Below are 143,353 nucleotides of genomic sequence, written 5' to 3'. Positions count from 1 at the left end.
TACTGTGTTGTGTATTTCTACAGTGTATTTCTACTGTGTGCTCTGTATTTCTACTGTGAATTTCTACTGTGTGTTGTGTATTTCTACTGTGTGCTCTGTATTTCTACTGTGTGATGTGTATTTCTACTGTGTGCTGTGTATTTCTACAGTGTATTTCTACTGTGTGCTCTGTATTTCTACTGTGTATTTCTACCGTGTGCTGTGGATTTCTATAGTGTATTTCTACTGTGTGCTGTGTATTTCTACAGTGTATTTCTACTGTGTGCGCTGTATTTCTACTGTGTATTTCTACTGTGTGCTGTGTATTTCTACTGTGTATTTCTACTGAGTGCTGTGCATTTTTACTGTGTATTTCTACTGTGTGCTGTGTGTTTCTACTGTGTATTTCTACTGTGTGCTGTGTATTTCTACTGTGTATTTCTACTGTGTATTTCTTCTGTGTGCGCTGTATTTCTACTGTGTGAAGTGTATTTCTACAGTGTATTTCTACTGTGTGCTCTGTATTTCTACTGTGTATTTCTACTGTGTGCTGTGTGTTTCTACTGTGTGCTCTTAATTTCTACTGTGTATTTCTATTGTGTGCTGTGTATTTCTACTGTGTACTTCTACTGTGTGCTCTGTATTTTTCACTGTGTATTTCTACTGTGTATCTCTACAGTGTGTTCTGTATTTCTACAGTGTATTTCAACTCTGTGCTGTGTATTTCTCTTGTGTATTTCTACTGTGTGCTCTGTATTTCTACAGTGTATTTCTACAGTGTGATGTGTATTTCTATTGTGTGCTGTGTATTTCTACGGTGTATTTCTACTGTGTAATGTGTATTTCTACTGTGTATGTCAACTGTGTCCTACATGTTTCTGCTGTGTATTTCTACTGTGTGATGTGTATTTCTACTGTGTATTTCTACTGTGTTATGTGTATTTCTACAGTGTATTTCTACTGTGTGATGTGTATTTCTACTGTGTATTTCAACTGTGTGCGGTGTATTTCCACTGTGTATTTCTACAGTGTATTTCTACTGTGTGCTGTGTATTTCTATTGTGTATTTCTACTGTGTGATGAGTATTTCTACTGTGTGCTCTGTATTTCTACTGTGTACTTCTATTGCGTGCTGTGTATTTCTGCTGTGTGTTGTGGATTTCTAATGTGTGCTCTGAATTTCTACTGTGTATTTCTACTGTGTATTTCAACTGTGAGCTGTGTATTTCGACTGTGTATTTCTACAGTCTATTTCTACTGTGTGCTGTGTATTTCTATTGTGTATTTCTACTGTGTGATGTGTATTTCTATTCTGTGCTCTGTATTTCTACTGTGTACTTCTATTGTGTGCTGTGTATTTCTACTGTGTATTCCGACTGTGTGCTGTGTATTTCCACTGTGTATTTCGACTGTGTATGTCAACTGTGTCCTATGTGTTTCTGCTGTGTATTTCTACTATGTGATGTGTATTTGTGTTGTGATCTCTGTATTTCTACTGTGTATTTCTACTGTGTGATGTCTATTTCTACTGTGTATTTCTACTGTGTTATGTGTATTTCTACTGTGTATTTCTACTGTGTTATGTGTATTTCTACAGTGTATTTCTACTGTGTATTTCAACTGTGTGCCGTGTATTTTGACTGTGTGCTCTGTATTTCTACTGTGTACTTCCATTGCATGCTGTGTATTTCTGCTGTGTGTTGTGGATTTCTAATATGTGCTCTGAATTTCTACAGTGTATTTCTACTGTGTATTTCTACTGTGTGTTGTGTATTTCTACTGTGTGATCAGTATTTCTACTGTGTGCTCTGTATTTCTACTGTGTACTTCTATTGCGTGCTGTGTATTTCTACTGTGTGTATTGTATTTCTAATGTGTGCTCTGAATTTCTACAGTGTATTTCTACTGTGTATTTCTACTGTGTGTTGTGTATTTCTACTGTGTGATTAGTATTTCTACTGTGTGCTCTGTATTTCTACTGTGTACTTCTATTGTGTGCAGTGTATTTCTACTGTGTATTTCAACTGTGTGCTGTGTAGTTTTCACTGTGTATTTCTACTGCGTGCTTTGTATTTCTACTGTGTACTTTTATTGTGTGCTGTGTATTTCTAATGTGTGCGGTGTAGTTTTCACTGTGTATTTCTACTGCGTGCTTTGTATTTCTACTGTGTACTTTTATTGTGTGCTGTGTATTTCTAATGTGTGCTGTGTATTTCAACTGTGTGCTTTGTATTTCGACTGTGTTTTTTACAGTGTATTTCTACTGTGTGCTGTGTATTTCTACTGTGTATTTCAACTGTGTGATGTGTATTTCGACTGTGTATTTCTACAGTCTATTTCTACTGTGTGCTGTGTATTTCTATTGTGTATTTCTACTGTGTGATGTGTATTTCTATTCTGTGCTCTGTATTTCTACTGTGTACTTCTATTGTGTGCTGTGTATTTCTACTGTGTATTCCGACTGTGTGCTGTGTATTTCCACTGTGTATTTCGACTGTGTATGTCAACTGTGTCCTATGTGTTTCTGCTGTGTATTTCTACTATGTGATGTGTATTTGTGTTGTGATCTCTGTATTTCTACTGTGTATTTCTACTGTGTGATGTCTATTTCTACTGTGTATTTCTACTGTGTTATGTGTATTTCTACAGTGTATTTCTACTGTGTATTTCAACTGTGTGCCGTGTATTTTGACTGTGTGCTCTGTATTTCTACTGTGTACTTCCATTGCATGCTGTGTATTTCTGCTGTGTGTTGTGGATTTCTAATATGTGCTCTGAATTTCTACAGTGTATTTCTACTGTGTATTTCTACTGTGTGTTGTGTATTTCTACTGTGTGATCAGTATTTCTACTGTGTGCTCTGTATTTCTACTGTGTACTTCTATTGCGTGCTGTGTATTTCTACTGTGTGTATTGTATTTCTAATGTGTGCTCTGAATTTCTACAGTGTATTTCTACTGTGTATTTCTACTGTGTGTTGAGTATTTCTACTGTGTGCTCTGTATTTCTACTGTGTACTTCTATTGCGTGCTGTGTATTTCTGCTGTGTGTTGTGGATTTCTAATGTGTGCTCTGAATTTCTACTGTGTATTTCTACTGTGTATTTCAACTGTGAGCTGTGTATTTCGACTGTGTATTTCTACAGTCTATTTCTACTGTGTGCTGTGTATTTCTATTGTGTATTTCTACTGTGTGATGTGTATTTCTATTCTGTGCTCTGTATTTCTACTGTGTACTTCTATTGTGTGCTGTGTATTTCTACTGTGTATTCCGACTGTGTGCTGTGTATTTCCACTGTGTATTTCGACTGTGTATGTCAACTGTGTCCTATGTGTTTCTGCTGTGTATTTCTACTATGTGATGTGTATTTGTGTTGTGATCTCTGTATTTCTACTGTGTATTTCTACTGTGTGATGTCTATTTCTACTGTGTATTTCTACTGTGTTATTTGTATTTCTACAGTGTATTTCTACTGTGTATTTCAACTGTGTGCCGTGTATTTTGACTGTGTGCTCTGTATTGCTACTGTGTACTTCCATTGCATGCTGTGTATTTCTGCTGTGTGTTGTGGATTTCTAATATGTGCTCTGAATTTCTACAGTGTATTTCTACTGTGTATTTCTACTGTGTGTTGTGTATTTCTACTGTGTGATCAGTATTTCTACTGTGTGCTCTGTATTTCTACTGTGTACTTCTATTGCGTGCTGTGTATTTCTACTGTGTGTATTGTATTTCTAATGTGTGCTCTGAATTTCTACAGTGTATTTCTACTGTGTATTTCTACTGTGTGTTGTGTATTTCTACTGTGTGATTAGTATTTCTACTGTGTGCTCTGTATTTCTACTGTGTACTTCTATTGTGTGCAGTGTATTTCTACTGTGTATTACAACTGTGTGCTGTGTAGTTTTCACTGTGTATTTCTACTGCGTGCTTTGTATTTCTACTGTGTACTTTTATTGTGTGCTGTGTATTTCTAATGTGTGCTGTGTAGTTTTCACTGTGTATTTCTACTGCGTGCTTTGTATTTCTACTGTGTACTTTTATTGTGTGCTGTGTATTTCTAATGTGTGCTGTGTAGTTTTCACTGTGTATTTCTACTGCGTGCTTTGTATTTCTACTGTGTACTTTTATTGTGTGCTGTGTATTTCTAATGTGTGCTGTGTAGTTTTCACTGTGTATTTCTACTGCGTGCTTTGTATTTCTACTGTGTACTTTTATTGTGTGCTGTGTATTTCTAATGTGTGCTTTGAATTGCTACAGTGTATTTCGACTGTGTGCTGTGTATTTCTACTGTGTGCTGTGTATTTCAACTGTGTGCTTTGTATTTCGACTGTGTTTTTTACAGTGTATTTCTACTGTGTGCTCTGTATTTCTACTGTGTATTTCAACTGTGATGTGTATTTTGACTGTGTTTTTTACAGTGTATTTCTACTGTGTGCTGTGTATTTCTACTGTGTGATGAGTATTTCTACTGTGTGCTCTGTATTTCTACAATGTATTTCTACTGTGTGATGTGTATTTCTATTCTGTGCTCTGTATTTCTACTGTGTACTTCTATTGTGTGCTGTGTATTCCCACTGTGTATTTCTGCTGTGTGTTGTGTATTTCTAATGTGTGCTCTGAATTTCTACAGTGTATTTCTACAGTGTATTTCAACTGTGTGCTGTGTATTTCTCACTGTGTATTTCTAATGTGTGCTCTGAATTTCTGCAGTGTATATTTACAGTGTATTTCAACTGTGTGATGTGTATTTCTACAGTGTATTTCTATTGTGTGCTATGTATTTCTACTGTTTATTTCTATTGTGTGCTCTGTATTTCTACTGTGTATTTCTATTGTGTGCTCTGTATTTCTACTGTGTATTCCGACTGTGTGCTGTGTATTTCAACTGTGTATTTTGACTGTGTATTTCTACTGTGTGCTGTGTATTTCTATTGTGTATTTCTACTGTGTGCTGTGTATTTCTACTGTGTGATGTGTTTTTATATTGTATGCTCTGTATTTCTACTGTGTACTTCTATTGTGTGCTGTGTATTTCTACTGTGTATTTCTGCTGTGTGTTGTGTATTTCTAATGTGTGCTCTGAATATCTACAGTGTATTTCTACAGTGTATTTCAACTGTGTGCTATGTATTTCTACTGTGTATTTCTATTGTGTGCTCTGTATTTCTACTGTGTATTTCGACTGTGTGCTGTGTATTTCCACTGTGTATTTCGACTGTGTATTGTGTATTTCGACTGTGTATTTCTACCGTGTGCTCTGTATTTCTACTGTGTATTTCTACTGTGTGCTGTGTATTTCTACTGTTTGCTGTGTATTTCTACTGTTTGTTGTGTGCTCTGTATTTCTACTGTGTATTTCTACCGTGTGCTGTGTATTTCTACTGTTTGTTGTGTATTTCTACTTTCTCCATGTTTGTTTTAACAATCATTCTCCAGGTTGGATTCATATTATCATATATCATGTGTCCTGTCCTCTCTTGTTTCTCATTCAACTTTAATCTGAATGTCATTCTTGTCAGACCAAACACTGAACTGAGCCTCTTACTCCCTCTGCTGGTGATTCATCCTGTATACTACACAACTCTGGTACTGAGGAGGAGCCACCCGTGGGGACACCTGTGGGGAGAGGGAATGAGAATAAACTCATAACTAAGAAAGAAAGGAAAACAAAGAAACAAATGAGCAGAAAATAAGAGAGACTGCAAAAAAAAAATGCTTTGTGAGACATGAGAACATAATAGTTTGAGTAATGACTTGAAGTTCTTCTGACCTGTCCTCCCAACTGGACATGAAACTGGACATAACTCAGGGTCCTGCTCCTCTCTGAGTCCTGGTTCAGTGACTCTGTCCAGAGTTTTCTGCAGAGATAAAGTTGTAAATAATGAGAATCCACTGGACTTTCAAGTTGTATCAGACCGTTGGGGATACTTGGAAGACATCCCCACCATGTTTGAAATGACCAACCTTGAGTTGGGTTAAAAATGTGTTAAAGAAAAAGCTTGCACTAAAAAATGTGAGGAGCTAAAAAAGAGGAGCTAATTCAGGTTATTTTAACAGAGTTATGTTGCTTTGTCCAGTGGTTTTCCAACCTAGAGGTCAGGCCCCTCCGAAGGCTCAAAAAAGAAATTTGAGTGGGTCGTGAGATGTTTACTGTGGCTGGAAAGAAAAAACAAAATTCTGATACGGGAATCTGTTTTCATGTTATTGGACTATAGACACGCTCTTTTTCTAAAGAACCACAAGCAAAAAGGAACATTGTACTGCATTTTATATATTTAGATCTGAAATGTGAAATTACTAAAGCTGTCAAATGAGTGCAGTGGAGTGAAAAGAGTATTAAGTAGCATTTGATGGAAATACTGAAGTAAAGTACAGGTACCTGTACTTAGATACAGTACTGGAATAAATTTACTCAGTTACTTGCCATCAGTGCTTGGGAGGGTGTTGGGTGGGGGTACTCAAATAAAAGAAATTTAAAAAAATACTGGTACTACTGGTGCAGCTTCATTCTTGACCTCCTGTTTCTGTTCCTCTCTCTGAGTCTCTCATCTCTCTCCCTCTGTCCTCCTTCCATCACATTCAGCTCTCATCTCTTCTCTCTCAGAGTTTGTCGCCCTCTGCCTGTCACAGTCAGGGATGCAGCCTGTTTGAGTGCAGACTCATGTGGCCACTCTTAAATATATTTATTTGTTAAATAATTAACCCAAGTTCAACATGATTCAAACACGATGTCCCCTGTTTGTTTAACACTACCTGCAGCTCGTTGATGTGAAGGCACTGACTGGATCTTTTCCTCATTTAACATCATGTAGATTTCTTATTAACACACACCAGGTTATCATGTTGAACCGGAAACATGTCTTTAATGAGATGCGTCTGCTTGACTTATATAATTAGAATATTATTAAGACATTTCATTGCAATAAGAAAAGATTCTTGTCATGAGAAAAATACATTAAATGAGCAGACTGGAAAATAAAAACATTCTGGTTTTTGGTCATGGTGGCAGCAGCAGAGCCTTCTCACAGCAGACATTTTGACTCGTCAAAGCAGGAAGCACAGGTGGAAATACTAACATTTATGATAACTGCTTTCCATTTAGGTGAGCCATTTACAGCACTGGCACTGGTGTTGTGTATGTTCACTCTCTGACATGTCTTACTGGGACACTTAATGAAGTGAACGCATCATTAATGTTATTTACATGTTTGTTTTCCTGCTTTGACAAATCAAAATGTCCGCTGTAAAAAAATCTCTGTGCTGCATTAACTGACATCATCTAAAGCTCCCGAATTGTAATGTAAACTGTTACTGGAAAGAGGATTAACAATATTAAGTAGTGTGAAATATGTTTGGCAAATGTAGAAATGTTTAAAAATGCAGCTAGTTCACATGTCAGTTACACGATGACGGCAAGTGGGGAAGGGAGGAAGTCAAGGTGTTAAGTGTGTAACGACATCAGGCTACAATTTTCACACAGATTTGAATAAAAACTCACCTGCAGATGCAGACAGCTGGAGCGATGACACAGAGAAGAAGTCCAATTACAGATGTGAGTATGTATAGAAAATCCCACGATGAACTGACTCCTGCATCAAATAAGATGTGAATAATTAAAGTAGCATGAAGTGTGAGCTTTGAAATGTACTAAGTCTGGAGAGATGATTAGTCCTGTTTTGTGCTCTACTTACCTTCAGGTGCCTCGGACACTGTCAAATTCCACTCTGTTGTCCTTAGACCAGCTTTAACACTCACTACTTCACATATATAGAGTCCTGCGTCTTCATGTGTAGCATTCAAAACATTCAGCTTAACAGGTAAGTTTAGGTCTATTGTCAGTCTGTTAGAGGTTATTTTAAAAAAAGTCTTATTATGGACAATTGAATAAACAAAACTAAATCTGTCTTTGGTCCAGCTGATTTGTGAGATCTTTTCCTCGGATGTGTTGCAAGTCAACGTGACAGATTCCCCCCTGGACACCAGAATATCCCTGTAGTCAACGAAACAATGACCTAACAGGGAAGGAAACAATCAATCAATAAATATTAAATATAATTAAAAATAGAAAAAAGCATACAAGACAAACACAAATGTCCACTGTACCTGCAAAGACTTGGCACATAACTAATAGTTGAAGCAGAGCTGCTCGGTTCAGGCTGAACATGGTGACCATCAGACAGAGACACTCAGACTGGAACTTTACCTTCAAGTTTTAAATGTGTTTGTGGTCGAGGCTCTGAAGAAAGGACGTGGCTTTAGGTGTTGTTCAGCTGCTCAAAGCGTCCGTTTCCACATTTCACAGAACACAAGTCACCTGTGAGTCAAATTAAAATCTAGAGGACTCAAACTTGGCTCTTCTTTTAAAATAAACTGCAATATGACTTAATTAGTAATCTCATGTTAAACTGATATAAAATGCACATAATAGATTCGTTCAAGTGCAGAAAAAAACACTCCTGTGTAATGCTGGAGACACTTCTGTGTCTGTGCTGCTCTCTGTGCATTAAGTGCATATCGAGTACCTGAAGCATAATGAGAAGGTCTTGTTGCTCATACTGGTTTGTGTGGCAGCATTAGATTATAACTGAGGCAAACAGCAGTGCAGCACACACTCACGTTCCTCCTCCACTGGATTAATTAAAAATAAAAGTCCATTTGACTTTAATCTCTAAAATGTCATTTATCTCACTTGAAAAAAGACCACGTTATTCCCTCACAGAGACCTGATTGAAGCCTGTTGAGTTGAGTGTCCTTTATTGTCATCTCAACAAACACTGTTAGAAACTTGCCTTGGTGAGCTCATAGTGCACAACAGGTGTTAAAACAATCAATATTAACAGCATATTAACAATGAAACCCAGACATGGATAAGAACATATTACATACACAAGTGTCATAAATAGAAAAGATAAGCTAAAACAAAACCCTTTAAAGTGAAGGCACCAGTTTTAATGCATTTTTTTAGTTACGCTGAAGACATCAGTGACCCAGTTGTCCATAGATGGAGTTGAGCCTCTCGATGTACTGACTCCTATGCTTGTTATGTGTCCTTCTGTCTGGGCCAGCCTGCGGTCGACGGAGCACCACCTACAGAAGCAGGAAGTGAAAATAATGTTCAATCCTTTCTCTGAGAAGGAAGAAGAAATGACGGATGTGAGTGTCAAAGAAAATCAACTTCCTCTGACCTCTTCTGCTGACTCGAGATCAGACTGGTCCTGGACTGAAGTGTTCTGGTTTTGTGTCCTGAGTTTCCTGCAGAGAAAAAGCTGTGAACACTTCATAGTACTTTCCAGGTGTCTCAGGTGCTTTATAGTAAAAGAGATCACATATTGCACAGAGTATGAACCTAATAAACTGTAACAGATGCAACGTATGAGATCCTACAGTTTATTCTCAATAGTTATTGGAGGAGTACTGAGATCCTTTTACTTAAAGTTTGGACAAGGAACTTTCATTTTTTGTTCATTCTGTCTTCTGTGGACAAAAGATGACAATGGTGACACAAAGCGAGACTGTCAGACTCCTCAATCTGTCCTTAGCACTTTGCCATAAAAAGGTTTCAATTTTATGACTTATCTAACCCAGAAAAATCAGAATCAGACCAGGAGACAGACATAGAGTGGTTTAAGGATGATGTATTTTTATAGGCTCAACCGAAAGTTAGCATCGCCCCGGTTCTCTAGACAAAAAGCCTTTAGGACTTTAGAATTGGATTTTTGATCATTGCAGAAAATAAGCTCTTTGGCACAAACAAGTTTATGATATTTACACATTTTGTTCAGTAAGATAATCTTGACAGATGAACACCAAAACCCATTGACTTTGAGACGAGAATACTGCAAAAGTGGTAACCGATTTCTGGGTTTTAGGACAACAGACTACACAACTCTATTAAAAATAATAATTATACAGAATAAGGCATTCTCGCTGAAGGTCTTGTTTGCCTATTGATGTTATGTAGAAGCATCAGCATTAAACTGAGACTGTTTCATCACCATTTAAACGTGCCTTCAGGTACAGTATGTTTAAATACAAGTACCAATACTACAATATTAAAATACTTCATTGCAAGTAAAAGTGTCACAATCTCAAAATTCTGTGGTGGATTTTTGTGTTTGGTATTTAGTTTTGCTTTTTGTTGTGTTTGCAGAGGTGCACTGAGAGGCTGGGCAAGTTTTCCTGTCACACGTAAAATTGCAAGTAAAAGCCCTGCATTAAGACCACTAATGTAAAAGTATTTTCAACCAAATGTTGAAATTAAAGTGTATCAAGTAACAGAACTTATAGAATAATGCAATAATACAGTGTGAGATTATGAGATTGTACAAAATACAAACAGGCCACTGTTGCAGGTGTAACTGTGAATCATACTCCGAAATATAATTGTGCACAAAAAACAACTGCAATGCAAATTAAGCAAACCATTCAGTATTATCATGTGCAGTGACTGCATTTTATAAGTAATGGGGTTGCATTTACTAACATTTTGTGATGCTATATTATGACAATAAGGCTTTTCCTCAGATCTGAAAGGATCCCTGCACCAAATCCTGTTAGTGTAACAATTACCAGAGCTGCTTTTAAAGGAGACCTATTGTGCTTCTTCATTTATTCCCCTCTACAGTGTGTTATATAGGTTGTTGTACATGTAAAAGATCTTGAAAGTTAAAAAGCCCAAAGTCCACACTAACAGAAGCTCCTCTCTCCCACAGAAAACACTGCTCCTCAAACACCTCGTCAGCAGTCCCGCCTTTAATTCTGTGAAATCACACTGTGTCACACACTTGCATAATTAATGCCTAGCAGCTAGTTTAGTATGTAACAATGGATTTAGCATGGCTGCCGTGTTGTTGCTAACAATGCTGAGTCAGGCGTGTGAGCTGACCAATCAGAGGAGATTCAGTAGGGGCGGCATTAAAGTGTTTTTTGAGCATTAAAGCATGTAAAACTATTCTACTAGTAACCCAAAATAAAATGATGAACCTGATAATAAGCATAATATGTCTCCTTTAAGATGAACTTAAACTGACTTTATGAACGAACATTTGAAGACTCAACTTTCTTGCTGATTCATGATTTGATGTTGGATCTTTGAAAGTAATGTGTTGCTTGACTGTAATGTATCAGACTGTATGTTGAAATTTCTTTATCAGAACCATGGAGGACAAGCTCACTTAATGGTGTTAGATAATGAGGATTATTAGAATTGGCATACTGTCGATGCTCAAAACAAATAGAGGGCAGCACATCACCAGTATAACTATTAACAGCTACTGACTGTAGTGACCATTAGCTAGTTATCTCAGGTAGCTGTGCATCTAGCAGTCCAAACTGAGAAATTGGATCGTTTACACCACTAGCACATGGGCTCTAAAATGATATGGGCTAGGGCTAGCTGGTTAGCATGCTAGCTTCAGTATCTCTACAGCAGAATACATAGACATCATAATGTCAACACTGTTGTTTCTTCATATTCTGTTGATAATTTTAGTTTTTTTTATTAATATAACAATTAATAATACAATTCTTACATATTGCACATTTAAATTGAGCCCATTGCATTAACATCAGTTTTTTATAGTAATTCTGTTTGCATGACTTTTCATTTACATCCAAACATCCATACATTCTCTGTGCGTACTGTAGCTACACTGTAGAGATGTCAAAGCATATGTATGTCAAAGCATTAACTATGTTGCCTTTGTGCTGTTTTCACTTGAGTATTTGTTGGGAAGGATTAGTTATTCTGTTTTATTTATGTTTACATAGCGTCCTAACTTCTTTGGAATTTGGGTTGTAGTTTGTGGGTCAAAAAGTAATGTGATTTAAGTTTATTCTTGAGTTTAAACACACTTGAATTGCCATGTAAAATAATCACTGTGTGTAAGTTTTTAATTGTAGGACATAAAGTTCTCCCAGGTTCCCCAAATACCTAGAAAAATACATAGGAAATGAGCTCAGTGTGTGGTTCATACAGAGGCTATGGCCCTGACCTCATTTATGAACACTTCCCTTTGTGCATTTCCTCCTAACTTTGCACTGTGCACAAAAATACTTAGACCGAAGGCAAAGGACATTTCAAGGTTGGTAAAATACCTGTGGTTGCACTATTTTTTGTTCTGCTGCAAAAATAGAGCCAAACGACTGATTCACCCAAATTACACATTTTAAGATTTCTGCATAACAAAATACAGATAAATAAAACTTTGTTTGGAAGAACAGTTAACATATTACACAGCAGATCGTCCTTTCACTAGTTGTGTTTTGAATACAGCTACAAGAGAGCTGAAGAGAAGAGGGAGAAAAGATGGCTGACGAGACAGTCCCGGAAAACTGTTGACAGTTCAAGCTGACGGATCTGTTGGTCATGCAGAGTTTCAGGGACGTCTTTCTGGAAAATGTGTCCCTGCTCAATTCCCTAAACATTATTTTTCAATTAATAAAACAATGTCACCACCTAAAAGGTGTTAAAGCATTACTCACCTGCAGAGGCAGATGGCTGCAGAGATGACACAGAGAAGAAGTCCAATTACAGATGTGAGTATGTATAGAAAATCCCACAATGAACTGACTCCTGCATCAAATTAGATGTGAATAATTAAAGTAGCATGAAGTGTGAGCTTTGAAATGTACTAAGTCTGGAGAGATGATTAGTCCTGTTTTGTGCTGTACTTACCTTCAGGTGCCTTGGACACTGTTAAATTCCACTCTGTTGTCTTTGGGCCATGTTCACCACTTACTTCACATGTATAGAGTCCTGTGTCTTCATGTTGAGCATTAGAAACATTCAGCTGAGCAGGTAAGTTTAGGTCTATTGTCACTCTGTGAGAGCTGAAATTGGAAAAAGTCTTATTTGTTGAGATTAAATGAGCAAATCTAAATCTGTCTTTGGTCCAGTTGATTTGTGTGATCTTTTCTTCAGATGCATTGCAAGTCAAAGTGACAGATTCTCCCCTGGACACCAGAATATCCCAGTGATCAATGAGATTATGACCTAACAGGGAAGGAAACATTCAATATTAAATAAAATTAAATACAGAAAAAGCATGCAAGACAAACACAAATCTCCACTGTACCTGCAAAGACTTGATACATAAATAGTAGTTGAATGGAGGGCAGAGCTGCTTGGTTCAGGTTTAACATGTTGACCATCAGACAGAGAAAGTCAGACTGGAACTTCACCCTCAGCTTTAAATGTATTTGTGAAGGAGGCGCCGAACAGAGGAAGTGGTTAGTTGCTATTTGACTGCTCAGAACTGAGATGTGTTTACACTGATGCTTTACACCTTCCATGGAACAAAGTTACATAAGACACGTGAGAATCAAACAGTCTTTCAAATCAACTGAGAGTATTGAGAGCTTTAAATGCAAACTTGTTCTTTCTTGGAAATGAACTAAACTGTTTAATTTTCATGTAGGAAACTGAAATATTAAAAAATGCACATTATTGTTTCATGTTCAACTGCAATAAAACCACTTCTACATAATGCTCATCACAAAGTGCTGTGTGAGCTTTCACTGTTGCACAATGAGCTGAATGCTTTATGCAGCTTATAGTGACAATAATAGTACGTCTTGAATTGTTTGTTTTTTTGTTTTTGCTCAGTGTATTTGTTCTGCACAATGAGGGTAAAAGCCACAAATCTTAAGCATCACTGGGCCTTTTTTCACTGGGGACATTTTACATATGTCACAGAATATAACAGGTGTAAACAATATAATTAATGACAACTGGATTTAATTAAGCTGTTTCAGTTTCTGTTTGCATTGTTCATGCTGAATCACTCTCACACTGTCCTGACTCACTCAGACTGAGCCATCATTAATGCTATTAGCAACACATGTGCCCTGAATACTACTCTGATTAAAAGTTTGTTAGATGGTTTCCCTCTGAATTGCAACTAAATTTCCTAAGAACAGTCAACTAATCCCACTTTTGATCACAAGACATCTTAACACTATTACAGAATTCTCTGTGGGAATCTACAACATGTATCACGCAGTGGCATACAGTGCAAATACTGAAGACCTACCTAGCAATCGCTCCATCCCTGCATCCCCATGTTTGAAAAAATGCAGTGAAAGTGCCCTCTTTGATGCCCCTATGCTAGTTAAATCATGATAAAGTGGCCTCGAGGTTGCCCTTCTACACACACACACACACACACACACACACATATGTGGTGCCCTATTTATTTTTCCACCCCTGCCACTCAAACATCCTGAGTCTGCCTCTTTATAAAGAAATCATAACTGTCTCATGTTGTACTGTTATTGTGTGAACTTTGTGTGCCAACATAATTAAAAATTAATTAATTAAAACTGCAATTCCATTTTTAAAAAAATTGTCCTGTCTTCTTTTCAGTTCTGGATTCAAGACTTGGAAGCATTCAGTTGAACTTCTGAATGATGTTTTAGATGAGATTATTTATATAGTGTATGTCATGGTTAAAGTTGTGGTTCTGTTATTTCCTGTTTGATTTTGAACTTATATCCTCATGTGTCATGTCTTACTTTCCATTTCCTCCCTTTGATCTGTTTTGCCCTTGTGTTCCTGTGTCACCCTGTCCCATCTCCCTCACGTTATTCCCGGTACTTTTCTTTTTTGGTTTGACTTGTTTATTTAGCTTTTGTGTTTGGTCTTTGTATTTTGGTATTTTCTATTTTACAGATTTGGGATTTCAGCTTTCTTCATCAAAGCTCGCTTTTTATTTAGTCACCTGCCTGCCTGTGTGTCTTGCGTTTTAGTCCCCTTTGTGTAAATGTGACACTGTAAATATACTCGAGGTTTGTAGGAAGTGTCCTTTGAAGTGTTTATATAGTTGTGAAGAAAGTCAGATATCTCTTTGCTGTAATAGTTTCATTCCCACACAGTAAAAAAAAAAAAAAACATTGCAGTGCAAGTGTCTGTAGTTACTTAACTGCAAAATACACATTGGACAACAGTTCAGCAGTAAAACCTGACATTTTCAAGCAAATGCTTGTGTTTAGTTTGTTTTATTTAATCATATTTATATCTCATTTTACCCTTTCACTCTGGTAAATTGCATTCTTGCATAAACAGCTTTTCTAAGTTTGTACTTATGTACTGTGTCATCAACTTACTTCCTAGTTTCAGTTCATTTTAGCAGAATGTTTTTTGACTTTTGAAACTTATTGGAGCTTAAAGCTGCTTCAAGGAACTTTAACCCCTAGAATAACAGATGACAAAGGAACTATGCTTTGCTGCCCTACCACCAGACTACAGAGCAGCGTCTTTCCTCAGGCTTTGATACTTAATTCATCCTCAGCACTCCGCCATGATAACTCTCTAACAGTTTTCATTTTATGACTTATCCAACCTAGACAAGTCAGAATCCAACCTCGTGACAGGCATTAAAAATAACTATGAGAACTTTAGAAATAGCCAGTCTTCTTTCTGATGGTCTTTGGTTTGCTTATGTAGGTCATATAGAGGCCTCACTGAGTATAAAAGGTACAATATGAGAAAGTTGTACCTGATGTTTTTACCAATGCACCAGGTGCTGAAACTAGCACCAAAGTGGCTAAGACAGATGATATAAAGATAAAGGAGAAGATCATCATCAGCATAATGTGAGTATCGTTTATTTCCGTCCTCGTAGACTCTTCGGCTGTGCAGCCTTGCTGGGGAACACGAGACCTTGCAGGTGTACTCTGCTCCACTTCAGCTTGGAGGCAAGGCAGAGAAAGTCTGAACCAAAGGTTAAAGAAATAATTTTAATTAACTTGAAATGTCATGCTCTGCTAAGACATGGATCTCATTTGGATTTGTCTGTTTAACAAGTGAGGACATATGTAGATAGGTTACGGCTGACATTCAATAATAGCCATGGCCATGTATATATCCACCACCCACACATTCATACAAAGGCTCAGACACTATATAAGATGATTCTCATTTCCTTATTGCTGCCCACACACACACGATGAGGGGTAAGACTCAAATGTGGAAAAAAAAAAAAATACAAGAACAGGAAACTCACCCTAAGAAAGGAGGCCCATGACTACTGCCTCACTTGAAAAGGTGAAAGCTCTCATATACCTCACAAACACATCGCTCTGCTCTTTGGACTTCTATTCAGATGGCCATTTTGATTAGTAATCATAGTGTCTGTCATTATGCTGTGCCAGGAAGTGCTACATATAGTGTTAAAGAAGAAGGCAGGCTGTGCGTTTCCCAGGCTTTTCAAAGCAGAGTTGATTATGTATGGGGAGAGGGGAGCAGTGGTGGAGGTGGATAAAGAGTAGCTGAGAAGGCTTTAAAGCAGGGAATGTTGAGGAAGTGCTTTAATTGAGCTGTGCACCAGCAGGGGCTGCTGTAATCACCTTTTTCCTTCGTCTACTCTCCCGACAGCAGCGCGTAAAGTGTGTGTGGGTGGATGTGTGTGTGTGTGTGTGATTGCATTTTGGCAGCTGGAGGCGTAATGACATTTGCATTGCTAAAGAAGCATAGAGTTCTGTCAAGCAGGCAATAAAGTCAATTAATGGAGCTTTAGTCTTCTCTGTGTGGTTCCACAAAGGCTGAGCCCTGCTGCCAGTCGGTACAAGCTTCTAACGCTTAATAATACAGCCCAAGATTTACTGTTATTCATATTTCAATGTGTAGTTTTCATTGTTTATTGAAGCTATATAGTGATGGGACATAAAAGCTCCTCTACAATATATCATTTTTTCACCAATGGACATGGAGACTTGGATTTATAAAACTTTACTGAAGGCTTTAAAGGTCCAGTGTGTAAAATGTAGGAGGCCCTTCTAGCAGAAATGGAACATAGAATTCATAATAATATTTAATTAGTCTAATCACCAGAAACTTATAACAGTTGTTATGTTAGAAAGAGTCTTTAATATCTATGGAGTGGGTCCTCTTCCAAGGAGGCAGCAATGTTGCACCCCCATGTTTCCACGGTAGCCCACAACGGACAACGTGTTTTTAGCCGCCACCGTATGGGAGGATGAGATGTGGGGTATTTTGTTTGTTGCAACTGCAGTCTCACCACTAGATGCTACTAAATCCTTCACACTGGACCTTTAAAGCATTAGATGCATGGGCTAAATTACTTCCCCTTTAAATCTAGTACCTACTACTAATTTATCGGTCCACATATAGCTTCCTCTCGAGTCACAAAAGAGTTTATCCTACTTTTTTCCACAATTGCAGTAGTACTCCCCATCCTGTAAAGACACTTTACTATGTGAAATTGGTGGAGTTACCCTTTAAGCACGTTCCTCTGTTCTTCAATAACTCCTCCAACTCTGAGAGATTGTCCCAAAGCTCCTTTCATCTTGGTAGCTTATTGTAAATGTGAATTATATCATAATTACTTTTTCCGGTACTGGACCCCGTAGGTACCCAATATTTACAAAAATTCTTATACGGAGTATAATTGATTTCTCCTTACCTCCAGTGTGCAGAAAGTTGTGATATAATGAAAGTGAAGAGAGGACACTTCACCACATTCTGTCCACTGAAAGGGCATCCTAGAGGGCAATCTATCATGTTTTATCTACCACAGGGGCATCCAAGAGGGAACCTTTGCACCGTTACCACCAGTGTAAGTAACTTTAAGACCCTCTAAGTATTTTTTGGTACTTGATTTATACATTGAAATTACACTGTAAGTCCCAGGATGTATTACAAGGTGTTGCTACACAAGCTTCTTCAATGTCATAGGTCCCCCCCTCTCTCTTCCAGGGCTGATGGAGCAGAATTTGATTATTGGCTGAAGATCTATTTAAAGGGGACAGGTTGACAAAGGGTCTGCAGAGAGCTGCGACTGCCAGGAAAAAAGCAACGTGTTTCAGTATGTTTGATGCCTTTAGAGTGTGTGTCTCATATTTGTGTGTCTGTGCTTGTTTGAAGTGACATCAGTGCTTATCGATGTTATACAGCTGATATAATACTTGTGTGCTCATTCCCCCTCCTACCTCTGTATGCCTTGTTGAGTGTGTTGGTTTGTAGCATGTTAGTATATGCAAACGTGCGTGTGTGTGCACACACTGAAGGCTTTCCTTTGTCCAAATGCCAGGTTAATGAATGAGGTCTTCAGAAATAGCAGCCGGCAGGCGCCCCTGGCCATACTCACCAGAGACTGAGTGAGATGAGGCCGGGCTAACAAGCAAGAGAACCTTGCTTTTCACCAACAGCATGTGAATCCCCTCAGCATCATCTCATTTGTTTTCATTAAGAAAATCCTCTCCAAACCGCTTGTCTTAACACAACCATGATTAGTGCTGATTAGATGTTTTGATTGCATTCTCCTTCCTTCTCTTCCATATTTGCAACTGAGAAATTATGAGAGCAGAGCAATATTATGAGCGTTAGAGTGAAACAGGAGACCTTAAGCACGATTGTATTCTCAGTTCCTGCAGAGCCCTCGTACACATAAATGTATCTACTACAGGAAGCCTCAACCCTCAAACCTTAACCACACACTTTCAGACACACGCACTGTATATGTTGTCACATGCACATCAAGTATACATTTCTTTCTGAAGACACTCGGAGCCCACTGGGTGTACACACACATACACACATTCACAAACACACACACACCCCTGCCTCAGAGAAAGAGATGGTTGAAAAAAAAGTGATTAAAGAAAACTCCAGGAGCAGAAAAGACTAAGTCTAATTGAATGTGCATGCGTGTGTGTGTTTTAATGCCCGCGAGTGTATGTGTGTGTGTGTGTGTGTGTGATTCTGTGTGACCGTGGCTAGTCTCTGACCCTTTCAGGCATTGATGGATGTTTGTGAATATTTGAGATGCCTCTCGGAAAGCCCCTGGCAGAACACAGAGAGACATCAGACAAGCTAATACCTCTGTTCTCCGCACTGAATACTGTATGATTCCCTCGCATGTGCATGCACAGTGCATGAATTTAAATCAGTGGTAGCAGAGAACAGTTTTTACACTGATGGCTTGAAGAGAGAATGGGTATTGTTTGTTGGACATTGCAGCAAGAGGAGAGATTAAACAGTTTGTCTGATTAAGTATTCATCTTCTCCCAGTTGCTTGCAGAACGTGGTGAGAGCAAATGTGCTGTAAATGTCCTTTTCTGAGTCTGTGTTAAATATTTCACACATTTCTGTATGTGTTTGTGTGTATCTGTGTGTGCTTACAGGAAAGAGAATAGGAAGAAAGCTAGACGGGTGGCAAAAACTGACAACGACAGGATGTGCCGTCTATCAGCTTTTGCATTACATATCAGTCAGGCTGCTTAAAAACAGTCTTCCTCTTTCTACTGATTTCTCTTGTCAGAGGTGGATATAAATAGGAATAAAGTGCATTAAATTGAGTTTCAGGGGGCTGGGAGAAGGCAAATCTACTCTTGATTTCAATTAATCTTTTATTTCAATTGATTTCAATTAGTCTTTATATGAAAAAGCCCACTGTGTGTTTTTTGCAACCCAGTCTTACAGAAAAGATGTTTCTACACGGCCTATTTCCTCTGACAAATACCAGGTTTCTCTGGTTTGCACTGTGAGTCAACTGTATGGTTAGATTTTTGGTATCATAGTTTCAGTTACATGTTAACCAAAACCACAGTCTCTCAGGCGTTAAGTCACTTTAGACTTTTTCAGCCATGATGACAATCTGTCTCTTACATTAACCATGTGCTGTGAGAATCTGAACAAAACCATAAAAAGTGGATATTGTATTTTTTTAACGTTGCAGTTGGAGTGAAAAATGAAAAACATTGTCAGACTCACAATGGACAGCTTAAAAAATGATCAAAATCGATGCAGCATATTAAAGCTAGGGTTGGTCACTTATTCTGAAGCATGTTTTGTTATATTTGTAGAAAATCTCTTATTACGTCCAGACAGCGATTAAAAAACATTAAATGCACTGACAAACAAAAGACAAAAAAAATCCAGTAGCTGTGGCTGCTGCAGGCCTCTGATAAGCCCATCCAATTGTCTCATTCAACTACCTGAACACTCTACCCTTTGCACTCTGCACTCATGGCATGTGACCGGAGTTTTCCACAAGGCTATGGATGTATTGCTAAAGCTATTAGCGAGCTAGTGGCACAAGATGCAGAGAAAGTGCAGCCAAAATTTCCCAATACTAACATGCTAGCTTGAGCAGGGAGTACTTACAATAGCCATGTTCGTTGTTAACGCTCCTTATAATAATTAGGTGTTTTCTTACATGTGAGTGAGACATAAGGTAGTACGATATGGTTAGCGATGACAACGGTGTGCTACGCTGACAGTACAAAGCCACTGAGCCTGCTCTACAGCAGCTAGCTAACTCAGTAGCACAAAGCACACTGGCCCAAAGAGCGAGTGAGCAGCAGTAGCAGTGACAGACTGTCGTTCAGCCACTAACCGAGTAACACAAAGCACACAACCCCTGAGCCCAATAAAAGAGCTGGTAACGCCTGGTTTTGCTGTCGCGCTGGGTAGCATTTTCAGACTAAGATACATTTGTGACGGCTATTTGCTTGTGTTTAGATGATTGTGGCATTTCGACATTTAACAGTGTTGTTTGCTGATTTATTCATTAGACTACAAAAGCTGAGGGAGCTCCTTGAACATAGCGAATGTGCAAAATTCAGCTTGCTCTTGCTGGTTTCTACAATATTACCAACCCCAGCTTCTGGTTTCTTCTGGTTTAAAAACGAAAAAGATTTAATCGGGTGGCTGCTGAAGACTTCTCAAATGTTATCATAACAACAGGACCTAATCCTAGTGAAACAAGTCATCATCATGGGGGTTTGTGACACTCAAAAAAATGCATCCACGGTGTTACAGTTACTTTTTTCACAATGTAATTTTATGGTAAGTCTTTTTAGGACTCTGTGCATTGTGTGACGTTGTCTTTACACTGTTTAGCTGTTATGTTAAATTGGCCTCGTAGCCTGTCGCACTTCCTGGGGGCTTGATTCAGGTGTGTTATTCTAGTAGCGGCTAATGTAGCCTCAAGCCACTAGCCTAGAGCAGAGATGAGGAGCGGGCCACAGAGATCTGGTAAGCTCACATTTTACTAACTCTACATCCACAGGTTTTTTTTTTTTCATTTTTAAACTTGTAGTCTTTCAGCTTCAACTAAAGTGTCATCACTTGCGGCAATTTGTCAGACTTTGCATCACTCGCAAAAATCCTTAAAAAACTTTTTTCACATGCCGTACAGATAAGTATTTAGACCTGTAAAGACCTGTAAACAGACTTTGATATGTAAGATCTGTGGAATTCCCCTTTAAGTGTTAATATTTTGCGTCTTGGTAAATCGGTTTCCTTAAAAATGTCTCCTGGAACCTAAACACAGATTAGACTGGGTTATAACAATTAACCTGGAAGTAAGTGGAAACAGTTTAGTTGTCTCACCAGCAGCCTAAATTAGGGCTGTCATTGTTGCATTGTTTCACAGTTGAAGTTTTGATTTTGCAGCTCCCAGCTCCTTTCACACAGCTTCCTGCATGTCGGCAAAACAGGGAGGCAAACAAAGGCCATTTAATAAGTGAAACAAATAGAAAAAAATGCTTAAAATATAATAACAATTATATGTATGAGGCTATCTTCAGAGTATAAACTGAATCCAGCATGTTTTTCACTGCTTGTTATTCAACATCAGTGCGGGTAGGATGAAAACACCAGAATGCACACACACACACACACACACGTATGCACGCACACACTCTCAAATACACACACACTCGCACAAAAAGCCCCGGGGTGTCAGATAATCACAGCATCTATTTAAACAGGTAGATCTCCTCAGAGGGGATGAAGTTATATATAATTGATAGCTTGCAGTGGGAAAAATTCATTCATCCTCTGCTTTCTATTCAGAATTCAGCGTGCTGCGGTGTTTGGTGTCTCAGACTGTCCTTCTTAATCACTCTTTAATTACTCCTCGCTGGAGCATGCACAACAGTAGTGGTTTGTAATCCTGAAATACTTAAATCAGAACATTAATTTCAGCACATGGGGAGGGAGAGGTTTGTCTTCACAGGGCTTCTATGGATGTAAAATGTGACTGAAGGACACTGCTGGTAAGAGACATACTTAGAGCTGAAATCACATAATAAGAAGAAACATGAAGGTTGTACTTTAACAGCGTGTCACTGTTTAATACCATCCAAATGCATTCATTTACTAATTACATCCTGGCTTTAATTTAGTATTTTGATTTTGGAGTTTTGTTTTGTGTCAGCACACAGATACCTTACAAATGATGAGCTCAATCAAACATCCCCTTAGACCCAATCACAGATGTAGCATTAGGCTATAGACAGATATGTCTGATCGGACTCTAATAGCGCTGCAAGTCAAAAACACAATTTCATACTGTTTTACTTTGTTTGTATGTGGCGGACCCTGCCACCTTTCTAGCCTCAAACAGTGTTCTGAGGACCTTATTTTCCCGCAGAGACTTATTTTATAAGCTTGTTTATTCACTTATGGAAACAATAAATATGTCTGAGTTTGTTTTATTACCTCATTACTACTGTAAATATTAAAATATGAAGATAGAATTTCTTCATAGTGCCCCTTTAAAGCATAAACGCACTTGGTGTAGTTGTATGCAAGAACTAACAAAGCATACTTGAAGAATCAAGTCAATTATCAGTGGTTAATGAGAATTGTGCTATTGTGATCAATGGGCAAACAGCCTGATGACTGATATGTCTTTATCTCTTGATATCCCACAATAAAGGTCTATTAATCACATTTCACAACAATACAAATGTATTTGACTGAGTGATTTGTAAGAATAGAATAAATGGCTCATAGATTGTAGCTGGCTGAATAAAATATCTACACCAGGGCTGCGCAAAGTGGGGCCCGGCAGGGTGGTTTTACACGCGCAACGCCAGTGAACATAATCCACCCAGAGTTACGTTTCTTGTAAGAAATGCATGTGGATCAACCAATTAGCCCCATCCTAACTAATCTTTCACAGATTATGGTTGCACACGCAGGACGCACATACTTTCCTCGGGTCCTCCTCCTCCTCCTCCTCCTCCTGCTCCCCCTCCTCCAGACCTGCTCATTGGCTGCGGCGGTGACGGAGGAGGAGGAGAGACTGACTGACTGGCACGAATTCCTCAGCGCTCCTCAGATTTCTTGCGATCACGGACCTCCTGCTCGCCTCCGTCCCGACAAACACCCAGACCAGCAGCTCCCCTCCTCCCAGCGCACCGTCCAGCAGAGCCGCTCTTCTTTTCTTTCTCCTCCCTGCAAAAATGGTAACACTGAAATCCTAAAAGTAGCTTTTTGTCTCAAGTTTTCTCCATCACTAGCTGGTGATGGACGTGTTAAACTCTCCTCCTCTGTGTCTCTCTTCGCTAAACCTTTTACTTTTTCTTGTTTCCACGTCCAGATGTGTCGAAGTGTCGCCGCGCTGCTTCTGCTGGCCGTGGCTGTCTGCAACGCTCAGGTAAGTTTTTTAGCTCTGAAGCTGAAATCATTTTTCTTTGTGAGGTTTTTTTCTCATGTTTGAACCAGATTCTGCTTCGTGTGTCTGTGTGAGCTGTCCGCCTGGAGGAACAGTAACACAGCAGCTTTGTTCACAAGATGAGGAGGAAAACATCTGGACAGGGTCTGAGTCAGTCTGTTAGTGCTGTGCTGAAAACTAGACATTTATAGCTGCTGGTTTTCAGGACTGTATGAGCATGCAGCTTGTTATAGTATTTATTTTCTTAAGAAGAGCCAATTATGCCTTTTATTGTTGGCACTCTGCTTAATTACGAGCTTCATTGTTGAGACAATCAGGCTCCCAGTTTAACTAAATTGCCAGTGAGGCAGTTTCTTTCTCTAGGGACATTCATAATCCTCAAAATGATTGCACACATAATGCAGTTTGATGTGTTTTTTGTAGTCAAACACTTACAATTTTCATCCTGTTGGACCACACACACACAGAAATACTCCTCTTAGTCTTTATTCTGTGCAGTTGTGAGGACCAGAGTGGCACAAGAGTGACAGACAGCTGTGAAAAGAAAAGAAGGGAGGGCAAGTGTTTGTCTCACAAAGCCCTGCTCGCCTTGTGTGTGTGTGTGTGTGTGTGTGTGTGTGTGTGTGTGTGTGTGTGTGTGGTTGTTTGATGGCCCCTCATCATCAGTCCCGCAGGATGCTTCGGGTGCTACTGGCAGCTGCTCTAATGGCGTACAAACACCGTTGTTTGGGTGGTCAGTGAGGAGCGCATGTGTGTTTGTCTGTGTACTCAGGGGCTGTGAGAATGCTCACCTTATGGGTCTCGCACTGCGGCGCTAAGTAGTCCAACCTCTGAGTAAACACGGAGATAATGCGCTGTTAGATTAGCTGGCCTGATGGCACAGGGGGGACGACCACCTTCAGTCTTCTCTTCTCACTCGGGGTGAGGAAGTGAATTTCCCAAAATTTCAAACTACTCCTTTAAAGGGACAGTTCACCCCAAAATGAAAAATACATATTTTAACTCTCGCCTGTAGGGCTGTTCATCCATCTGGATTGTTTTGGCGTGAGTTGCAGCGTTTTGGAGATATCCGCCTTCCCTCTAATATAATGGAACTAGATGGCACTCAGAAAAATTGTTCAAAAACTCAACAGCAATGTCTCTTTCTCATTAATTGCGTCCTCCTTGGCTGAGCTGTAATGTTAGCTAGCCTCTCGTCCGTGAGTGGATGCACAGCTGTCTTCTGAGCAGTGATACAGTTCAGTAGAGAGAAAATAGTTCCTACATGAAACTGTTCACAACAAGGTGTGTAGATTATCTTGAGTAACCGGGTTATGATTTCTGGAAAGAGACAATGCTGCAAATGTATTTCCATCTAGTTCAATTACATTAGAGAGGAGGCAGACATCTCTACAGCATGACCAAAACAATCTGCCCTTTATTCTCAAACTATGGTACGTGCACCACTGGTGGTTTGTCAGCTTCCTCTGGTGCTACATGGATGAGTTCATTAAAAAAACATTTAGCAGAATTTCAAATGAATATACTAAAACTTTTAAAATGTAATTTAAAATAAGTTTTGTCTGTCTATAAAATATTTTTGTTCAAGCCTGCTACGTAGTCACATTCATGCATGTCACACGGGCATCGGTCATCCGTGATTAGCTACGAGCTAAACTCACAGCTAAGCTGTGATAGCGAGGTAATAAGCGGAGGTAACATGAGGGGTTCAAAAACACTGCAGACGTGGCTCCAAACAGGAACTATCAGGAAGAGAAGTGCAGAGCAGGACAGGAATATTTCAAGCAGCCGTCTTGAAACTGAAGTTGAAGACTAGAATAGAGCACGAGTGCAGCGTCCACAGCAGCTGCTAACGTTTGCAGCAAACAGCACAAAACAATGAGCTGAATAAAGTAGGGCTACTGTCATAATTGTGGTACTCTGAGAGCCTAATATCTTTGGAGTCGGTACAGCGTAAGGAAAAGTTTGAGACAAACTGATCTAGACAGATAAATACCACTACAGGTAGGAAGCAAAATATTTATTTTTCATTTTGGAGTGGACTGTCCCTTTAAAAAACAGAAACACACACACACACACACAAACACACACACACACACACACACCAGGTGGTGGTTGATGACCTTGCACTCTCACCGGACACAGCTGTTGAACACCTGGCTTTGTGTTGACTCCTCTGTTGACCTGCACAATAGTTGCAGGCTGAAGTAATGGCTGCAGCCTAATTAGAGGATAGATTTTTTCAGACACTACGGCAAATACAAAACACAAGATAAAACCATCTCTCTGCTGCCTGGTCTATCTTTATAGCTTCACGCAGATGGCCATTAGTGCCTCAACTGCCACAACATTACTCATGTAGGCCCCCTCCCCGCTGACCTTCCTCGTCTGTCCCTACCTTAGCCCTCTGGCTGGAAAATGTGCCATTGTGCGCGCCTTTATTAGATTCATGGCCGTGATCTGTGAGGTATGGCATGGTGGAGACAGAGCACACAGCAGAGTCTGTTGAGTATACCCACCGAGTTAATGGGGAGGCATTAGAAAGACATCTCTTCTCCAAAGGTAATTGCCCTGATAATATATGGCCAGCTGACTGGCCGTGGGAAGGGCCTGATCTGGCATTCCTGCGTGCCGTCTGAAGGAGGTCAACAAGTTGGAGCGAAGCTATCGCAGGAGAGGATCTGATCAGCCTCGAGGGTGTGTGTTTAGATTTTCAGGAAAAGAGCAGGAGATACAAATGAAACGCAGGATTCTTTGTGTGTGAATTGATGTGTTTATTTTCTGGCATGAGTTTAGGGTATTAAAGCCTGGACACTAAGTCCTGATTTATGACAAAGGACGGCGCCCGTGTGCCTCCTGAGGTGAGAAATTGCTGCGTTTGAAGACAAGCCTAGTGTGGTAGCAGGGTGGCCGGGGTCGGGACTCTGCTGGAAACGAGATAAGCATCTTGAGAATAAAATGTTGGAGCCTTAACTCAACCGCACAGGGGGCTTGGTATGCAAAGGAGGTCGAGATTCAGGCGTAGTGAAAGTCATAAGAGTTTGCGGCCTCAGGGGACATGTGCGCACACTCATGCATATAAACAGAGAGAGAGAGGGGTGTTTATATTTCTGTTTATATGGCATCCGGTGTTATTGTGTTATCCTGCAATATTCATGGCGACAGGGTGGAATGACACAGTGGTTAATTTGGTTATCTGCGCCAGCTCTGGATCTTGAAAAATGCAGACGTCAAGAGGAAGTTAGTCTAACAAGGCAACCAGAAGTCCAAGAGTTGAGAGGTTGAAGAAGAAGAAGAAGAGGAAGCTGGTCCCCCTGATGCCCTGGATCTGGAGCAGGCTCTGATTGAGCCTCTCAGGCACCCTGCCATGTTGCCATGTTGATGCCTGTTCTCTCTCATCCAAGGTGGGCTAAAAATATCTGCCCAGGTGTAGGGAACACGAGCATGAGGGGACGCTGTGTCCTCTGCCTGTATCAGCCTGCTCTAATTACTGTAGCCCGACATCCAGTCATGGACACTGCGCGGGGATTGTGGAAGGACGGCGAGATAGAGTGATGTAAAACAGAGAGGAGACGGAGCCACAGTCATGCAATTATAGCAGGGGGAGATTGTGGGTGAGGTAAGACTTGGCGGTGTAGTGAGGGGGTTGAGAGGAAGAAACAGGGGGTGTGTGTGCTGTGTTTCATGTCCCTGCAGTGTGTTCTCTTCACTCTTGGCTTGGCTTAAAAGGAGTCCTCATTTAGCTTACCAGCTGTATCTTATCATTACCGGCACCGTGCACTCAAAGGCGCTGCACACATGAATTAACACGAGCGCACAAAGACAAAGAGCAGCACGACTCAAAGGGCTTGTGAGCAAGAGATAATGAATATGTAAAATACTGACTTACTCATGCATGCTAAAAGTTAAAGGCACGTATAGGTGGCGAGGCGCAAATAAGTTCACTCGGGAAAAGACTCAGTGATGCCAACAGTTTCCCCTTTGTTTTATGCTTGCTAGCTCACAGTCAAAAGCACTGAATCAACATCATTAGCCCGACATGTTAAAAAGGAAGTTAATTGACAAAAAACAACCTAATACGACCCGTTTCATTTCCATCAGAGATCGTCCTGTGTAGGGGACGCACCTTCAGATCGGGCCTTGTGTCTGAAATACAGTTTGCTGTCAGATGAGTGATTAACTGGCTGCCATTGTTCTCTCCAGGTGCGATTGTTGAATTCTTTCACCATTAACCAGAAAGCCTTGACAACTGCTACAGCTTAAAAGTGGCTCATTTACACAGTTTTAACTCTAAAGTGGTTGACTGAACAAATTGAATGCACTTCAGATGTGTTAAAAGCCAAACTAAAGGCTGTCATCAAAAATTGTAATCTGTAGAGTAGGCTGACAGGAACTCCAGCTGTTAAATGAATGTAGTGGGGAAAGTACAAAGTAGCATGAAGTACAGTACATGTGTTATGTTAACAATAAACTGATTAAATGTAGGTTTTGGAGAACATTTTCTGTTATTCTCTGACATTTTATAGTAAATTAAAGGTCCAGTGTGTAGGATTCAGGAGGATCGATTGGCTGAAATGGAATATAATTAGAAATGCAAGGAATTTTTTCTTTCTTTCTTTCTTTCTTTCTTTCTTTCTTTCTTTCTAAACATGCTCAAAAAGTCATGAAACTTTACTCAAAATTCAAATGTAGTGGAAGTTTAAGTACTTTATTGGTTTTTTGCAATGGCCTTGGCCATATGGCCAAATGCGGGCCCCGGGACTACTTTCACTTACATGTATGAAATTCAGCACACATGTGAATCACACCCACAAAAAGTCTCTTGGTGCCATGGCCTAAACCCAAAGGGAAGTCGACCATTTTGAATTTAGCTCTCAGACTCCTCCTACAGCTTTAACACGATGGACTTCAAATTTTCATATTCATAATTATGTTGTCATTAGTGCATAATTGCCTGAAATTAAGAATCATTGTGTTTTTGTTACTTTACAAGTGAGCGCTTTAATACAATATAATGTTTTCAAGAAAATTAGCATGTATATGCAGGTTTTTTAAAAGTAGTCCAACCTGCTTAAAATAGGCGATCGACTCCTTTCCCATTGGCAGAAGTTTGCCTTACTGATTGGGTACTTAGATGAAGGCCAGTGACAGTCTTACAGCAGTAACTTTTTTTTTTTTTTTACTTCTTTCCTTCTCTCTTTCAAACTTTCAAATGAAGAGGTGCTTGAATGGAGACAGATACAAAAGTATTCAGGCGCGAACGTCTTTAACCTCATCAAGGGTGGGGCGAAAATTAGCATGTCCACCCCGGGTATCATGTTTCCATCACTGCTGATTGGAGCTGGAGCCGATAAAGACACGTGACTACAGCAGAGTCATTTGACACGGGAATGAATGAGGGAGTTGTACCCTTTCCCAACGAAGACAAAAGCCAGATGTTCCCTACAGAGGGAGTGGGTCCACTGCATCCTACATACTGGACCTTTAATTGAGGAATAAGCCACAGATTGATCAATAAAGAAAATAATCACATGTAGCAGCCCTACACTTTAATTTTAAAGAGACCAGGACCAGGTTCTTTGTGTATTCCCTGAATACATTTTTTAAATGTGTCACAGGTGAACAGCACTCCCTGTCATGTGCGGCACAGACTGATTTGCATCCACAACCTGTGTTTTGTGCACATGCCTTGGTTCGTTGACCAACAGAGATCAGACTCTTGTCGAAGAAAAACATCTTTCGACACAGGTCCTCTGGGAAGCATAAATCTGCTCACCACATTTATTTAACACGCTTTCATCCTCAAACTATTTTATTCATTCTGTTTCCTTCTTGACCTTTGAGAACAGTATATGTAACACAATTATCTGAGCTCAAAAATCCACTTACTGGCCTTTCTGAGCGTTCTCCTGCGTATCATCGTCTTCTTTTTAGCAAATGGAGCTGGATCAGGCAAGGTTATTTTGTTTTATATCATTGCCTCAGTGTGCATTGAAGTGGGTGAAAAAGTGTACAAGAGAAGATGAAAAGAAAAGCAGAACATCCTTGGCCCAAATACAAGGTAGAAGAAGAAAACAGACGATTGGACAGTTACGATCAACAGTTATGATCAATAGAAACAGAAAAGAATGAGTATTTTCATTATTGATGAATCTGCAGAATACTTTTTGATTAAGCAATTCATCTTTCTCTCTGTATATGTGGAAAGAAATTGTTAAAAAATGACCATTATCTCCCCGCCTGAGGTCGCATCTTCAAATAACTTGCAACAAATCTTCTCACTTGAAAATCTGAAATGAGAAAATGATTGAAATACAATCATCAAAATAGTTGAATTAATAGTTTATAGTTTTTGGCTCAAATTGAATCCACACTTATGATTTTTGTCAAAGTTGAACCTGAAATCGCAGCTTTTTTTATGAACTGCAGGGGAAAATAAGATAAGTTAGAGCTTATTAGACCTGGTCTGTGTCCCAGATTAAGTTGTGAGGATGTCTGTCTGACATGATAAAGGTTGAGGTTCGTCCTGCAATTTGTAAATGAGCCTTTTTCCTTCTACAAACGTGCTCCAGTCATTAGCCCCAATACTGGCCTCAAAGAGGGAGCAGAGAAGAGGGCAAGGAATCTACTCACTCCCCTGGCCGGAGCCTAGCATGGGCCCTCCCTCCCTTCCTCTTTTCCTTTCTCCCTCCCTCCCTCCCTCCATTTCCTGGCAGTGGAAAAAAATGCCCCAGAACAGAACAGGGGTGGGAGGGAAAGGGGAGAAAGGTGGCAAAGTGGACGGAGAGAAAAAGAGAGCAAAGGCTTAGAGGAAAATTATTGGATCAAGACTAAGAGAAAGACAGACATTTATGTTGTAATAGATGACAAAATCGGTGCTTTTTACAGAAAAAGATGACAAGAGAGACGTGTGGAGTAGAGGACAGGATGGATAAAAGTGGGATACCTATGTTTGGTGGTGGGGACAGGGGACACTTTTGTCTCGGCGTGTCAACTGGGTGCACAAGGGAGAGGAGGGTGGTGCTGTGTTTATAGGATTTTATGTTCTCCGGTGACGTTTTAACTGCTAGCAGATGTGGCTCTGCCCAGACCGTGACTTATTTCCTGCCTTTCTTTAGCCTCTCGCTCTCTTTCTCTCTAACTTTCTCTTGTGTTTTTCCTCTCCTCCTTCCTTTCATTCTGGCTCTTTCTGTCTATCCTTCTTGTTTTTGTTTCTTCCCTCTTCTTCTTGTTTCTTCCAGGGTGTTGTTGTTGCATTTCAGCTCTTGAACAACAGGGCCTTGTGGGTGTAAAATAAGAGGCTTCAGACCGGGGTGACATCATCCTGTCCGTTGGTGCATTCCTTTCACACTGAATAAGAAACAAGAGCAGAGCGAGGAATAACAGGCAGATCCGATTAAACTGGTCCATAGCGAGGGTCCCTTTTTGTTTCTGCAGGTTTTAATCTCAGACCTGGCCCCTCAGAGAGCGTTCGAGACCACCCGTAGAGCTCTTATCTTTATAACGCGCTCAAATTAGTCTTACTTTGGCCTCGTTATTCCAAGGACACATCCTGCCAGTTCCACTATCAACTCATTCTCATATCAACCCATGAACTAACCAGGCATCTCAGCTCACAGGAAGCATGTAATTTTAGTGATTTGATGTGTGTTTCTCAGTGGAGACTTTACTGTATGGCTAATCTCGAGAGGCGAGAAGAAATGAGACTGAACCTGATTTGATATGTATGAAGATACAGCTGAATAGATCCAGAGAGAAGAAAAGAATAGAGACACTTTAATTATTGAGGGCAAATGCTACAGCCTTCTGTGATGATTCAAAGCTGGAGCCGATGATGGTCTGTTATGTTTCGCCCCTTGTGAAATAAATTCCTTAAAGGAGGAAACTGGTTCATAGTTAGTGTTCAGTGTGCGGAGTAAGAGTGGTTCTTCTTTGGCTGTGCTCCACTTCTCCTCCGGTAAGGCCTGGTTCGAGGGAAAGAGACGCGAGAGGGAGGTCTTTGTGGACAGAAGGAGACGAGCTGTTCAATTTGAGTCCTCCCTGTCCTCTTCTGCTTCTGGCGGTGAGCCCACATTTCATGAAAGCTGACGAGCTTTGGACAATCCAGAGCTGGAGAGACAACACAGAGGGAGAGAGGGAAATGCTGGAGAGGGGGAGAGCAGGGGCACCTCTCTGACCTAAATACTGAGGAGATTTTGGCTCAAGACGAACTCTGTCGGACCCCAGCTGAGGCACAACATAGCTCAGGAATGTAACCCCCTGCCTCCTGATTCTGTCTCTTGTCTACATCCCTCACCTTCACCTCTTTTCCTTCTCTGTGATTTTACCTCGTTGTAATTAGAAACAAGCTTGGAAAAGCAGGGTTGCATTATGAGGTTGCGAGGGTGAAGTTGCCTTGCTGTGCGCACATTTGTCCGTCCATCTGTCAGTCTGAGATTCTCTGCAGAGAAGTACACGGTGTAGGGAATGGAGTAACAGTAGGTAAGAAACCAATATTGGTGTTCTGCTTTTAGTAACGTGACATTTCTAACACGTAACTCCTTAGAAATAACGGTTACTGTGTGTTTTTACATGTACAACATGCAAAAACTGCACACAACGCAAAAGAATTGTCCAAACATTTGGGAAACACGTTCATGAGCGTTTTCGCCGAGAGTTAGGAGAGGAAACTGGCCCCACAGTCTTTACGTCTGTCCTCTAAAATGTCTAACTGTTCCTTTAATGCCTTCATATGTACATCATGTCCCAGTAGTTGAAAAGACAACCATATGTAAGAAATGTTTATTCTTAAAATTGTATTTTTAGGTGTTGCTGATTATAAAAGATGGCTAAAAAGTCTCTAAATGGAGACAGATTGATGCCTTCAGGACACAGCTGGGAGCTTAAATGCCTTCCTCGACTTCACTGCCTCGTCTGTTCATGTCAGCGTCATTGTTAAAGCTCCCTAATGTGTTCTGAGATATAATTTCTTTGATGAATAACTATGATTCCTGGGGTGGGGGGTGTGTTGCCAAGTAAAACATCAGTTTTTAATTCTCGTACTCCATTACCCTTTTTGTTTTTCTCGATTCAATAGTCATCATTTTTCCAGTAAATTAAAACACGATTAGCTGCATCCATTCAGAGTGTTGTTTTTAATCAGATTTTTTTTGTTACAGTTTTTGCTGTGACAAACAAATCTGAGGGAAGATCGGGTCTGAGAATAAAACCAAGCCTTTTTTTTAATAAAGAAATGTATACTGGTGACCAAAAGGAGCAGAAACATCATTACTTGTACCCTTCAGAGATAATTTTTTTTTCATATTTCAAGTTGTCAAACAGAATAATATTTTTCTCATAAAAACATTCATCAGACTTACCTCGGGGCAAGGAGGGAAATGACACTGAGGTGGCCGTTTACGCGATAAATCTAGAGACATCCTATAAATCCAACATCAAATCCTTACATCCTTATTGAGCTCATCATGCTGATGTAACACGTGCGGAATAACATTTCACTGTTTTGAAATGCGGAACGATTCAACAGCACCATAAAGCACAACCTCTACAATGAGCATAGCACTGAATCTCTCAAGAAAAGCTCAATACCAAAAGGATTTAATGCCGGCTTGTCGTATTGGACTGCATTAAATGGAGCTCTGCGTGCCCAATGAACAGATAGTGCTGATTCAACTGATATCGTTGTTTAAATCATTAACGGAAAGGTTAAATTCAGCAATTAACACATACATTTTTTTCAAGTAACTTCCATTATGCTGTTTGTCACTGTCGGCATATCCAGGACAGGGTGTTTACAGTCCCTGAATCAATGTTTTCTATGCTAATGAGGGGGCAGGGTGCATTGTGGGAATAGGATTCACGGTGGCTGTAAAGTGACACGCACAGGAGAGAAGCATCGATTGGCCTCCTAGATCAATGGAGCATCACCGAGATACACACACACACATACACTGAAAACACGTATGCGCAAAACATGCAGCCGAAGGCGGATAGGATCCATTACTCATACTGCTGTGCGTATCGACAGATGCAGAAAGGCATGCACAGAGACGGTCTTAATGTGTCTTTCATGTGTTAGTGGGTGCAGATTTAGCTGTGTTGTTTTCGTACCGCCTGCGTCCTCACCGGCAGTGGAAATTGAAAGAGACTTTTTCACATGTGAAGCGAGAAATACATTGCCCTTTAACTCCTCTCTGCCTCAGCATGGAGCCATTCAACACGTAGCAGGGGAGAAATTGACTTCACAGCACAGCATCTCGTCTTGTATCTTCACCATCTACCTGTTTTTTAATAGTCAGACTCCCTGCACAGCTTCCTCCTCTCATCCTTCCTCCTCTGACTTCCATCAAGCTCTGCATAGCTGGTCTCGGCTCACTGGCATGTCTTTTGCAGCCCGTAAAAGGGCATGGCACCGGGAATAAGACAAAAGACAGAGAGAATTACAGCAGAGCAGAAATGAAAGTACACCAGACTTGAAGATGAAAATTACGCACTGAGGGCTTTAAGAAATATCAGTTAAATCTCTTAATCTCCTGAAAACCTTTATATGATTTAACCTCCTGACAAAAAGGAAAAAAATGGAAGACAAAGAGGGCTGGAGTCGAGGAAAAATGAACTGCGAATTGTGTATATACAGTCAGTTTTATGCTTGAGGCAGTACTGTATGACGGGGCTCTGTTTAGTCAGTTGTGATTCACCAGTCACTTATCAGCGCTCCGGCTCCAGTGATTGTTTTTAAACGGGAGAGAAGGAAAATGAGGCAGTGTTTGTCTGCTGCAATGAAAAATTGATATCATTTAAGTAGGACACCCACAGTGGGTGTGTTTGTTTTTGTTTGTGCCGAGTCCATTTGTACATTTAATGTCTGCGCTGATAGTGATTTGGTTAATGAGTGTATTTACATGCACTCAAGTGTGCCAGTCAGAATCCCGATTTTGTTTTGGGCATGTAAACATCATGGCATAAAACTGCTTTGAGGTGAGTTTTTTTTACTTATACAACTTCTTGCCAAGAGTAAGATGAGAGGCTCGATACCACTAATGACTGTATAGTATTAACGAAGTTAGCTTAGCTTAGCATTTAGACTAAAAGCGGGGGAAACAGCTGGTCTGGCTCTGTCAAAATCTAACAAAATCTACCTACCAACTCCTCTAAAACATTTTAGAAACAAATTAACACTTTTGACGAAGTTTGACATCACTGTGAGGTCACCAGGCGACCAGCAGAGACTCCAGGAAGTCACTGCTCCTGCCGTGAAATAGTGCGGCACATAACCTCTTGTTAAACTGCAAATTGGGATTTTTTTTCATGATTTTTGAAGCATAAATGAAATTAGCAGAAGTGAAAGCTAACATTACCACCAGCTGAGTTAGAACAGTTTGTAACAGAAGTCCACCTGTAAAGACGGACTAGTGAGTAGACGAGTCTCGTGTTCGGCGTGATGATGTTTAATGTCCCCGAACAGCCTCTGTAGTCTCATTTAGCCACTTGTTAGCAACTGCAATTTATGTTTTTACCTCACATGTGGGATAATTACTGACGTATTTTATGAGCAAAAAGCTTAATTATGTTAAGCTTGTCTTGACGGCAAACCTTATTTCAGGCATCTAAAGAAAAACCCATTCAAAAAGCCCATTGACTTTGAGACAAGGGAACCGGAGGTACAAAAGTGCTAACTGATTTCCAGGACTGAATCCTGCAGCACTCTAACAATGCCACAGGAGTTATAGCCCATGGTATGGCGGGTGAGGAGCCATCTTTATCACAATGGTGCAAATGGAGAAATTCATTGGCTATTTTATGTCTGTCTCTACATTAAGCTTTTCACAATTTAGATCGTGGTCTTGAGATCTTGATATAATTTTCGACGAGACCGCCAACCCCTACTTACTAGCCAACATATACGTCTACACCAGTAGCAAAGATTTAATAGCTAATATCTGCAAATATATCAGCTTTGCCAAATGATTGGTCTAGCTCTAGGAATGAGAGGAAAGAGTGCAAAGTTAGATAACCACAAACCTGGATAAAGCTGGATTTAAATGTATACATGAGCATTAAGAACCAGTTTTCTCTAGGTTCCATGCAAACATCATATCCTGAATTAAGATCAAAACCAGGTTAAAAATTAAAACTCAAAACCAGGACCTGAACGTAAATGTAAATGACCCATTGTGCATGTAATGGGACATGTCTGCTCACTCCATGAAGGCTACATGCAGACATTATTTATGACCACATCGAGGCAGCGTCACTACCCTGGTTTGTTGAAGGTTGTTTGGGTGACATTACAGTGGCTTCGTCCATTTTCCCTCTACGTCAATCATAAAATCTGAACAACAGGCTCTGCTGTGATCTCATTATGGGGCTTGGTTCCACTTGCCTCTCTTGATTGACACTTCTGTGATCTCGCCACAACAGGAGCCTGCACATGCTCTCACCATAGCAACAATCCACTTGAATCAGCTGGAGAAGAGAAAAAAAAAAAAAACAGCCCTGTGCCTCTGTGTTCATTAGCTAAATGTCAGGAATCCTCTGCTGGTTGTGCTCTGAGAGAAGAGGTGGACAGACAGAGCTCTATGTTTATACCAGTTTCATTTAAGCAGCCCATCCATTATTCATGTTCTCACTGAAGGTTTCTACAGGTTTCAACAGGCTCCTAGCCCAACTGTGTCTAACAAACTGAATTGTCCAACATGCTCAAAGCCACAGGGATCGCTTTGAAGATTTTCCATGACCTCAACTTTGGAGTGCAAGTGTGTGTGTGTGTGTGTTTTTAATCGTGCATAGAAATGAACCAAAACCCTACAATCCCTCTGCTCTCACCGCTTTGAGGTTAAAAGCTGCACCACTGCGATGCACGCATGTGACTGCCCACCCCCCACCCCCCCACCTCCCCGCATCCATCTTGTTATATTCTATCATTAGTGAGCTTATGAGAGTTCGGTCGCAAGAATCCTGCTTCGTTTTAACCTACATACCAGAACCTGTACTCACAAACACACGCGCAGGAGCTTGGGAGCCAGCTCACGTGCGCTCATTCGCAAGAAGGCCAACTTTCTGTCTCGGTCTTACAGGAAACAGCAGCTTATGGAGGAGGAGGGGAGTCTAGAGAGGCAGGGAGGAGAAAAGATTTCTCAGAGCATGGGAATGGGCCCAAAGGAAAACACAGCTCAGACTCCAGATGTGGAAACACCCTGTATACACACACACAGACACACAGATAGGGAAAGGAGGAGGTAATGAGGGTCATAAAGCAGCTCTCGGAGCTCCGCTTGGCATCCTGTGATTGGTTGGTTTGTAGCTCCAGTGCACTCATCTTTTTTTTCTTTCTTTTTTTTTTTTTTTTTTGGCAAGCCTCAAAACCGGCAATCTCCTTTAACAAACAAACAAAAGATAAAGAAACAAAGGCATGAAAGTGTCAACAAGAGAAAATGAGACTGACTGAATCTGCTAGAAAAGAAAGTTGAACTGACACAGAAACGATAGAAACATTTGATTTTAATGAAGGCGGATTTTTGAGCTTACAGTTTGGTTGGCATCCAGTAAAGTCCTATCCTGCTCGCCTGTGCGGCTCTGACTTCATCCTGTGTTCCCTTAGCACTCACACACACCGATAACGCTGTTGTAAACACCACAGCTGTTGTAATCTGGAGCACTGCCTTGTTTAATGGACGTTAGAGGCATTAGCTTCACCATTTACATTCCTTTCTAAGTGGAGTGTGGTCAGCTGTCACTTCTCCAGCTGAGTATGGCCATCGTTGGCATGGCAACCACTAGCAAACGTAAGTGGGTCTACAGAGACCTCGATCACAGTGTAGACACGAGAACATGAAATAGGTGTGTTGAAGAGCAGCGATTTGGAAGCATACTTGTCTGAATTTGTGATTTTAACGACAGAAATGTTGAAAAACTGCATCTTGATCCAGATCCGAAAGATAAACACACAGTGATCCTGCTGACTTAGAGGTTGGAGCAATAGTTTTAGGAGAATGTCAGAGTCACGCCCAAGAGTTTAAGGACTTTGCAGGAGGATGAAATGTGAAAAATGATGGGTCAGAATCGTGACCACAGAGTTGTTTATCATGTTGGTGAGGTAGCGCCACCTAGAGGGGCGTCATCAGACTTTGCAGGATGGCTCAGAGTTGATGTGAAATTGAAATCTGGTGCGTTCATGAAGCGGTTTAGGCCACACTTACAGCTGTATTCTGAGTTATCCAGACATGTTAAAGGTGCACTATGTAGTTTTGGGGAAGAAGAGAAAGATCTTGATTGGCTGATTTTTTTATGCCTAAACAAACTAAATAAACAAACTCTCTTTGTTTTCATGAATGAATAAAACAAAAAACTGACCTTGAAGGACAACACAATTTCATACTGTTTTACTTTGAAGCTAGAAAGGTGGCAGGGTCCACCAAATATAAACAAACAGTGTTCTGCGGATCTCATTTTCCTCTGAGAACAGCTTGTTTATTCAGTGATGGAAAAGATAAATATTTCTGAGTTTGTATTATAACCTCATTGATATTATAAATGTTACATTTCTGAATTTGAATTTCTTCTCCAAATGTTACATAGTGGTGGTGGAAAAGGTGATGACAGAAAAGTAATTTTGTATTTCACAGTTCAGGCGTTGGAAGAGAAAAACAACTTCAAATGGAAACACAAACTAGGCCAGTCATTAATCCTTTGCCCTTGGCCCAACTTTCAACTAAACTCCTTTGAAATCTGTGAAGATGTTTTTGTGATAAGTTGCTTTACCAACGAACAAAGGTGCAAAATCAGAGCGGCTTTGTTTGGATGTCATCCGGGGAGAGATTCTCATAGTGAAGAGGAAGCCGTCTCTCTGGGGCTCGTGAAAGACGATCGAGTGTGATTAAACGTGGTTTAATGTGAATGTAGAATCCCCGCCTTCGCAGCGCATTCGAATGGGCCTGTTAATAAGGGAACAGCGCCGCCATGTGTGTGAAACCTGTAGACTCTGAGAGTATACCGAAGTGCCAACAACGTGTCTCCTTTCTTTCAGGAGCAGCAGAGCAAGAGCAAAGTGTGTGCCAACGTGTTCTGTGGGGCCGGCAGAGAGTGTGCCGTGAACGAGAAGGGGGAGCCCAGCTGTCTGTGTATAGAGGTGAGTGTCGGCTCCGCAGGGACGAAAGAAGAAGTAGGAATGTAAATAAAAAACGACTTCTGTGTAGAAATTTACCCCCTAGCTTTCACCTCATAGTCATGTTTTTTTCTTCCTCTCTTTTCAGAGCTGTAAGCCCCACAAGAGGTCAGTGTGTGGCAGCAATGGTAAGACCTACAGGAACCACTGTGAGCTCCACAGGGATGCCTGTCTGACTGGCTTGAAGATCCAGGTGGCCCACGATGGACACTGCCAGGGTACGAGCAGCAGCAACACAGGATGTCACAATCTGACCACAAATTGAACTTTAACAACTTCTCGTTTCCCTCCCTGGAAATTTTTAACATGTTTACACTGTGATCCTAGCTAAGTTGAAGACTTGCGAAACTCTCTGTGGTTACTGTGTCTCTGAAAAACTTTGGCAGGATGAGGTTAAAAATAGCCTTCACCCTTGTTATGCTACTGCTGTCTGATTCTGATTGCTTACTGAAACTGTGTGATTCAGTGCAGCAGCAACACAGACACAATAGACCACAACACTTTATTGGTGAGCATATGTGGGTGTTGCTAAGGAGGGATGCAGCGATCCAAGTTTTTCTCTCCTGATACTGATTCCGATACCTTAACTCAGGGCGTCTGCCAATATTGAGCCCGATCCAAAACCAGTGCTCTCTTTTTCTTTTAAGAAAAGAAATGATATTAGTTAACTGTATAGAACTCAATGAAATCAACAAGACTTTCTACTGACCCTCAACCATTTTTCCTCAGACCACACTTTGTTAAGTATAAGATTGAGCATCTTAAAAACTCCCTAAATTTGGAGGTGTAACATAGGGGTTCAAAAAGCATCGTTTGGCTCACCTTGACAAACTGGTGTCACCTGGTTCAAGTGCTGATAATCCTCATATAGCTAATTGAGCTGATTAGCAGGTGATCTCTGAACAAGCCCATGGAGCTGATACGCGAGGTGACCGAGTTGATGGCCTTGACTTATCTATTAATGCATCTAATATTAGCATCTTATCTTGAGTGAACTTTCACTGCTCACACTCGGTGATGTCGCGCTCTTTGTGTCCCCGCTCAGCTGGACATTGATCAGAGCTGTGGCAGGAAAGGTAGACACAGAAAGTGGTTATATCACACCTTCTTCTTGACAGACCTTTGCCCAAGTGTTGAGTGACAGCCAGGTTCATTTCCATCAATCTCAATCAAGTCAGTGCTGTGCAATTGATTTTTCTTTTTTTTGGCCTCAAATGTTCCAATGCTTTCTCTCTTCTTTAATCTTTAGAGAAGAAATCAGAGCAGGCTGCTGCCAGCCCAGGTGAGTTTGTGTGCATGTGTGTGTGTGTGCAGGCTTTGATGTTTTTCATTTAAACTGTATTTATGAATTTATGTTTTGAGGACTTAAAGTGTTCATAATTTTACTGCCATAAGAAAAAACTCCATTGATGTTAATTATATAATAATAAAGGTGTTATTGATAACATTCAGCCACTAAATGTGGCTTTCCATCTCCCCTCTACCATTGCGTTCACATCACAACACCGCTGTTGTTGTAATCATCTGTCCCCTCAAGTGGTTGCCACTTTGTGGAACTAGCTAATGCTGCTAATGCTTGTTAACAATGCTAGCTAGCTAAGGTTTGGCCAGTACAGTACGCTGGGCGCGTTCTGTAGAACTCAGCCATTTTTACGTCTTTTTTACACAAACTGGCAACTATGACTAAAACTAAGACTCTTGATGCTGACTAAACACACATACTACATGATACCAACGGCGTCATACAATTGGCTCACAAAGCCTGTTAGAAGCTGGAACCAACCATCAGAATTCTTACAGAGATAAACAAAACAATCATTTTGGACCTGACAAGCATTTTAAAATTATTGGTGATGAATCAAGATAATTTTTGTAAGGAAAAAGATTTTTTTAAACGATTTTTCCACATAAAAATGTTACCAATATGACTTTAAATCGTTTAAATTCAGAGCAATTTTTTGAATTAGTCCATGGTTCACAGATGGGTTAAGCTAGGTCTGGGATTGAGATCTATTATGTCTGTGCAGTTAACTGTATTTTATGGTCGAATGGAAAGGACATAATGAACATGGTAATACTGACGTATGCATTCACAAAAGGACAGGTATCAGTTGTGAAATAGCTTGCAAGATAGAGAGATAGATTATTAATTAATGCTGTTGACCCTTGGAAATGTTCCCGCCCCTGCAGTGGTGTGCTACGCTGCTGACCGCAACGAGCTGAGGAGTCGCGTGATCCAGTGGCTGCAGACTGAGGTCGTCCCAGACGGCTGGTTTGTCAAGGGATCCAACTTCTCAGACATCCTGCTCAAGTACTTCAAGGTGGGCTTCTTTCCATAGAAGACAGAAATGGACCTGGTTCTCTATTAATGCACGCTATCGCTCCCACACCATTCTCTGTACAGAATACTCTGGTTTATTTATCCGTGTGGGCCTCCTCTAACCACCCTGATCCTTAAAGCCGCCTCAGACTGTGCCTAATTATTCATGTGACAGATCTTTCAAGCGTGTCAGCTGATGGTCATAATTCAGTTTAATGAGGATCTCCGGACCCCTGCCTTGAACGGCATTAAAGCAGAAGACTTGTTTAAACAGCAGTATTTATTTCTCTGGCCTTGCCCAGCACATACTTTATTTATCCTCTCATGAATGTTTTCAGTTCAACTGTCTTCCACAAACACACCACACGGTCATTTAATGGCTCTTTAGTCATCTGACAAGTCCACCACCATTACCGCCAAACTATTTCAAAAGCCCTTGAAAGAGACAGCATTACAGAGCGTGTAAGTTGACAAGCAGCTCTGATTAATTCAGTGTGAGCATTCGTATTAACACGAGTGCCTAAACTTGCGTGAATAGATTTTTCATGCTCTTACACCCATTTCTCCTCCAACCCCATTTCAAAAATATTACAACATGAGTACACGCTGTAAGTAGAGCAGGTACTCGATGTGCTCGTGTCAAATTGAAATCACTTATTGACATAGTGTTCTTTCATGGCAAACAGTGCTCTCTTGGTAATATTTGTGGTTGTGGCTGCAAATTCACTGTCAGCCCAGACCAACCAGTTTAAAAAAACACCAATGATTTCTTTCAGAGTAATTCTGTATTTTCACAAATTGATTGTTGTCCCTGTTCCTGCAGTCGTATGACAACGGTGATGCTCAGCTGGACTCCTCAGAGCTGCTCAAATTCATCCAGCAGAATGAGTCGGTTGTGGAGCTGCAGTCCTACGTAGACCAGGAGAGCAACAAGCTGCTCAGGTCAGTGTTTTTGTGGTTTTGTATGCTTATAAGTATTTGAGTTCTTTTTAATTCTTTCACCCTCCAAATTTGTAGTCTTCTATTTGCTTCTGTGGCAATGCTTGCACATGCAGATCCATATCTGTGTGCCACTGTGCTATTTTAAGGTGCACGGAAAAGTCATCGAACCTTATCTAGCCAGTGCAAACTTTTCTGAAGGCTTCCAGTGGGAGCCCGCACTGGCATAAACAACTGTGCTCTATGGAATTAGACCCTCTAAACTAATTATCATTTCGTCTGTGTGCTTGTTTTCTCTGTTGTCACTGCATACAGCAGCTAATATTTATTCTGTGTTTGCATGTATGTTTGTGCTTCCCAGGAGCCTGTGTGTCGATGCCCTCATCGAGCTCTCTGATGAGAACGCCGACTGGAAGCTGAGCTTTGATGAGTTCCTCAACTGCCTGAAGCCTGGCTTCAATCCACCAGAGAAGAGTGAGCTTAAAGGAATAGTTTGTATATGTAATGTGACACTGATAGTATACGGATGCATTGAAATGAGCTTAGTCAGACAGTCCTGACACACAGCCAACTGTGGAAATGAGCTTCAGATTGCTGCTGTTTTTTTTTGTGGGGGTCACTTCAGTCTGCTCAGTCATCTGGCGTTGATATATAACTGGGATAAAGTTCACAGGAAGCAGAGAGAAAAATAACATTCACTCTGGAGCAGTGAACCCTGCCTTTACTAGACTCAAGGATACACACACACACACACACACACACACACACACACACACACACAATCTGGAATTTACACAAATACACAAAGCATGCCCAGTGTATGTCACGCATCTTGAAAGTTTTTAAAAATGTCTCAAATTTATTTATTTATTTTAACGTCCAACACACATGCTTCACAAGTTCTGCACAGCGTGGGTGTTGGCAAATTTTGCTGACTTTTCATTAGTGAGCTGAAACTAGCCAAAGGCATGTGACTTTAAAATTAAGATACTGGATGAATTATGTGGCATTTTGAAATGCTGACATGAATTGATTACAGTGCAATGCTGCTTCTATTATCGTTCTGCTGCAGTATATTATCTGCGCTCTTGGCTGAAAAAGTTTGTCGTGCGTCTTTTCTGCAGAATGTGCCTTGGAGGATGAGACATATGAGGATGGAGCAGAGACCCAGGTCGAGTGTAACCGCTGTGTGTGTGCATGTGGCAACTGGGTGTGCACTGCTATGACTTGCACTGGTAAGTTAACGTCGCGGAGATGATCTATATGCTATTTATTCTTTTAATCATCTTAATTAACTCACAAATGCCTTGTGAACATTTTTGGCTATTATTTTACCTGTCCAGATAAAACAGCAGCTGTGGATGAGTCAACAGACGCCGGGGCAGAGATGACTGAGGAGGAGTGGAACCTCCGTGTGGCTGAGCTCAACAAGCACCAGGTCTGTCTTTGCAATCGGAGAAACCCCTGTAAACAACAGAAAAATGTAATGAAATGACTCATATCAAGACGTGGACAAAGTGTTTGTCAAAGCGCCATTGTTGCCCTATCCTCATAGGCTTCCACTTGGTTATAAGGGCCATGAACTTTCACTGACATGAGCCGTAACCCAAGTGCTTGCTCTGAGATTCCTGTACGATATAACCTTGATTACTCACAATGTGTTTCTGGACTAAGAGCATTTGGAATCAAACTGCTCAGCCAGCACAAAACAATTCACAGAGGAATTGGTAGGTGTAAATTTTTATGTGACTGTGTACCAACCCAACACAGCTCAGCGAGCCGGCGTATCAGCGGTTTTATGACGCCTGGCTTGAAAAGTGGAACAGTAAATCAAAAGCTGTGAAATAAAGAAATGTTTTCTAAATTAGATCGATAAAACTATGAAATGGGCACGGGTATAAAACAGAGGGCAGATGGCAGAGAAAAAAAAGAGCTAAATGATCTCCAACATTTTACTTTTTATTAGAAGCTGTTGATGGGTAGGGATGCCGTCATGATTTACTGTGGAAGATAGTTATAAAAAGTTATATAGTTACTGTAGTTATTCCTAAGAGTGAATATCAACCAGCTGACTATACACTGCTGGAATGAAGAAAGCCAGCATTATCCAGCTGTGTTAAAGGGGAACACCAATTTTACACAAAATCTGTTTACAGGTCTCCTGCATATGTGAAAAAAAATAGTTTTATAAAGTCTGTTGTGGCTCCAAAGGGAGCTTTGCAAAGCTGGATAAATTGATAAAGTAATGTCAATTGAGTCAGCATCAGTTGGGGCTAAAGAAAAAAAAATCGGAAGTCTGTATTCCCTATTTCCAATTTCAATGTGCCCAAGTGTATCTGCTCGGGAAAACATGGATGCTGCAAATGATTGTTTGAATGAATGAATGGCAAGTCTGTGAACTTTACAATCAACACAGCAGATGATATAACAGATTAGGGCACTTAAAAAGTGACAGGAGGAGTAGGCTTGCGCAACATGCTCACAGGACTTGTTTCCAGCACAAATTAACTAAATGGAAATGAAAACGGCAGCTCCAAAGTTGTTACAGCAGGTTTCACGAACGTGATCAAAAGATAAAAGGTTATTGTTCACTATGTGCGCCGGCAACTGCTGTGATGTCGTATTAATGTCGGTCAAGTCAGGCTTCGTGGATCTTTCCCAGTTGGATCGCTGTTCCATTGCACTTTTCCATGTTGTAGGTCTCTCCCCCCCCCCGTACAGTAGATTGCATCAGACTGAGCTGATGGCTGTTGAGTTGCATTGTGTGTAATGCAGGCACCAGATTTTGACAAGGAGGAAGAATGTGTGGAGAAAAAAAAAAAAAAAAAAAAAAAGACATTATCTCTGGTCTGCTGCATCGATTTTGATTTTTGTCCAGTTTATTATAGGACTTCAATGCTACACTGGTGACGTACCTACTTACTTAACATTGATGGAAACACTTGGCGACAAAAATGTCTAAAAAAGGGATTTGGTGTTACTGTCAGCTCACTGAGGACATAATGGAATGCTGCTTATGTGTGTGTGAGAGCGCGAGGCTCACAAGGTAGAACGAGAGCTCTGGCTTGAGGCCATGGCTGAGTCAGCAAGGTCATATACTCCAGAAGGGCAGCTTATAATGCCACTGTAAACAAATGTGGCTCTGTGGGTACAAGTTTGGTGTAACCAGCTGTACACTCATTTCAGTCACGACGACCTTACTTCAAAATACAGTGTTGTTTTGACAGTGATATGCGTACTTCCAAAAATGTTAAAGGTACAATATGTAACATCTCCACTTCAAATTGTCTAAAAATGACTAGACCTTCATTTGGTCGCCTGACAATGGCATCATATCCCCTTTATTCCCTCTAGTTGCTACAAATTCCACAGAAACACCAGATGACACAGCAGAGTGAGCAAGATAGTCAGCGAGCATGACTAAACGTAATGTGAATAAACGTTAAAGCATTACCTTGTCCGCGAAACATTTTGAGTCACGTCAGATAGATTTCTATCAGCAATGGTCGTTGTATAACAATGAAAACAACAGTTCCCATGATCCCACACTGCTTCACAATATCATCATCATCACTACGTCTTTGTTCAGTACATTGGTGTCGAGCTCTTGATTGTGACGCCGATAGAAATTACATACTGTGCGTTTAAGAGAGAAAAATAAGCGTATAGATGCTTATTCAAATATGTACCCACATCATTAATTACTCATTGTGTTAAATGATACACTAAATGTCATTTTTCTGTTTTTCTTTGTGTAAATACAGGAAACCGTTGAGAAGATGAAGAGCAGCACAAAGGAGGCCTAAATAAGGACGCAGTGACGGAGAGGATGCACGTCATCACCCTTCCTCCATACTTGATTTACCTTGCGGCCATGTGTTGTTGTTGTTGAACTGACTTTTTCATGTTTCTCTGCTATGTTAATTATTATACTTTTTTTTTTTTTTTTTTACATTGTTTAAGTGTTTGTGTTGATGTTTGTTAGATTCAGGGGAAATCAAGGAGTATCATAGGATTCCCTCATGTTCAGTACTGTCATATTTGATTGTATTATTGCGCCTCTACACTAGTCCTGGGGCTATTTTTACTACAATCCTTATATTTTTACAGTTACTATGAGAAAAAAACTGTCAAGTTGTCACTGTTTTGGAATATGGAAGTCATTGTTTGAGAAGGGGTGAGGTTAGGAGCTCAGTGAATCCAGCTGTTGAGATGAGGGAGGCGTGGGAGTACAGACAAAGCTGACCACTTGACACCAGGTGCTGCATGTTTCTCAACATCGTCATAGGTTTTTATGGTCAGGATGTTGGTTAGAGAAGCTGGGATAAGAGCATAAAGCTACAGTGATTTTGTTGCCATGTAGAACTGCCACAGTAGGCCACTACTTGACCGATGCACTTCTCTTTATTTTTCTCTCGCTTTCTTCGGCTTTCGTTTATCACAAGCCTGAAATTTGTTTATATCTTACCGCTGAAGTAATCATTGTGCTGCAAAAACGTTTGCTTCTATGTACAGTATGTTATTGGCTTGAGTTGGAATTTAATCTTGTTCCCGTGTTATGCTCAGGCAAGTCTCTCTGGTGCTTTTCATTTCTCCGTCTTACATTTCCGAGATGAAGACATAGCGGTCCATCTTCTCTCACCCAGGCGAGACCTGATCTGAACATAGCATGGTGAATACTGAAACCAAAGTCTTGATGTTTGAATGATGTGCAAAATCCTCCAGGTAAAACATTACTCTGGACCCAGCAACAACACTATACCTGTGCTTTCAAAATCACTCTAACAGAAGGACTAGCCTCACTGTCAGCTAAAGTAGCGTAGACGCATCAATAACTGGGTGCATTTAAACTGAGTGTGCGTGTGGATGCGTGATTTTGTGTGTGTGTGTGCTATGAAAGTGTGATGCTGAGAGTAGTTTTGTTTGTTAAATGTGTCTATTTGTTAAAATCCTGTATCTAAATTGGGAGGTTTGACAATATAAAATCAGTGCCTTAGACCTGCAATAACTAAAGGTCTCTACCTTTGCCTGCTATTATGCCACACGGCATGGGACGAATGAGTGTGCTTCGCTGAAGTTTAGCAGTGAAATAGTGCTTTGTGACTCTATCCCTGATACATGTCTGTGTGAAAGTTGCATTACTAGTTCAAGCAAAATCTTTATACTCCACTAAAAGTGCAGAGACTGTAAGGTATGTATGCCAATAAAGCCCATACACCACAACACAGCTTTGTCACTTTGTATGTGTGTGTGTGCTTGTATCTGCCAAATTTCAATTTCAAATATTGTGAGTAAAGGAAAGGTTAAGTTTCCATTGGAGAGTAATATAAGTAACTGTTTGATGATCCAACAAATACAAAGCATGGGGGACCCGTTACTTCACTGTTAAACTCTCTCATGTGGCTGCCAGTCTTAAAATAATGTTGCAATATTTTTAGGCTATATAACAATACACAATATACATCTTGATACACTTTATAAAAGCTAGGACTGGGTGACAAAATCAATCTGAGATTGGCCTTTGTATGGCAATATTGACACTATAAATATGACAAAATGATAATAACACAATGAGATTTTTGATAAATAATTACCAGTAACGTGGATATAATGACTAAGAGGATACAGCCAAAGTATTAGAACAAGTAGAATAGTCTGGTTAGTTCAGAAAATTGCATCAATTCACTGTAATGCAGCCTTTAAATCCAGGAAAAGACATCACTTATGCCATCCATATCACGATATGATACCCAAAATCTAAAACAATATATATACATAATATATATATATATATATATATATATATATATATATATATATATATATATATATATATATATATATATATATACTATACTATATATACTTTTGTCGTTCATGGTCAATGTATATTGTATTTTTCAGGTAAAAAAGTCCCTTTTTCTTTAGTGTCCTCTGTAATGACTGGGCAACCTTCCCCTTTTATTCCTGTGAACTTTATTGGACACACCTACATGGCCAGTCAATGAATTAAAGGATTACACTTTTTTTCACTGGATAATATTATAATAAATGGCTGTAACTTGCTTAGGAAAGGTCAGATGTAGACAAAACTTCATATGGAAGTCTAAAACATCCAAGCAAGACTTTTTAAATTTAAAAAAATGAACTTCCTGAGGTTCTGTCTGAGTCCAGAATAATAAAAACACAACATTTTTGACACCCATTTTTTCTACAAAGAACGTGTTACATGGGGACTTGTGGTGTGTATGTTGTACGATGTTTGGCACTTGTGTATGTTGACTTATAGAATAGAAATAAATACAGGAGAGTCAGGCGCCACCAAAATTGCTCCAGGTCTTTGACAATTAATACTGAGATAGCTGATTTTTATTGTGAAGCACTTTGAAATGTTGTTTGAAAAAATGTAAAATATGGATACCTTTACATACTTGATCTATGAAAAATACTTTGTTGGGATAATGTCAGGGCCAATTCATCATATCTTATGAGTAAACGCCATATTTTGATTCTAAAACCTTAGTCTACACAATAACTAGTAACTACAGCAGTCAGAACCAGTTCCTAAAAATGTCCATATACAGTACCTAAATATATCTGACTCCCCACTTCTAGATTTTTCATTCACCTCGTGAAGTAACATGAACAGAATAGAGCTGTGACAGTCATATGAATAGATCTGACTACAGTGGGAGGAACCCAATTATCCTGTACCTTCTTCTCATTCTATACACGTCCAAGTCAGCAGAGTATTGCATAATGTAACAGAAGAGGGGTATTGCATAATGACAGACTGAACTGGGCATGTTGCATGATGGATCGGCGGACACCATTCATCCGTTGTTGCAAATCTAAGACTAAAATAAATAAATAACCCTCACAATTACTCACAGTAATTCACCGTACCGCTATAAAATGATTATAAAGTTCAATAAACTTGTTGCCAAATCCTTTAATTTACACTCTTGTAATATGACAGATTGGGAGAACAGCCAATCAATGCGTGTGTGGGCGGGGCTTGCCTCGAGAATTAGCCAATCTCTTTACACGAGAGCAAACACTCCCGTCAAAGAACTGCTACATTGGAGGAGAGCGCCAATCACTATATTGCAATCAATGTAGTGACATGTAGCGATAGCAGCTTGTCCTCAGCACTAAATTAGTGACCTAGATTTTCACTAGAGATGTGGTTAAATGTTCCGGTTCGGTGTGTAGAAGTCTTCCCCTTCTCCATGTTGAATACAGACAGGCCCTGGAGCTAGCTCGCGCTTTACGGGGGCGTTCAGCCTACAGCAAAAACTTCTGCAAGGACTTTGTTCAGAGTTTAAATTCACGCTAAAATCGCTAAAATGGAGATTCACGAAGGGGCAGCGGCGGCGGGCGACACCGTGCTCGACTTCTCCCGGTTGAATCTGAACACTTTGGACGTTGACAGTGTCAGCGACGAGAGGAAAAGGGACACCAGGCAGCTCTACCTGAACTACAACCGGCTGGCCTCGCTCCCCTCGTCGGTCAGCCTTTTCTGCAACCTCGAGTTTTTGGACATCAGCAACAACGGACTGTCGGCCATCTGTGAGGGCATTACACGGCTGACCAGGCTGAGGACGCTGATAGCCAAGAACAACCGTCTGGACGAGTTCTCGCTGCCCAAAGAGTTCGGCTCTCTGCAGCTGGAGGTGTTGAACTTCAGTGGGAACCGGTTTGAGGAGATCCCACTTCAGTGTATGAAACTGTGGCGTCTGCAGTCGCTCTCCCTCGGCGGAAACAGACTGAAAAGTATACCTGCAGAGATAGAAAATTTAACCAGGTAAGTCGTGGTTAGGAGGTTAATACCTCAAAGAGTATCTTGGCAAAAGTGTGCTAAGTAACAGGGTCAGGGGTCCAGCTGAGGGGCCACTGCCAATTAGCTAATGTTACAGTTAGCTGTAATGTTAAGCTAGTTGTCTATTTAACGTCAACCTAAAACTAGCTAAAATAGAAATATCCTGTGACGAAGAAGGCAGCTAAGCTTCATTCAGAGTCTGTTAAAAAAAAAAAAATAAAAAAAAAATATACATATATATATATATATATATATATATATATAAGATATTTTGGAGTGTATTATCGTGTTTTAACAATGTCAATTACCATTATCCAAGTTATAACGTTACTGTAGTTTAATGTTAGCCTGTGATTACTAAGAAACATGGAACCCAATTGCCATGGTTACCTGTTAACTTATATGACTCGATGAACTCAGTACACTGATTTACGATGGTGCTAAAACTATTGCCAGGCAACTAACTGACCGACCAGCCAATCAGAAATTAATCTCAAATAAGACCTGAACTGATTGGTTGATTAATCGATCAGTCAAGTGACGGAAGAGCAGCTGAAATTATTAATTGGTAATGTTAAGTCAGTGGACAACAACAACAACAACTTTGAGTCCGTACTCATTTTTTACATTTAATTCAAGCAATTATTACCTGTTATTCCCAAGTTCAAGCTTCTTTATCGTGAGGATTTCCTGCTAGTCTTTGTCTTATGTGAAGTTAAATTGAATATCAATATGAAACAATATGAGGTTTTCAAGGTACGATAACCGTCTCAGAAAAATGTACTTCTCACTGTATGCGGTATTACACAATGATTGCATTACTATTATTATTATTATTGTTATTATTATTATTATTGTTATTAGTTATAATGAACCTTTTTAAAGGAATGAAAAAGAAGGAGTTTTTGCTAATGTATAATTTCACATGGCTGGATGGAAGTATGCCATGAAGCCCGGTTACTGCTGCAGTCCTCTTTTGAAGACGTCCCCTTTGGCTTCAAGAAATTGTGATTGGCTTTCACTAATTTCTTTTTATCAAATTATTGACGATTATCCACATAAAAATAATTACAATATATATAATAGTATATAGATTTTATCCCGATTGTCATCAAAATATGTTTAAAATGCTTAAAATGGCACTAAAACATACTAAAATCACTAGACCTTACATTATGTTAAGTAAGAATATTGTGCTAACGGAGATGTTGAATGCATCTACACACATCTGATTTCACTTTGTTGCGTGGGATACCTAGGCTATGGCTGACCATGGTGACAGGCCTATGTTTTTGGAATGACTGAAAAGATGTGGGCTCCACCCTTGTGGCATTTCAAAATAATCTAGAAATCTATATAGATCTTTCTGTTATAAAGCTAGACAACTTTTTAAGTTATTCGTGAGAGGACATTCATGATTATCCTAGTTCATGGTATCAAGATAATAGAAATTCACCAAGATTAACTTATCCTGAGGGTTTTATCATGATTCATGATAAGATCTTTTATTCTCCAATATCTAGTAGTAAGTAAATGTCATGACAGATACAATGCCTTTATGGAGCATGCACAGTGTTATCTCTCCAACCATGCCAATCTGTAACCAGGCATCCGCCCTACATCCTGCAAAAGTTCATCCTGACATTTAAAATGTTTGGTGCTTTCTTGGTGTGCATTTCTCAGAGTCAGCTTTTATCTGTATGCTGCATGTGCTCCATGTGAAAAGCTTTATGTCCCCTTTTATCAGTTGTGATGTAGACTGTACCGTAAACCCACTTTAGTCACACTTGACCTGCTGTTTCACATGAGTTGACCCATCTAGTCCGACTTCCAACAATAGTAAAATCATAACCCTGGCACACCCAGGCAACCTGTAGCATTTGTTAATTGCTCTCTCTCCCTCCCTTTTTTTATGGTATTAACCACAATACCACCGCCGACGTCATACCATGTGTATCCCGTTCATTTCCAGTCAGTTTATCTGGTAAACATCATGATTCATAGTGTGTGCAGGATAACTATGTGCTTAATCTCTTCCAGTAACTGTCTTGACTGTTTTGGAAATATACAAACTGACACTAAAGGGTGGCAGGAAAGGAGTAGTGTCAAGGCAAAAAAAGACATTTTCAGTGTTATAGTAAAATGTACTCAAAGTGATAAAACAAAAAATTACAGTAAATAAAGGTGGACACACTGCTATAATTACATGTGACCACACATGAAAAAAAAACAGTGTTTGAGTATACAAACAATCCTGTAAAGACATAAAAAGTCTGGCAAGAGAATGGGACAAAACCGACAAGAAAAGTGGGTCAAAGAGTACACATTTCGAAACAGCAAAAGTGTGTCAGTCTGTTTAAAGCTTGCAGATGTTTGTTTGCTGTTTTCTGTAGAGTGGAAAAATTTGACAGGAAAGCTGGGCAGCTATGAGATCATGTCTATCTTATCATTTAGCTTAACAGTAGCAAGGCACAGTGACCCACTACCAGGGCAAAGGTTAAGTCTCTTCACTTTATGACACACACACAAACACAGCGTGGCACATTCAATGAGGGGAGCCAGAGGATGAAAGTGGTCACTGAACTTGTAATCATGTGTATCCAACCATTATTGATATGAAGATATCTCAATTCTCTGCATGGGATGGGACAATTAAAGATATTATTGTGGATCACTACAAAAATACTTACAATAAGTTGATTGTGTTAAATTTCCACAATCAGCTATTCATGAATATCCTGACGTAAATAACTTGAAAAAGCTGTCTAGCTCGCTAACGCTTTGTATAGGTTTACGCATTATTTTGAATTGCTGCAGTGGTGGAGCCCACATCTTTTCAGTCATTCCAAATTCCTCACTATGGCTGACTGCACAGCTTGCCCATGGTATCCCCTACAATAAAAGTTAAATCAGATGTTTGGAAATGTGTTCAACAACTCTAGTGCTAGCTCCCATTTCCGTTAGCACAACACTATTTTCTTAACAAAATGTAAGATCAAGTGATTTAAGTATGTTTTAGTGCCATTGTAAGAGTTTTAAGCATATTTTTATGATTATTGGGACAATATTGTGAATTGCAACTATTTTGGTGAGGATAATCGTGACATGAAATGTTCATATCGTCTCACGCCTATTTTCTGCAAAGACTGTTTTTACTGCCAAAATATATCTCCACAAATACACACACTCTGGACAAACATAACACAATCTCACTGTTTAGAAGACACAACTAGCAACAATTACAGTTTTTATTACTTGTGGATAGAATTGAGTTCTCTCCACATTGTAGTTCCTTATTAGTTTGACTATTATAACAACTTGCATATTAACAATTTGCAACTATTTAAGGACCCTTTAGGTCAATTGTCTGTTTGAAGTGAGACCAAATGCTAATCATGTTTCTTTAACAATGAGGTTATAGTGATTGGTCTTACATTATTTGTTAGCTGGAAAGTAACAAATAACGTCTGTGTTGCATTCGAAGTGTTATCACATAAATATCAAACCTCAGGACTTGTATAGCCCAAACACAAACAGTAGGTCCATCTCTTTATCAGTTTTCACTTAATGTCATATATTATTTATTTTATTTATTTATTTAAAACTGTATTTTCAGTGAAAGAACTTGGTACCGACGTCTCCGGATGGGCTCGGGTCGGTATAAATGCTCTAACATGGACGTATATATTTTGACCTGAGTACAGTGAATAATGGAGTTTCATTTAGCTTCTTCAGTTTCAAGGTCCAGGTATTGTTCATGCTGGCTCTCTGTCACACTGTGATGGCTTACTGGGAGATATGAACAGAACGCAGACATCACAGATACTATTAGTAACACCTGCGCTTAACCTACTTTTCCATTTTGACAAGTTGTAATGTCATTTTTGTGCACTTTCAGCACATTTCTTGAAATACTTTTCAATTTGACATTAGAGTTTATATAAGGTATCTTTATGTGTATAGAGAAGAAACCCTGAGCCAGTGTTTCTTGGCTGAACTGCCCCAGAAAAAATAAATTTTTCCTACTTGTGAAAATTGTGAGCTCTGTATTGTATAATAACACCACAATTTACTATTCTTGCTATCTGGTGGCTGATTTGTGTCACTGTGTCGGCGAGGGCTGTCAGCTGACCCTGAATGTCTCAGTTCCCGTCACAGAGGGGGCTTGCTCAGTGCTCAGCCACCAAGGACAGTATAATGGCTTCCTGTCTCGCAGTCGCTGTGTCATCAGTTCCAGCAGGCAGATGGCCTGACAGCTTACTTTCGCTGACCAGCCATCCATTGCTTTCTCCCTGTCTATGTGTTTCACTCCCAATTACCCCCCTGTGTACTCCATACCTCCATTAACCTACCAGGGTCCTATGTTGCCTTTAATACAACAAATATTTTGTCTCTATTTGGCTGCAGTAGTTGTCTGGTAATCGCATATGTAATCAAGGTTATCTTTTGTCAAGAAAATTAACACAAATTTAAATGCATTATCTTTGCTGACACATTTCCTGTTAGTTGGTGGTGCATACATGTGTGTAATGTACGAAAATGAGAGGATTTTGGACTTTTTGTTGGATCTGTTCACCTCAGTATTTTGTCTTTTTGATGATCTGCGAGCATGGCCCCGCACACTAACATGCACACCAACGCTTCAGCATGAAACCATGCTTCTTCAGCTCCCCCTTGTGGTACATATTAGTTTTAATCACTCAGTTTTGTTGGCCAGAGAATTTCCCCCTTATTGTGACTTTACCTTTTCATGTATAAACATGGCTACCTTGACTTTGACACTGTATCAAAGTAAAGTACAAGCTGTTAATGTTAAAGCTGAATCTCTTTGAAAAAAAAAAATGCATTGGTAAGTTACGGCTAGAACATTTTGAGACGAGACTGACAAGGATGTCAATAATACAAAATTATCAGCTAAGTGCTGTCATCTACTAAGTATTAGTATGTCATGGTAAAATATTTTCCTCCTCTTGTGGCCTGTAAAGTTTTTGATTTTAAGCATCTATTAAAGTTGCTTTACAGCCAAACGCTTATTTGAAAAGCATTAAACAAAATAGACATGGGACCTCTGACCTGCATGCTCAACATTTTGACAGTGAAAATGAGTTGAGATTGTCTCTGGAAAAAGTCTAAAAATGACTAAAATGACTACGCTTTACCTTTTTGTTTTAGGGATGCCATAAATCAACTAAAATCACTGTCATACTGTAAGGTTATACAGTACTTGAGTAAGGACAGTCATTTTAAAATGTACTATTTTTCTCTTTTTTTTCTCATTAGTTTGGAGCTGTTGTATCTGGGTGGGAACCTCATCACGGCCATTCCTCCAGAAGTGGCTAACCTGCCTTACCTCAGCTACTTGGTGCTATGTGACAACCGCATCCAAAGCGTTCCCCCGCAGCTCACCAGGTAACTGCACATACACCACCAGTATCTTACCAATGTAACATTCAATGAAACTGTATCATTAGTGATCACATAAAATCTACATGTGTACGTGTGATTGCCCTGCATGGATCTGATAGTTGCACATTTCTGTAGTTGTTTTGGTAGTTTAAAAGATTTCAAAGTGCCTCTGTCTCACTCCAGGCTCCACTCACTGAGATCTCTAAGTCTCCACAACAACTTGCTCACCTACCTGCCCAGAGAAATCCTCTGCCTGGTGCACCTGCAGGAGCTCAGTCTCCGTGGTAACCCACTGGTGGTGCGCTTTGTCAAAGAGATGACCTATGACCCCCCGTCGCTGCTCGAGCTGGCAGGACGCACCATTAAGAGCCGAAATATTCCCTACTACCCCCCCGACCTGCCCTCAAACCTGCTGCGCTACCTTGACCTTGCCAGCAAGTGTCCCAACCCCAAGTGTGCCGGTAAGACCTTTGTTCACAGTGTTTGAAGATATTTGAAGAAAAAGAATTTGACTTTTTTTTTGTCTTTTTTAAATTTTTTTTTTTATTTGCAGCTCTGTCATATTTCCACCTATATGTGATAATACATCAGCATCGGATTCAACATCTGAATATTGTTGTTCTGTGTTAGTATGAGAATAATACAAGTCACTGACCTGCCACTTGAACTTGGCTTTGTTTTTGCTGTCACTCTCGACTTTCTCCAGGGGTCTACTTTGACTCATGTGTGCGCCAGATCAAATTTGTGGACTTCTGCGGAAAGTACCGGCTGCCCCTCATGCACTACCTGTGCTCCCCAGAGTGCACCTCTCCCTGCAGCTCCAACCCACAGAGCGACGCAGAGTCGGAGGACGAGATCAGCGTGCCCGCTTACCGCCTGCAGAGAGTGCTACTGGGATAGTCCAGCATGGAAGAGCCTCTGGCCGCGCCTATCCTTATCCGTCTGCCACTGTGTTCAACATTTCTACAGAGATGAACTCTGCTGTCAGACTTCTACACATAAACACACACACTCTCACACACACACGCACACACGAATACTGTTTGACAGACAGTGGCTGTATGTAACGCACAAAATGTGAGACTGCGGTCCTTCCTCCCATGGCCCTGAAATCATGTTTTTGGAAAGGGATCCATTCCCTCTCTCATCACACATCAGTCCACACAACAGGAGTACTGGAACCTTCATATTCCCCATGTAGTCATGCAAATCATGATCCAAGTGCTGGTCTCATGTTCGAGCATAAGAGGGCAGTAAAGCTCGGCAAAGACTGGAGGAGCGGCAGGATTCTTTTTCTCTTCAGGGCTGCGTACTTTATCTTTCACACAGGACTTGGTGTTCTTTTGTTAGCTACAGCACATTATTCTGATAGTTTGTGTTTGTTGTCCAACTACTGGTGGCACACAGCTAGCTTTCATTTAAAATTTTCTGTCTAGCTGAGCGTCAAAGCTGCTGTGAAAAAAAAAAAGTCTGGGATTTTTGAAGTCTTTCAGCAGAAACTATGGCATTAGTTTTACACTACAGCATTCTGAATTGATTGAGCAAGGTGTCCTGTGCATAGAAGCTGTCCTGGACATTATAGAACAATCAAGGTTAATCTGTTTTTGGTCACCAGCCCTGAAAAATGTTGACATGATGGCAGATTAGTTTTAAATTAACCCAGAATATGGGTTAGGAGTGAGTGTGTGTATATAAGCTTGTCCAGACTTGCTCACAGGAAGTGGATGTGGGGCGGACCAGAGGAAACCATTCACCGTGTTAGCACAGAAACAATAGCTATTCTGCAAAACACAGCGGCAGCCTTCATGTTTATGTTGAGGGCTGTCGGTTTTCTCAGAGCATAAGAATACAGATGTGTGTCAATGGAGCCCACAGCCAGAGATGGTTGTTCTTTTTTCTTTTTTTTTGTCCAAACTGATTCAATTTGAGACAGAATTCCTTCATTTCGAACTGGAAATGACTGTTTCTGTCCCTGGTCACATCTCTGCTTGTTTGGAAAGCAGCCTTCCAGACAGTTTGTGTCCATTACTGTGGAGGAAAACCTCCCGCTGGCTTCAAATTTGAGACCTTAGTGTTTAGAAAAGAGAAGAACAATCTTCTATGTTACAATAACACCTATACTAGCATTTAAGTGCCTTACTAATGGTGATTTCTAACACAGGGAAAAAAACGAGTATGAAGAAATGTGATATATGCACCCTGAAATGTGACAATAATTATGAAGTCCTTTTTTGAGTGATTTTGTACTTATCAGCTTACAGTAAACAGAAAGTAACCTTTTTATAAAAGAATAAACTGCTTTTATAGAAATCAAATGTTAAACTCAATACATATTTAAATTACCTGCAGAATAGATGGCACTTAAGTAGAAAATATATTGAGACACATTAATTGTATGTACTTGTATCCCATTCAAGTAATGTAAGTAGACTGTACAGTATATAATATCAACAATAAAGACTGATTTTAATATCTGTGAAGTGTTTGTATTGTGACCCTTTGTGATTCGATTAAAGGAGTGCTATGTAGTTTTGGAAAAGAAATTCATAAACTCGGAAAGGTGATATTTACAATATAGATAAACTCAGAAATATTTATTGTGTTCATAACTGAATAAGTAAGCCGTCCATGGAGAAAAATAAGGTCCCCAGAACAATGTTTTAAGCTAGAAAGGTGGCAGGGTCCGCCAATACAAACAAAGTAAAACAGCATGAAACTGTTGTCCTTTAACGTCAGTTGGCGTATTCAGTATATTCAGTCATGACAGTGAAGACGGTTGACCCTTTTTTTTCCTGGGAGATTTACAGACTGAATATTCACACAGCAGCCATTTTACCCTTAAGTCACACTTTGAGTGGAAAGATCAGGTGCTGGGATAATTTTATGCTGCTGTTTTGAGGTTGCAAGTTGTTTATTTCACCACTTTCCAATAAATCAGCAACAGATAAGATGATGGTAGTGAAACTTTGGAGGGACATCAGGTCATATTTCAACGTGAAACCACATTCTTGATAGCCATTAGCTCCTACAAAAGCTTGAACCACTTCCTCGCAAACATTACTGTTTGATAGTTTTACACTGTATGACGAGAAAAGGCGCGAATCAGTTCTAAAATTCAATACACATCTTAGACACTTTTATTTAAGCCTGGAAGTGGACCACACTGGATGCAATCAAACTGAAATGTGAGCTATGAAGTGGTTGAATGCTAACTTTAGCTAAAAGGTTATCAAATATGTAGTTTTACCTTGAAATAAGGCCAGATTTTCACTTTCCACCATCTTTTCAGTTGATCAATCAAGAAGTGGTGACATGATAACGATTTGTCAGATTTCCTGCGTTTATACAACAACCCATTAGCTAATATTAGCATTCAACCACTTCATAGCTAACATTACTGTTTGATTACATCCAGTGTCTTACCCTTACAAGCTTAAATAAATACGTCTGCAGTGCGTGTGTTGATATTGTCGAATTAATTTACGCCTTTCCTGTTGTATCGTGTTACACAATCAAGGTGGTTGAATGCTAACATTAGCAGCTGTCTAACAGAAGCTAATGGTTATCAAACATGTAGTTTTGTCTTTACGGGCCGGATGTCCCTCTAGATTTTTACTTTCCGTTGTTTTTTCAGTTGCTAATCAATCAGGAAGCAATGAAATTAAAACAACCTGGAACACAGTGGTGTGATATTTTAGCTTCCCGCCCTGAGCGTGACTTCAGAATAAAATGTCTGCCGTGTGGATATGGTCTGTTGTATAAGGAAAGTGCGTTTCTGGGGAACCAATCTGACACTAATGGTTTCATTATTCTATATCCATTGTTCCACATACATTGTTCAATCAACATTTACTTCATAATGATACATTGGAGCAGAAAGCTTTTCTACTTTTCGACTTAAGTTTTCATTGTATTAGAAGTTTTTAGTGACAGTTGCTAAAAGGCAAGGTATTTATGCATAGAGTGAGTTTTTTGTGCACAGAAGATGCACAACAACGACAAGTTTTTGTGTGTGTTTGCACAAACCGTTCCAAGCATCTTGAACTTTGAATGTGTCCAGGTTTCATTTGCATATGAAGGTGAGTTCATTCTGGAGGCTGAATACTGAGAGACCTTGTCAGCAACCCAGCATCAAGAGATGCCAGGGCGAGTACATTCTGCCTCACACAATCCGCTAATCCCTTAACTTCACCTGCCAAGAGCCACCGGCCACTTTGTTTCCTCTACTCTCGTCTCTTTTCACCCGTTCTGTTCCTATCACGGCATCTCGTTCAATTCTTTTCACCTCGCTGTTTCTTTCAGCCCGGCTGGCGCGAATCGAGCTTTGAGTTGCATATATTTTGTTTGTTTTGAATGGTCTTTGACCAGGTCACAGCTGGGTTCCAGTGTTTTTGCACTTTTCTGTTTTGTTTCTTTTTCCCTATCTTTCAAACAAGTGCACACAGGACCAATCTAGGAACAGCAGGCAGCTGGGAAACTCTGTGGAGTTATGTTACACTTAAGGCTTGTGTGCACATGCGCTCACACCCTGCATGCTTCGTGTGAGATGCAGGAGGATGCTGTCACAAATGCAACCTGAGATGCCACTCTGATGCAACCACAATGAACTGGAAGCAGTGAGTTGTGACTGGCAGATGAGGAGAGTAGCTGTCATCTTCTGTTAGGAGTCAAATCAGCTTCAGTTGAGGAAAGTCAGAAAATAAAATAAGTCCTGAACTTGGAAAAAGTGGGATTTCAAGCAGGATTGGTCTCAAAGAAGGAAGATGCTGCTTCTGGTTTAGCCGTCTGCGAGGTAAATGTGTCTGTGTGGTCATATTGTTGCATCTCTGTCGTTTTTAGGGATTAAATCCATTTAATTATGATTTCTTTGGTCGCTGAATTTCACGGGGGTGTCAGTCACTTGACCTTGGCGGTGAACAATACGTTACAGTATTGCAGGTAATCGGCAGATCAAAGAGCAAAGTGCTTTGACACATGGGATTTTTTGACACTCTAAGCCTCTTATCGCCCTCAGTCAGAGGCATACCGGCTCATATCAGCTCACAGTAAAGTCAGTGTGTATTAATATGCACGCCAGACCTCACACACGCCGAGTTTCAAACTTACACTCAGCTGAGCCTTAACACACACGACTGCCACACACTGCAGACACCCTCACAACAATCAGACGTTGTCTTCAGAGTTACACTGCTAATCCTGTAAGGAGAAAGTCTGGTTGGAGCCCACGGCGAGGAGGAGGTGGTGGAGGTGGTTGCAGGGGGAAGAAAAGAAGTGAAGGGGGAATAATGATCCACTGCTGTGTTCTGACGTTTGACTGCTATGACCCAACATCATTCCCGTGTTCATTCATCTTCACAGACTGTTTGTAGCAGCTGACATAATGTAAGACAATGTTCCTCCAGATGACATGGTATAATAGTGTAATAGGATGATATCAAATTATGTGTCATGGCCCCCAAACCTCCGTGAAACCCAGCAACTAGCTAATGAATGTAGAACGTTAGCAGCTAAATAGCAAAGTTAGCAACTAGCTACTGAACAAGGAATATTAGCAGCTAAACAGGCAGATATTTCCTTCAGATATAGGAGATCAAAAAAGAGCTAACATGACAGTAATTAATTGTCATTTTGACACACAGAACTACAAACAAATGCTGATATTTCTCTTTTTCTGTTGGATGTGTCATTAGCAACTGTTTGCTAACAAGTTCGCCATATTCATGATGTCAACATTGTATCTACAGCTTGTTGCACTGCACCCAAGTGACCAAAAACTCAACTAATGTTAATTATTTGTATTTGTTGCTATATGTTGCTTGCATATAAGCTCATTTCTACACCCTTTAAAGCAGTTTGAACTCGTTCACTGGGTAACCTATCACATCATCTCGCAGTTATGGCATCAAAAGTTACTTTGTCAAAACAGTTTTTTTTTTAAAAATGGAGTGAGCAGACCGATGCTCTTCCCGCACATTTAATCACAATCAATGCCTTCAGCAGACACTACATGACTGGAGCCTGCTGGGGAGCTTTGATCCAGCTAATCCAGGTCCGTAGCAACACAGCAGGAGGAGCCGCAGCGTTTCATAGAGGGATTTGTCTTTGGATATGTTAGTGGGCAAACCTGGGCATGTCACAGGGGAGCGTCCAGGCTCTGGCAAGGGCAGGGGGTGGTGATGCTTCACATAAGTAAACAATGCATCTCCACCCACACTAAACAGTACAGAATGGTGGGACTCACTGGCACTGTGGTCACATGTTGAATCATAGCTGCAGATGCTTCCATGTCAGGAAACGGCGGCTCTGCCTGTCAGGAGTGGTTCAACAGGAAATAGTGCGTCACAGGGTTTAAAATCTTTGCCTGTTATTTATTTTGGTTGGTGGACTTCCAGCTGATACCTGTGCACAGTATAGCAGCTCAGAAAAAGATAGCAACTGTTAGTGACACCTGTATATGGTAATTATGCCGTCTTAATGTTAGAATTGATCTCTGGTAACCTCAGTAGAACGACATGTGTCCCATTTCATCCAGTTCACCCTCCCTGCCAGCTTCTCCTCTTTGACGGCTGCTTTTTGAACAACAGCCTCGTGTCTCCAGATGAAATATTCAAGCTCCTAGTAATCTGAGCACCGGTGCAGTCCACCTGCCGCTGGTGCAGGCTATCTTGAACCTGATCTTGAGGGAAACCTAAGACTGTTGGCCACGCTTTGGGTGTAACAGAGCTGGCAGCAGTGTTTCAGCCCTTCAATGGGCTGCTGACGTGGTGTCAGATGATCTGAATGCACGTGATAATGTTGAGTTTATAACTTATTGTGTCATTTTCTTCTAGAGTTTGCTACTTCTGTGCCACAGGGTTTTATCATCTTTGACATGTTGACAGCAGATTCATTATGGGTTTGTTATCGCTGGTTTTAAGACCACAGATCATGATTGTAGAAGCCACATTGACAGAGTATCCACCAGTTACAGTAACAGCTTAGTTAATAGAAAATCCTGTTTTCAGGCTTCTAATACACTCTACTTTTTCAAGGGTCAAGCCATTTTTGTTAGCACTTGTGTATATTTCATTGATTGTGAAGCTTGACATGATCAATCTAATACTTACGTGTTTCCAGCTTGAAACTTAAAGGTATTTTCTAATTTTTATGCAGATAAATTCAGTAGCTATGAAACTGCTTCAGTAAAGACCGAATCACTGTGACGTTGTGTTCACAATAACACATCCGGGTAGAAAAACCTGCAGTTGATTTGCATCGTGGAGATGGATGTGAAATTGCTGAACTTATCTGTCCGACCTATCTGATGTTTCTGCTGTGCTGGCGTCTTTGATATCTACACAACAGCAACATCTTATGCATACTGCTGGTTTTGCTGATAACATCATGTAAAAAACAGTTAAATTGTATCTAAGCTAATACGCCATGGTGCGTTTTAGTAATTGTAACATTGTGATTCTGCTATCGCTTTAATTTTGAAAGTCTTTTTTGCATTCTGCTGGATCTCATTGGGCTTAAACACAGTTAAACAGGGTTATGGTTCAGACCTTCCTCTGTTAGAGAGCAGGGAGCTCACAGGTGTTTCAGACATTTGTCGTCCAGTGATGAAACTGTCAAACTGTCAGCAACTGGATTTTGTAATCCACGTTGATAGAAAGCATAATTAGTGATTGTTATAAGGGAAATTAAGAGGTATCATAATGTTTCAGTGCCTGAGGAGTTTTGGATTTCAGCCTGGAAAGAGACTCCAGGATTCAACTTTCAAAGACAGAAAATTTGAGCACAGTCTGACACGAAGTGCATCCGTGTGAAAGAAAACTCTGTGCAAGTGTGTGTCAGTGGCTGAATCGGGGGGGTGATGACTGGATGCATAGCCACATATTCTCCTCTTCTTTAATAACCTCTCTTTGTGTCTCTGCTCCCCACCTACAGCTGTCAGTAGTGGTGACACTCCCTCGTCAGGAATGACCCTGTGTGGAGGCTCGCACTATAAATCTCCGTGACGTCTTAATAACACCTTTATGTCTCTTATGGCTGCCGGAACAAATGCAGAAATATCTCTGCTGGCTCACTGCTCTCAGACAGAAGCTCTCTGTCTTGTCCATTAATGTGATTCACCAGACGACCGAACAATATTGCCAATCTCTCTGCCGTCCCTGGTGGAGGCCTGCTTTTGAAAAACACAACACAGATGATGTGTGTTTCTCTTTCCATTAAAACAAGTGCTGTTATTCAGTGTATTTATTTGCACTGTGGACACAGCCTCTGCCGCCCTGTCCCATATGCCACCCAGTCCCCCGGGGGCTCCTGTGACATGTTGGACCCACACTGCCACAACCCTCCTGCACCACGTGGCTCACATCACACTCTGAAACCCATTTTGGTGGGCAGTTGGAGCTGGAAAGCTTACAAAAGAAAGTGAGAGAGTGTGTGTGAGCGAGAGAGAGCAGACACACTAACACACCTCCTCTCTCTGACACACGCACGCCTCCCTCCCTCAGTGCTCAGATGAAAGCTCTGGCAGTCTGGTGAACTTTTTCCCTGACTGACAGGATCTTCTCGGGCTGTGAGCTGACAGATTAAGTCGCTTTGGATTCATTACAAGTCTGCAGCTATGGGACCTTTGCAGCTATGTTAGATAACAAACTCTCCAGTCGTTCATTTTCAACTTTTATAACGTTTCTGAGTCTTGCGCGATGGAGCCCGGAGCGGGACGAGGCGGCTGGATCGTCCATGCGCTTTGGAGACCGAGGTTTGCTCTTTTACTCCCTTATTTTGTGGTGTCGTTTCTTTCTTCCTTTACTGGTCCAGGTCTTAATTTCCTCTGAAGCAGTTTGATTGACTACTTTGCTGTTTAACCATCCACGTGCATCGCTGCAGCCGCGAGTGGGCACGTTTTTACGCATCTTTTACGCAAAAATGAACCCGCTGCTGAGGAAGGTCACACATTTATAGGCGCCGCTGTTACATTATTACGATTACAATATAACATAATGATATTCTCTTATGATAACTAAGTAGCCCATTATTTATATATTCCCTAAAATGTGTCTTTCGTCATTAGTAACCATTTTAAAAACATGCCCACTGTGGCGCATTTCGTCAGGTGTGACGGCTGAAATGGTCACATGGTTATATGTATTGACAGATTGGGCTGACTAATTTGATTATGTGTAACCAGACTGTAAAATGTGCGCATGGAGTGACGTCCGCCGGTCCGGCCCGAGGCGGGATTTCATTGCCAGTAATTGCATTCTAACTCAGCTTAAAGAATAAACTCATAAACGGATTACAGACTGAGGAGGAATGTTTCAATATTGGCCCCTGAACCGGGCTTTACATCTGGCAGCGCCCGTGGTTACTAATCTTAAAAGAGAAACAGAGTGATTGACAATATGAATAGGCTTTACTCCACTTCTCCTATTAAGAGTTTTATGGTAAAGGCAGTAGAAAACTCGGTTCTGTCTCTCTGAGCCCAAAGGCTTGTCAGAAAACATATTTCAGATATAATAAATTCAAGAGAAATGGGACTGAAAGAGAGGGCCAGGGGCCACGGAGCAAGTGAAAGCTAAGATGTGCACATGTTAGGCCCGCCCTACACTTAAGTAAGACTTCCAAGGCCACAAGTAGCTCAGGTATTAGTTGCGGTTTAGCCTTCAGGACTTCAAAAGACACTCCTCATGACTATTCTGAACTGTCAAAACATGTCCATAAAACCTAACCCAGCCCGGAGAAGGGCCCTGTTCTCGCTGCTACCTACACAGTGACCCTCACTGCTGGATGTTGGCCGACCTTTGTTGACCTCTGCAGGGTGGCTGGGTTTCTCCCAAACTGAAACCTACCAGAGGTGAATTTCAAAAAACTGGCGGAAATGCCTCTCTCTGCCGGCTTTTCCTGCAGGAAGCAGCAGAACTGTGATCTAAACTTGGAAAGTGACGAAAGGACACGGACAGGAACTCCAGACATTTCCCAGATATGCTGCCGGCTGGGCTTCATTGTTCTGTTGACACCATTAATTGCTGGAAATGGGTCACGGTGGGCTTCACTTAAAAGGGCACTATGTAGTTTTGGGGAAGAAATTTTAATCAGAAATGAAAGATCTTCACAGACTGTTTTTTTTAATGCCTTAATAAACTAAATAAACAAACTGACCTTAAAGGACAACACAATTTCATACTGTTTTACTTTGTTTATATGTGGCGGACCCTGCCACCTTTCTAGCTTCAGACAGTGTTCTGAGGACCTTATTTTCCTCTGAGAACAGCTTGTTTATTCAGTTATGGAAAACATATTTCTGGGTTTATATTAATTAATATTGTAAATATTAATTTTCAGTTTGAATTTCTTCTCCAAAACTACATAATGCCCCTTTAATTTCTGAAAGTGGGTCAGTGGGATTCACTTTTTTACTCATACATAGTAAATTGCTCAGATACCTCATGCTGGGTGGATGACTGTGTAGTTTCCTTCCAATATTTAACCCAGTTTAGTTTCCGACTGATTTCCCACAATGCTCTGTTTTGGTTGAATCCCATGATCCAAATTTCTCAGAGCCCTGCGGGTGTCTTAGTCATTCCACAGACGACAAGACGTGTTGTCTAACACGCTACTCACATAAACACTCACCTGTCTGCCAATTAGTATTGATACAAGTGGTCGTCTCAACAACGTATTCCTGAGTCACTGCGGCGTTTACAGCGATCAGACTCTCATAGTTACAGCTCAGAGTATCAGGTGATACCGCATAATTAAACCTGCAACATGTCAGTGCAGCACTGCCAGCCTCATAAAAATGCCTGTGGCAAGAGCGACAAACAGTTGTTTGTTGATGTTCTCCGAAGTTTACGTCTTCATTCTCAGATGCCTTACATAATGGGGCTGATTGCAGATTTATGTGGCCCTCGGTGAAACTGCAAATGATAGCTTTGGTGTATTGCAGTTTCGCTCTGTCTTTCACCGTGTGCACAGATGTCTGTCGCAGCACAGTGTGAGTGTTGGCTGGTTTACCTCCGTGATGACGTAGTGCTAGTGGAAATAAGGATAAGCAGAAACACACAGGGCTTCCTGTCACACAGGCAGAGTCCTGGATTCTCAGTTTGTTTTGTGGTGATAAATAACCGATGTTTTATTTGTATATTTTTAATCTAACCTTAGTTTCATCCTGATCTTAGTGTCTGTTGGGTTTATTTGTGCCTATGATTTCATGCTTTTTCTTGGTGTTATATCAGTGCTGTGTGAAATCACATCCATGCTCCCATTGCTCCTCTTCTCAGAGGTTTCTGTCAGAGCACCACACTGTGGTGGCCAAAAGTCTCACAGCTATTTGGTGAATTATAGACCTGAAAATAGAAGCAGAATCAAATGTGCCTCCCCGGTCTTCAGTGCGCTCTGTTTTGGAGCTCTTTTTTTTAAAGGTGCAGTGAAAAGGGTAACTGAGGACAACAAATGTATGGATTTCCCCTCTTAATGTTTGCAGGTCAATTTTTACAAAGATTAATGTGTTTATATTCACATCTCCTCATATCCTACATGTGGTGTGTTTGTTCCTCAGGATGTGTGTCTGAAACTGGACAGACTGGGGTCAGTCATGGAGCCTGAGCTGAACTGCAGCTCCCAGTGTGATTCCTCACTCTGCTTCATCCACTCAGGGGTCAACAGGCAGGAGGGCCTCGACATTCTGCAGAGACTATGCGGCCTCAGCACGGTAATCACACACGCACACACACATGCACATGCATGCAGGTAGACACAGATGCTCAAAATATGCAAATCCAACGATAGTATATAAATACATAGTGCATGTAAACACACATACATGGAAACACTAGTGTATGCATATATATATTTACTGTAAATAAAATGTATTTATGCTGTATATGTATATATACACGCACACACAAATGGCAGTTCCAATGCTGACTTATGGCCATCTCATACGTGCAGACATGTTGGCAGATATAGGTTGAAGTCCAGCATGGCTGAGTAACAGAATATTTTTGGCCCTCCAAAAGGTTAAAGGGTAAAACGATTTCCTATACAGTCTAAATCTAGATATTTCAATTAAATATGTAGTCTATTATTTTGACAGTTCATCTAACAAACCAATCACATCAAAGGCACCAGACTGGATTTTTGAAAGAATGGTTTACATTTAAAAAATGTGTTTTAAAGTTCCTGGTTGCAGTTTTTGCACCCATGCAAATAGCAAATTTATTTACCACTTGAGGAATCGGGTCATAGTTCATACTGACGATCGACTAGCGAGGCTATATTTAGTATCTCAGTCACCGGTGCCTTTAAGAGAAGAATGAGCGAAGCCCAGCAACATGAGGCGGGCACAGCAAATAGAAACTAAAGTGGTATAACACTGTGAGAACACACACATCCTCTGTCAGACTCCGCTCCTCTGCCTGTTACACCACACTGAAGCGAGGTGAGTTATCTCTTTGATTTCCTCCGTGCTTTATGATGTTAATTTATGCATGCACCCGTCTTAAAATGCAGATATAATCATCACCTAAGGGGAAAGGAACAGTGTGAGCACTGTGTTTGCTTTGTTATGGTAATGGTTATGTGACAAGATTGTATTTTAATGTTCAGTTTTATTTTATTTTAATGTACTAACACTTTCTCTTCATTACTCTCTGTTGAACTCAGTAGACATGAAAACTCTTCTGCTAAAATGAAACATGCTGCGATGAAATTTAACACCATGCATTTGTTACTATTTGTGGACATAGGCGGCTCACAAGGCACAACTGTTTCTAAACCTAACAGTATAGTGTAAAGAAAAAAAACACAGGGACTGGAGCCAGTTGATTCCATAAGGTCCCACCTGCTTCTCTTTCTGGATGTGTTCCCAGATATGGCTACTGCTGGCAGTGTGCTGTCTGAGGAGCAGCTTCTTTGCCCCATCTGTCTGGATATATTCAACCAGCCCGTCTCCACTCCTTGTGGGCACAACTTCTGCAGGGACTGCATACAAGAATACTGGCATACTGCTAATCTGTCGCAGTGCCCCATATGCAAGCAGAAGTTCTACAGGAGGCCTGAGCTCAAAGTTAACACCTTCATATCCGAGTTGGCTTCTCAGTTCAAGAAGTCGTTGGTAAAGAAAGACGAAAATGAAGCCAGTTCTGTTGACCAATATTCCGGCCATAAAGAGGAAGCTTTGTGTGATGTTTGTGTTGGAAAAAGAGTCATGGCTTTTAAATCCTGCCAGGACTGTTTGGCCTCCTTCTGTGAGACTCACCTGGAGCCCCATCATGTTCTCGGCACCTTCAAGAAACACCACCTGATTGACCCCGTGATGAACATGCAAGACAGAGTGTGTAAGAAACACGAGAAACTCCTGGACAGGTTCTGTAACACTGACCAGATGTATGTGTGCCAGATCTGCATCAAGAAAGAGCACAGCGCTCATCACACTGTACCTATAGAGGATGAGAGTAGAGACAAGAGAGCTCAGATTGGAAGGATAAATGCAGAGGTGGGAGAAATGATCAACAACAGACTGCAGAAAATCAGCGAAATCACTCAAACCGTTCAGCTCAGCAGAGGAAACACGGAAAGAGAGATTGAGGAGAGTTCGCAAGTCTTCAACAAACTGCTCCACCTTGTCCAGAGAGCGCACACTGAGGTGGTGGAGGTGATCACTGCAAAGCAGACGCAAGTTGAAAGCAGGGCCAACGCACTCATCGTGGAGCTGGAGCAAGAGATTGACGAGCTGAGGCGGAGAAACGCTGAGCTGGAGCAGCTCTCAAACACAAAGGATGACCTCTACCTTCTCCAGAGCTTTACAGCCGTCTCCACACTGCCAGCCACCAAAGACTGGTCAGACACCTGCGCAGAGAGTGCTGTATATGTGGGCTCGGTGAGGAGAGCTCTCAGGAGAGCAGTGTGTCAGTTGGAGGAGGAGGTAAAAGCTGAGGTGAAGAGGCTTTGTGTAACCGAATTTCAGAGGGCTCAGCAGTGTGCTGTGGATGTGACTTTGGACCCTGATACAGCTCATCCCAAACTGGTGCTGTCTGAGAACAAGAAACAAGTCTTTCATTGCGACATAGCGCTGAACCTCCCGAACAACCCGGAGAGATTCTACCCAGGTGTCAGCGTTTTGGGGAAGGAGGGTTTCTCCTCTGGCAGGTTCTACTATGAGGTCCTGGTGAAAGGGAAGACAGAGTGGGATATTGGAGTTGGCCTGGAATCTGTCAACAGAAAAGGAGGAAATATACTGAACCCTGAAAGTGGCTACTGGGCCCTGGGGATGAGAAAGGACAACAGCTACTGGGTCCTAGCCACCACTCCCGTATGTGTGCCGCTGGTCGAGAAGCCCCAGAAAGTCGGGGTGTATGTGGATGTGGAGTGGGGGCAGGTTTCCTTTTACAACGTGGACGCTGCTAGTCATATCTACTCCTTCACTGGATACTCATTCAATGAAAGACTTTTCGCCTACTTGAACCCCCGCCGTAATCACTGCGGGGTCAACTCTGCTCCTCTGGTCATCTCATCTGTCAATGTTGAAGCATGATCTGACATCGCTTTGTTGTTCATACAATTACATTTCAACTGACCATTCATTTCTTTTTAATGCCTGGCGAATTGGGAAAGAGACTGAAAAAATATGCACATGGGTGAAGATAGCCTTTCATACACATCTGTAGTGCTGTGTCTATTTGAACTCAAACCATGACTTATTCATAAATCTTACTGGTTGCCTAAACCTAACCAAAGTGTGACAGAGAATTAAAAAAAAAAAAGAAAAAGAAAATAGTCGATGTCTACTGAACTACTTTCACACTGGCATATGACAATGTCCACAGTGAAATATCGTGATAGAGGACCATCACCTAAGGCATACTCACCAGTGCTGGTTTTAAAGGGCTCTTCAACCCCACACCACATGTCTTTAACTTAGTTGTATTCATCCTCAGAGGCTTGAAACAAAGTTAGCCGGCTAAGCTAAGATAACACAAATAACAACTGCACGGTTGAGAGAAACAAACTAACGACGCCCGCAGAGGGGAAATATCGCTGCCACCCATGTAACCAAGCGACTTCGGTTCGCTTAACTGTGCAGCAACACACTTCTTTTCATTTACACTCTTGTCACAAACACCAACAACTCCTGCCTGACAGCAACTCTGAGGGGACACACCACTTTATTGTGCTCTCTGGTGGGACGCCTTTTAAATCACAATTTTACAATGGTACAGGGCGACATCACCAGCATGCCGATCATATAAATATAATATATCATATAAACCCAATGTCTAAAATCTGACAGCATTGTATCTCTTTCTGTTGTTTGACTTCTTTCAACTATTTTATTATTTCTCATTTTCAGATGGAAGTTAGCAGAGGTCTAGCCTGATGTGTGTTGTTTGCCTGAATAAAGCTCATTTAATCATCTGAGTCCTGTACATCTTTTTATTTCATCCATCATTTACAAAACTGAGAGTTTAGAACACATAAAACAATAACCAAATAATGCACATGTGTGTGAGTAACATCTGTATTATTTAAGACTTCATTTTAAGGAGTTTGCATGTGCACATGTGTGTGTGTGTGTACAGGTAGCAGTGGAGCTCCCGAGGCGGACTCTCTCTCCAGTGTTAAGTGCTGTGGTGTGGACGCTGCTCTCCTTTGGCATCCTGCTGGCTTTCTGCTTCCTCCTCTTCACCCTGCGCTTCAAAAACAACAGGTAGACTACAAAGTGAAACACATACCTTCACATTAAAGAGCTATCTACAGAAATGAATGAATCAGTTGTATTTTTGCATGTTTTGCCTCATCAGGATAGTGAAGATGTCCAGTCCCAACCTGAATGTCCTGACTCTCTTTGGAAGCGTCCTCACCTACAGCAGCGGCTTCCTGTTTGCCATTGATGAACGAACACACTCACAAGGTGGAGCATCTACAGCTGTGCTACAAGTAAGCCATAGTCTCCTTCAATCCCCCATTATATTGTTGGATAAATCAATGTTGGATAGTTATGCAGAGCTCTCTCCTACAGGCTCGGATCTGGACTCTTTGTGTCGGCAGTACCCTGGTGTTTGGCCCAATTCTGGGGAAAACGTGGAGACTGTACAGAGTGTTCACCCAGCGAGTGCCTGACAAGAGAGTGGTAAGCATGCTCCGATGCTGTATTGGGTTTATTTTTGTCTTCCAGTTGCTTCAGGGTGCATTGATTATATTTTAAATGGGTGTTCAGAGGAAAGCTTTGTTTATATATATATATATATATATATATATATATATATATATATATATATATATATATATATATATACATATATATATATGTATATATATATATATATATATATATATATATATATATATATATATATATATATATACGCATGCTTTTTGGCCTTAAAGAGCAAGGTGTTCAGACAGAGGGTGAATAGAGGTGCTGCAGCAGTGGACTGTATGAGAACAATAATATGTTGTTTTAAAGAATAAAACATTTAAACTTCTTCCAGTAGACCCCTAAAGTAAAATTATGAACCTGATAATGAACACAATATGGGAGCGTTAACATTTTTGAAAATGATGTCTTCAAAAGCTACTGCTGTTAATTACAGAAAATAAATAAATCCTGGCACATGTATCCAAATACTGGTAACACTTTATAATAATAATCATTGATAGATGGTAAATAATTAATTAAGCTTTATTTAATTATTTCACTCTTAAAAAGTATAATAAACATCAGCTGCAACTTTACAATGAACAATTGATTAATAAATGGTTAACAAAGCATTTCACCGTTTGTTAACACTTAGGTTATCAACTAAAGAGTAATTAACTATAAAAGTACCATTTATTAATGATGGTTTCTATAAAGTGTTACCTTTACAAATTCAGAGGACTTTCAGAGGTTGGTACACGCTCACTGGGAGCTTTTTAGTTCCTTTGATAACTTACTTTTATGTGTCACTTCCAAAAGAGAATTATAATATTCCCTAACAGGTGTCTGTAAAGTGTAACACAGAGCTGCCAGAGTGATGTGGATGAAAATGCTGTCTAATAACTAAATTATTTTTGTAACTGTATGACAATGATGCAATTTTATGACTTTCTGTCTCAGATCATCCGAGACATCCAGCTGATGGGCCTGGTGGCTCTGTTGATCCTGGTGGACATGCTGGTTCTCACCGCCTGGAACCTCACAGACCCCATCAGGTGTTCACGATCTGTCGGTGCTGTTGTCAAGGTAGAACTTTATGTTTAATATTGGGCTGAAAAGCAAGTTGTAAAACAAGTTAAGATTTGGTTTTGTTTAATTAGAGAACAGTGTGAGGATTATGACATATAGCACTTAAAATCTAAGAAAGAAACTCCATCATCTTACAATGCAATGAATTATAGACAAGTTGGTGGTTTCAACTGACTGACACTGTTTGATTTTTCCTGATTTAGGTGGTGGAAAGAGACGTTTCCTATTCTTTGTCTCAGCTGGACACCTGTTCCTCTGTATACTCAGATATGTGGGTTATCATCATTGCTGTGCAGAAGGTCAGTAAACTCTGTTTTGTTAGAATACTGTAATAAGCTGCGTTGAGTTCCTGTGTTGTTATGGTAAAAGGATTTATTGATTTACATTTCATTTCATGTGTCTCTTTATTTAGAAAAGACAAACCATATCTCCAGTACTTACTAGAGACTGACAGACCTCAACATTTTTTACAAAAGACAGATTTTCTTTGTCCTTTGTCTTTACTTTGTGCCTGCATTTCTCTTGTAGGGGTGTCTTCTCCTCTATGGGACTTATCTAGCTGGGCTTACAAGCAATGTCAGCCACCCTCCAGTCAACCAGTCTCCCACCATCATAACAGTGGTCACTCTGGTCACCCTTTCCTCTGCTGTGGCCGTCCCGGTGTCCATCTTCCTGCACGCCTGGCCCAACCTAGTCTACAGCACCGTGGCTGGAGCAATTTTCATCTGCACTCTGGCTACCAACTGCATGCTGTTTGTGCCTCAGGTAGGAGTAAAAATGACTCATGATATACACACAAGATGCATGAAAGAGATGTCTAGTTGCAAGGTCTGGAGAAAGGACAGGATTCCTTGGAAACACCTCTGACATCTGCTTGTTTCTGGTGATTGATACTGACACTTTTGTAGGAGCAAAACCAACAGAAAGCCCTTTTTCTGGCAGAACCGCCATCTAATCATAGGATAGTATGTCTGGAAACCAGCATTAAAAACAGACAGACAGTCAGTCAGACAGGCAGAAACTGCAGATAGAGAGACATACGACAGAATCATGAATAAGAGATGCGTGAATGAGACGACTTTCTCTTTTTATTTTGACACAAGTAGTAAATCCTGTGAGTGACTGTGGTGCCCACACCTCCATTTTCCATATGCGTGTCAGTTTGCCATGTCTATCAGTGGAGTGTGACTCACACAGAAGGTGTTTATGACTCAAAATTACGTAGGCTGTTGCAAACAGGTTTATGACTCTCTAAGTGTCTGGCAATAATAATAATACAATAAAGGAATGCATCCCCAGTGGAAAGGAAGGAAATAGTTGAACTGTGAGCAATATGCTCAAACACACCTGGTCAAGAGGTCCCGCGTCAAATGGTCATGGTGACATTTACTACCACAGTGCCTAATGTACTGCATTGTTTTACTCACCCACTGCAGCTGACCCAGTGGCGGCAGTTTGAAGAGGATCAGAACAACCCAAGTCAGATGGCCAAGTACTTCAGCAGCCCCAGTAAGAGCCAGCCGTCAGTGTACAGCCAGGATGAGATCTACTACCTGCTGGGGGAGAACAACTCCATGAAAAAACTCCTTAATGAGGTACTGCATTGTTTTTCTCACAAAATATACTATACAATAAGAAAATCTTGTAGAATATTAGATTCGATTCCAGTGAATCCTTTTCTAATAATCTTATGATGCAGATTTGTGTTCTAATGTGATGTCACTGATCTACGTTACCCTTCTCCTTAAAGTTAGTCCTTGCGCAAAAAAAGAATAGTTACATTGTTTTCCTACCTTTAGCCTTCTAGTAGCACAGTTTTTTAAAAAAAAAAAAACTTTATATACTGTGTGACATGAACATGTGTAAGCAAGGGGAATAGGAAATATCATTTTTCTAACATATTCTTCGTATGTCTCAAGATGTTTAAGCTTCTGTTTGTCGTGACTGTTTCCAGAAAAATGCCGTGATCGACAGTCTGCAGGAGCAGGTGAGCAACGCCAAGGATAAACTCCTGCGCCTCATGTCAGCCAGCCAGCCCCCCGAGGACCAGGACATGGACTCCTCCAACACCAACCTCAACTCCTCCTCCACTCAGACCACAGAGCTTCAGTCCGACGGCCCGTCTTTATCTTCTCTACCTCAGAGAGAAATTAAATCCAGACTCTCGCTGCCATATCCCTCCCCTCACCTCACCTCTGCGGCTGTTTCACCACCTGCAGTTACACCGTCCTCCGAGCCTCCTTCTGCTCAAAACTCCTTAAACCCTGTAGTTGCTTCCTCTCCTCTCCCTGATGACATTTATACAGGGGGAAACCAAAGAGGTGTCTCTATGACTGACCCTACAGGCAGAGACCCAGCTGAGTCCAGAACAGGAGAGTCCCTCCAGTCCCCTGGCGTACTCAGGACAGCAGAAGAGACAGTCCACTTTGTCACTTCTCTACAATCCCGTAGAGCGTTAAACCCCTTTCAAGTTGAAACTTTCAACAATCAGAGAGGCCTAACATCCCATCTGGAAACAAATGCCAGACCGACTGGTTTTGTCAGCAGTGAGCAGTTGCAGGAGATCCTCCAGGAGCTGAGCGTGGATGCAGTCTTGGAGACCGCACTTCGATCTCCCGGACAGACACCCAGAAGGCCTTCTCAGCTAAAATTTCCCGAAGCCTCCGCACTTTCGCCGCTCTCCCTGCGGACACCATGCTCCCCTCACCCTCCACCTGTTCTCTTCCGCTACCCCAGCATCTCCCCGTATGCGATGAGGAAACGTCGGCCGCCCTTTCACTCCTCCAGGAGAGGCTTGGCCTGCTTCTATACAGGTTCAGAGGCTGCCGGTTGTGGGAGGATAAGGGAGAACTGTGAACACCAAAATCCAGGCAAGCACCCTGATGGGGTCGCTGCGGATGGTGCCCTCTTCCAGGCTCACAACACTGACCTTGAGCTGGAGGAGGAAGAGGAGGATGCGGAAGGGAATGAAATGATAAGAAAATGTCGGCGGTGCGTTTCAAGGTCCCACAGATGTTCAGTGTTGCCCTGTGCCGAACGCAACCACACAGCTCCACCTGATGTGGAGGCGGGTGGTGATAACAAGCAGCACCGCAGACACATTAGAGACTCATGTGGGTCCTGGGACTCTGATTCTAGCAGCTCAACAGACTACTGTTACTACCACCGCCCCTACTGTGACTCCTGCCGGCAGCGAGGCTCCCTCATGTCCTCAGACAGCTCCTCAGACTCTGACAGCGAGTATGAAGGCTATACCAGCCTGTACCGCCCCTCACACCCTGTGGTATTCAAAGAAGACATCAAACCAACCTTTGTATGAGCACAGGTTCACTGCACTTTACATGTTCATCCATTTCCACCTCTTGTATTCATGTCCCAAGAAATATTGTACAAAATTAGCTTTGAGGATAAAGCATGAAGTTCATTGTGCATCGATAATGGGAGATCATATGACTGTAGCTTTTGCATTCTGTATGAAAAGATTGTTGGTATTCTTGAATATTGCATCATGAGGAAAAGTAGTTATTTTACTTATGAGACAATTAGACTTTTTTGTAGCTCAAAGCACAATGCTATTTGCTTTTTGATATTACTTATGTCATTATTTGTATATTTTTGCTGTCAAATGGAAACTCTTACATTCCAAAAATGTCTACGTCTGACATTTAGATTAAACCCAGACAGCAAAATTAAAGGCTGTTACAGAACAGTTAAAATGTACAGTATACTGTGCAAGTACTGTATTTATTTGGTTATTTATTAGTGGATGTTTTGTTGTACAGAACTACTTTCTGTCTCCTTTTTATGTTTTTACATTGTCAAACACATTCCTTAAAATGTTGATCTTCCCTTTTATCTGAGTTTTGCCTTCATTTCCAAATCTCCTACATCGTCTAGAGCAGGGGTGCCCAAACCTTTCCCCTTGGAGGACCAAAACTAAAATGTAATGGTGGACTATGGACCGAAAAGCAAACACCTATTGTGTTGAGATGCAAAATGGTAATATGTGGAAGCCCTGAGAGGCTTCTATGTAAGAGAGAAGTGAGAAACAAAATTCTGGTGACCCATTTTCTAAGTTTGATTATGAAATATGTGAAAAAATGTTTGTCCCCGTGCTGACATAAAAAAAGACTGATAATAATAACTAGGGCTCAGTTATCAGTTATCACTTGTATAGCACTTGTCTGAGTTTTCTCAGTATTATTGATTATTGTCCTGACTCATTAAGAGTATTTAATGTGCAAAGGTCACAGTGATCTGGGGTGTTGGTCTCTGTGTGTGAGAAAGAGAGATTGCCCCGCTGTTCTCTGGTTTTCATGTTAAGGACCCCTAAACTGACACAAGTTAGACCACAGACCCTCAAATGTCATACTCTTGTGTTCCAGGTTGTCCTATAAAAAGTCCTATAAAAGTAGGGAATCTGACAAAGTCTTATCATTAGTGTTTTAGTGTTTGATACACACAATACTAAAGTCAAGACATAAATCCAGCCTGAACACTTTTAATTTTACTGGAAGAGAACGGCACTGGATGTAATCAAACAGTAGTGTTTGCTAGGAAGGAGGTGGCTAAATGCTAACGTCAGCTAATTGGTGATCAAATATGTTAAGTATTACCTTGAAATATGGCCCGATGTCCATTCAGATTTTATTTTAATCATCGTTTCAGTCACTGATAAATTGGGATGTGGCGAAATGATAATGATTTGTCCGATTCTTTATGTTTAAATGACTTGGAACCATGAAACATCGCAGCATAACCTCATCCCAGCGTTTAAGCTTCCCACCTTCAGAGGAAAATGGCAGCTGTGGGAATATGGATGTTAAGTTACAGGAAAGTGTAGGAAACCCCCTGGACCCTCCTCAAAGACCCCAAGAACCACTGCTGTAGATAAAATTAGCCACCACAGCATGTACAACCAAACAGAAAGTGTATAAATATCTGGCTTCATGTAGGGCCACTATTAACCTGCTGGGGGGGCACAGGGTAAAAGTGAGCAGCTATTAAATCCCCTCACTCTCATTCCTCCAGCCCATTTTGCCGACAAAGCTGTATTTCTATCTTTGAACACTACACTGCCCCAGGTTTTATCTATGTGCCAGTAAGTTTTTTTTTTATGATTTTGGATAATGAGCATGCAAGCATAACATTTACTGAAATACTAACTGTAGATTTTGACAGAAGACTCCTCTGTAATAGAAAGCCTCAAGTTTGGGTAAAATTGCAGGAGTCACTTTAACATTATTTCAGTTTTGTACTTTAATCACGCATAATCCCAACCAAATGTTGTAATTAATCAAACTGACACAAAGTCTTTGCTACACAGACAACACCTGGTAATCCAACCTGGTCTTGATGTTATATACAGTGTGAAAACTGACCTTCATTTGCCTTTCCACGATAACAGCCACATCCTCCCAGGATTAGAATATTTACCATCGTCTGTGTCATACGACTTCAATCACCACCAGAATAGATGAGAGAGTTCAGGAGTTTTCATGATATCCCACAACAAAGACAAAAGCAGTGCACACTCCCCCTCTTTTTTAGATTTCTCTTTCCTGTCTTGGCCTCACTCTCCCTCCCACTATCTCCACTCTGTCTCTCTGTATTTTTTTTCCTCTGCTAATGGGAAAATGTGTGTTTGCCGGGGGAGGTGTCGCTCTATGAAGGGAAAAACAGTGTCTCACATTACTTCTGCTCTGCTGCCTGGTTTTTGAGATGCTACTGCTCTCTATTCTGCATATGGACCATTGAAGGGCAGCCTGGGAGAAATTCCCTTTGATACAGAGCATAACGGAGTATAAATAAACCACACAAAAGACAGAATACCAGCATCACTGCTGCGGGAGGAAATACTCTCCCGCCAAGCTGGAACGAGTAACCTGCATTCTGTTCAAGATGAGCAATTCTGGCATACTGAGGAATTTTGAGATAAAAATAGTTGTCGATCACATGTACATTTTGGTTTGTCAGCAGGATTACTCGGAAAGGATTTCCACAAAACTTGGATGGAGGATTGGTGTAGATCAGGAAAAGTGACCGATCCAGCAATTTCTTTAACATCGTCAGATAGGGCGTTTTTTTCGACATTTACATTAATCTCTCAGGCAATTATGCATGGATCTTGATGAAAAGGATCGGGCGTGTTTAGGTGGCTGGTATCAATGAGTGAGTAAAAATCAGAACTGCTGGATCATGGGGGAGGTATGCACTCCCTGAGGGCCATTCTAGTTAAACTGAATAACAGAGGGAGATTAGTTCTGATAGGCCTCACCTCAAGTGGTTTAGAGTCACTGGAGAATCATAAAGGGTACCACTTGCTAATAAATCCTCTTTTATAATGGGTTTATAAGTTGTGACTAATGACTTTATTCATGGTTATTAAATCATTTACTAATACTTTGATGTTCAGTTAAACATTTTTTGGTTGCCAAATTGTGAAAAATCCCTTTGACTAATTGGACTGTATGACCACTGTATGACACGCAAAAAGGACTGTAGGCGAGAGGGACCAAAGTTAAAGGAGCAATATGTAAGAATTGGCCACATGTTGAATTCATACCCCCAACAAATCTCACCAGAGCAACTGCTGACTGCTGCTAATTGTATTCTGGTTATACTTTCAGGACTGTAGCTACTGGTAACCTGTTAGTTCAGTTAGCCATGCAGCAAGCCAGACTACCAGGGGAGAGTTGGAGTTTACATGGCTAGCAAAGTAGCTTTTTTAATGTTTTAAACTAAAATTCTTCAATTTTGGACTTCAATTTAATTTATCTGCAGCTTTGCTTCAACAAGAAGGTTTTTCACAACCTGGCAACACAAAATGTGTTCTTATTAATAGCTTTTCTGTAATGCATGAATGGCTTTTTTCCACATGTAGATGTGGAAACAAAACATCAACAAAGTTACATTTAATTAGATTTTTAAAATGTGAATTCATTCTTATACATTTTGCAACCTAAAATTCTAACATATGAAAATAATAAAAAGTCATATAAATACACTTTGTTACTATAGGTACGTTCATACACACATATCCAATGTGTGCAGCATCACTGCCATATGGAGGCCTACTCTGTAAACTATGGTGCAGTGAATCAAGGTAGTAGTGGGAATGGAGGTACTACAAAAAACAAAACAAAAGCGTATTATTTATTTATTTATTTATCATTAATAAAGCAACAACGTACAACATATAAATCCTTCATAAAGAGCACCTTCCTAGAAAGTATTGGGCAAACATATAAAGGGTAAAGGTGAAGAGGTCAAGTGAACCTGAAGGGAGAGTTGTGGTGGCACATATGCACACACACACACACATTGCCACAATTATAAAGTAATTAAATGGACGTGCCAAAGGGTTGCGTGTATAAAGAAGTGTGGAAGAGAGAGAGAGGATGGGCTTTTTGTGACTAACATAGCAACAGTGCTGCATGACCACCGGTGCTCTGTGACAGCTGGGGCCATTTGAACTGACAGGAGGGTTTTGGAGCTCCATTGGCCGACGAGGTCATCAATCCTGGGAGCAGACCCGCCCATTGTCCCTGTCGCGGCATGGGAAAAAGCCTTTGAAGTCGTGAGGGCGGTGCCAAGAAAATTATGCCATGTGGTGCTCAAGAGCTGCGTTCTTATTGGACCACAGGGAGCGCGGTCAACGCCCATTTCTGAAGGATACCCTCTGTGATTGGCTAAATCGGCCACCCCAGATTCGCCGTTTGCGCGTTCACAGTTTTCCTATTCTCCCTCGCGGGTTACGTCAACAGCGTGAACCTCCTTCCACGAGAGCGGAGCCGTCCCTGTAACCCTTTACGGAAAAGGTGTAGCTAGCGTGCGCAGCGACAAAGACAGCGAGCCCGAAACCTATGGGGAAGGAATAAAAAAAGAAATTCAGTATCGTCGCACTCTTGTGCTTTAAGACCATCATTTTCTCTGGCCCGGGGTCCCGCTGAAGACACCGAAATTTGACGGCGGCGAGGGCGGATTGAGAGCGAGCGCCGAGCCCGTGAAGCCGTTGAGGAAGACTGTGGCAACTGGCAGATTTTCCGTTGGACGGTCTGTAGGCTAGTGTATAGCGAGGGAGCCGCCATGGCAGTCGGATCATTGAGCCTCCACATCGGGATATGAAGAGGAGCTGCATGTGTCCCGAATTGTCAAGAAAACGCCGCATTTACATTTGATCCGACCCGGATCGGCTCTCTTACCGCCTGATCTCAACCCTCTTCGTCGGTGTGAAACTGATTCCGCATCCAGAAAGAAATCGCAATTGGTTTTAACCGGGGGGCCACAGGGAGAGGCCAGATTCATGACTATTTTAGTCGGAGACTTGTCATCTAAAGGCCCGCTGAGAGAAAACCTGGAGCACAAGGAGTAAATGATGCTGTGATCGGCCGTCGGTGGGAAAGAAAAGGGTAGTTTATTAGGTGAACTCGAGTGAAGGATCGTGGGATAAACGGGGGGGGGATCTCTTTTACTGCCTGTCTTTCCTCTGAATTTTTAGTGTTATTCATTTACTGTCATCCTTTTTGGATGAGAAGGTTCGGCGGATCGATCAGCCCCGCCGTTTAGCAAGTCACAGTCTCCCGAGTCGAGAGAGAATCAAAGGGATCGGATCATGTCGGGTCGGCCCAGGACCACATCCTTCGCGGAGAGCTGCAAACCAGTGCCGCAGCCCTCAGCTTTCGGCAGCATGAAAGTCAGCAGTAAGTACAAGTCCTGTTATTCTGGAGCAGCCTACCTTTCCTCTGCATGCACCAGGCCCAGTGTGGGCAAAATGTCTCCCGAAAATGTGTCAAGCGAGCATGACGTTAGCTCCGGATAGCTTTAGCCCTGTCATATATCTGTGTCACTCACTGAGATTGGACGGAGCTGAGTGACACGCACACTCGGAGCGCGCACACGCACACACACCGCTGCGCTCAGTCTGACGCGCCGCCCCGGCCGGGACCGGTCAGCCTGGCCAGGGTTAGCAGGCCGCGCCGGGCAGGGCCGGGCCGGGCCAGGCCAGAGGAAGGTAGTGTTGGCACCGGCCCAGGTCAGAAAGCAAGCCTCCTCCTTTGGGCGCAGATCCGCTGTGATTACTGTTCAATTGAATGCAGATTAGATCTCATAGCGGTGTTACTACATAGCACCGAGCGTGTGCGTAACAGAGTTAAAGCGATAGGGCCGGTCTATTACGCAACTGTCAAAGCGGAAGGTGCGCCCATAGTTGAAACTGACGTGATCCTGGAGAGGGCTGGTATGCTGATCCTGTCGGCTGTAGGCCATGTCGAAATCAGACGTCGCGACGACTGGAGGGAGCGTGACAGAGTGTCCTGGTGATGAAGTGGCACAGTGGCACCATGCCGGAGGCTGCTTATAGACCGGCTGCAGGGAGGAAGCACATGCGACTGACTAGGCCTAAAGTTACCTGCAGAGCAAGAGAGCCTGGCAGTGTTGGTCTATACAGAACACATCTGTCTCTTATATTCCTGCTTTAAATAATCTCTGCCACTGTTTCAGGACATGTCACACTCCCTCACCTCTCCACTTCCTGTTTCATGCCAAATTTCCTGTCATCCTCTGGCATTTTATCACTGTGTATGTGTGTCACAGATAATACTAGTTCAAGTCATTAATGACTAATGACTGTCCAGGCTGGAGACATCTACTAGCTACACCCCTTTCTTATCTTCCAGGCAGGCATACATTCGGTGTGTGTGTGTGTGGAAAAAATGAGGCTGTTAAGGAATGTTGGTGGCGCTTCAGGGCTGCGATGTGATCATGATGTGTGTTAGTGGGGTGAGGCCTGAGGCTGAGGCTCTCCTCTGGGCCTTGGCACTGGAAACCACTCAGTGGACACACACACACACACACACACACACACACACACACACACACACACACACACACACACACACAGGGAGATTCACTCCCATCCTAAATCTAATACATATCTTGCCCCAGATTTGGGTGCTGAAGTGTTTGTGTGTTCCTGTTGGCGTGTAACGCTCGCTGTGGTGTTGCTGCCGTGCAGTTTAAGAAATCTTGTGCCAGCCAATAATTCGGATAAATGGAAGAACTGGAGGACTCCTGAGTCTTTGGCCTAATTGTTGTTCAGATGTAAGCTCCTGAATTAGCACCAAATGCGTGGCCGACCATGCAGACTTAACATTACTTGAGTTTAACAGCAGTGTTTTCCCTCCGGTTTTTCAGCCTGATAAAATTTCTCTCCGAGAGACTCATCTGGTAAGTCAGTACATCATTATCAGTCATTAAAGGCTGGAGCGGGAGTCGCCCAATTAATTGGGTGTTTTTAATAATTTGATTTCTACTAGCAGGTGGTGTTCAGCCCCATAGAGGAAAAGTACTTGTGCTTTTTGTGCAGATGTCCCCATGTTATAATCAGTCAGTACAAGAGCACAAGTCTCCCTCAAATTGTACTTTAGATTGGAGCCATTCGGAGAATTTAGCAGAGGACGACAAGTTGATTAAAGGTGCGATAAGATAAGATTTTCTTGTTGAAAATATTTTTAAAAAATAACTCAAACTATAAAGAGTGTGAAGATATATCAGTTTTGACATTATGATGTCAGTATTTTGCTGCAGAGATATCTTCTGAAGTTAGCATGCTAACCTGGCCCAGCCTGGTTCAGAGCTCCCTTGCTAGCAGTCTCAATACCACCACTCCCCCGGTTCACAGTCCGGACTGCTAGCTGCATGGCTTAATGCGCTAAGTAGCTAACGGCACCTACAGTTAGCGGTTGTTTTGGTCATATGCTACCCCTTATTGGGTGTGAGTATGACTTCGACAGGAAGCTAATAATTACATACTGCACATTTTTAAACTCAAGAAGATGGAAAATTTTAAACGACAAGTCTGTTCAATTTCAACTCTAGCTTTTTTCGCCAACTTTCTGGCATCATGGCGATTGATTGTGCTAAAAAAATGATACCTCGGGCTAATGACATTGGTGGGTTCCCTGTTGATTTACCATGTGGTTTCATTTGGCTGTCACAGTTTGAGCCATTAGGTTCAACAGAGATACAAAAAAGTCTCATATGAACACGTTTTTGGAAGAAATCATCTGGTTAAATCAGAGAAAGTCTCCAATACCCCTTTCACATCCGACAGAAAATCCATTAACATCTGGCTTTTGTCTGTAATGTGGATGAGTGCAGTCGGCGTTCACTCCAGCGTCAAATGACTCTGCAGTAGTCACGGATGTTTATCGGCTCCCACTCCGGTTGGCTGTGATAAAAACACAACACCCAGGTGGATATGCTAGGGATACTGGCTTGTTAATACATGTCCATCTGTCTCCCTTCAAGCAGTGCCCGAGCATTGTTCAGTCGGTGCTAGTTTAAAAGCGAGACTGAAGGAAAACATATTTAAAAAGTAACCACAGTTACATTGTCAGTGGCTGATCCGTACTGCCCATGTGAAACTTTCAACTGCGATGAGAAAGAAAGAGAAGTCTCACTCCTTAGCCACTTTCATCATCAGCTCCTGAAAAAACTATTTGTGTCAATGAGAATCTTATTGATTAAGACTTTGAAAACAAGTTTTAACATCTTCTGGATGTAGTCCGATGATGTATATGATCCGCTGCTTTGTACGATTTCCTGTTTTCCGGCATGTTTGTGATGATGAATATGACACACAAGAAAGACACAACAACAGCAAACTAATCCACTGGCTGTGTGAAAGAAGTCAATCAGCTATTTTTAGCGGGTTTACACACATTTAAAAAAACACTTATTTTGGTGTAAATAGGGTAAAACACCCCTGTCACACTTGTCAAAAAAACCTCACTATAATCTGGCTTTTGCCTTCAGTGATGGACACATGACACTTGGGTGGACAAACTAATCTTCACCCCTTTTCTGGTGCAAGGCTATGATATCGAACGTGACACACTGGGGGAAAAAAAACAGAAAAACAACGTCAATAGCCTTTTTTAAACATGTTTACCAGTGTTTGAGAAAAACATGCAAATATGCACTCATTTCAGTGTAATAATTGGATAATCAAAACCAAAGAAGTGAGGAAAAAGGATAGAAAGTGGCACTATCATGTTATTCAGTTCTTTCAGTAAAGTCTAACACAATCCATTGTTATAATGGTAAGAACTGTGTTAAAAATGTACTTGTTGAAAACAAAGACTTCTGCTTCTGTCTTGCATCCAGCTGACAAAGAGGTTTCAGGAGTTTGGGCTTGATGTCTGCCGTGCTGGCCGATACAGATCCTCTGGGTTTGAGTATAGCTGGCTGTACAGAATAGAGGCAGTTATTTTTGTTCTCTTAAAACAAACCTGTACTATTGAACTGGTGAGGCAATGTCGTGATATGCTGCACTACTTAGATATGCAGGTTTTGGGGACGCCCCAGGTTTTGGGGACGGCTGTATGCCATCACCCCTCTCTCTCACTCCGTCTGCGTTTCCTGTCAATCTTCAGTTGTTCTATAAATAATAAATCCATGAAAAAGCCCCCAAAATATTTTTTTAAAAATCAGGTTTTCGCACCATATTAGCAGTTTGGAGTAAAACGACAGTGACTGCCTTTTACCTCTTGGCAATCACATCTAACCTGACGCGCCAGATGGTTTGTTTAACAAAATGGTTTATTTCACAAAAAAAGGAGCGGCTAGAAACAGTTTGGAAAGGGGCAGGCACTCTGCAGGCACTTTCAGAAAATACTTGGACGGTGATTGGATGAACCATCTGTCTACCAACATCTATTATTGGCTTCAACCAATCAGATCAACAGTAGGAGAGTGCTACCACCAGCAGAGCCCGTTACTGAAGCCAGACGGGAGAGGAGTGAAAACATCTTTCCGTTGAGAAATGCCTTAAGTGCTGTCTTTGCTCTTCTTTCAATAAAAACAACTCCAGTTCTGTTATAACTGATGCTTGCAGCATCTATGATACGTCCGGAGGAGTCGCCATTGTTGTTTTTAAAGCGAGCAGTCGCTTCTCTTGTCGGTCGTCGCATCTAAACCACGCCTGTAGCTGCCAGAAGTTTCTCAAATGATGCTGATTGGTTCGACACCTGTGTCTTTAGCCTGAAGCCTGGCAAGGTGGTTTGCAAAATCACATGACCACATGCTCTCGTGTATCCAGCTGCCTTGCAAGGTAAAATCACATCCATAGAACAATAGATTTTTTTTCAGATACTATCACCCACAACCCTTAGTTCAGTCTAAATGCAGCATGAAAGCACCAATAGTCACGCCCACATAAATATTGTCTTATTATCGCTGCATCAGCTGCACTTTCAATGCATTAGAAGGGTTAGCTAAGTGGGCTAAGCAATGATAATAGTGCTAGATCTTCATGAATGAATGAAATGCCGGACTGGTCACTCTATGAACGATGACTAGCTTCCTGTTGCCATGGGAAACGCTGCTTACGGTTAAGTGACTGGACGTGCCAGAAGTGTCCATAATTTGCACAAGGTATCATGGAGTCGAGGAATAAGGTGGATGAAATGTAACAAAGACATTCAAAACTTAAGCACTAATTATCATTCGAGACAACAGAAACGAAAAACGATTAAAACAACTAGTTGACTGTCAAAATTATTTGCATTCATTTTTTATTATAATCAACAAGTGACGGAACTTGTATTTAAAAAAAAAAAAAAAAGAGTGATTCGTCATTCAGAGGCAACAAGTTGCGAAGTCAGCCGTGTCGTGATTGTACTTTGGACTGAAGTCATGTAACACCATGTCACCTTAGACTTGTTCTCTCTTCCTCTTCATCTACCGTTACCCTGACTGCACGCACGCACGCATGCACGCACTCTCATACGTGAATAACTCGGCTGATTATCTCAAGCAGCTGTAGCCAGTGTGTATGATCCTGGAGAGAATGCTCTTACCCCTCCTACACAGGCAGACAGGAACACACACACACACACACACACAAGCGCTCTTTGGTTTTGTTTTTTGGGGTGAGGCAGCTGGCCAAGAACAACGAGCGGCCTGTTTAGCATTTCAAAGCTGCATCTCTCTCTCCCCCCCCACACTCTCTCTCTCTTTCCTGCTCCTTTCCTTTCTGTCCCTCTCTCACATTTTCCAAGTGATGATGGGAACAAAATGAACTAATTAGACTCTCTGATTCCAAATGAAACAAAAAGGAACCATCACACTTACTCACAGGGTTTCAAATGGGGAGATCATTCTCTTGGCAGTCCTCTGGCTGTATCTAGTGTGGTGGCAGCACTGGTAAACCACTGCTTTGCAGCCTGTACACTCTGATGTCTAAAATCTATGCACCCCTATCGTGTCTGGTCAAAAACCTCACTGACATCTAAGCAGCGCTGCTTTAACCAAACGTCTCTGTCAGTGGTGACCAGATGTTCTGGCCTTTTAGTGTATTGGAACACTTCGTACCTGCGCACATTAACACAGTGTGTGCATGCCTTTGCTTGGGGCACAGTCCGTTTTGTTGTCCAGGAATTTAGCAAATCTCTTCATACATTCCTCACAAATGTCACTTTGCCCTGCAGTCCAAAGTTGTCATGTGCAATAATCATTTCACCCACATTCGGTACATTTCGTTAGTTTGAGAGCTACTGATAATTCTAGCTTACTGTTACACTGTCTTGACCCATCTAAGTATGTGCTTTTGACAGTTTGAAACGATTAAAAGTAATATTGTAGTAATCAGCCTCAGTTTTGAAGCTTTAATGGTCCCCTGAGCATTTTGCCATTGGAAAAATACCCAAAAGTGAATGTTTTTTTCACCGACTATTTGAAGAAGTTGATTAAATGTTCACATGTAGATCATATTTCACTGCTATTTGCAAGACTGGCTTTGACTGAGAAATTTGGATGTAGTTTCTCAATCCCAAAATGACGATATGCTCTCATTTTTTCATTAATAGATGATAAAACGTGTTTTTAAAGCAATGACAAATGTACTTCTGGAGTCACAGATCGAACCACCAATCTCTTCCTTGAGGAACATCTGCTTTACCTGTTTAGCCACATCGGTCACATATACTTTTACAGGTTGAAGTATGTACTTCTTCAGCTTGTGCACTTTGCCCTACAAGTCATGGATCAGTGTAGTCAAAGCTGTGAAGCAATGTCTTATTTTACATCAGTGTATAAAACTGTTCCCATTACGATGTCCTGGAGGGGTGAAAAGACATTTTACTTGTTCAGACCAAAAACCACCCATTTTTCAACTAGAAATCAACGTTGCAATCCCGGTTGGTGCTCACTGAGGTGTGTGGTACTATCTAATTGCAGTAGCCAAACATTTAATACACGCCGTGTAAAGATGATATGCTTGTATGCGTTTGCCAAATTCCAGTAAGCAATGAACACATGGACAGTTTGGCAGGTGGACCTCCTGTGACATTCACTCGTAGTGATTCAACAGGAATGGTGTCGAAAAATGAGTAATGTTACAACTGCAAACTTATGCTGTGTCATAGATTAACACAGCAAGTTTTTACCCTCGGATTACCTCAGAAATGGGTTGCTCATGTGGGGGAATCCAGTATTAAATTGTATTTATTTCTTTGGTTAGACTACGTCCGACAGTTTGTATATATTTAAGCTCCAAAGGAAAATCGCACACAATACAGTTAATGGTCCTCTGCATATACATTAAACATTTGATGCTCAGAACCTTCTAATTCTCATGCGAGTGCAGAGCAGCTGACTGAGTTGCAGTATTAAGAGATCCGGTCACGTTGAAGGCAATTTTTTTTCAAGTATGTTTTATTAAAGTTGCAATAAGCAATTCTGGAGAAAGATAGTTGATTGTTGAGTCTTTGGGCTAGTGGCCAGCTCAACCCACCGACCCAAAGCGTCACTAGTTAAGGACCTGGGAATGAGGCTCAACCAGTCAACTATCTTGCATATGACACGTTTTGAACTAAGAGTTTGAACAAGTAGGACATAAGAACAGTTTATATTTCTATTTAAGAAAAATAAAGCAGACAGCTGAAGGCAATTTTTGAAGCGCATGAAATGATGTTCAAAAGAAATATCAAAGGCTGTGAGAAAATGCTGCATATAAAATTCAAGTGTAACGACTCTGAAACTCATAACTCATGTGTCCTCACTGACTCTGCAAGGGTTAACTCCCCCACAGGGTTAAAAAGCTTGCAGCTTCCTGTTGGTCAGCTAGAACTGAAGAAGCCTCTTGGATGAGAGGGGAAGCGTCTTCAATAAACTCAAGCAAGTCCAATTTCCTTCATATAGCACTTAGATATACCATTACTGTGACCTGGTTGACTGAGGATCTTCACCAACAAAATTCAAGTTTGTAAGTGTGTAGAAAAAGATTTGCCACTGGGGACAAAAAACCTGCTAGAATCTCGATTTACCGTCATTTGAGCCCAGACCAACATTGTGTCTTTGTTCAGTCTGCTTTACTTCTGTTTGGATCGTATTGCTTGGTTTAATGCACAGTTTTGTTTATGTATTGCAAATTTATTTGCACCTTCTCTTATAGAAAAACACGCTTACCTATTTTGGTATCGGTAACAAAACGTGTCGCTTGGATTGACACCCATCCCTGCATGTGTCCTCTAACTCTCCAACACCAGTGCTGTTTCGGCCTCATTGTGAACACACGCTCGCCTTATTCAGCTGTGACTGAACTAGTGTGGTGACCTGAATTGACTATTGACGCTTCTGGCTAAAAGTTGCAGCAGCTGTCTCTTCTGTGGCACTTTGTCGCTCAGTGATACAGCATATGTACATGAAATCATGCTCTGTGAGTTGTCACAATAATTATGTTATTGAGGGAGGCTGATTGACGGAGTAACTATGGCGATGCTGAAAGCACGCGTTGCAAAGTGCTTTGGGCTGAGATTAAAATTTGTGTTTCATTATATCTTTAAAGGGGCACTATGTTGTTTTGGAGAAAAAATCCAAACTCAGAATTTGAATATTTACAATATTAATGACGTAATAATATAAACTCTTAATATAAATACTTTTTTATAACTGAATAAACAAGAACACTGTTTGAAGCTAGAAAGGTGGCAGGGCCTGCCAAATATAGACAAAGTAAAAGAGTATGAAATTGTGTTGTCCTTTAAGGTCAGTTTGTTTGTTCAGTTTATTCAGTTGTGAAAACAAAGACAATTTGTTACTTAGTTTGTTTATGCATCCAAAAATATCAGTCACTGACGATCTTTCTCTTCTGTTTAAAATTTCTTTTCTCTAACAGCAACCAAAGGACATTTTTAACACTTAATTTTCTGACGGTTCACTTGGGGATAATTTATTTTAATGGAGGAGAGCTTAATTAAACATCTTTTACTTGGGGCGTCTACTAGCTCAGTTGGTAAAGCAGGCGTCTCATGTACAGAGGCCTTGTCCTTGCTGCAGCAGCAGCAGTCTGACCTGTGGCCCCTTGCTGCATGTCGGCCCCTCCCTCCATCCCGCTTCCCGGCATCTCTGAGCTGTCCTATCCATAAAGCCATAAAAGGCCAAAAAAATACTTTAAAAACCCCCCAAAACCTTCACTTGTCATTGGTTGTGATTTTGACCATTTTCCAGTATGAAATGGAGGCAGATCTGCTTGAACGTCGGCAGTTGATGAGAGTTTTTGAAGGCTACACCAGATTAGTGTGTGGATGGTCATGCTTGACACAGGCCTCCAATCAGTCACTTGAAATGCAAAAAGTGCCATATCAAGTGCAATTTGACCGCTTAGTCATTCCTTATTTGCACCAGAGTGAGATCTCACTCTGAGTTGTATGTAGACGTGTGCGTGAGTGTGCACAGACTTTTCTCACGGTTTGAGGAAGTGCAGAGGCGTCATGGAAGTGGCCCTGCTGGAATATGTAGGCAGACTCATATTCGTCTCTCTCTCTCTCTCTCTCTCTCTCTCTCTCTCTCTCTCTCTCTCTCTCTCTCTCTCTCTCTCTCTCTCTCTCTCTCTCTCTCTCTCTCTCTCTCTCTCTCTCTCTCTCTCTCACACTCTCTTGGAAAATCTATTTCTGTCGTTACAGAGTCCATCTTCAGTTTCTCTTTCTAGACTTGGTCCTGGTCTCGTCCCCCCCCCCCCCCCCCCCCCCGTCCTCCCTTTCCCTTTGATCGTAATCTCCTCTTCAGTAATTGGACCACTCGCTGGTCACACAGTGGCAAAAAGAAACACACATGAACAGGAACAGTGTGTGTGTCGAAACAGGCACTATTTGTGTTGGAATCAATAACCCCGCTGGAAAAAAAGCCAATCGAGCCAGTGAATATGAGAATGGATAAGACCAGCAGACCTCTGCACTCTGTGTTACTGTCTCAGTCAAAACATCGACTTTCCAGTTTCAAAAGATTTCAAGCCACCATGCGGGGTTAATTAATTCATCATTTTGTTCATTAAAAAAGTCACACACAGAGACTAGTCACACGCTGGTGGTTTGCCAGAGTTCAGCATTAGATGGTCACTTCCTCCTCATATGGAGAGGACGCGGCAGCAGTGAAGTTTCTGTTAAATAACACCATGATCTGGAACAGTCACGGTTATTAAGCAGCACTAATCCTCCCATCAGCATGATTTTGTTCCCACTGCGAGCTGTTGACAAATGGGTTTCAACAACTCGCCTAAAATTAGAGAAATATAACAGAGAGATTCTGATTCTTTTAGTTGCGTGGGTCTTTTGGCCCATGTGCAGCCTTTTTCTGCTGCGGTTTGTGTGAATATGATAATAAGACTAATAAGTAGATTTGGAGGGGAGAGCAGGTGTTGAGGAAGTTGTGAAATTAATTTGAGAGCCTGTCAGAGATTGGAAGTAAGGAGCAGGAGCACACATACATTTGCTACATGTGCCGCACTCATGCCTGGTTGTCCTCTATACGCCAGCTAATGTGAATTTTGCCCCTTGACACTTTTGTGGGGGAGGAAGAGTGGAAAGAGGGAGGGAGGCAGGCTGAGGCAGTGGGACAGAACCCACATAAGCCTTGTCCACAGGTATACAGAGGTGTTTTTAAACTGATATTTTTCTCCTCTGTTTTAAAAAAAATCTGTCCTCATGAGCCCTGTGATTAACTGGCGACTTGTCCAGGGTATACCCCACCACTCGCCAAAGGTCAGCTTGGATCGGCTCCAGCCTCTCGTGACCCTGTATTATGGATAATGAATGAATAAATGAACGATCACATGAGCTTTATTTCATAAGATATCTCTGTTAAAATGAAAAAAGCTAGTTCAACAAACAAACAAACAAGCATGCCAGGCCAGTAGGCGGCAATAAAGTCGAACACCACAGACGAACATTGTGCGCATGCGTAGTGAGCACACACTCTTTTTAAATAAAATGACCCAAAACCAAGGAAAACTGCTAGCTTAAGTTAAGTAAATAACAGTAGGCATGTGCAAATTGCGTTGTCGTCATCGCTTCCAAAGCAATGTCCAACACAAGAATCTATGGTTAAGACCTGGATACGGTGGTGCAGATGCTCCAATGCTCCAATTTAGCCCAGTGGCCACTTGCATTATTGAAGAGAAAAATTCCCCTGAGCTCAAAAAGCAGTTATCCCATAGACTGCCATCATAGAAAAGCTATATAAAAGGGTTCACAGGACACCTCGAACTGCAAACAAGGTCAATCACTTTTGATGCATGGAGGCCAAAACACAGATTAAAATGTCTTGCAAAACAGCCGTATATGTGTGGAACAAGGCCTTAAACCTCCACGTTGTGATCTCAGGGGAGCAGAGCCAGCTCCTTACTGACAAGAGAGGAAGGCATAAAGCGGAGGAGGGGCATGTGAAAGCAGATTCTGATCTATAGCGCTTTAGCATCTGATACAGAGTCTTATTAGCTTATGTTTAGACAGATAATAATCTTGGGTATTGCGTTTGTCTGCACACCATGATTGGTGAGTCTGTCCCAGGTAATGAGTCTTATCCAGTGCGGATGGTCTCTGAAAGCTCAGCGGACAGTATGCCTTGCTTGATGCCTTGCTTTGGAAAAAAGCACCTATGCTTCCTGATGTAAAGATAATGATCTATAAGCAATGATCTATAGCGCAGACAATGCAGAATTCAAGCGTGTTTCTGTCTGCAGCTCTTAAGATAACAGAGGCATAAGTGTGATTGTTTCCTCTTGGTATTTAATATTAATGTCCAACCACTCAAAGTCACAGCTGTTGACCACTAGGAAGTACTGCCGGAACAAATGTGCTTAAACTGGCTGGAGCTCGAGGAGGAGGCCAAATTTTCCTGTTTCTCTCAGCTTAGATATTTGTCAGCAGACATTCAAACCTGCAAGCTGTCAATCACAAACGGGCTTTTCTCATAAGGTCCAGTGTGACAATACGAGACACCGACTAGCGAGATGGTTGAGAAAATGATGAGTTGAGCCTGTCACTCTGATTGGCTGTTCAGGCAAAGCAAATCAGTGCACAAGAAAAGAAAAGGAAAGTCCCTTGAGCCTGTTGCTACAGTATCCATGATTCACCTATTTAGCATGGTTTCTCCTTAGTTATCGCCTCCGCCTCTTCACCAGTGCTATTTGCAACTTTTTATCAGACAATATTCTCGAATAAAAGTGGCTATATTAACGAGGGTAGTGTGACAAAACGCTGCTTTATCATAGCAACACTTTGTATAGCTGTGGTCTTTTGGTTTCCATTTTGAGTGACAAATACAGACTACCACTCCCTGGTGGTATGGAGAGTTATTTTCACTCACGCAGTCGCAGAACGTACAAGCTAGTTGGACGTCTGCTGTAGGCTTCACAATGTGTTAAAGTGCAGCTTTCTTGGCCGAAACACAAGCAACATGACGCGACGCCACAACGACCTTTGTCGCCCCAAGTATTTCAATGTTGCTTTAATGTGTCTGGGCCCATACGTGTCAATGCTACTCTGTCGTGTACAGTGCTTTGTTCTGAGCATTTCTCTTATCTCTCTGCCTCTCTCTCTAGGAGATAAAGATGGCAGCAAGGTAACAACAGTCGTGGCCACTCCAGGCCAAGGCCCTGACCGGCCACAGGAAGTGAGCTACACGGACACTAAAGTCATCGGCAACGGCTCGTTCGGCGTCGTCTACCAGGCTAAGCTCTGCGACTCCGGAGAGCTGGTGGCTATCAAGAAGGTCCTGCAAGACAAGAGGTTTAAGGTAAAACTCGCGCACACACAATGTACCTTTCAGACCTTTCAGCTGACTCACTTGTCAACTTAACGCAAGAAACAAAAAGGACAAAGATAAGCAGCATGTATTAGAGATGATGTTGCACACAAACATGCCCTGATATTCTCTTTCCTCCTAGTCATCCTTTTTTTTATAACAATGGAACCAAAGTAGGGATTTGTTGCATTAATGAATGTGACTGAGTAACTGTGAAAGAGACTTGAATGGAGTGATCTTTCACAAGAACAGTGAGATCAGCGAAGCTGCGAAACAAGAGAAAACAAAGGAAGAACTTCTTAGCGCTCTGCAGTCGACACATCCTCGCTTTAATGTGTGTATTTTCATGCAGGAATTGTGTGTGTGTGGTAGTGCTGGGGAGGTCTTATCCTGCACAAACAAACTTGAACCCATTGATACTCAGTCATCTGTCATGTTTAGTTCAGTTGCCACCGTGGAAACATCATATTTCCTTCCAAGCAAAAGCTCTGCTGGAATCCTCCTCCTGTGCTTTGAATAGATTTGACTGATGGCGTGTTGGAGGGGGGCAGCGTCCCTGCTGCTTGCTCACAGCTCACAGATAAAAGACCTGAGACTGCCAAGCCTGCAGGACAGCTGTTAAGATTCTCATTAAGTTTATAGCCTTCAGAGTTGAGGGTTATGGGTGCACAGAGTAGTCATATTATTGGTCTTGAGTAATGCCGGGTAAGTTTCATTTATCAAATTTGGAGCAGTGTCAAAATTCTGCCTCATATTTTGGATATTTACATCACATTTATTAGGTGCACCGAGCTTAAAGTAGTCTAATACAACTGTCATCAATAAATCCCACCTTCATGAAGGTTATATTAGGAAGGCTGGTTCACTGTCATTGGTTGATTAATGGGATGGACAAATTATTACTCACACCTAGCTCTGAAAGAGTTTCATCTGAACATTGTAACTTTAATAATGGTAAGATTAATTGGAGGGTTGTTGTATTAGGCTGTGTGAAGTTCAGATACTTGCACCTGATATACAACTGAGCATGTATGGGTGATTTTTCTCACTTTTAATAAAATGTATGATAAGATATACCTGTCTCAATGTGACAGTTAGTAGCCAATTCTTAATAAATTGGCATGTCAGATGGTTATGATGGTAAATGGTTTTGATGAAACAATCAATCTGTCCATCACTGTCTGTAGCTTCAACCAATCAGAACAACAGTAGGAGCCAGTTGGTAAATCAAACTCTTAAGGAAGCCAGTGGAGAGACGAGCAAAGACGTCTTCTCCATCAAGATAAGCCTTCAGTGCCATTCTTTGCTCTTCCTCAAATGAAATAAACTCTTCAGTTCTGATATAACAATTGCTACTGAAACATCTACGCTCAACTCGTGAGAAGCTGCCATTGTTGTTTTTAAAAGAACAGTTGCTTCTCTCGCTGGTCATCATATCTCAACCATGCCCACAGCTGCCAGCAAGGCTCCAGGGTGCGACTATTTTGGTCGCACGTGCACCCAAAAATCGACTTAACATTTTCATTGGTCGCACCAGTGCACCTGATAGTCAGCAGGTCACATTAAAAAAAATGTAGCCTTTAAAAAATATTTGTAACAAACATCACCTGGATGTGTAGACAGTTGCCTTGTATACAAATGTATTCCTGTTCACAATCATTTACACAGTATGCTAAGAAATTAAATTAAATTGTATAACTGGGTGCACCTCAGTTATGTGCTGGTGCACTTAAATGAGTAAGGCGCACCAGTGCAACCACTGTAAAAAGTTAGTCTGGAGCCATGGCCAGTAGTTCCTCATCGATGCTGATTTGTCCGAACCTCTGTGGCTTGGATGCGAGTGCGTAGCTTGAAGCCTGGTAAGATGGATCACGTGATCTTGCAAATCCAGCTGCCTCGCAAGGTACATTTCCTAATATGTATCGCATTCTAGGCATTTCTCAAAACTTCTGCTGTGTTTGAAGGAAGCAGGTTTTTCCCTGTTTAGATATAGACAACAATGGTTCTTACTTGACCAAACAATTTGTCAGTCAACATCTGTCCAGAGAAGTTTTTAAGGAATCCCCTGGTATAGAAAAAAATGTGAGCGTTATGCCTAGGGTTACATTGCTACACTTTAGTTTATGGTGTCCATATCACACATGCCTTGCCACACGTGTACAGTTAAGATGATGCAATACAATGTGTGACCATAATGTTTTCCACATGTGCGCTGAAAAACATGCACGCCACCTATTCTACACAGGAAGTTGGCTCATTTAACCATATGTAATTTAATAGAGGAGATTTCGAAACTGGTAAGAGGCCCGTTCAAGTTGACTTTTATGCTTACTAGATAGTACTTACATACCTGTGTGGTTAATGCGAAGCTACAGCTTAGCTTAGCACAAAGATTTGTATTATTTGGTGTCTACTTTGTTCCTGTCATGAGAGTCAGGCTGTGTTAGCAAGACAGGACGAGAAGAGTGATGTCAGGATGAGCCTAGGTGTCCCCTCTTGTTTCCTGGACTGCCAGCCTCCAGCTCCATCTCCCATGAGAGGCGCTGAAGTTCAATCAAAGTTTAGTTAGATGTGTTTCCTTGTCACAATTTTGCCCTAGCTGGGACTGCTGTGCCAAGCCAACCGGTTCACATAAATGCTTCAGCAGGTCAATGCCCCTACGATTAACCTTTGGGAGGTTCAGCACAGTTTTTCAGCAGGTGCATGTCCTTTTGTGAACCAACCAAGATAAATGATGTCACTTAATGGTGTGTGGGGGTCGGCCATCTGTCACAAAACAAGCAATGTTTGTTAGTGACACGTGCACGCTTTGTGACTATGCGTGCCGGCCATGATGAGGTCATATCCTGCTCTTCCTGTTAGCCTGTGGTTAGCATGACACGACAGCGGGTTGCATGTTCAAACAGTAGCCAGCTGAAGATCACACGTACTGTTTTCTTCCTGTCGACCCTCTCTCTCAGCTGTCTTTCGCTCTCTCTTTCTCTTTCTCTTTTTCTGTCTGGTTCGAATTGCCCCGGCCTGTCCTTCCTCGTGAACAGCTTGTTCCGAAAAATGAAGCAAATGAGCGCTAAGACTCCTCACATGACTGCCAAGCACGCGCCATAAAGTGTGTGTACCCCCCGACACGCGCAAACATACCCAAACACCTGCGTTCTATTTTCTTCTTACTCCTTCTCCTCCTCTTCAAAAGCCTTTTCCCTACGCTTCTTTTTTTTTCTGTCTGATTGGATGTTCATCTGTGAAGTGAGCCTCGATGAGCAGAACCATGCTGGTCCAACATGTGTGACTGCTTTATCTCACGCACACACACGCGCACACACACACACACACACACACACACACACACACACACACACACACACACACACACACACACACACACACACACACACACACACACACACACTCTCTCATACAAGTCAAACAGGGTAATCATGTGAGTCGGCTCTGTGTGAGGGTGCAGCTGATGAATGTGTGAGACAGTCTTGGTGGGCTTACAATCTGCTCCTGGTGCATTATGGGATAGGTCCTCCTCCATTCCCATCAGAGGGATCACATATCAGCCTATTGGATAATGGATGCTTGCATTACAACTAACCAACCAACACACACACACACACACACACACACACACACAGAGTGAGAGCATGTCTGGTTGTAGTGAGGCTTACACAACGTTCTTAATGGCCAAGTCTGGTGATTTTCTATTTTCATTCTTACCATCAACAAATCCAATGAAAGGGCTGAAACAATGAGTTGATTTATCTGACTTAAAGGTATTGTCTACAATGAAGATAAACATGTAGTTTATTTTTAGTCAATCACACCAAAATGTGTATAAATCTGCAACTGAACATAGTTCCCACTAAATGCTCTATTTGCATGTATTTGAGTAAACTACCCTGAGCTTATGTTGATGAAGGTTCTCAGTCATCCAGGTCATGGTAACTCTAAGTGCTGTATCATAGGCAACTGGACCTGTTTCAGTTTCTTGAAGACGCTTCACCTCTCATCCAAGAGGCTTCTTCAGTTCAGAACTGAAGAAGCCTCTTGGATGAGCGGTAAATGGACTTGCGTTTATATAGCCCTTTTCTGGTCTACCAGCCACTCAAGGCGCTTTACTACCTCTGCAAATTGACCCTATCATACGCCCATTCAGACACTGATTGCATAGGCTGCCATGCAAGGTGTTGACATGCTCACCAGGTCCAATACAGTGCTCCCGAACAAAAATATGTCAATGATTAGCCTTTCACACGCTGATGGAACAGCCATCACAAGCAATTTTAATTCAGGGTGAACTGTAAATGGCAGCAACAAGATGGTGATGATGATAATAGGTTTGGCATCTTCATAGTAAAAGCTTGACATCTGAGAAACACTGTCCATCTGCTTTTACCATGTATGAGTACCAAGCATCAATGATGTAAACACAGTCCACCTCCTTTCGTCTGCTCAGAAACAGTCCATATGTGCACAGCAGTCTCTGATTTCACGTTGTTTGGCCAGCCGGAGTCACATTTGTCCATTTCATTTTCCTGCGAGCAGCCTTTAGTCCAAGGTGGATTAGCATGACCCCATCCTAGATCTACCACCTCTCCTACTTGCGGGCAGTCCGGGATAAAGCAAAAAAAACAACAAAAAAACAGTTGAAAAACTAAAATGTAGTGTAATTTGAAGGAGCTACCAGCCCCTGCATCTGCGTTTCAAAGATTTTTTCAAAGATTTCTGTCATCAGTCGGACCAAACAGACTTGTGTGCGCACACATGAGACTTGGTTTACTGCATGCCATTAAATAGGAGTTGACCATAAAAGTACGTCTTTTAAATAAATTATGTGAACTAAACTCACTGTCCTGCACAAACATGCTAACTGCGAGTCAGAAAGCTGGCAAGCTTTGTGACTTAAAAGTGCTCGTATGTTCCTGAAAGGCAACTCGCTAGCTGTTGGCTCACCAACTATCTCTATGAGGAGTCTTTACATTTACTAAGCCTCTAGAATTTTCTTGTGTGATCAAGGCCTTACACATAGTTGGCTTGGTGTTTTTCTGGGATTTATTGACAATGAAAAAAAAAAAAAATATATATAGAATAATGCTAGCCTTATCCTCAAAGTTTGATCCATTGTCTGCATTCAGTATAATTCATCAGCTGTTTCCCAAGCAGAACAGTAAACTGTGACACATAAAGGCGTGGGCGGTATGTGATTGCTCGACGCTCTTAATCTTTTGGAAACTGGATGTGGTTTTGTCTGAGAGTATATATCAGCACAAATGAAGGTGTAGCACCTCTACAGTAGCAGCCTGCTATTGAGGTATTCTCTCTCGCTCTCTCGTTTCCTCTCCATCTGTCTCTCTCTGTCTCTGCTGGCTGGGCCGCTGACACACTGGAGGATGACAGGTCAGCAGGAAGGACTGCAGTATAACTGGAGCTGGGCAGGGCTTCACTGAACAGCCTGTCTGCTCCTCCTCCATATGGTACCATCTTTCTCACACATAACAACACACACACACACACACACACACACACACACACACGCAAACACTCCCACTAAGCCACTGCAAGAAGACGAGGGCGTTGCCTGCAGTGCACGATGGTTCGATGGCTGGTCTGTGACCCACACGCTATGATGTCACTCATGATGTGGGGGTTGTGTGTGTGTGTGTGTGTTGGTAGTAGTTGTGTAAAGGGTGAAAAAGCAGGGGAGGACTGTGGGAACCATTTGTGTTTGCCTCTAAGTGAATTAGGCTGGGGGAATTGTCTCCACAAGGCTGTTGAGCTACAAGATGCTGCTGCTGTGCTGCTTCTGCTGCTGCTGTGATGACGAGGTCCTGTTTAGTGGACAGCCGGCTCACTCTGTTCTGTTAAAAGATGAATGAGAGGGAATTAAATCCTCATAAAGTGGCAGAAAAGTGTGGAAGGACAGCGGCATATCTCCCTGCGCCAGCAAGCGTGGTACTGACCCACATTACAGCGGATCCCATCAGCCACCCAGTCAGCCAGCCAGCCAACACAGTTTTTCACTATTTTGTCCAGCATATTCACACAGTCAGCTAGCAGGTTAGCCGGTTAGCAGGTTTTTTTATGACATTTAATTGTTTTAGTGTTGCAACTAACAATTAATGTCATTAACTATAAATCTGATGATTTTGTCCGTTTGATTGCATGTATATAATGCCAGATAATGGTGAAATTGTTCCTAAAGCCCAAGCTGACATCCTCAAATGTCTTGTTTTTGAACAGCAATCCAAATCCTAAAGATATTCAGTTTACCGTCACATAAGACAAAGAAAAGCAGCAAATCCCCTCACCATGTAGAGGCTGGAACTTGCGAACTTGCAAGTGTAATAATTGATTTTCACCCCTGTCAACTAATCATTTCCGTTCTGAATTAATTAAGCAATAAAATAAGTGTTAGTAATATCCATATGTAATTTAATAACCATTGCAGCGCCACATAACTAGTCACATAATTTAAAGGTCTACTTAGTAGGATTTAGGGGCAGAAATGCAGCATAATATAGAGCCCAATCACTCTATCAGTTATATTATCGGCTGATCATATCGATATTTGGATATTGGCATATGTGCTCGGTCAATATGTACAGATATGAAAACTTTGTTTTAGAGATTATAATGCAGAAAAAGATGCTTTGGATAATTTAGAATAATCAAATTCCCAGTGAATTTTGCGGTTCCAGTACACTGATATTGTTTTGGACAATAAAGTTTATTGTTAAACTGTAAAATATCCTGCATGTCCACATCTTAGTGCAGTTTTTTTACTTCCCAGTATGGGTATCTGCCCCAAAAATTAAGTATCGTTGGGCTCTTGTATATTATTCATAGTAATGTTTTCATAAGTGTATTATCACCTCAAACTAAGAAACACTGTGTTTTGGTTACCTGAGATTGAGACTTTTATATTTACAGAGTGGAGGGCTCCTCTTGTCCACCATGCTGCATTGCCGTGGTTCTATAGTAGCCCAGAATGGACAAACCAAACAAACACTGGCTCTAGAGAGGACCTTTCACTTTTTTAGCGGTCACTGTAGGGGAGGGTTAGACGAGGGGGGTTAGTTAGTTGCAACCTCACTGCAGGATGCCACTAAATCCTACACACTGGACCTAAGTACTAATTTGCAAACTGTTTTCCTCTGTGGTTGAAATCTGGAGCTGTGTTTTAAATGAACAGCTTTCCACTGCTAGTCTCTTTTATTTGCTCAGACATCGGAGGATTAGTGTTGCATCTAATTATACAATTGGACATGAAAGTAAAAACACAAGGAATTTGTCTCTTACATTTTTGTGATTTTTTTTTTTTTCAGTGAAGGCAGCTCATGCTCCTTTTAGTTCTTATGTTGAACAAACATTGTTAATCGGTACACTGCTGACCTGTGTGCTGTTCTTTTACACCAAACCCGAAGCCTGTGTTTGCACAAAATGCCAGTCAGATAGTGGATTAGATCATTGTCAGCTCTGTGATCAGACAGTCGATTGCATGTCCCACAGTCGACTCTTTTCTACTCAGAAACCTGCACACTGTGCCCCACTTTGAGTTGTTGGTGTAGAAGAGGCTGTCAGTTGAAATGTACAACTGAAATGTCTTAATAAATGTAGGCTGCAAGCTCGTTCTGGTTCTATTCATTATTTTAATCTGCACCACATTAAGTTTGCTGTTTACAGAAATGGATTATCCAAAATACCAAATATGAAAAACCTTAAAATGTTAGCTCGCATATTATGCTGATAGTTATTTCCATTTATGGAAATCTGAGTGAAAAACAAGGGATTATTTCATGTAAATCACAAACCCAATTTACTGTAATACATCTCCTGTTCAGAATATTAGCATGCAGTCAGTATGGGTACAACAATCAGTACGTCTTACTATAAAGCTGCTCATGACTCCAAAAACAAAACATATTATTATATAATAGCTTTATTCCCTGTATTGTGCTTTCTTTTAGTTTTCTGAATTCTCTGTTCTACAGTGGACACCTCACTCTTCCACAGTTACACAAGCACTTTACATTAAGTCAACACAAAGCACCACGATAAAGATGAGGAGGAGGAGGTGGAGGGAGGAGGGAAGGAGAAAATGGAGATGGGGAGAAAATATAAACTATAATGGAGCTGTTATAGCTTTATGTAATGCTTGAATTCCTGCCCACCCCTTGAGAACATCCATATGCACAAACGTTTTCTGCATGGACACACTGTATATGAATATAGATTGAGTGCTCCACCGAGGTCCATAATGTTCTGATCTTGTGAAAGCCTGTGGCTCATCACACTATAGGGCTGTAACGCAGGTAGTGTTTCTGCTGTAGATCTGTGTTGTCATCTCTTTTTGCTTTCCAAGGGCCTTTTTCTGTAGTAATTGTTGCCTTTTATGTTGTGCTGCAATGATTAGTTGATTAATTGATTGATTAAATTAATCACCAACTATTTTGATAATCTGTTAATCGGTTTGATTACATTTTCAAGAAAATACATTCTCTGATTTTGACTCTTTGAATGTGAATATCCTCTGGTTTATTTTCTTCTCTATGACTGTAAACTGAATATCTTCGTGTAATGGATAAAACCAGATATTTGAGGACTTTTTTTAACAATCTTCTTGACATTTTATAGACCAAACAACTAAACGATTCATCAAAAAAATTATTGACTGACTAATCGACAACGTAATAATCGTTGGTTGCTGCCCTACTTTGATGGGAACAGGCAGCATGACCCTCAGTATATCTGACTGTGTCATCATGTTTCAGCCCGTGGGATTTGTCCTTCAGTGAATGAATGATTGTCTGTTTTTTCTATTTATTAGAATTCTTTTGCTGCTACCACATTCAATTTTCTCAAATGGTGATTCCTGACAAACTGGCACATCGAGCTTGTGACAGTGACGTGGCCGACAACAAGATGACTGCTTGACTGTGTTTTTCTGTCATAGGACCCAGATATTGAGCTTATTTAAGCACTATTCTGTTTGTCCACATGACGAGCCAAGCTTGTCACATATAATACGAACGACACTGAGTAAACACTCCCTAATTGTGCTTTTTAGGTCTGCAAAGAGTACAAAGACTCACTTCTTAGATGTTATGTGCAACTAATGTAATGTGTCCCTCTTGTCTGTGTTTTGTTCAGAACCGTGAGCTGCAGATCATGAGGAAGTTGGACCACTGCAACATAGTCCGCCTGCGCTACTTCTTCTACTCCAGTGGAGACAAGGTCAGTTGGCTGAGTGTGCTGCTACTTATTCTTTGTCACAGGGCCACGTACGAATCATGTTTTAATGCCACACTGCGATTTAACTCTCAACAAGTAGGAGGCCAGTGTAGATTAGGCCTTTGTCTGTAGAATTTTATAGTGCTCAAATCAAACGATATTCTGGCACTTAAAGGTGGAACAATTAGGTAAATACATTTTGTTTGCTGGGAGAAATGGGCGTACAGTATCACAACACATAGTATAATGCAGCCCATCTAATAAATAGCATCAACATAATTTATTCCTTCCACCTTAACAAATACTATCATTGCATTATGTTCAATAAACTGATTAAATGACAGGTCAAACGATACATAAAGATTAATGTTCTGGCTGTAGACCAACCTGTCCTGGATAATAGAAGCACACTGAAAGGCATTATAGGAGGTCCAGAAAAGAAAAGAAAAAAAACAATTATAAGCATGTGGTCACTCCTGAGAATATCCCAACTGGACATCTAATGTTGTCAATTTGTTTACACTTAACCTTTAAGTCACTGACTCTGCTGTGTGGACTTTCTTTCCACTTCTTTGGACAACTTTACTTTACATCATAAATGGTAAATGACAATGTTTATTTTGTAGCCTTATGCTTTGGCCATACTGCATGACGTACAAAGTCATGAGGGTTGCTGTGCTGTCCACACTACACAGCTTTCAGCTGACTGATCAGGGACAGGGGTCACACATTACATGATCAAGCAGTCCAAGATGGTTGTGTGCTGATTTGCAGCAAAAAAAACAAGGAAGAGAAAGAAAAGATAATGGGTGAGATAATGGATGAGGAGGATGCACGGAAATCAGGGATTATTTTTACCCTGAAAATGTGAAACTGCCTGCTTTTATTCTGTTTCAGAAAGGCAACACGGTTAGGTTGGAGACCTAAATTTACATGTTGGGCCAACAGGTTAGAAAATAACAGTTTACAGTTTCCCACAAAGCAGAAGTTAGTCCGAGTTGTCACCGTTGGGTAGATATCAAAGACGCTAGCAAAGCAACACAGTACATAAAATAAACGGCAGAAACGTACAGATACGGCACCTTAAGGGTTCCCTGGGCTTGCTGTGTGTTTCAATGACCGAGCTCTTGGCTTCAATTAGAGTAGTGAAATAGTTAGGCTCCCACTTTCAAGACTAATAATCACCACATTAACAAAATAATCCACTTTGTTAGATACATTTTATTTTATTTTTTATGTTGCCTGTCTGTCAGCTGCACTATCTCCCATCACATGACATCCTAATGGCCCCTTCATAAATTCATAAATACATAAAGTACATGGAGACAGGGAAGTCCCTCTTTCTGAATATGGTTCGGCCTCGCTGTCCGTCTCAGTCGACCGCTGGAGATCCCCTGGAGACTACAAGGCTGGACTATGTCATTCAACTAGCTGACAAACAGGCAGAGCTCCATGTGTCAAATATAGACGCGCATGAACCTGGCACACACGCTCTGTCGGGACTATACCCATGACGCCGCGGTGAGGAATGCTTCCATGCTGCAAACTCACAGAGGCTAAGGAAAGCTGTGGGGGGATTATAAGGGAGATGTAAGGGTGAGGGTGGGTGGGTTGGGGGCCCTATTTGCCCGACCAGAGGGTATCGAGTTAATTATAGACTCACTCGAGCCCTCCCCTCTGTGCTGTAAGCTCCACCCGGTTGCCACCCCTCACCTCGTGCCATGTGCTCACTGACCTCTGGGAATCACGGCTAATTCTTGGTATACTGACACACTTGTCACAGAAATGAGCCCACACCTCGCCAACTTGTGCAATCACAGGATTTTGTTATTTTGATAATCCACGACTTTTGTTTGTAGCTTTTATCACTTTACATCTTTTAAACCCCCCCCCCACTGGGTTCCATTTCTCCCTCCCCCCTTCCTCCTCTTCCGCCTCACCGTCTCACTCCAGGCTAATTATGGAGACTGGCACCATGTTGTTGGTGTGGGGATTTACCACCCACAGAGCCCCGAGTGAGGATAAAGAAGGCTGGTAAAGTAGGCAAAAGGTAACGTCACCTGGATAGGGAGCTCGAGCAAGTTGCAGACAAGTTGATGTATGGATAGATAAAACAAGAGAAGAGATGAGATGGGGTCAGGTGGGTGGAGGAGCCGTCCTGATGGGAGGGTTCACACTGGGTGCAGCTGTGAGCCATTCCAGGACCACTGCTGCTGCAGCCGTCAGCATGTGCACAGGTAGTCTTATGTAACTGCTGGCATGTGGCGTGCACGACACACACAGTGTGCGTACGCTTTTACCCTTTAACCACTTGTATAATGTTGTTCAAACAGAAGGCCACAGGTCCAAACAGCGTGGGCAGGTAGCAAATAGCGGTTTGACTTTTACCTCCTAAGAATATGCAGTCGCAAAGATAGTGCATGCGAGACGTTCAGCTGACACGGAGTCGCCCTTGCTGTGTGTGTGTATACACAAAAACCACACAGTAACTTCACTTGATTCTCTAACATACAAACATCCATAACGTTTAACATTGTTTTTAACAGTTTTCAGTTGTTACAGCATAAAAACATAAATCCTACAATGTTCTAATTACAAAATTCATAAACCTTTTGAGACATGGCAGGATTAATCTACTTGGAGGCCTTGAGGGCAAGATATTGTTGTTGGGTCCACCATCAGCCCCCTTCTGTCATCAGTGTTGGAACTGTCCGGTGAAGTAATTTGATTAACAATATAAAGTAAAATCTCACACTTGATTTTGACACAGAGCCAGGAGATTAGATAATAATTCCAAACCCACTAATGCTGGTATTGCATTAGTGTTGTAGATAAAACTCCGCAATTAATCATACTTGCTGCATGTGCAACTTAGGCTATATCTCAAATCATATCTTAAAGGGGCACTATGTTGTTTGGGAGAAGAAATTCAAACTCAGAATTTAAATATTTTTAATATTAATGAGGTAATAATACAAACTCAAATATTTATTTTTTCAATAACTGAATAAACAAGCTGTTCTCAGAGGAAAATAAGGTTCCCAGAACACTGTTTGAAGCTAGAAAGGTGGCAGGGTCCGCCACATATAAACTAAGTAAACAGTATGAAATTTTGTTGACCTAAGGTCAGTTTGTTTATTCAGATTATTCAGTCATGAAAACTAAGACTTTGTTTATTTGGTAACTTTAGGCTTATAAAAAATAATCAGTCAATGAATATCTTTCTCTTCTGTTTAAATGTTCTTACCCAAAACTACATAGAGCACCTTTAAACCACCTTTACAGACTGTCCACACTTTTACTAGTGATCAGATCATTTTTGTGTCCAGACATCACCAAACTGGGTTGCTGTGGTAACGATGTACGCTGGTGATGCAGCTTTCCATCACAGCGGTCCATCATCTCTCTCTAAACAATCTTGCTGTCAAGTCGCAGAGTAGACAGTTTGTCTCAGCGTGAATGTTCACAGACTGTTGTTCTTGTAATGCTGTCATCCATATCTCTCTGCTAGCAGCCTTGATTCTGCCTCACCGCTCTGGATTTGACGTTGTTGTGTGTTGCGTTGCGAGTGGTGCAAAAGACACTTTGTAGTCTGGTATGAGACGCATCTATATCCCGCCTGGAGGAGAATAATATACCATATTAGTTGTACTGGTTGGTTTCTGTGGCTCTCATTTCGTTTCTGAAGCTTTCATTTATGGTCAGCTTGTTGTACTTTACACGATGGTCACTTGAAGATGATTGGCTACATGAGAGTAGGGGTAAAAGTGACATTACAGTGCCAACTACAGCTTATTTCTGTCCCGAGGCCCTTCAGGAGGTTAATCTTGTCCCGGCCAACCTAATGTAGCTCCTCAGAGTCCAGTACTCAAACACATCCACACACATATACACAGATGTTAACAGACAGACAGTGGTTGAAAAGCTTTGCTCCTGAGGGATGAGCTCTGGTGTGGTGCAGCTACAGGAGCTGCCATAAAGCAGTGAGAAGTGTGTGAGTTTATGGCAAAGCCAATGTGGACACATATCTGGCTGTGGCCCCTGCACATATTTACTCACAGGTGTCATGATTAAATATGTGCCGGGGATAATTCACTCACCTCTTTCTGTGCCTCAGACTGTGTTTCTGGATTTCACAGATTAATTAACACCAACTGTTTATGTACGTTTCTCTAATCATATGGATTTACATATGCATCATGTCAAGTTCTGACTCATGCATGATTTAGTATACTCAACAAGGGGCACATGACCAGGAAACACAAACACTCGTGCTAATATAAGCTACACTTGAATAAGAAACTGACGTACATGCTGCACATTAACATACTGCACAGAACCCACCAATCCCCCTCTCTCTCATGGTAATTGATGGATAACCGAGCCAACTGATCAGGTATGAGCCGTTTTCCCAGCAAATTAGAGGCTGAATTATTTAGCCTGGAGTGAGCAAATCAGACCATCTGGGAACAAGCCAAGGAAGTGGCTTTGTATTGAGGCAGGAAGTGAGTCATCGCTGTTGCTAGGCTAAATATAGCTTTGGCGGTGCTAGCAGGAGGCGGAGTGGGCCCTGTAGTCGTCACAAATGTTATCAATGGGTGTTCTGCTGGTGGAGAAAGAATGGGCGTGCACACAGGCGGGGGGTTGGGGGGGGGGATGGTGTGTAAACGAGGCTACCTGTGTCTGAGAGCTGCTTGAGGAAATGTTGCTCATCGTCGCTGATATCAGCACCCGTCTGTGTTTGGCCAGCCTCGCAGTCCTCTCGGCCCTGTGTTTCACTCAGTCACCGTATATGGTTCTAATGGAGTGGGAGCGAGCAGTCGGTACAAAGCAGGGTATTCAGCAGACAGAAGTGTACGACACAGTCTGTCTGGGAGCTCTTCACACGGGCCCGGCTCACTCATTGTCCACTGCCTCAGCTGCATGTTGGGCAGACTGCTGACAATTGGCGGAGAGGAGGCAGAAGGATAGGGACACTCCCAGACTAGATTGAAGCAAGACAACAATTTAATTTAAGTTGGAAGCACTGCCATATCACCAGGAGGCAGTATGTCTCAGAGGCGTGTGTCACTGACACTATTACATGAGGCACTATGGGTTGACTTCCCCAGCTGGTGATGGCCACCTCTCACACGTTTAGTGAGCACAAAACAAATCAAGTTTCAGACATGTTTTCCATGTGGCAGTTGCGACGCAAAGCCACATATCTGGCTACATGGTGATTCAAAGCCAGCGACCAGTGATGGCAGACACATTCATCATGTTGGACCTAAGAAAGTGCAGTTTATGACTGGATTTAAAAAATTACTTAAACAGAGCAAATATGAAAAAAGCAGTCATGCATGAAAAGCCACATTAAAGCAGTGTAGGTGAGCTGTTTTTGGACAGTTGTGCAGGTAACTTTTGAAACCTTTTAAGGATAAACCTGGTGATGTTTTATATTTGCCAACAAATCATCAAAGTATTTGCTGTTTATCCAAATTCCAACCCGAACCCTAGATCGCCATTGATGAAAAACACATCAATGAGCCAAACCTTTGTACTTTGTGACATGTTCATTCATTATAATCAACGTGGTCTCTGCAGTTTATTTTGAGTCAGTTCCACATACAGTACTGTACACTGCCATGCTGCTGTAAATACTCACTAGCACAACAAATGTTCATCATCCACAGCTGAAAACAGACTTTAACAAATTAGACTTGATTTCTGCTTGTAAATCAAAAACTACAGTGACCTGCTGTTTTAAGAAAATGACATAGCCTTTTTAAATGAAACTATACTTTTGAGCCTTAAAAAAATAATGTTGTCCTCATTATGATATCAATGGGCATGGAGTGTTACAGTTTGGAGTGTTTGTAGTACTTGTGCTGTTTCCATTCTGCAAGTAAAGACCTTAAAGGACAAATTTACCCAAAAATGAAAATTCAGTCATTATCTACTCACCCCTATGCTGATGAAAAATCAGGTGAAGTTTCGTAGTCCACAAAACATTTCTGGAGTTTCACAGCAAGACAGCGTTGCAAGAATTCTCCTGAACAACTGAAGAAGATGGACAGGGGAAAAAAAGGGAAGAAAACATAAAATGGCTCCATTCAGCTCGTCCAGCATAATCAAAGTCTGTCTGAAGTGGGTGCTCGAGCTCGACCGTGTGTCGAGGGTGTAAATAATGTCTTTTTTTAAAATCAAATCAACACGTTTTTTTTTCTGTGAAGCTCCAGAAATGTTTTGTGGACTACGAAACTTCCCCCAACTTTCCATCGTTATGGGGGTGAGTAGATCATGACCAAATTTTCTTTTTTCGGGTGAACTGGAGTGAGACGTCGAGTTTGGGTTGATGGCTCGGGTACATCACCAACCCAAAGAAGGGTCAGTTTTTGACGATGAGAACAATCAACTATCTTTCTCCAGACGGTTGTGTATTGCTGCTTTACATGCTGATGAGAGAAAGGAACTGATTCTGGTGATCAAATGATGATTAAATCAGCCCAAACAAACTCCACAGATCGGCCTGTTGCTCTTCCACTGCCCAACCCTTTAATCAGGCCAAAGCCTCTTCTGAAGACTGAGCTGTTCTACCTCACAAACCACCAGGGACAGCCAGGCTAGCTGTGAATGCATGAATAAGTATGTGAGTAATGAGTTAGGAGCTATGAGTGTGAATTGCAATCTCGTCTTATGGGCACCAAACAATGGATTCACAAGAAACACCCGATGACTCAGTGCTCGCTAACTGTGCTCAGAATCAAAGGAAAAAGGAAGTCCTAGAATAACTGGGTGGGGAAGCCTCAGATGCAGCATCCTTTCAGGGTCAGTGTGCTCCAGAGTAAAACGTGCACGAGCCCGCCCTCCAGCACAGGCCCTGTCCAACCAGGAAATGAGGAAATGATATCATTGTCTGCGGCCGCTGTTGGAGTAGAAGCAGCTATGACGCATTCGTTGTGTGTTTCCTGCCCTCGGGGGAAGAGTCCTATACAATGGATCCCCAGTTACATTGCAAAAAACCATCAGCCCTGAAACAGCTTCTTTCATCAGGGAAAGACACGCCACATACATATTGACATATTGAGCAGCTGCATTTGTAGGACAATTATTTATTTTTTTAAGGATTTTTATCATTGCAGATCGCAGGGATCTTCTAGCCATACTCAAATGTTTTGTAAGGGTCACTGATTTTCTGTGTGTGCAGGTGTGACCTTGATTTTCTTTTGTTTTTGCTTCTCTCCAACAGAAAGATGAAGTGTATCTGAATTTGGTTCTGGATTACGTTCCTGAGACTGTCTACAGAGTGGCAAGACACTACAGCCGAGCCAAACAGACTCTGCCCATGGTTTATGTCAAGGTATTGAAGTGAATATGTGTGTATGTGTGTGTTTGTGTCTGTATAACCATCACAGCGATAAATGGTGAGCTCCATTTTATGAACAAGACCTGAGAAAGAGTCCCACACAATATGTCTTCAGTATCTTATTATAGCATCAATAACATCTCAGTAGAGTGCCGTGAAAAAGTCTGAACGTTCGGTGCAACAAAATGCTTTTTGTCTGAGAAATTTTGAATGATTAATTACACCAAAGTAAAAAAGAATCATTCTGTAAATATTTATGAAAATCACATTTTTAAATTTTAAATAAAAGTATAATAAAGTGTAATTTGAAAGGTATTATATCCAGTAGTAAGTATGCAATAAATAAAAAAATGTGAGACATGAGAATAATTTGCAAAGGCAGAAAAAAATCATTGCACATTGTCTGTCACTTCAGTCTAAATGAGTTCCCTATCAGTGAAATAATTGAAATAACACCTACAGTTAATAAGTCCCACAGAGCGGAAGAAACACTCACAGTTACGTTTTAAACTACATACACCAATTATATAAATATTCATCAACACAGAAAATGTGGGATGAGAAGACGTTGCACATATTGGCAGACAAAAACAATTTTTGTTATAGTACAAGCCAGGTGATAATGACTCTTATTGAGATGCTTAGAGAGTACCTGGATTAAATGAAGATGTCACATGCTTTTATTTTGAATTCTGTGTTGGTTTAAAAGAGGTGACTGGTTGCTAAACATATGATGCATTGAGAACAAAATAATCTATTTTGTTTACTTGCACACTCCACCATAATCACCAGCTTCTGTCTGAATCTGAGGGCAGACAGAGGCTGCAGAAACATGTTCCACTTTATCTCTCCAGGGCCTTTCTAACAAGGTTCTGGAGTGTGTTGATAAAATATTATGTATTTGATTCTTGAGTGGTTGTTTCCAGACTTAGCCCCTGTAATGAGAGCTGGGCTTGCTGTTTGTGTAGTGATAACATGAGCGTGTTTTTGTGTGCAGTTGTACATGTACCAGCTGTTCAGGAGCCTGGCATACATCCATTCGTTTGGGATCTGTCATCGGGACATCAAGCCCCAGAATCTGCTGCTGGATCCAGAAACCGCCGTGCTCAAGCTCTGCGACTTCGGCAGGTGAGACATGATAGTTCTATCAAGTTTTGACAGCAGAGGTAAAGTTTGTCCTGGCATGTTGAAATGGCTTGACATATCGGCATGAGAGTGGTATTGATCTTCTGATCTTCTCATCAGCGTATTTTCCAAAATGTAGAACTATTCCTTTTTAGTGTAGGACTTAAGCTGACGCATATTAACTCTGTTATGTTTATCTGAAGACTTCAAATGTGATAAAACTAGAGGGGTTACCCAGTGAATTTTTAAGAAGTTGGCAGGCGTTTGTATTTCAGATTTCCCTTCCTTTGGACAAAATGCAGCAGAATACGGTGACGGCGATGTTATTAATGATATGCTTTTATTTTGTGTGCAGTGCTAAGCAGCTGGTCCGCGGAGAGCCTAATGTGTCCTACATCTGCTCTCGCTACTATCGAGCCCCTGAGCTCATCTTTGGCGCGACTGACTACACTTCCAGCATAGGTAGGCTGACTGCAGCTGTCACAGTGAACATTTAACCTTTATAAGCTTAACCACAGATACTCATCATGTTACTTTTGATTATTTGATTGTGAAAGGGTCTTCTCTGGCCCTCTTTTCCTTGTGTCTGACTTCTTTTTCCTTTTGGTGACCTGCCTGGTCCTTTTTAGATGTGTGGTCAGCCGGCTGCGTGCTGGCAGAGCTGTTGCTAGGTCAGCCAATCTTCCCTGGTGACAGTGGAGTGGATCAGCTGGTTGAAATTATCAAGGTAATGAGCCGCTGGGTGTTTAAGTCTTTTCCCACAAATTAATAGCAATTCAAGTTTAAGACACAATGTCTTGTCTTTTTCTTTCGTCCTGCTCTTCCCAGGTCCTCGGCACCCCAACCCGAGAGCAGATCCGTGAGATGAACCCCAACTACACTGAGTTCAAATTCCCTCAGATCAAGGCACACCCTTGGACTAAGGTGAGTCAACAGGTACAACAGCCCTTTTACTTCTTTAAGATCCACCCATGCATTATCTCTTGTCTCCAAGCTTGTGTTGCTAACATGTCACTCCAAAGCCATCCAACCTCATCACATCCACCCAACAGAGCTGCATTAACATCCCCACACCTGCTCTGAGCTTTTTAGACCCTATTAACAATAAGTGATGCAAAGAAAGGCTAAAGGATAAAGACTTTTGTCATAAAACTCTCTAGTTAGTTCTGTTTTTTTCTGTTGCTTGTGAAGCTTTCTGAGCTTGCCAGTGTCTAAAAAGCTAAAACTATGTGGTAAATATGTATATGCTATATATAATTTTTACATGTCAGAGTGAATTTAAATGCAGCTAAGGATAAATACATATCATTACTCCACATTTGTCTTAGATAATGCTTTTTACTGGCTGTAAAACTTAGTATGAAGTATTTTTTGTGAACCTGGAGGAAGCTGCATATAATCTGATAAATCGCCTCCAGTGATGTCACTCAGTGGCTGCATTGTGGGTAATGTAGGCGCCAGGTGTTGAAAAGCAGTCCACTGGTCTAATACTGTTGGATTTATTATGGACAGTTTAAAAAAAAAGGTCAGGTCAACCTGACATCAATGTACGTCGCACTAGTTCTCCACTTGACTCTCTCTTCTTCTTAGTGCATGTTTGATGTCATAGTGGAAAATAAAACAGGTGGGAAATTGTGAAAGGGCATTCTGACTTCCTGGCCTCCCCTCAGCAGTCATAGCTCTTGCATTGGATAATTGATTCATCCAATCAGCAGGGCCTCCCGTCTGCCTCTCAGGCGCCCTGCTGTGGCCGCTCTCTGCGACTACATTCAGTCACCACTTGTGTTCACTGATGCAACGATCAAAGACATTGAATCAATGATTAATACCCCAACATTCAAACTATTCCAGTAGGTTTCATATAATAAACCACAGAAAATTTGGAGGACATGAGTTCATTTTGTTTGTGTGTGTTTGTGTGTGTGTGTTATCAACAGTTGAATGTCTTTTTTGTTTTACAACATCTGAGATTAGACTTCATATGATCACTGTTGTGACGTCTGTCCTTGTCTCTGATTGGCATTCAGGTGTTCCGGCCGCGTACGCCTCCAGAGGCCATCGCCCTGTGCTCTCGCCTGCTGGAGTACACGCCCACGGCCCGCCTCACCCCTCTAGAGGCCTGCGCACACTCCTTCTTCGATGAGCTGCGCGACCCCAACGTCAAACTGCCCAACGGGAGAGAGAAGCCCTCGCTGTTCAATTTCACCACCCAGGGTACGCACACACACGAGTGTCCCCCAAAACATAAAAGAAGAAATTACCTCCGGAAATTTTCTGTTGGTGGCTGACATGTATTGTGATCTCTGCTATCCATCCAGGAGTTAGACGACCTGCTAACCTGTCCTTTTCCTTTCAGAGTTATCCAGTAATCCCTCTTTGGCCTCCATACTCATCCCTGCACACGCCCGCAGCCAGGCCGCTGCCTCCACCCCAACCAACGCCTCTGCCACCACAGGTTAGAGCCCCTTCCTCCATCAGACACCTCGTGTCTTGCGAGGCTTAATGCTTCATTAGATCTCTTAGAGGTACTGATGCACGACTTTGTTGGTCTGCGATCCACCAATAAACACAGAGAGGAAGAAGAACATTTTGTACAGTTTTAGAGGAAGACAACTGGTTTGCAACTTGCAACACAAGTTCCACAAAGGTCCAGAGAGGAGGGAAAAAGTCTAGTTTAACACAACAAATCTTTTTCCAGCTACAGTATGGAATATGAAATCATCCATCATTTGTCACTACATCCAAGTCTTTTTGAGGTGTGCATAAACTTCAAGTTAGGAACTTATTTTAAAGGCGCAATGTGTAAGATTTTAGTTGAAAACCTTCAAAAAATCAACAAAACAACAGAACATAAAAATAACAGTTTTGACATTATAACGTCTATGTATACCCAAGCCTGTCCTGGTCCAAAACTTCTGTGCTAGCGTTATAAACACATTCACTTCCCCAATTCTCTGGGCTTCCAGTCCGAACCACTAGCTGCACGGCTAACTGAGTTAACTGGCTAACGGCAGCTACATTTAGTAGCAGTTACTCTAGTGATATGCTTTCCCCTATTTGTTTTGAGTATGAATCCGAAAGGTGGCAAAATTCTTACATATTGCATCTTTGAAATACCTTTAAAATTGGTATCAGCCATGAAAAGCAGGTTATATTCAGCTATCTGTACCTGCTGAAAAACCTTGTCAACCTTGAATGGACAATACATTTCATTTCATGTTTTGTGGATTTTAACTTGGAGTTGGTGTATATTACCTTACTCTGAAAAGCCCCAATCTCCTAAGAAACCCAGTACAAGTAATGTAAATATCTCCTCTTCCTCTCCATAGATGGAAGCAGCACAGAGCGAGGCCCCAGCACCACCACCGCCTCTGCCTCGGCCTCCAACTCCACCTCCTGAGCCCACAGACCAACCGCCCTGCCCCGGTCTCAGCCCCAGCCCACGGCCTCTCCATTGCCCCGGCCGGGGGGGTGAGCTCCGCTCCGCTCAGCACTGCTCTGCTCTGCTCTGCTCTCCTCCCTGACAGCAGCGGAGCGTTGCCGACGCAGTCCGGGTTCAACAGCTAGCCAACAGCCCCATGCCACGACCACAAACCAAGCATCCCCGATCTGCCTCTTTTATCCCCCGACTGGCCCCTCATCCAGCTGTTTGAACTCTTCTCCATCCTCTGTCAAAGACATCTCTCCGTGCCCTCTGAACGGGGGGAAGCGAAGCGTGGGGCCAGAGGTGTTGTCGACTGTACTATTGATAAAAGTACACTGTACATGTATACACAATGCTAGCCTGCTAATGTTTGTAAGAGGACAATCTGTAGAAAAAGTCCTAAGCTGTTCCCCTTGGCCCTCTCCCCCTCTGTCCTCACCCCCACATTGATCCATTTTTCTGCAACCTCATCCTTTGACACCCCCCACCCCTCACCCCTCTCTCCCTCCTTTGGTTCCTCCTGTAGTGCATGGCCTGAGTATGGTTAGGATCACCCGGGGGTCACCCCCATCCTCTCACTTCTCACCTCCACTTCCGCAGACAAGGCATGAGGCTCGCGCACGGGTATACACACATACACACTCATAAACACACATCCTCACACACATGGATGCATGAAGATCCTGATGTATGTGGAAAGAAGCAGTCCACTTGCGAGGGGAGGTAACATTTGGACAGGTTGTTTCTTCGTTTTTTTTTTTTGCCCGGGGTTGTTTTTAAATGGTTAGCAAACTGTTTTACTCAACCTTGTTTTTAATTTTATTTTTTTTGTTTTGTACTCCTGGGCAGATGTTTTTGGATTGCCATGTGCGATGGATGTGACATGTATCTGGTCCTGTGTGCTTGTATAATATATACATACAATACAAAACAAACATGCATACATACACAGTTTATATATTACTTTTCCTTATGTATAAAAAGTATATATAGATATATGTATATTAACTACAATGGTTCAGAAATCATTTATGGTGAGCTCATATCTGGCAGAGCAGTGGCAATATTTGCCGCTGCCTAAAGACAATAGATTTAGCTAAGGTGGTGTTTTGTTTCTTTCTGTTGCTGGAGTGTTGTTATATTCCAGCAGTCACTTCCCTGTTCTCCTGTGTTGTCTGTTTTAAGGCTGTAGATGGATTTAGGGCAACGCTCTATTCCCCGTCTTTGTACCGACCCTGTCTGTAACAGTGTTGCTGTGGCAGTGCAGTCTCTAGACAAACATCTAGCTCTTCCTCTTCCTCTCTCCGTCTCTGTGAAGAATTCAAGATTTTCCTAAACACTTTTTTCTTCCCTCGACTCCGTCGAGAAGTCCCGGCCGTGGTCTCCTCCGGCGGACCGTCTCACGCGTTGTGACCACTGACTGAAGTGTTAGCCCTTAGCGTTATTTTTCTCTCCTCCACCTGCCGCACGTAGAGCCACTCGGTACAGTCTGTCGAAGCGTCTTATTTACAGAGAATACTCACTACATTTTAAGATAAAGAAAAGAAAAAAGAAAAGAAAAAAGTTGTATATACAGGATAAATGCTCCTCACCAAAATTCTGACTTGTATGTTGTTTTTTTATGTTGTTATGTTGAATTTTTTTTTTTTTTTTTTTTTTTTTTTTCCATGTTGTGTTCAAGGTATGTATATATGCAGACCCATGTACTGTTTATGAGCAAAAACAAAGATGACAAAGGGTAGGGAAAGAAATGAAAAACACTTAAAAAAAAGAAAAAAAAAAAGAGAATCAGGGCAAAACTGATGTTGTTTATGGATATTGTAGATGATGATGATGATCAGCTTTATCCAGCCATATGTTCAATCTTACCTGTACAGTACAGTAGATGACAGCTGTATTATTGTAACAAGAACTAGTCATGTATAGTGTAACTATAGTTTGGAGTGCCTTTGCTTTCATACACCTTCGCCTTGTCCCCCCCCATCCTTCCTCACCCAGCCCCCGCCATCACCCCCCTGATATTGTGGCTCTCCCTTTGGTGCTGTTGAATGTCCTGCTATCCTGCGACACATGCGCACACACATGCACACTCTTCCACTTGATTTTCAAGTCCCCCCAACCCCCCCCTCTTGTCCACTCGCACCTCTTTCGCCCCTTTTTCATTGCACACTTAATGTAATATACAGACATTGTTAATTGTAAGGATATTTTCCTTAAACTGATGATACAGTAGACAAGTGTTTATTTTAGATGTTTTATCTTGGACACACACACATGCACGCACAAACATGTATACCACAGTCCTGGCACGGACTCGAGGGGCATGAAGTGTGTAAGGGGTGGGTGGATGGCTGAGGGTGTCATGGACGACAGCAGGGGTTGAAAAGGCCTCGTATACTGTATATATACAATACAGTACAGTTTCTGTATTACTCACGGTGTTGGTTCTGTTACCAAAGCCAAACTAAGATGTAGTTGTGATGAGCCATCCTCAGAGGCAGTCATGATGTATTCTGTCTCTTCTTCTTCTTCTTCTTCTTCTTCTTCTCTCTGGATATTTCGTTGTCTCTCTGTCCTCTTTGCTTGTTCTCCTCCCCGTCTGCATATCCGGGGGGAATTCAGTAGCACCTAAAGGGGTCGAGTCATGTAGCCTCTCTCCTGTCTCCTGCTTGCTGTAATTTCGCATTCATGAACGTGTTGCTACCACCAGACAGTTTAAACAACCTCACCCTACCCCGGACTCCAGTTCAATAAAAACACCACAAAGGTTACCAAAAAAGAAGACAAGCAAGTACATATGCTAGTACAATATGTTATACTAGCATATACACTCGTTAAATATGCTAACTGGGGTTAAAGAAAAGAGAAATCATATGAAATACTACAAAACATCCTGTATAACAGTACTACTACTTGAATGCCTCTGTTTGTGACTGAAATTTTTATTTCATTTGTTCTTTTTTTTGTTTGTTTGTTTTTGTTTTTTTTTTGTTCTGTGAAGGTATGCTAAATGTGCACCTCTGTAAATATTCCCTCTGCGTGCTCTGAGGAATAGTTCCCTGGTACTGTAATTTGCATTAAATAAAGAGTAGGATAGCCTGGAAATGATCAAGCACAGTGTTGGCTCTGTCTTCTTTTAAGTGAGTGTGCTGTTGTCTCTCCGCATAGCCAAAAGCAAAATGGACGGCAGCATTGTTATTTTGGAAAATTGAGGTGAGTTGATAAAAGAAAACTTATGCTACTTGTACAACATGAAAAAGTTAAAGCAACATTATGTAAATTTTCAGCTTAAAATAACAGCTTCAAAATGTTTGACGGTACAGAATCTTGTAACGGTGAATGGTGTCTCTATCTTGTTTCTGCACTATGTAACTTCAGTGAGAGGGTAGGATCACAGCGTTACATACATGTTTATTTCAACATACAAGTTTCCAACACAGAACATTGTTATGATGTAATGAGTTTTGTTTGTAGTTGGCACCTACATTACCTACAAACTGTTAAAAATCTTGAATTTGTATGCACAACAGTGGTGTTGCACTCTGTGAAACAAACTGGGGGGGGGGGGGGGGGCAAATCCCAATTTCTACATGTTGCTTTAACACGAATGCAATCGTATGTATACGTTTGACTGTGTTTGAGTGTGATTCTTCCAAATATTCACATTAAACGCGTTTATATTTCTGTGTAATTATGTGATATCGAGAATGAATCTACAGTCATGCTAGCAGCTCTGTGAGTCTAAAGGCACAGTGGTGCTCTGAGCTAAATGCTAACAACCAGAGGCTCATTCCTGACGGGAGCACCAAAAGTAAAAGCAACTCTGCTAACAAACACCCCATCACCCTGCCGGCTGCACTGCTACATTTGCTAATGCAAACACTGGTTAACGTTACTGTGGCTCGCAAGCAAAACCCAGCTAACCACGAGTGTCACTCTGTGGTTAAGTTGCATTGTGGGTAATGTAGGTGCCAGGTTTTGCAAAGCAGTCCACTGGTCTAGCATTACACTCCTATTGGACTCATTATGGACAAATTAAATACTCAAAATTGATACAGCAGAACCAGAGATCACCTTTTTTCTTCCACCTATTCTTGTTCCTTTTCAAAACCTGGTGCCTACATTACCCACAATGCAACTTGAGTAACCCCTGAGTAACATCACTGGAGGGAATTTATCAGATCACATGTAGCTTCCTCTGGAGCCACAAAAGGCTTTATACTACTATATTCACATATGCAGTAGTACTCCTCAAGACCTGTAAACACACTTAAAGGAAATGATACAATACTGTATGTGGGACATCAGTTGTAAATCAAACTGATACATAAGTCTTTGCAAATTAAATCTCATAAATGCACATTCAAATGTTTTTTCAAAAGTTTAATTCTTACATTTTTGGAGCCGTCCAAATCTTATTTGAATTTGTTTTATAATTTGTATTTAGTTATTTGTTTTGTCTGCATACTGTCTGCTTTGAGTGTACTTCATTTAGTCGCTTTTCTACTGTAAACATACTTCATGGTGAAAACCTGATAAGAATCAGTATGTGATAAGGATGTCAGGCATGGTTATGGTCCATTTTTTACAGTCTGCCTTTAAGAATCACACTTACTTACCTACTGCTTTAGCTTCTTTACACTAAGCTTTAAGGTCCTACCTCCTCGACTTATATCTCAAACATTAGGTTCTTTAGAGTTTTGGCAGCAACAGATGAGTTTCTTGTTTACATCTTTGCCTCAGTATGACCACAGAGGGGCAGCGTTTGTCCGATTATGCTGTTAATGACTGTAGAAGCACCATCGCACACTTCAAATGTTGAGTGTTTTTCTTTTTTTAAATGTATTTTGGGCCTTTTCATGGCTTTATTGATAGGACAGTATTGAGGGGTGACGGGGTTGAAGGGATGAGGCCGAGGAGGGATGGCATGCAGCGGTGTGCCACATGTTGGACTCAGGACAGGGCCTCTGTACACGGGACGCCTGCTCTACCAACTGAGCTACTGGGACGCCCAATTTGTGGAGTATTTTAATCAGCCTTGTTTACAATAAGTGTACGAGAATTTCTGTTTCACATGATGGCATTAAAAAAATCTAAAAACAACCTGAGGTTACAAATATAAAAAGCAAAGATTGTCAACGACTCTTTCCATTCTCTGAGAAAATACTGTGCATACTTCATGTTCTCCTACAGTTCTGTGTGCAACATTGCAACAAAAACACTTAAATCTCACAACTTTAAGTCAACATTCATTCATAGGAAAACAATATGTGCACACTGTACAGGTAGTTTACATTTCAGCCAGACTCAACTGACTCAGACTGTGAGGTTAACAATCGCCTTCATCTGTTCAGGATGAGACTGTTACATGACAGAAATGCTTCTTTAGCATATTGATGCATTTTTACAACAGCTAAACCAGAATACTTGCAGCTGGTTTCCAGTTTGGGGTCTTCATTATTAAATAACGGAAGTGCCGGCCCCGAGTGCTTGAGCTGTCCATGTAGATGTCAGTATTAGAAGAATTAACTGACTATCTCCATTATGAGAGGAGAGATGACGTCAGGCTCGATGTCCTGGATCTGCAGAACCTGTTTGCTGTACTCCTCAGTCATTGTTCTCATCTCGGTGAGACAGGCCATCACTTTGGGGTAGAGCAAGCTGGAGGCACAGAGGAAGCAGAAGAGGTTCAATCTGTGAGAGGTTTCAGACTGAGTAGACTGAGAGTGGTGCTCGGTATCTCACTCACTGTTTTTCTGGTCCTGTTCTCTTGCAGTCAATCCAGGTTTTTAGTGTCAGCCCCAAGTTTTCATGAAGCTTGTCAATCACACTGTGTTCCTGCACACCTGGACGATCTTAAAGATCAGATAAAAACAGATGTATGCTGATCCCAAGAAAACCTGAACCTGAGAACTTACGGAAATATATTTTACATTTGGATACATATGCAGACAGGTTGTTGGCTTTAACAGTGTTCATAAATGATTGAATAGCACGGACTGGGATGAACTGATGAAGACCTGCTGCTACCTGGAGAAAACAATGACATGGCTTGCATGAGAACATACTCCTCCTCCTGCAGGCCCAGCTTGCGCAGTGTGTGGTGAAATCTGAGCAGAGGCTCCAGCAGGAGTGGCTGGAAGCCCGCTACAAAACACAGGTGAATAGAGATGTCAGTAACATGGCAGAAATGGTATGACTAGAAAAAGCTATAACTGATGCATCAGCATCCTTTTTACTCTAAGCATTCTTCATCCATATCACAACATGGCACCTACATTAACTACAATGCAACTCAACCACCAACAGCCAACCCAGCAATGCTTTTATTGTGAAACATCTTCAGGAAATTGTGGAAATGTTTGATTAACACAAAAAACACCAAAGTGGATCAATTTCAAATAAACACACAATATGTCATTTCTGCCACTAGGGGGTCTCTTTCAAAATACAACAGGTCATGTTATGTGGGGGGGCAGGGCCGAGCGGAGCATGGGGTCAACTACTCAGAGTCGGCCTCTCTGGAGGAGAGGGTCAGGTCCAGATCTTCTGGAGGAGAGGGGGTCAGGTCACATCGGATTCTGCTCTGATCTGGAGCCGTTTACTGATGGGAGGAGAGCTCAGAGATGACTTTTTAAACTTTTGGGATTAAAGATGACTAGTTTTATTCATGTTACATTTTGTCTTGTACACCGACTTCCTTCCTCACTCTCTGACTCTCCTGGAAGCTATAGCAACAAGCGGCTTAATGAAACACACAGACACCAGCCAGCCAATTAATAATATTATATTATCGAACAATAATATCCCCTTATCATTTTGAGAGACTAAACTACTGCGTGCCTGCTAAAGGCAGTGAACACAACGCTGGGAGCGGAAAAGGAGCAGACACAGGTTTGACAACATTCTGGTGAGCGCTCCTCCAGGAGTCACGTTACACCTCTAAGCACATGACATAAGAGCTGCACACATATTATATTATACGTCTGACTGCTCACAATATATCTATAAACATGTTCCGACCGTGAATCATTAGTACTTTGCAAATTCATAGTTTGAAGGTGAAGGCTTTTTGAAACCATCGCAAGTTAGATGAGAAACTAACGTCCTTACATTGGCTCCTTCAACAGGTCGGAAAACTGACATACTGTGTCTGTAAACCAGAGGTACCTGACATGTCTGACACTGCTTCTGTCTTGATTACTTTCAAACCGTGTCAACTATAACATGCATTCCTCACATACAGCACATAGCCTACCTCAGTGCTTCTGACTCGTCATCATGTCATGATGATCAGCATGACTGTTGTTCTCTCTCCCGCTGCTCTACTTGCTGGTGGAGCTTGAACTTGCTCACTAAACCTATGCTGTTTTCAAGTCGAGTTGTTCTGAATGCACCAGTAAGCCCCGTTATTTATTGAATTTGCTCAGTGGACTTCCAGACGTGCTGTTGTAATAGTTGTCTTTTACAAGAATTGTCAGACTGATTGACTTATGAACATCCCCTTCCACACATCACGGCTACATCAGCTTGCTTTAAAAAAAATAAACAAATAAAATCTCTAACCGTGCACATTTTAAAGGGTTATTTGTCTTGTGTATGTATTCCTCTGTACATTTTGACACTGCAGAGTAGAAACAGCCAAATATAACCCTTCAATGACATGAAACCATGCTGTGGATTGTGTCTGTGTCAGCAGTCTCACCGCGTACAGCGTCATCTATGCAGTACATTATGTTGCCACATTCCCAGATGCCTGTTTCTGCGTTGAACACCATGTTGAAGCGGATCTGCATCACTTCAAACGTGGCCCCCTTCAACAGGGCAATTTGGTCCTCCATGATTAAAGACCTGTAAGACACCGGCGTGACACACAGTTAGTGGTGAATGAGTTCCTCCTAAAGTCTAGACTTATATGAATACGCATTTACCGGAAGTCCTGGAGACTTTTAGAGAAACTGATGATGTCTTGGATCATGTAAGTTACGAGGTCAGTCACATGTGGGAGAGCGGTAAAAACACAATTTTTTCTGTCTGGTTTGCCCTCTACGTTTTCTTGTTTGTCAAAGGAACCAGAGACACTGGAGGAGGAGGAGGAGGAGGAGGTGGACGAGGGCTCGCTTGCAGACTGGTTGTCCTCATTCACCGGAAGGATGTTTCTGTCCATAGGCTGAAAAAAAACCCAGAAAATTTCAGTCAGATAAGTCAAAATAATTACGATGACAACACGTCAAACATGCTCCAAGTCATTCACACACCCTGAAGCCACTGAAGCGGTAAAATGCAGAGTCGAACGTGCTGCGGTGGCCGCAGAGCAGCTCCTGAACGGTCTCCTCTTGTGGGGAGGAGAGCTGCACCGGTGCGTCGAGCTTCTTCTTCTTCTTGATGCGGATCCTCCTCTCCAGCACCTCCACCTCAGACATGACCACTACAAGGACACCAACAACACTTGTGTGACTGTATGCTACCATGAAAATACTGATTTAAACACACCACTGACAGTTTAGAAACTAAGTTTTACTTGTTTTTAAAGGTTCACTTCTAATTCTGGATTGTGTTAAAATGAAATGGCCTCAAAGCAACATTTATTTCATTTCAATATTCACATCATTTACTTACTTACAGTAATTTTATATAAATAAGGGATCATCTGTTGTTTCTGTATGTTACTTACTTTCTTTTCTCATGCCTATGGCCTGGCATTTATGGAAGCGGCAGGCTTGACACGACCGCCGGTTGTTTTTGGTTATACTGCAATTATTCAGGAAAGGACACCGAAGCGGCGTCGACCTCTTTATGGCACGCCTGAAGTGATTCAAAAATCCACTTAGTAACAGCAAGCAGACATCAATCTGAAGTTAGAAATCACATGCATGAAAACAAATATTACATTATAACAACAGTGGGTCGTAGGAAGCTACAGTGTAAGTCAATGAGAAATCACTAATGATCAACGGGTTTTAATTTCAGTGGTGAGAAAATGTCCAATGTTTAGGTTTCTGTTCTAGACATTTATGCAAGTAAGACTGAGACGAGGGAGAAGCAGCAGTGTGTGTGTGTGAAACTGAAACAAGCTCACCTGAAGAAGCCTTTGCAGCCTTCACATGTCAAGGCATTGAAGTGGTAACCCTTGGCCAGGTCGCCACACACACCGCAGGCTCTGGGCTCGTCATCTTCTGTCAGCTTCCCGTCCTTGTCCTCGTCCTCTTTATTTTGCCGTGTGAGCGCTTCTCGGATGGTCTGAAATCCACCGAGCTTCTCGTTCATTCTCACTTAAGGGAAGATTACATGATTCTGCGGTCACTTCCTTTATGCTGATTCATTTCAAACGTAAGTAAGAAGTGGCAGGGTGGGGTTGTCTGAGGTTTTAGTGGTGACAACACAAACAACACTGAGATGAAGCGTACCGTTCTCTTTTTTCTTTTTCTTTTTTTTTTACCAAATCAAAACTAATTTAAAAAAAGATATGCAGCACTGATGCTCTTGCCTCTGTCCACTATTTGGAAGCATTTTTTAACAATATCCCAAACACCAGGTGGTGGATCCCCAAAGCCTTTGATTAATATCTTTATATCACTGTTAATTTGAGATACCGCATCATAAATGAAAAATGGCAAAGTGAAGAAAAGATGCCCCGGACCAACTCTTAAACCCTCTTATTCTAAGAAAACCGGACAGGTAAAAGTGAGGGCCCCCTAATGTTGAAGATAATGAGCTCATCTTGTCCTGGGCACGATCAAGATGATCAGCAGCCCTGCATGCCGTGATAATAAAAGCATTAAATAGTTTAAAAAGAGTGCTTTGGAGTTTTTCTTGTGATTTTAAGAATATACCTTTTGGCACATAACGTCCACTGGAGTGGACAGATGTATTTGCAGTCACAGAAATAAAGATATAAAAGAAAAATGGATAAAAGTATTTCTAGCATCTTAATAAGTTGAAAAATGTTTTTGCCTGCATGTTTTTCTGACAATAAAAGCCTTTAACAGTTATTCCATTTATTAGCCTTTTGCCTGATGCCGTCACACGGTTGTCATTTTCAGTGACAGACCTTTATGTAACATTGAAATCACGTAGAAAAATATGTCTAATGGGTTGACAGAGGTCTTGTTTAAGCGGTATAGAAGGAAATTTAATTTCAGATGTCTGTATGTATGTCACTACATAAAGCAGATGAGTAATTAAGTATATGGAGTGAAATTCTTGGGACAATGACTTAAAATGCTGCTTAAATATTATTCAAATTAAGAGAATTTATGAAGAAACAATACTGCGGCATTATGACTATTACTGATTGGAGCTGAGTATGTATTGCTAATTTTTTTTAACTTCATTTGTGGAAAGAAAAGGTAAACAAAAAGGGCTGGCCGACTGTATGTACAGTATCTAGTGCTATTATAAAGACAGGAGCAGATAATATAAGTTTTTCTTCCTCCTGCTCCTGTTTTGTTCATGGAGTGTGTATAAGTATTGTTTTTTTTTTAATTGTTTTGGAAAATCATGAGCAAAACAACCAAACGTGATGGCTGAATGAATGAAAAATATGAATTCAGTATAATAGTAGGCCTTTTACTGCTTCAAATCTTCAAGTCAATAAAGCTTTTTCGATGCAACTGAACAGAGAGAGGTCGTACTTCATCATCATCGATCAGATCACCCTATCAGTAACCCTCATTTATGACATTATTTTAAACACAGTCTTTATTTCGTGTCGACCCAGTGTGGTGCTGTGTGTCTTTAAACCACTAGTCCATTACTTTCACTTCCACAGCTCGGCTGGGTCACGGTGACAGAAAACATGTTGGCTGGCTGAAAGAAGTTTGTCAAATCAATGTTTGGGCGACACGACTGTACTGTCCTGCTTTTGAATTACCAATTTACATAATAAGTGAATAAAACATGTACGAGGCTCTCGTAAACATTAAGACAACCTGAAAAGACCTACTGTTCCAGCCTGTCCCTGACCAGGCTAAAGGTCTACACACATGATCGGTATCTTTCCACTCACTGCCTCGGTGGTTCCAGATGTCCAAACAGCTGTCTGCAGCCCGCCAGGCTTCGCCTCGCAGCCGTAATTCACGGTGGGTTTTTGGATTTAGTGAACACTCCACAGGTGAGCCCGAGTATCGCACCGACTCTTCCTGCTGCTCGTGTTGTTTGATGTCTGATACCGGGCTCGGTGCCACAGGTGTTCCTGGCAGCAGACCGCGGGACGGGCGTGTTTCCAAGTGGGGGGTGGAGGGGTGAGAGGGGGAGAGGGGCAGGTAAGGCCGAGGAGCCGACACATTTTGTAAAATATCCTACAGTAATGTGTGTGTTGGCCTATTTATATGTTGTAGCAGGAGGATTTACCGCGGCCGGGCGAACCAAAACCCGTTCAGCTGCCGCTTGGATGTTGTTGCGCGTCTATTCCATGGATGTGACTAGGTACCGGTGCCGAGAGTGGCCAAAAAGGACGTAGTAACTCGTTAAAAACGTATCTGAACGGGTCATGAGTTCTTACATTTACCTCAATAATAATAATAATAATAATAATAATAATAATAACAATAACAACAATAATAATTAAACGATATTCTATTATCCTACACAGCATTTGAACAAATGTCTCCTCGGAAAGTTGATACATTGAGATGCACGTAGCGAACCTACACCTATAAAACAAACGGAAAATACTTTTTTTAATAGTTAAAATGTAGAAAAAAATATAACATTTAAAGCCATTCTTAAAAATTAAAGGGACATTTACACATCAGATAACCTCACCTGAAGAAGCCCTTCCAGGTAAGGCACGTCAAAATGCATCGTAAATATGCCTTTATATTGGAGCCATGTCCTTAATAGATTTACAGTCTGAAGTGTGAATGTTATAATATCGAATTGAAATGCGATCATGATCAATTAAATATATTTATTTCTTAAAGGTGCACTATGTAGTTTTAGAGAAGCAATTCAAACTCAGAATTTTAATATTTACAATATTAATGAGGTAATAACACAAACACAGAAATATTTGTTTCCATAACTGAATAAACAAGCTGTTCACAGAGGAAAATAAGGTCCCCAGAACACTGTCTGAAGCTAGAAAGGTGGCAGGGTCCGCCACATATAAACAAAGTAAAACAGTATGGAATTGTGTTGTCCTTTAGAGACTGATTAAGAATTCTTCCCCAAAACTACAAAGTGCACCTTTAATATACAATTGTATTTCATGGGAATAGTGCAACGTTTAGTATAAAACTATTACTCATCAATTAAAATCATTAAAAAATTTAAAATACAGTATGATTGCATCATTTAAGTTGATGTACTGCAATCACAACTTCTTCCTGTAGACATTTCAGTTGGGACAAGCTTTTATTTGACTATTATTTTACAGTAACTATGACCATATAAAGTTTTGAGAATTCTGGAAAATACATATACAGTAATATCCCTTCTTATCTGAACTGTTAAGGTTTGCTTAAAATCCCAATGAATAAGTAATTTTACTGCGCAATTTTGGAAAAATATTAAAGGGAAGTCACTTCCACAGTCAAGAGACCTATAACACATTTTTTTTATATTTGAACTTTGATGAAAACATTTGAGGTTTGGTAAAATTAAAAATTCTACAAAATGAAATGGAATTAATTTGTTTTAAAGACGTGATAGTAGAGCTAACACAAATGTAAACTGCAGGAGCACCTTGTTAAAATAAGACAAAAGTAGTCGATATGAATAACCTAAACATGAATCCTCTATACACTCCTCAGCATGGTAATGAAGTTTGTACTTGGACCTTGGGGTGGAAATATACTGTTATTGTGTATAAACTACTGTATAAAATATGTCAGTAGCAATAATCAAAAAGATTTAATCAATCCATAACCCAACAATGATTATGAAACGTACACAAATGAGTCAACAACATATTGAGACATCAGACTGTATGTCAGTACACTTTAAATATTTCTAGTCCTCTACTCAGTTGGAGTGTGGTGCGGCTCTGCTTCCTTCCCCTGCTCCTGCTCCACTTGGTTGATTATCTCCTTGAGGAGTCATGTTGAGGCTCTCTCAGCGGGACAGGTCGACTGTGAGGCCTCCACAGTACTTGGAAGGATCCCAGAATGATCTGCAGCCCCCTGAATTATACTCTGAGCTGCTTGCAAGTGTCTATGCTGCCTCTGGTGCACTGGGGGAGAGAAGTCACAAGGTTAGACGGGTTAAAGCCTTTATCATTCAATTGTTATTTGTTGTTTATTTTCTTTAGAAGGGGCAATAATCTTTTACTTTTAAAACTTTTCATGTGTTTTAACTGTTGCTATGGATACTGTTTAATTAAATTCTATTTTAAATAATGTTGACATTGTATTCTATGATAATAATGTGTGAGTGGAAACAGAACAATCTCCCAAACCTCTTTGTCTGACACGGACCCTCTCGACCTCTGGGATCAGGAAACTGTACACCAACTCTGACACAATCTCCTCCGACTGAAGATTGTTCCGGCTACTCACAGACACACACAAATACAAATGATTTCTCTTTATTATCCTTGGGTTTGAATTTCTCAATAGTATAAAGCTTTAACAAACATGCTGAGGTGTCCATTACCTCTCCTCCATGGCATAAGCGATGTCGTTGACCTCCTTTGCCCTCCTGCGGATCTCCTCTCTGGCCTGCTGGTCAACTGTCTGCTCCAAGGTCTCAAGGATCACATCCTCCAGATACAGATCTACAGTTTCCTGGTGTACCTGCACCACCTGTGGTAAGGACACATTAAAATACACACACATTATTATCATGCTTACGGCTATCTCCTTTGCACACTCAAAGCCAGCAATCAACACCTGTACGCACTTGTCTGAAGATCTCATCCTCTTCTCTGCGTCTGCGCTCCTCCACCTGTCTCCTTCCACTCTCCTCAGCCTCTCGTAGGCGACGTTCTCTCTCAGCCAGCAGCGTGAAGGCGTGGATCCTGCGCTCCTCCTGGAGGTGAATCAGTTCCTTGGACAAGGTGTCAAACAGGTGTTCAAGCTCCGCACCTACCACTCTGGACCGAGATGCCTCCTCTTGAGAGCTCTGGACAGGGAGAGAGAAGGTGTACATGTAATGAGACTGTTTGGAGTTCGAAAAAAATTGTTTTTGCGATTGTGTCTGCGTGTTTTACCTTGTGTTGTTGTTTGTCTCTCTGTTTTTTCAGGGTTATTATGAGCTCTTTGTCGGCACTCTGTAGCTCCTGCTCCTCCCTCTGCAGGGCATGGACAGTCCTCAGTTCCTTGATGAGCTCCTGATGGTTCTCCTTGCCCTTAAACATCTGAGCAACAACACAAATAGAAATTAATAGAGATGCCCTGACAACTTGAATATCAGACATGCCGGTGAACACACACACATGCATGCAGACATGTTCAGACCTCGTATTGGATGCTTCTTCCTCTAAGGAGTTTCTGCAAGTAGATGACTGCGAGCTCTATCTCCTCTTCCCCCTATGGAGGGAATAAACATTAATTAACAAATAGCATCTCAGCTACATGCAGGATGATCAGAGTCACTTAGACTCAGAGACATTAGCTGACCTCTGGTGTCTCCTCCACTCTGGGAGAGACAGGACGAGGAACAGGCTTCTCCTTCTTGACAAGAAAACGCAGCGACTTCTCTTGTTCATTCATCTCCTCCCTCAGCGCCTGTGGAGCCACAGTTGGTAATCTTTGTGTATCTAGAACTTATATGATCTGCTAGATGAACACATTTTGTTTCCTGCTTTACCTTGTATTCCATCATCAGTTCTACCGCTCTGCTCCCAGAGGGCTTGAGCACATTTCTGATGGTCTCGACTTGTTTGGGTGTTTTCACTTGTGGCTTGAGGACTGAGGCCGAGAGTCCTGCCTCTAGCTTTAGCAAGCCTGTGATTGACAAAAATTTAAAGTTACCCTAACAATAAAGCAACACTGCTATCTACAAAATTATAACTGTCCTAAAGCATTTTGATTCTGACCTTCATATGTGTCTAAGTAGTAGCTTTTTAACTCATTATTGCGGGTGTCCCTGTCTGTGAATGTGTCCCTGCCGGTCCGCAGGGTGCATGTCTTAGAATCTGTGTAGTCTCTGACAATGCCAGGTCGCTCTAGCTTCCCCTCCACATTTCTCCACTTAGCTTCCAGTTTTCTCAGCGCTACAGACAAAACAAAAATGAGAAGAAGAGACATGTGGGAAAGAGTAAAACAAAGCCTCGAATAACACATTCATGATCCGAATATTATGTTAGAGCAGAGGCAGTGATTGTCTTACACCTCATGTAGTCATTGTGAATCTTGTGTAGCTTGGCCTCCTTCTCTTTTAGGTGCTTGGAATATATCTGATTCAGTCTCTCGCTTGTGACTTCTTTCTGGGCCTGGTCTCGTCGCTTCAAGAGGTCCCTCAGCACAGCGAGACGAGCCTCTTGTAACCTGGCCACCACCCACAGAAACAGAGAGTGTAAGTAAGTAAGTCATAAGAAAGAAAGACAAAGAATATGGAGCAGGAGCTTCAACAAGATTGATTTCAAAGCCAAGAACTAGACATGTCCTACATATTGTACTTGGTAAGACAGATATTAGCCTCAAGTAGTTTATGGTTGTGGCATTTTCATGAAATTAAATTACATTGTTTGTCCACTTGGGGGTAGCAGAAACAAGCTATGACCACAACACTGACAGTGAGCGCACACTGATGGGAGCAGTGAGAGATAACCAATACAGGAACGTTAGCTGAAAGTCGCAAAATACTTAGCAGAGCTGAGGGGAACTGCAGAATACAGATAATAGTTTAGAAACTTTATGGTTTGCTGAACTGCACTTGTGATGGCAGATGGCTCAAGATTGTGGTTTACATCTGTGCCAAACACTGCACCTCCAACATTTTAGGTAAGAAGTGTTAAATAAAAGCAGTAGAGGCGCAACCCCCCTCACTTCTGGATTTCTCCCTCTCTGAAAGCCCACTCTTTGGCCTCCATCTCCTCCATCATTCGTCTCCTTTTGTCCAGCTGACTGAGGTCATCCAAAGGAGGAAGGGTGGCCTCCCAGGCTCGCTTGGCACGTGCCCGCTGTATCATTTCAACTTCTGCCAGGCCTGCAGGCAAACCGCGACCTGAGGGGAATTATCATCAGAGAGGGTCTAAATGTAATTTCAGTGGTGGCAAGAGGGATTGTTAAGCTAATTATAAGATAAGGGTATAGTTTAGGAGTTGATGCAGCATACCATTTTCAACCATGGTATGAAAACTGACGACTGTCATACTGTGTACATTTGCTTATCTAAGGTATTGAATTCAACCACAATTAATGTTATTAAAAATATATATATTACAAGTTTATATTTTATTTTATTTATTTTCATGTCTGTCAGGACAAAATATTTTGTGAAATTACATTAACCAAAAACCCTTTCTATTTTGATTTCTATAAGGATCATAGCAACTGTTAAAAATGATTATAATCATTGTGTAAAACTGTATACAGTGATATCATGATATTTTGAATATGGTTATCTTACCCTGAAAAACAATATACAGTTTTAACAATTTAATTATAAATCATAGTCTATAAGGCCTTAACAGCTGATCACCTACCCCAAGTCAAAGCTGCCAGTTGCAAGAGCTCTGAGGGAGTTGTCCCAGGCTGTACCACATACTCAGGGCTGTACGGATCTGTTTGTGTTTCACTTTCCCTGTAGTCCGTCTGGACCCCCACAGTGAAGTGGGTGGGCTGTTGCTGAGCGTTGTTTTCACCATTTGATATGGAATCTTCTCTGAGGAGACAAGAAAAGAGGATGTACCCTCGACCAGCAAGAAAGGCAAAACAGAAATGGTTGGAAAAAAAAAAAGAAGTACCTCGGCAAAGCTAAAATCACATCTGGGGGAGGCTGCTGTGCAAAGGAAATCAAAGGGCTGAAGGAAACGGAATGAAACAACATGTCAGAGACTGTGTGATTATTTAATGTAGAAACTGACAGTTATTTTTTGTAAACTGTAACTGCGTGAATTTGTTAGTTAAAGTTAAGATAATTGTATTCAGAGTGCAGAGTAGCTTGTCAAACCATTTAAAGTATTTCCAGTTATCAGCTCCAGTCACATGGCACTTCTCCTTTGGAACAACAACCCTGTCAAGAATATAATCAAAAATCACAGTCGCATTTGAAATGAGTAACAGAACCTTAAATTAATATAACTCAGTAACTGCTGCTGCTCATTTACACGTTGTGTGTCTGACTTACCCAGCCAGCTGCTGCAGTGCCTCTCTGCGCTGTTCCGTGTGGCCTCGCCAGCGCCGATCAACAGAGGCCGGTACAGGGTCTGAAGGGTCCAGCTGAACAGTAGACCGTGGGTAGTGGGACAGGCAACTGAACATGGACCCAAACTCAGGCACTCTCCTCTGATAAAGGCAGAGAGAAATACTGTCAGCAAGTGCATTTCACATTCAGTCCATTTCTTTGTTCTCACATGTCAACAGTAAGAACTGAGAAACAACATGACCATGGGTCATAGTTTGGTCATAAAGCACTTCAGGGAACAACTTATGCCCAGCGGGGGAGAGGTCAACAGAAAATGGTAAAATGATGTCTAGCGTCTGGCTTTTTCTGACTCAGTTTTCAAAGTGTGAAAGGAAAATTCATTTAAACTTAAAGTCCAACTTAAAGTCCAATATTATAGTATAAACTTGCTATATGTGCTACTATCTAATACATTTATTTTTTTCAGCTTAAAAAATTGTTGAATTAAAAAGGTGGGTAAAGTTTCTAGTTTTGATATTCAGAAAATGCAGAAAAAGGTGCTTGGGATAATTTATACCCATTAAATTAAATGCACACTTGGACAATAAAGTTTATTGTTCTACTGTAAAATATCTGGCCTCCGTTTCATACACATTTTTGTCTCGAGTGTTTGATAACCACATTTGAGGGATTGTTGAAAAATGTGTGTTATGTATATCTTCTGTGTATAAAAGAATATCAGTCGATATATCAATATTGGCAGTGGTGGAATGTGCCTGAGTACATCTACTCAAGTACTGTACTTAAGTACAATTTTGAGGTACTTGTACTTGACCTGAGTATTTCCATTTTCTGCTAATTTATACTTCCACTCCACTACATTTTTGAGGCAAATATTGTACATTTTACACTTTGTACTTTTTCAACTTCTATTCGTATCTTGACTTTCAGTTTTACCAAAGTATTATTGTAACATCATATATTTACTTTTATGGAAGTATGACTTTTGGCTACTTATTACAACACTAGATATTGGAATTGTTTTACTCCATATCTGTATCCGCATCGGCCCCAAAAATCCGGTTTCGGTCGGGCTCTCGTTTCTAGACTCGTTTACCTTACACATCACTTCAACAATAATCAAACCTAATGGTCATAGAAATACAGTTTAACCTGTGACTGACACAAAATGACTGCTGCCTTTGACTTAGTATTGAAACACTTAGTTAGGTATGGTAAAATTAGAGATTAGCCCGATATTTGACGTTATTTGATGATAGGCCTATAGCTAACTTCTTTAATGTCTTAAATTTCAGCAACAAAAGAAGTATTTTTGCTTTAGGACAAATATGGACACAACTTACGACTCGGTCCTTAGACGCATAGGCCTTGAAGCTGGACCTGGCGTGGTCCAGCTCCGAGGACAGTGTGTAAACTGGGTCTGTGGCAAAACAGTTCATTTGGCGTTAACGTCAACCAAGTGAGCTAGCAAGAGTTCATATGCTAACGTTAGCTCGCGTCGACTGGCTCTAATCATTAAGTTTACTTACCGTATAAGTAGTCATACACCCGTTCTCTCCTAACAGACTTTTTACCATCATTTTTCCTAGTAATTCTGTGCGTGATAGATATGCTCATCCTTTAACTCTAAATTAAAAGCCGTCTTTTTTTTATTTTTTGATCAATGAATCCTCCCGCAGACGGTGATATCTGCTGTGTCTAACAATGTAACCATGGAGACGGTAAACTGAAAGTGGGCGGGGCTGTTTCGTCCACTTCATGAACTGCACTGACAGCAGGAACATTAACGGGCAATAGACTACAAAAATGGCAGGTGCGTTAGAAAATAAATGGCTCTTTGATTATTGTTTCTGTGAAAGGCAAAAGTACACGCCTATGTATCAAAAATCGCTATGGAAGAAGTGAACTACGACTCCCAAGGATCATTTCGGTAATATCCGTCCAATTACGACTCAGTCGCACGCACCGCTGACGGCAAGTAGAAGCTAAGCGTTTTAGGAAAAGCTTGGTATGTTGTTAATAAACCGGTCCACCTCCGCTTCTGACTACATTTCCACATGTTACATGTTTTTTGCTACAGCTCATGTCCTTGACTGACTTCCTCTCCGTAGCTGAGGCTCATGGGTATCGTAGTATTCAAAGCCATTCTGTGAACCAAACCGACGGGAAAAAAAGTTATTTCTCAGAAGCAAAGCGGACAGTATTCAAACTAATGGTCATAACTTAAACATATAACAGCAACGTTTTATTATCTACAAGACTTCCGTGTTTTAGTGTCCTGGAAAGAAAAGATATCAGATGAGAATTTACAGTGAGGAAAACACACTTCCGGGATCAGCAGTTGTTCTTATTGATGGTTCCGCCCCCTTTGCAAGAAGCCTTACTTTTTAGAGATGATATCTTATGTATTACTAGGCAGTGTCATCAAAGTGTAATTTTAACCCTAATGCAATATGTGCCAATAACAGAAAATGTAGAATTTGTAATCTGAGTATTCCAGGACTTGCAAGAGTCACAATTATTTTAATTTCATTTTATTATTACTTTACCCAAAATGAATCAACTAGGCCTACACACAAATACTAATATGTTAATGCTATGGTTTTTGCTGTAAAACCACAGGGAAGAATATTGTGTTATCTTGTTTATTTGAAAAAAAACATACTTCTGCTTAAGCACTAATCATGTGTCAGTTTGAATGGTAAAATAACCTGTATTTAGTCTATTTTCATAGATTTTCAGCAGTCACTTCTTATATGGAGAAGGCACTGCTCCACAAGGTACAAATGTAGGTCAGTCATTGTTTTTGTCTCAAATAATTTCTTTTAGAAGAAATAAATACTGTTTCACTTCATTCAGCTCACTTTTTTCTTTACCCTTCAGAGCACTTTTTTGGGCAGCCAAAAAGGCTGATTTTGACATCAACAGGAAGTCAGTGTTATCAGAGGGAAACAGTGCATAAACACACACACACACACACACACACACACACACACACACACACACACACACACACACACACACACACACACACACGAGCACAGAGTGTGTCACAGACTTTTTCAAGTCCCTAACCTATCATCCTTTAAACCTTTTTTCTTTATTTGGAATTTGAGGAACACAGCTGAGCAACGTCACAGCTTTTAAGGTTTTGCAGCTCTAAGGAAAAACTATAGTTCCCTTATGCCAAGTGTGCCAGCTCACAGTCAGCTGAACCTCTGCTGCCTGTATGTGAAATAAAAACAGTCTAATATTAGATTTTTTAAAAAAGGAGAAGGGTCTTGCGCCTAATAACCTGCATTACTGCAAGTATTACTTCCTTAAAACCTTGAAACCTTAAAACCAACAGCTGCAGATTTCATCCGGACGTGCAAATAAGTCAAGATTTTCCACTTCCACAGTTTTTGTGTCAACCAGAAACTAATGTACCTTTCATGAGTTGTGCATCTGCACTGAGCTGTTTTCACAGTTTTTCTGTGGCGTAGACTGAGAGTGCACTCGAGTTAAGGAAAAGCTGAGTTTTGTGTCATCATCTGCTCTTACTGTTCCTATGTAGGGCCGCTAATATCGAGACATCTCACTGCAAGATGAACCCATAAACCACTAACTCCGCACAGAGCGTGCAGGTCATAACCGCATATGTGCAATAACTGACAAATGCATCTTGCTGTCAGTTGATCTCTGATGTGCAAACTGGGGCTAGAGTCAGTGATAACGCCTGCACCCACATCAACACTTAGTAAGTAACTCTGCATTGTCTAACCTTTAGGCTGCAAGATGTGCTTACATCAGCATACAGCATACACAAGATCACAATCAAATGTTTGTGTCAAATAACACTAACTCAGCATGAAGATCTTCAATAAGTGACCAAACTTTTATCTAAACCCCAACTAAAACTAATGAAAATTAATAATACAACCTTTCAACAAATCTGACGGTTATAAAATTTGTGCTTTTTGAGAGGTGTTGATTCAACTGTAGGGTAAGTTTAGAGACTGTATAGAGGTATTGTATTATGTCACAGTGAGAGGTATTTCTGGTATTTTGTCCATATTCTCTATATCAAAGAGGAAAGACTAAATTATCGAAAAAAAAACCTCTCAGTATTATGCAAATACAGTTCAAAAACACAAACTGCAGCCTCCAAAATGTCCACAAAAAAATCAACACATTCGTCTTAGTTTCAACAATTATAACTTAAAAGTCACTTGTATTACACTGCATTAGTTTTAGCTCACTGTACCACAGGTAGCATTTATATTGAGTAGGACTATTGTGTCTGACGTGTCTGCTTAACAATGCTGTCTGGCTTGGATTGTTCATACTTGAAAGAGGCTGATCATGTGACTGGCAAGAAAAGGAAACTGGTGTCTTGACATATCAGACATCATTGTGTGGGGGAGAAGAAGGCAGATGTTTGGGTGGAAAGCGGTTTGGAGAGGGGGAAGAGACAGAGGGAGGGAGGGATCTGTGAGTCACATGTCCTCTAAATGTCTTTATCATGATGGGTGTCAAGGATTTTCAGTTTGTCTGGACCGGTTGGAGCAGCAGCTCTACTCTCCTGAGCTTATTGGGCAAAAATATAGAAAGTGAAATTGCTAGATTAGAGTAAATGGCATGAGTATCTAAGTTTGATGCCACTATAGGCAGCGTTCAGGATCGAAGATTTAGTTAAGGACTACATCTGATGTTTGTCTTACTGGTGTGAGAGTTTACAGAGGAACCTGAAGACAACCGGAGACGAGGGACATGATGTGGATTTATGCTGCTTTTATCCTCTTGTTGCCTGAGGTGTGGAGCCTGGGTCCAGGTTTGAACATTAACATATTTTTCTTGCATGTGGGTGTGTTTTAGTCCTCAATATTTTGTGCCGTGGTAAGATCCAGCTTTCAGATACAAAAATGCACCTCAAAAACCTCAACGTGATTGTGTTCATGGGTACTACGCAACACTGTATATGTTACAAAACTATGATTTATCATTATATCTCTCGTGCAGCCATAATAATGTGGTTTATTGTCATATGAGCTGTGTTGGTGGTAGTAAACTGTAAATGTAAGTGGTTAGGAACTCTGAGATTGTCGTGGTGTGACTCAGACACTTAGTGGAAAGAACATGCATGGAGGTGGGTGTTGCAGAAGCTGACAGGAGAAGAAAATGTTCCATAACAGATGTGTGACAAGGTTGCCCCATATTTTCTGAATGAACAAGCGACTTGCGGCCACTTGTTCCTGCAGTGGAAATCATGATCTCAGATCTATGATGCAACTTTTCTGCACTGTGGTGGTCCCTGAAAGGCTGAAGTGGTACTTCTGTTTGAAATCTGTGGTTTTGACACCCCACCTCACGAATGTTGTTGTGCTTTCACCCGACAGAGGTAAACACGAAGACAGTGAATGAGGAATTTTCCGACTCATTTCTTTAAAATGAGAACGTTGACAGGAACCTCCTCTGTAGTGTGAGAAGTGAACTGGGGAGATCATTGCAATAAAAGTGGCCTGTTTTATATTTTTTTTAGATATTACTGTTGATTATTATTATTTTTTTATTTTTTTCCTCCAGATGAGTCCTCTGTTTTGCAAAAGCTATGTTCATTGATTCAGCCCTGCAGCAACTGGTCACATCAGATCAGTTTTAATCACTTGTTTCAAGCACTCCACACCTTGAAGAGGCTAACTGACTAACTAAATGACAAATAACAGATAAACCACCTTGATTGTTGCTCTGCTGCATGGACACCTCACACTGAATCACTAACTGCTGCTTTCTGATTGAAAAAAGGACTGTTTTACTAACTTTTTAACCTCACATCCACTTCCTTCTCTCTCAGGAACTAATCTTAACACCTCTGCGAACTTCAACGATTCTTCTATTGGTGGCGATGGTAAACCCATTTTCCCCTTTTTCTCTCAAGCTGTTTTGCATAAAGAGTAAAATACTAAATGAGACTATTAATATTAGATATTACTACCAAGTGAGGCAAATGAAGTCGAACGCGACAATATACATTTAACATTCATTTCTCTCTACTTATTAGTTAGTATTTAAGACATTTCTCAATTGAAATTGGTTAGTTTAGTCTTAAAGGGGCACTATGTAGTTTTAGAGAAGATATATTTACAATATTACATATAAATAACATTGTCAATGCATGTTAAGAATTAGCTGAACCCATGTGTAGCAGCACAAATGAATGAAATTGAAGGGGCACTATGTAGTTTTGGAAAAGAAATTCAAACTTAGAATTTTAATATTAACAATATCAATGAGGTAATAATACATAATATTAATAATATTGTTTTCCCCTGATTGAATAAACAAGCTGTTCTCAGAGGAAAATAATGTCCCCAGAACACTGTTTGAAGCTAGAAAGGTGGCAGGGTCCGCCAAATATAGACAAAGTAAAACAGTATAAAATTGTGATGTCCTTTAAGGTCAGTTAGTTTGTACAGTTTATTCAGTCATGAAAACAAAGAGAATTTGTTTATTTAGTTTGTTTTGACATAAAAAAAAATCAGTGAATGAAGATCTTTCTCCTCTGACAAAAATGTCTTCCCAAAAACTACACAGTGCACCTTTAATTTTTAGTTAATTTTGGAATACAATTATAAAATGTTAAAGGGGCTATACCAAATGTTTGCCACTTTAAAAAATTCTTCCATTCAGTAGATCATAAAAATAGATGTTTGGATATTGTCAGCCTCAATTCATTGTTCTATCTATTTTTTATTTCATTTTAAAATGAGCATAGATAAAGAGTTTCAGTTTATTTAAAATAGAATGTAATCATCATTTAAGACTGTTAAGAAGGTTTCGTCATAAAACAAATCTTACGTAGCATTTTTATACTTTGGGATATTTTTTTGTCAGTGATTACAAGGGCGTCACTTTCTGTTGAAAAGTGGTGGGGACATTAGGGCTTCAACACATGCGATTTTAGGCAATGCGATGTCCAAGAGTAAAAAGGGAGGAGGCATAATTTCTTAAGCAAGCTACACTCTAGTCTATAGGCTATATCTATGTACTGTAAAATCCAGCAAATAAAACAAAATGATCAAAATATGTCTGGAAACCTTGGGCTGATTTAGCTAGCTTATATGTAATCAGTCCATCTAATGTATTTTGTTGTGATTCGACAGTACATGCTGATCACATCTATTATCTGCCTTAGTTTATGCTGCATTTACTTATTAGGTTCTGGGTTACAATCGTGTCAATTCACACCAGAATCAGGAGCAGCATGATTCTTCTTGGTGATAGCTATTTTTCCAGGATTTTGTTTGTTTGTTTGTTTAAACAAAGTATGCTTTTAAAACATGATGGATGATGAAAAATCAGCCCATTCAAAAAGTTTTGGGGACATGTCCCCAGCGCCCTCAATGTAAATGACGCCTCTGAGAAATTAACATAAAGCCACTATATGAGCTGTGTTTTATCGTGCGTCACGCTTCATGCCTAAAGTTATATATGTGTTGCATGCTATCTTTAATTGATTTTATTTTGTTTCATTTTTTTTACAACAGCATTTAGTCTGTTTTTTTGGTTTTGCATTTTTTTGTGTTCATCAGGACATGTGTACTGTGTATATTGTTTAATAACAGAAATAAACCAAAATATTTAATCAGCACAATCATAGCAGAACTATGTACTAAAGTAATGGGACTATTCTTTCCTTTTTTTCAGTTGTCAGACATTCAGCCTTCAACGAATGGAGTGATGTTGACTTGACATGCAGCAATAAGACATGGGATGAGACGCTTTATGTTATCTGGACAATACAGCTGAAATACAAAGATGAATGTAAGATATCCTTAGATGACGGAGGCCGAAGAGTAGACACATGCAATGATGGCAAGTCACTCAGAAATACATCCAGCGATCGGCCGTACCTGCACATCCCAAACTTCACAAATGGCGACGAAGGGGTCTACAAATGTGAGTCGGTTTACAAAGGAGGAAGCGTGCGTTATGAGATCAACGTGGCTATCACAGGTAGGACTTTTTTCCTCAAAAGGATAGATGATCATGTAGTCAATAAAACTGCTTTTACTTTGTAAAGGGTAACATTTATAAGACGGGAAATCCTGCCTACCTGTAGTGACGTATCTTTCTGCATTAAATCGAATCAAGTTTATCGTCACACAAGGCCCAGGCACACAAAACTAACATCAAAGAACAAGCTGTGACAATGGCCGATGCCTCACGTCTCCTGTGTCTCAGCCAAAAATCTGCACTTGAACACACCACAAAGACTACAACCAATGGCCATAATAATCTTGTACGTTCTGCGCCTGCTCGACAGGAAATACCTCAAAACATATTATGATAAAGCAGCATTTTTTCACACCATTCTCACTTATATAGCCACTTCTAATCGAGAATATGTTTGATTAAAAAGTTGTTGATGGCACTGCTGAAGAGGCGGAGGATAAAAATACGCAGAAACCACACTTAATGGGTAGAATCATGGATTCTACAGCGACAGGCTCAAAGGGGCTCTCCCTTTCTTTTTCCGTTTCTCTTTTTTGCACTGATCGGCCTACCTGAACAGCCAATCAGAGTGATTTCTCTCAGCGACGAGCCAACGCTGTTACTACATGCTTAATCGGACAAAAAAAACTCAAATAAGGGCCGTCCGGTGCCAACTAGAACCTGGAAGCATGTGGTGTGTCAGGGCCTATACACGGCCCTACACAGTACAACATATAAGCCTAGTGAAATCAAATTTTGCATTCAACCCAGGGACCAATTGGTTAAGGGCACTGATAGAACAACTAACCTAACACACATTGTGTTTTGAGAAAGAGAAAGATCCAAGGCCTTTATTCAGATGGCTTTTTTATACGGAAATTCTTAAACACATTCACAATGCATGTTAAAAATGATCTGAACCCACGTGTAGCAGCACAAACTGCCTTCTTCAGGCCTTCTTCTTATTCACACCCTGAGGAAGGCAGCAGGAAGAGTGCCTTGTATTTTTCTCTCTTTTGAAATTAAAGGGGCACTATGTAGTTTTGGAAAAGAATTTCAAGCTTAGAATTTAAATATTTACAATATTAATGAGGTAATAATCCATTTTTTCCGTAACTTAATAAACACGCTGTTCTCAGAGGAAAATAAGGTCCCCAGGACGCTATTTGAAGATAGAAAGGTGGCAGGGTCCGCCACATAAAACAGTATGAAATTGTGTTGTCCTCTGAGGTCAGTTTGTTTATTCAGTTTATTTAGGCATAAAAACTCAGTCAATTAACTAACTCTCTCCTCTGATTAAAATTTCTCTCCCAAAACTACCAAAGAGCACCTTCATCCCACATTGTTTGAACTTCCTGAGCATTCGAGACTTTCTCTTTGTGACGATACATTTTTTGTTTTGCTTGCCTAGTTCTTGAAATATCTAAATATATATCTGTTGCGTTAAACCCCCAAGACACAATGTCCCTGTTACTTTGGATAATGCACCAGTCTAACTGTCGACAATTTTCATATGGAACTATTTTATACTCAGTTTAAGAAATAGTGTAAGTGTGTTCAAGCTTAACTTAGGCGAGCACATTTTTTCATGATTTGGTTGAACTTTTAAAACAGCAAGCTGAAGAATTCAGCTAGTCTAATTTCTCTGTTTTGTCCTCCCTGGCTCAGTTCCTCCCAGTATATCAGCCTGGTTTGAGCAAGAAGACAACAAGATGGTGGCAGTGTGCAAAGCTGAAAGAGGAAAACCTGCTGCCAACATCTACTGGAGACACGCGGGAAACTTATCGGATGTGAAAACATCGTCTGACCTAGATGGGTTTTTTACAGCAGAGAGCCGTCTGGAGATCTCAGACAAAATGGACACAGAAAACCTGAGCTGTGCTATCAGCCACCTGTTCTGGAGAGAGGAGCAGATTTTGGTACCAAAACCCACAAAAGGTCAGACTTGTTCAGAATGAATTGCACATGAGAAAGCTCATTTTAATTTTTGTAAATAGATGGGATGTGCAATATTGAAGACCAGCAGGTTATTATAAAACCTTCACTCTCTCACTGCAGGTAATGTTCCTTGGCTGTACATCCCTGCTGTTGCGGTACTTGTGTTTTTTTGTGCAGGAGTTTTATTTTTTGCACAAAAGAAACTAATGATATTGAGGTAAGAATGAAAATGAATCACTAAAATGACTCCTTGCAAGCTTTTATGTTGGGTCACCGAGCTACTTTGTGTATCCACCCTCTACCAGGCAATGCCAGCAGTCTGACAGCTCGCCAGCTAAAACTGCACCGGTGTGTAATCTCTCTGTAACTGCACTTTATAGTTCTTTGTTTTACACAAGTTTTGTTTGTGACAACTCTGTTTTTTTTTTTTTTTTTTCAGACAGAGGATGTGGAGGAAGTGGAGCCCTACGCCAGCTATGTTCAACGTGTCAACTCTATCTATAACTCATCTGCAGATTTGTTCACATAAAATCTTGCACATGCATCGCTCTCACACACTCGGGCGCACATGGCTTTTTGTGAGAAACTGAAGGCTGTGAAACTGAGAAATGATGAAATAGTATATGAGAGTGAGATGAAAGACTTCCGATAAGAGAGGGAAGCCTCTCTGTTTAATTCTGCCCTAAAGGTTTGACTGATGGAACAGGGGATGTACCTGATGTCACACACTGGCTCCTGTGCACCACACATGCATCCCACTGCTCAGTGTGGGCGTTTAACGGAGAACATTAATAATAACTACATATGCAATAAATACCTTCTTCAGTCGGACGCTGCACACCAAGACTACAGAACTAAAGACTTTTAATGTTGTCAGACTGCAATTATATGATGATGATGATGATGATGATGATGATGATGATTCTATTTATATATTAACTGTAAAGAGATGACGGGTTCTTGCTGCAGTTGATCCAGTAAAAATAAAGATAAGAAAAAAAAAAAAAAGTGAAGTATTCATGTTATGTCGTACAGTATAATTATGTCATTTTGTGTATTAAAAATATATCTGAGCACATTAATCTCATTATAGCTAAAAATAACTCTATTGAATTGAATTCTCCGAAGCTGATGATGAATCAGAGGTTACAATAGTGTGACACAAATGTTAAAAGGAGTCGGTTGTTTCTCACTGTGTGTCGATCGCAACAGAAAGCTAACCGATACTCGCTTGAAGAGTAATTATCAGCACTGGAGTTATGGAATTTGGTTCACTCAGCGGCTCTCACAATGAGTTTAAGCACATTTCTGAAGAAAGTGATACTGGGGACAGGAAATGGAACTGTACGAAGCTAGAAAGGTGGCAGGGTCCGCCAAATATAAACAAAGTAAAACAGTGTGAAGTTGTGTTGTCCTTTAAGGTCAGTTTGTTTATTCAGTTTATTCAGTCATGAAAATCAAGACAGTTTGTTTATTTAGCTTGTTTAAGGGTGAAAATCAATCGATGAATATCTTTCTCTTCTGATGAAAATGTTATCCCCAAAACTACACAGTGCTCCTTTTATTAATTATTGCTGCATTTAACCCATTAAAAGTGCTTAGCAGAGAACACAGGTGTAATTAAGTGACACAGTTGTCTCAAGATAATATGAAAAGAATTATGTGAAGTTTTCATGTTATAATGATGTCAATAA

At 41.1% G+C, this 143,353-nt stretch overlaps 8 protein-coding genes and 1 long non-coding RNA gene across 14 annotated transcripts; 6 read left to right on the top strand and 3 right to left on the bottom strand.

Annotated features, from left to right (window-relative positions):
* Positions 1-8,719: 8,719 nt before the first annotated feature.
* Positions 8,720-12,948, bottom strand: LOC141002860 (uncharacterized). Its single transcript, XR_012179663.1, has 4 exons — positions 12,659-12,948; positions 12,466-12,556; positions 9,168-9,234; positions 8,720-9,069 (listed from the first exon to the last, which is right to left on the bottom strand). It is a non-coding gene; the product is annotated as an uncharacterized lncRNA (long non-coding RNA).
* A 10,131-nt stretch (positions 12,949-23,079) lies between these two features.
* On the top strand, positions 23,080-47,058 carry LOC141002180 (follistatin-related protein 1-like). The gene is made up of 11 exons (XM_073473382.1): positions 23,080-23,202; positions 23,337-23,393; positions 38,437-38,538; positions 38,663-38,792; positions 39,824-39,856; positions 40,765-40,895; positions 41,718-41,836; positions 42,195-42,307; positions 42,958-43,068; positions 43,177-43,271; positions 45,598-47,058. The coding sequence occupies exons 1-11, from the start codon at positions 23,200-23,202 to the stop codon at positions 45,637-45,639; spliced, it is 936 nt and encodes a 311-aa protein (XP_073329483.1). The 5' UTR covers positions 23,080-23,199; the 3' UTR covers positions 45,640-47,058.
* Positions 47,059-48,878: 1,820 nt separating this feature from the next.
* On the top strand, positions 48,879-57,541 carry lrrc58b (leucine rich repeat containing 58b). The gene is made up of 4 exons (XM_073473395.1): positions 48,879-49,640; positions 54,936-55,064; positions 55,245-55,522; positions 55,768-57,541. Exons 1-4 carry the CDS (start codon positions 49,183-49,185, stop codon positions 55,959-55,961), a joined length of 1,059 nt encoding a protein of 352 aa, XP_073329496.1. The 5' UTR covers positions 48,879-49,182; the 3' UTR covers positions 55,962-57,541.
* A 6,143-nt stretch (positions 57,542-63,684) lies between these two features.
* gpr156 (G protein-coupled receptor 156) lies at positions 63,685-76,246 on the top strand. The gene is made up of 10 exons (XM_073473380.1): positions 63,685-63,810; positions 66,610-66,762; positions 70,631-70,758; positions 70,853-70,988; positions 71,071-71,181; positions 72,151-72,276; positions 72,483-72,578; positions 72,808-73,044; positions 73,716-73,874; positions 74,234-76,246. Exons 2-10 carry the CDS (start codon positions 66,646-66,648, stop codon positions 75,596-75,598), a joined length of 2,475 nt encoding a protein of 824 aa, XP_073329481.1. The 5' UTR covers positions 63,685-63,810; positions 66,610-66,645; the 3' UTR covers positions 75,599-76,246.
* On the top strand, positions 67,924-69,683 carry LOC141002179 (zinc-binding protein A33-like). The gene has a single exon (XM_073473381.1). It carries the CDS (start codon positions 67,924-67,926, stop codon positions 69,583-69,585), a length of 1,662 nt encoding a protein of 553 aa, XP_073329482.1. The 3' UTR covers positions 69,586-69,683.
* Positions 76,247-80,084: 3,838 nt separating the features above from the next.
* gsk3ba (glycogen synthase kinase 3 beta, genome duplicate a) lies at positions 80,085-117,606 on the top strand. 2 transcript variants are annotated; one of them, XM_073474347.1, is made up of 11 exons: positions 80,085-80,981; positions 93,161-93,354; positions 102,517-102,600; positions 109,829-109,939; positions 110,943-111,073; positions 111,426-111,532; positions 111,700-111,797; positions 111,899-112,006; positions 113,098-113,284; positions 113,427-113,525; positions 114,400-117,606. In XM_073474347.1, exons 1-11 carry the CDS (start codon positions 80,894-80,896, stop codon positions 114,468-114,470), a joined length of 1,278 nt encoding a protein of 425 aa, XP_073330448.1. In that variant the 5' UTR covers positions 80,085-80,893; the 3' UTR covers positions 114,471-117,606. The 2 variants fall into 2 exon arrangements, with proteins under 2 accessions (XP_073330448.1, XP_073330449.1); XM_073474348.1 differs by having other exon boundaries at positions 80,086-80,981; positions 111,899-111,994.
* Positions 117,607-117,885: 279 nt separating this feature from the next.
* nr1i2 (nuclear receptor subfamily 1, group I, member 2) lies at positions 117,886-125,892 on the bottom strand. Of its 3 annotated transcripts, XM_073474349.1 has the most exons (10): positions 125,847-125,892; positions 125,503-125,688; positions 123,574-123,766; positions 123,169-123,299; positions 122,753-122,922; positions 122,426-122,664; positions 122,200-122,345; positions 120,525-120,641; positions 120,244-120,349; positions 117,886-120,155 (listed from the first exon to the last, which is right to left on the bottom strand). In XM_073474349.1, coding segments are annotated over exons 2-10 (1,239 nt in total). In that variant the 5' UTR covers positions 125,504-125,688; positions 125,847-125,892; the 3' UTR covers positions 117,886-120,019. The 3 variants fall into 3 exon arrangements, with proteins under 3 accessions (XP_073330450.1, XP_073330451.1, XP_073330452.1); XM_073474350.1 differs by lacking the exons at positions 125,503-125,688; positions 125,847-125,892 and adding an exon at positions 125,440-125,462; XM_073474351.1 differs by lacking the exon at positions 117,886-120,155 and having other exon boundaries at positions 120,258-120,641; positions 125,503-125,864.
* A 1,145-nt stretch (positions 125,893-127,037) lies between these two features.
* On the bottom strand, positions 127,038-133,398 carry cfap91 (cilia and flagella associated protein 91). 2 transcript variants are annotated; one of them, XM_073473844.1, is made up of 17 exons: positions 133,277-133,398; positions 133,091-133,167; positions 131,730-131,887; positions 131,553-131,615; positions 131,347-131,403; positions 131,086-131,264; positions 130,427-130,604; positions 129,768-129,925; positions 129,475-129,651; positions 129,246-129,382; positions 129,056-129,163; positions 128,894-128,965; positions 128,647-128,793; positions 128,337-128,558; positions 128,091-128,239; positions 127,894-127,985; positions 127,038-127,668 (listed from the first exon to the last, which is right to left on the bottom strand). In XM_073473844.1, the coding sequence occupies exons 1-17, from the start codon at positions 133,362-133,364 to the stop codon at positions 127,535-127,537; spliced, it is 2,196 nt and encodes a 731-aa protein (XP_073329945.1). In that variant the 5' UTR covers positions 133,365-133,398; the 3' UTR covers positions 127,038-127,534. The 2 variants fall into 2 exon arrangements, with proteins under 2 accessions (XP_073329945.1, XP_073329946.1); XM_073473845.1 differs by lacking the exon at positions 133,091-133,167 and having other exon boundaries at positions 133,277-133,340.
* A 2,916-nt stretch (positions 133,399-136,314) lies between these two features.
* On the top strand, positions 136,315-142,631 carry LOC141002677 (cell surface glycoprotein CD200 receptor 1-like). 2 transcript variants are annotated; one of them, XM_073474054.1, is made up of 7 exons: positions 136,315-136,560; positions 137,581-137,634; positions 139,434-139,742; positions 141,390-141,659; positions 141,780-141,876; positions 141,965-142,007; positions 142,099-142,631. In XM_073474054.1, exons 1-7 carry the CDS (start codon positions 136,500-136,502, stop codon positions 142,186-142,188), a joined length of 924 nt encoding a protein of 307 aa, XP_073330155.1. In that variant the 5' UTR covers positions 136,315-136,499; the 3' UTR covers positions 142,189-142,631. The 2 variants fall into 2 exon arrangements, with proteins under 2 accessions (XP_073330155.1, XP_073330156.1); XM_073474055.1 differs by lacking the exon at positions 137,581-137,634.
* Positions 142,632-143,353: the final 722 nt, after the last annotated feature.

This window comes from Pagrus major, chromosome 9 (genome assembly GCF_040436345.1).
Source record: "Pagrus major chromosome 9, Pma_NU_1.0".
Taxonomy (NCBI): Eukaryota; Metazoa; Chordata; class Actinopteri; order Spariformes; family Sparidae; genus Pagrus; species Pagrus major.
This window is presented reverse-complemented; position numbering and strand designations above follow the sequence as displayed.

Coding starts and splice junctions, on each gene's coding strand:
- LOC141002180 (XM_073473382.1), top strand. Junction 38,793..39,823: donor CCACGATGGACACTGCCAGG/GTACGAGCAGCA, acceptor TTTAATCTTTAG/AGAAGAAATCAGAGCAGGCT. Junction 43,272..45,597: donor CTGAGCTCAACAAGCACCAG/GTCTGTCTTTGC, acceptor GTGTAAATACAG/GAAACCGTTGAGAAGATGAA.
- lrrc58b (XM_073473395.1), top strand. CDS start 49,183: ATGGAGATTCACGAAGGGGCAGCGGCGGCGGGCGACACCGTGCTCGAC. Junction 55,065..55,244: donor GTTCCCCCGCAGCTCACCAG/GTAACTGCACAT, acceptor GTCTCACTCCAG/GCTCCACTCACTGAGATCTC. Junction 55,523..55,767: donor TCCCAACCCCAAGTGTGCCG/GTAAGACCTTTG, acceptor GACTTTCTCCAG/GGGTCTACTTTGACTCATGT.
- gpr156 (XM_073473380.1), top strand. CDS start 66,646: ATGGAGCCTGAGCTGAACTGCAGCTCCCAGTGTGATTCCTCACTCTGC. Junction 70,989..71,070: donor CATCTACAGCTGTGCTACAA/GTAAGCCATAGT, acceptor TCTCTCCTACAG/GCTCGGATCTGGACTCTTTG. Junction 72,579..72,807: donor TCATCATTGCTGTGCAGAAG/GTCAGTAAACTC, acceptor TTTCTCTTGTAG/GGGTGTCTTCTCCTCTATGG.
- LOC141002179 (XM_073473381.1), top strand. CDS start 67,924: ATGGCTACTGCTGGCAGTGTGCTGTCTGAGGAGCAGCTTCTTTGCCCC.
- gsk3ba (XM_073474347.1), top strand. CDS start 80,894: ATGTCGGGTCGGCCCAGGACCACATCCTTCGCGGAGAGCTGCAAACCA. Junction 111,533..111,699: donor TGACTACACTTCCAGCATAG/GTAGGCTGACTG, acceptor GGTCCTTTTTAG/ATGTGTGGTCAGCCGGCTGC. Junction 112,007..113,097: donor GGACTAAGGTGAGTCAACAG/GTACAACAGCCC, acceptor ATTGGCATTCAG/GTGTTCCGGCCGCGTACGCC.
- nr1i2 (XM_073474349.1), bottom strand. Junction 122,923..123,168: donor CATAGGCATGAGAAAAGAAA/GTAAGTAACATA, acceptor GTGTCCTTGTAG/TGGTCATGTCTGAGGTGGAG. Junction 122,665..122,752: donor ACCGCTTCAGTGGCTTCAGG/GTGTGTGAATGA, acceptor GTTTTTTTTCAG/CCTATGGACAGAAACATCCT.
- cfap91 (XM_073473844.1), bottom strand. CDS start 133,364: ATGAGCATATCTATCACGCACAGAATTACTAGGAAAAATGATGGTAAA. Junction 131,265..131,346: donor GTGATTTTAGCTTTGCCGAG/GTACTTCTTTTT, acceptor TTGTCTCCTCAG/AGAAGATTCCATATCAAATG. Junction 128,240..128,336: donor AGGATGAGATCTTCAGACAA/GTGCGTACAGGT, acceptor TCCTTACCACAG/GTGGTGCAGGTACACCAGGA.
- LOC141002677 (XM_073474054.1), top strand. CDS start 136,500: ATGATGTGGATTTATGCTGCTTTTATCCTCTTGTTGCCTGAGGTGTGG. Junction 139,743..141,389: donor GATCAACGTGGCTATCACAG/GTAGGACTTTTT, acceptor TCCCTGGCTCAG/TTCCTCCCAGTATATCAGCC. Junction 142,008..142,098: donor CGCCAGCTAAAACTGCACCG/GTGTGTAATCTC, acceptor TTTTTTTTTCAG/ACAGAGGATGTGGAGGAAGT.